Source organism: Mizuhopecten yessoensis, unplaced genomic scaffold (genome assembly GCF_002113885.1).
Source record: "Mizuhopecten yessoensis strain PY_sf001 unplaced genomic scaffold, ASM211388v2 scaffold6863, whole genome shotgun sequence".
Classification (NCBI taxonomy): domain Eukaryota; kingdom Metazoa; phylum Mollusca; class Bivalvia; order Pectinida; family Pectinidae; genus Mizuhopecten; species Mizuhopecten yessoensis.
This window is the reverse complement of record NW_018406762.1, coordinates 152,570-296,748: the sequence shown is the minus strand read 5'-3', so window position 1 is coordinate 296,748 and position 144,179 is coordinate 152,570. Positions and strand designations below refer to the sequence as shown.

Here is a 144,179-nt window from a genome sequence, read left to right as displayed (position 1 = left end):
GCATTAAAAAAGTTGATACTCGCACTGAATATTGCAATTTACATTTCCTTGGCCAATTGTTCAATTACAATACCTTGCTCTAAAAGGGTTCAACATTTACAAGTAAAATGATTTATACATTTCAACAGGTTTTCAAGTTCCGTATAATTTCCTGCCAGCTTCGGTCATGGAGAAAGGTTTATCAGAGACTGACGGCGCCCTCCTGATATCTGTTTTGGGCATCGCTAGCACCCTTTCGATGGTAATAGCCGGACTGGTTGCCGACTATCCCTGGGCCGACTCTATCCTTATTTACAGTGTAACTCTTATCATTGGGGGTGTGGCTACATGCTTTCTGCCGTACTACAATGACTTCAGCTCTTTAGTCATATACTCCGTAGTTCTGGGAATTCCGTTAGGTAGGTACATATATAATGTATTACTACTTAAAGAGTCTTTCATGTGTAGGTATTTTAGGGATTTGTTTTTCTACTCGAGGTTGTAGAATATGTTCATGAGGTAGTTGTCAATTGCCGACGACAATATCGTCATAGTCACTGAAACGTCGTTTTGACGGGCATTTTATTGTGATGTCATACTGTGACGTCATCATGTAAAGGCCACTAAATACACCTATGTTGGATTACATATGCTATAGAATATATCACCCCCTGGGGAGTTAAATAGGGAAATATCAACCTGAGATGATGAATACATGTTTATGGCGGGCGGAGTTGCTAAGGAAATCGCCATCTTGGATCCAATAGGGCGCCTTAGCAACCCCGTAAACCTACACCCCCTGCACACTACATCATCAAGGTGTGTGTATTGCGTGTGACGTCATCAATTTCGTGTTACCGACGGAATTATCTCCCCCTGTTTTCAATAGGAAAACAGGGGGAGATAATTCCGTCGGTAATACGAAATTAGTGTGACGTCATCAATTTCGTTACCGATGGAATTAGCTCCCCTGTGACGTCACACGCAATACACGCACCATGATGATGTTATGTGTAAGGGGGGTGGGGGGTAATTTTATGGGGTTGCTAAGGCGCTATCTTGGATCCAAGATGGCAGATTTCCTTAGCAAACCCGCCCCCCAAAAACATGTATTCATTACTGAGGGAAAGATTCTTAAGTTGTCAAACACGAGGCTTTGTCGAGTGTTTAGCAGCTTAAGATTCTTTCCCTAAGGGTTTAGATTCCCCTATCTCACCTTCAAGGGTGTGAACGATTCTTTTTCTCTTTTCCTGTTCCCTCATTGTGTACTATACAAAATGTAATGTTAACGTTACATGCTCAATTCAGGGTTGACGTGAAGTTAAAGCATTATTGACGTGACGTCATGCAATTACAATTGTATGACGTCACGTCACGTAAAAAATAAACACGTTTCCCACATGAACGTTTCGTTTGTGACACGTGGATCTTACATAAAAAGATGAGGGAGAAATATTATTTGATTAGTATCAGCAATATTTATCTGGAAAGATAAGAAAGACCTTGTCCTTTAGTTCAATTTTAGTTTCAGATATATCAGCGATGTTTTATCTTTAGATAACAAGAAGTTCAAAAAACGCGAACCGTTGAACCCAAAATTAACAGATTTAGCTAGGACTATTAACTATGGATGCGCGAACCTAAAACTTTGAGAAAACCTAGAAAAGATAAAGCGCTGTACCTTGTACGATACAGTATGCCTCGATATAACTGTAAAGAAAGAACAGACCTGCTGTGTCCTTTATATGTCGTAAGACGCGACTTATGTAGGGCCCCTGAAGCACCATTAGAGTTCTGCGTATTTTCAAAGTAGAGTACATTGAAGACACCATAAGTGATCTACTGCCCTAATTGATACAATTAGGATATGTATTTGTTTTATCATCTCTTACCTTTCATTTTCATTTTATTGAGTCTCCATAGGCACACGTCTTCCTATGAACTTGGCTGTTGTGAAGACGTTTAACATATAACCTAACTGGACACCATATCTCTTCTGGTTCTATCTGCCATGGTCCGGTCCCATCGGCCACGCTTAGATAGCTGTGGCTGACCGTCCAACGATTTCCTCTGACATCCGAATCAGAATTATCTGATCCTCTGTTGTTTCTTTATGATAAACTGTTATTGTCTACTAATTATAAAATGTACTTGTCTGAAAAAATTAAGCACATGAGCATAAAAATATAGCTCCTATCAAATCATATTACGTTAGAAAAAGAATTCTCATTGGTTCAAAGTTTGTTTGTGTCGTAGACATATATACCACTCGATGATTATTATATAGCTAATTCATATATATAAGCAGTGCTGATTTGAATAAAATATAATTACATTACACATATTGTTTTTGTGATGCATTCGAGTAATGTCTCCTTTCATATTGGTCTGATTGCACTGCCATTAGCATGATTTAAACAATTCGGATGAAGTTTTAGCTATTTATATAAACAATTTTCTATCGACATTTACAAAAGTTATATAATGAGTGATTATTGATAGGAATGTATATAAAATAGATTGAGTATATATCCGAAAGAGCTTACCCACGATAGATATCCTGTTGTCAACAACGCTTGTAACAACATTATGAATCTCCTCTCTACAAAAACAGCGACAACCTTACACATCTCACAATCCTAAATAATCATAAACTATCATACGTATGGGTGTCTGTTTTAATAATTAAATCCATAGATGGTTCTGCTAAGCTTCAGAGAATGTCCGTTGAAATTAAAAACAATCACATTCTTTGTTAACCATGCAGTACCCTTCATAAAACTACTAATATGCACATATATATGTATTATAATTTCAATATTGACAGGTACGAAATATCTGATTTCGACATATGCATATTATGATTTCAATATTGATAGGTACGAAATATACTGATATAGACATATGTATATTGTAATTTCAATACCGACAGGTATGTGTCTGTCTCTTCCTACAATAATCATGCTGGAGTTCCTCGAACTAGAACGATTGTCCAGCGCGTTTGGATTATTGACCTTTTCTAGCGGAATATCTACCATAATTGGACCTCCGATAGCAGGTAATAATAACGAGTATCTTGTCTAATTCTTCAACAATTATATAAGTTCCATTAAATGTATCTACGAAGAGGAAAAGGACGGAACCACACCATTCTTAGACACGCTCATCGCCCACAAAGAAAATGGCACTATCAAACTTTTAGTGTACTGCAAACCGACACACACTGATACATATTTTACTTTCAAATACCACCATCCACTACATCAAAAGCTTGGAGTCGTACGCACACTCCCCGACAGATGCAACAACACCATCACAGAGCAGGACGATAAACACAGGGAAGAGACTCACTCAACCGTTGTGGCTACCAATTGGTCAATAAAAATGGTGAAAAGAGCGGTAAAAGAAAAGACTGAAAATAGAAAACCGAGACAGAAGAAAAGTAATGAGAGCCAATCCAAAAGCAAAGGCTGCATGGGTCACTATGCCCTACGTGAAGGGGTCGTCTGAGGCGTTCGCACGGGTGATGAGGAAACACCATTTCAGTACCTCGATGTGACCACTGAAACCCTCAGACAGTTACTGGTGCACCCCAAATACAACACTAATATTTTAGACAAAACATGAGTTGTATATCAAATTCCATGCAAAATTTGTCAGCATTCAAATATAGGTGAAACTTGGAGGAAATTTGGTACACGTCCGAAGGAACACCAAAAGGACGTAGTGAAACTGAGCAACATCACATTCAACAGATCCAACAGCCGCCACCCAGTACGATAAATCGGCATTGCCAGATCACGCAAACACCCAACAAAATCTCATCGTTATTTAGGACAATGCTAAGATAGTTGAAAGGGAACAACACACAAAAACGAGAAAAAAATCAAAGTAGCAATCAAAATCAGGAAAACTCAGAACTTGAACAGAGACGAGGTGAGACACCAGTTGAGTCAACTGTTTGACCCAATACTGACATAACAGGGGAGGGGGCTAGATGTACACCCTACCTGTAACCTATCTGATGCAGTGTGTATACGCTCCCTATCGATAGACGAAACGTCTCGGGTTGAGTGATATGACAAAAATACAATTTCGGCACATCGTTGTACAGGTAAAGGATACAAATCGCTCACTCAGTCATAGCTTGACAAAAATACCAGTAGGTCTTGAAACGTTGTGACACGTTTAATACGTACATTGTTTGTGTAAAAAGTAAAACGTCGATATTACATATTTCAAAAATGATAAATATTATTTGTAGAAATTATCGAAGTTAATTTAACCAGAATATGAATAAATGCTACCTTGCTGTTACTTAAATAAGTCAAACTACGTTGACTGTTAATACAGAATTGGATATACTAAATGTTTTGTATATCTGTCAGTCAATTGTGTGTCTAATTGAAGTGTTTAACGATATAAGCTAGCTCGGATATGTCAAATATATGAATATCTCGATGCTTTTTATGCGTAATTTCAACGCCTTAGATATAATAAGTCAAAATCTCGTTTAGCGTAGACTATGTAACCCCTTTTTAACACAACAACATTTATTGCGTTGTGTAGATTGATACCCATTACACAACATTAGTATCTGTGACTTGAGAGCATTTATCATGCCTGTAATTTAAAGTGCTTCAAAGTAAATTTCTAAATTGTATAAAGGCTATATAATATATCTTTTTGTATATGTACTATATTATGTATTTTGATTGAAATATAACGATAAAGGGAGACCTTTGTATTAGTTATGTTTTAATTTAAAACAAGGAAGATATTTTGTTAATGCTATCTTAGTCCATTTAATTATCAGTTTACTGAATATTCAAGTTGTGTTCTTATTTTTTTTCAGGTTTTCTAGAAGAAATGACCGGGGGTTACTCTGCAGCCTTCTATTTTGCCGGAGCTACATTTATATTAAGTGGAATTACTTGTTTACCCGTACGATTAATAATTAAATGTAATAGACGTATGTCAGTCACTGACGTAACCACTGTAGATAGTGTCGAAATTACACATATGTAATGATATATATATGTGTAAGATGTACTTCGAGTGCAATACGGAGATAATATACAAAACATTTACGCTATCTTGAAAGTACTGAATTTGAAGACAATTATGGGTATATATAGCGTATCTCGTTATTAGTAGTAAAAGTACAAAGTTGTCAACGTAATAAAAAACATGAGGCGTCCTTAAACCATGATTTGATTTAAAAAACATCAACAGGTGAATGATTTACGCGGAGACGTTTGATATAAGACCAGGTGTTTCATGAGAGTACTCGTCTTCATCTTCAACACCGAGAAGTCATTCAAGAAAAAATAGAAATATAAAAATAATATCAAGTCCTCATAGCGACAGATGTGGTATTTGCAAGAAACAGACACACTAATAAGCATAATACAAATATACCTTCATATCTATGTTGGTCATGTCGTAAGTGGGGATCGAGGGAAGTGAACACTTAGAAGAGTCCATAGTGCCCTTGATTTCAGTCACAGACACATAACGATGTTTTGGAAATTTATCATTTTGAAAAGAGGAGGTTAAAGTTTTGTATTCAATTATGTTGTGCGGTTTCTGTAATTATATTGATTAAATGTTAACTTCATTTATTTACAAATAAATTATGAAACAAGTTATTTCAACTGATGTAAATCAATATTTTTTGCCTGGATAATTACCAGCGCGGGGTCTTAATGTGGGAAGAAACCGGAGATAACCCACTTGTTCGAGCAGGTGAACCCATATCTTTCCACGTCCGATCCGGGTATCAAGCACCGGTGGCTTGGTTCACTACGCCACCCGACCAAGCGATTAATAATACTTTCTAGATTTAAGTAATAATGAATTATCAATACACTTTAAACCTCTGATATTTCAGTGTAAAAAACATCTCATATCAACAAAGAGAACGATCATGACCCCATTTATACATTATACACTAACATTGTATACGTATATGTATGCCGATTGATATATGAAACGATAATTGTGCACGGTCTTCATTAAACTAAATAATTTAAGTGTAATGTAACACACTTATGTGAGTAAAACTAAGTTCGGATGAAGAACGAAATTGATTAAACTCTATTAAAAACGAAAAACCAGGATGGAGTCGGATGTAAAAATAACAGCTTCTTCGATGGTTATATCATCTTATAAAAACAAAACAGTGTAATTCCTCACTGTCCTTGATAAAGAAATTAACAGAATATTGATAGCAGAGTATATTATCCCGTACGAGGAGGTTATTATAAGGATTTGAAAAGAACGTAGTTGTGCAGTTTCCATGAGCCGACTAATGTGGTGCCTCCTGCAGATTGGAGGTTTTCTTCTTTGTCTAAGAGGGCACTGAAAAAACCAAATCGACTAACATCTACTTACCAAGAACCTCATTATAAGCAAATGTAAGAATAAAATGGTGCCACTGTAGTTAATCAATAAAATGGTGCCACTGTAGTTAATCAATAAAATGGCGCCACTGTAGTTAATCAATAAAATGGCGCCACTGTAGTTAATCAATAAAATGGCGCCACTGTAGTTAATCAATAAAATGGTGCCACTGTAGTTAATCAATAAAATGGTGCCACTGTAGTTAATCAATAAAATGGCGCCACTGTAGTTAATCAATAAAATGGCGCCACTGTAGTTAATCAATAAAATGGCGCCACTGTAGTTAATCAATAAAATGGTGCCACTGTAGTTAATCAATAAAATGGTGCCACTGTAGTTAATCAATAAAATGGCGCCACTGTAGTTAATCAATAAAATGGCGCCACTGTAGTTAATCAATAAAATGGCGCCACTGTAGTTAATCAATAAAATGGTGCCACTGTAGTTAATCAAAGAAAGAAAAGCGGTGTTAACGGTGACATAATGATTTGGATAGAAAACTAAGACTGAGTTTTGTCCTATCTATAAACACAAAGCGTAAAGGGTCCTAGGCGGGGACATCATAATCTGGAAATGAAATGGAAGTTGAATACAGTTTACTTGTCATAACAGGAAATATTAAAATAAACCAGTACCCCTCTAACATTTTATCAACACCTAAATCGTTCGATGTTCTGCCCAGGGAAACCTTGATCAAGAGACAGAACGAAGATTGCTCCAAGATAATTGATCCTTCGAAAGAAGAAGCAGTGAATAGAGTCTTGATTGGGGATCGCATGATATTAGATACATGCTGAAGATATTTAAGCTCCTTAGCGGAACTTCATCATCGGGAAATGAAAGATAATTCCATGCTCATTCAACCATTAATTAAAATCGTAATATGTAACATTTTAAAAGGGGACGTAATGATATCAAAATATAAAATTAAAGTTATTTTTGATGTTACATATCATGGCAGTACACTTTATTACAGATACTGTTCTGAGCGGAGACATCTTTTTTTGAAAATAAAACTAAAAGTGATATGCATTAAAATAGATCGTAACAATAAAAAAATAGTGTATACAGTCCATAACGAGGTCATCAAAAGTTTTATATAAAAGTCAAAGGTAGTTTTATGATCACATTCATTAAAACCTATTTGTTGATACTAACTTACAATGTCACAAAGGTAAAATATGTTAAAATCTTCAAAAATTGAAGAAATAAAGAATTAATACTCCAAAGTAAAGTGAATGCGAGGAAGGAAATAATGACTGGGCGCACAGCAACCTTATGGTTACAGTATCTGGAGATGGTGGATATCCTGCGAAAATTTCTCAAAGCAGAGCGAACGGGAAACTGGAGATTGCATCTTCAGTCAGTACGTGAAATGCAACCCTTCTTTGCAGCATCTGGACACAAATTTTATGCGAAGTCCGCATTTGTATATCTGCAATGACCCTGCTGCCCGAAAAACACCCCGATGTCCATCAGAAATTCGAGGAAGGGTATCATGTAGTGAGTCGCAGTGAGAGATACTGGGGAGGACTGTTCACAGACCTCATCATAGAGCAGGTGCTAATGAGGAGCGTAAAGACGCAAGGAGTCCTGACACGAGGAAAGGGCATGACCGAAACTCAGCGCCTACTGGGGGTCATGTCCATGCCGGCATGTGCCAACATGAATGATGCCATGCAGAAGTTCACTGGTGTGTCATATGAGACCAGTGACCAACACAAGGATTTGTCAAAGGCTAGACAAGCTAGAGATGTCAATGACACCCTGAATCTTATCAGCTACCTCGCACAGAGGGCTCCATTCGTTGAGAATCCATCACTGTTCAACATCGCCAATGGCATGACGGCCCAAGAAGGAGTCAACGTTGACCGATCAAGAGAAATTGGGGAAGATATTCTCGACTCCATGGTCGGGGTATCTGTAGAAGATTATGTCTTCTGGAAAGCTGACCAGGCCACGACACTTGGATCAAGATCAACAGTGAGGGTCAAAGGAGAATCTGTAACGGTGGATCCACAGTTGATATTTCAGAGGTTGGTAACTGTAGGACAGCGTTCAGAAGATGTTTCATCCTTATTCAAGTATGAGCTCTGCACTCATCCACCTGAACTGTTTGAATCAGCTGCACTCTCCCTGCAGGCAAATAAGGCAATACTGGCCGATGTGCTCTGGAAGTCTATGAAAGGAGAGCAACGAGAACCCAATGCAAATGTCCAGTATGTGCTAGATGGTGGTGCTCTACTTTATCGCATACCATGGCCAAGAGGACCTAAATTTGACAGTGTGTGTCAAATGTATGTTGCGTACGTCACACAGAAGTATGGAGCTGCTGTCGTCGTCATTGATGGGTACAAAGATGAGCCCGCAACTAAAGATGCCACACAACTGAGACGAACAGGGGCTTGTGCTGGTGTGACAGTACTCTTCGAAGGTGACATGATGATTCAATCAAAGAAAGAAGATTTCCTGAACAACAGGGAAAACAAGCAGCGATTCATCCATTATCTGAGCGACAAGCTGGAGAGAGCTGGCTGTAGCATAGACCAGGCAACGCACGACGCCGACGTGATGGTTGTTCAAACAGCAGTTGCCTCTGCCCAAACAAAAGACACTGTACTGATCGGGGAAGACACAGACTTGCTGATTCTCCTACTGCACCATGTCGAAATGAACGCATACAAGTTTTGCATGGCCCCAGAGCCTAAACAATTTACCATAAAGAAGAGAGTCTGGTGCATAAAACAATCCAGGGAGTTGCTCGGTCCTACACTTTGTGATCATCTGCTCTTTGTCCACGCCATTTCAGGCTGTGATACTACCTCTCGCCTGACTGGTTAAGGGAAGGGCGTGGCAGTCAAATAATCAAGAATGACCCTGTCTTCTACAATCAGGCCAAATTGTTCAATCAACCTGATCAAGCGAAGGAGGTGATCATTGCAGCAGGAGAGAAGGCATTGGTGTCAATGTATGGTGGTGCCGAAGACGAAGGACTAGACAGCTTAGGATACCGGCGGTTCTGTGACAAGGTTTCAAAAGGCACCGCCGCCGTGGAACCCCAAAGTCTACCACCAACCTCTGGCTCCTCTAAGTATCACAGCCTTCGTGTATACTATCAGGTTATGGATTGGAAAGATGCCTGCATCAATATGAGACCAGAGGATTTTGGATGGAACGTTGTTGACGGGAGGTATCTGCCAAAACAGACCGACCAACCAGTCGCTCCATCAGAACTACTGGATGTCATCTGTTGTAGCTGTAAAAAGGACTGTACCCCCCGGAGGTGCACATGCCAAAATATGGCTTGCCTTGCGCAAATGTGTGAAGAGAATGCCATGGTGTAAGCTGTACCAACTCACAGTTACCAGACTTGTCAAATGCATATGATGACGACGGTTGAGTTGCACCCAGTCCAACGGTGTATCAACTACAGTGATCAATCACTGTATTGACAATAGTATCATGTTGTGTCACCTTTCTGTTATACTCTATATGTGATGTGTAGAATTGATGTTGATGAGTGTATTACTAAAGTTCGATGCAGTGAATAAACTTGAAAATACTTACCTGCCTTGATTATATTAGTATACAATTTCATTAAATGAAGTATGTCGTATATCAGTGCAAATATATGATAAGAAATGGATTTTTGGTGGCCATATTGGATTTTTTTTCTATGATTATTGCATCCAACAAGTCATAACCTATTCGAAATGATTCCTTATGTGCAAAAAAACGTATAATAGCATTTTAAATCATTCAAATGTCTCTTGTGATAGTGGAGATATGAGACATTATATATTTTTGGCGGCCATCTTGGATTTTTGCATATTTAACCTATTTCCGCAACAGTAATTTCTTAGGACTTTTAGTATGTTATTCAGGACATCTTATAGATGACCTCTGTGCCCAAATAAATTCTGTTGCATTTTTTTCCATATTGAATGGTTAAATTGGCTAGTTTGCCTGGACTATTAGGACTTGGAGACGCTGACACCGTGTTTCATTTGACACGTGTTTCCTCCAATCAAACAGTTAGAATTGCTGACCTGCATAGTCTGCTGGCTTCCTTAAAATGAAAGCTAACTGTGGAATTAAATGTTTTGTTCCCCCCAGCAAATAGTACCCCAACGACAGGTAACAGATCTGATCATTCTGGGCAGTAAAATTGGTGGATTTCTGTGAGCCATGTGTATCGTTAAGCTAACCAGGCTTTGACCAGATGGGCAGCTTGTACATATTCCCATTTTAGTTTGTAATTAGTATTTTTGATTGGTCAAATCAGACAAAGATAGGAGTAATAATTTTCAATATTTCACTGGTAAAAATGTTATAATTTCTTTTAATATGTTGCTCAAAGGTTGGTTAACAAGTGAAAAATTCAAAGTTTCCCTAACTTTTGAGCAACCGGGACCAGATCTTTTATCATAATTTATTTGACCTGTGCAGGTTTTTCGATGTCATTGATTTGGGAGCGAGGCACACTAACAAACACTCAGTTGCGAGCTGTGAGCTTGATTGTAGTTTCGAGACTAAATTACCAGCTTCTGTTAGGCATTATTCTATTGCCTTCTTTGTCAGTTCATTAAAAGTAAAGTTTACCAAAATTGTCCTATTATCTTGTAGTATTACATTCCTTTCCGGGGGTAAATTGAACATCGTTAATAATATTGCAAAGTCGGGTCAGACCAAACATCAGTGTGTAAATGCCAATGTATGGGGATAAATAGTCAGCTTTCATCAAACATGAACTGGGTCTCTGATTGGTAGCTTTGCTAATTTTTGTTTTTCACAATTTCTGCAACCTAGAGTGATCATATTTCTAATACGAATACGATGTGTGCGTTTACATTCTTGAAAAGGGTAAACAAAACACTATCAATTTCTTTACATGAAAAAATCGAAATATTCCAACTGTAATACAAAGTTAAAAGGTTAGTTACAACACAAACATTTGAACACCAACAATGTGTTCACCAAAGGATGATGTTAGGAGTGCCTTATTCACAATTCACCATATTAGTGAGATGACACCCAGCTTATTTCTAAAGAATATGTAAATTATTTCCTTTGTTTCCTTAAAATAGCCAAATTGAGCTTGGTGTTAAAAGAATACGAAAACGAATGAATTATAAAATAATCCTCTTTTTAAAGTGGGTACATTTTAAGCTATCTGCAAACTATACAAAAAAATGATATCTCACACCGAGAGTCATCTCTTGGTAAACAGAAAGTGGATCGTCGCCATTTTTGTTCGTTTACAACAGTGTCGCCAACCCGGTGTCAGCAGGTTATATTAAATATCTCAGTGATGCTTAAGAGCTTTTCTCGTATGTAGCTAAGTGTCAAATAGGCTGTCATTAGACACAGAAGTTGAAACTTTTTTGATGAAAACACTGGCTGCATGGTCTAATAACTTGGAGACATTGTGAAACCTATTGTCTGTAAAACGTAAATAAATCTTATAGAGATCGCGTGTCACGTAGCGTTTGATATGTATGCTATAAATATCCAATGCGTTTTTCTACATTTTTTTTTAAGCAAATGTATGACGTGTAAACTATTATTTACGGAGTTTTGTCATTAGGAGTTTCAGTATTGATTACAGCTACATGGATGTAAATTCCATCGAAGCAACACACTTTCTTTATTTTGTAAGAAGAATCCACACTTCGAACGTGATACATTGTGTTTTGTCATGAAATATAAGCAGCTTTTTTATACAAATAATTTGTAATGCTTTTAAAAGACCATTGAGTTTTGATAACATTTAATATGCAATTCACACTCCGAAAGGGATAAACCACGTCTAGTGTTAAGAAAGGAGAAACAAGAGACACTGTCACCATCCACATGTATATTGACACTATACGAGCGATACCGCAGGCTCCGGAGTGACGCTTTTCAATGATAACGTTTTTTCGCGTCTGGAACTACAATTTTAAGAAAATATTTTTTGTGCCTCGTCAAATTTTGATCTGTAAGAAACATCTCGTCACAAATTTGTCATCTCCCGTTAACTTAAGAGGCACTAAAAGGCCTGCATCATAAACGTGAATAACTAAAAGTAATTAAGATCAATATCAGTAATGTTTTTTTATTTAATTGTTCAAACAAAATGGTTTATAAGTGCCGTCTCTTAAAGTCAGATTTTTAACACGAAAACCAGCACAGTTAGTTGGATAACCTTCTGAAATAAGACACAAAAAGAATATTTGTTTTCTTTTTGTTTCTGTTTTTGAAAATAATTTGCTTTCTTGGATGTTTGAATGTATTATTTGTAATAAAGAGATTATTCCTTTCTCGCAGATTTTTATCTTTATATATTTATGCTCAATGTGATTATATATACTAAATATTCTTTATTGGTTTAATTGTAAGTAACAATAAGAAAACAAAGATTATAGAACAATTGTTTATCTGGGATTCCAACGTTCAATAAAATTGACAACACTTAAAATACACCATTTTCATATTTTACATTGAATTGGCCAAACATAGTCGTGTGTATCTGGCTGTTAAGTATGACGCTGTTATCTCCCTTTTTCAACGCAGACGGAACCACTCTTGTTAGCCCGGCTGTCAGCGCGCGAGGGGTCTTAATGCGGAAGGAAACAGGAGCTCCCGGAGACAAGCCACGAGGTCAGACAGGATTTATCCGTGTTCTCCGGTTTCCTCCCACATTAAGAACCCTACCCAACCCCTGCGTACTAACATCTGGGCAACCAAGAATAAAACAAAGTTGGCATAAGTCGATTCATAAATGTTGTAAACCAAATTGATTTTAATATCTGTTAAACTGAAAACAATTTATGTATTCATTAAATTAAATGATACATTAATTAACTTATCTGTGTCATAAAAAAAATTGCCGAGAAAACAATTGACTTACCACGCGCCACATGAATAGAAGCAATAGAGCATGCTGTTAAAGTAGGTACTGCAGCTAAACGAGTAGGATCCGGCGTAACTGATCTGTACCCACTCTCCGACCTCCATCAGTGGTAGTGGCATGTCTGTTGCTAAGCAATCAGTGCCACACAACATGTTGGGCTCAACACTGTGCTGTTATGTTTCTCTGTTTTTTCCCAAGAGCAGATCCTACACCGTATAGAACTGCCAATTAGTAAAAACGATATTTTCGTATTTAAATATCGCGGAAATAAATCTGTATGTGTGCGAGTTGCATCGTCTTATAATGATAATTTTTGCTCTAGGTAAAACAAAACAAAAAACAAAACAAACAAAAATATAAATAGTAGCGCCTGCAAAACAAGCATCAAATCAGAACAAATGATAATATACAAAATCAGCAGTAGAAACTTCAGGAAGCTGAAACGCAAACTGAAGGCATCTTGAACAAACAAGAAATCGTGCCGTTCGCAAAACTAGGTGGTTCAGAAGGTAAAGATTTTCCTGCATTACATTGTTGCATGTTGCTCCCAAAACGATACTGCTAAGTCGTTTATAGGCTATTGAGTTGTTATTGTGGTAGACAAACAGTTCAATATTAAGTCACAGAAAGTTTATCAAAATAATTTTTATCATTTGTTTTGCTTCGAATTTGCACTTAGTTCTATTTATAATTTAGTATACCGATAATTTCGTTAGTAGAATTGATTTTTTTTCAATAATTGGAGTATAAACTTACAAAATGTGAAAGACTGAATCTTAAATTCTCTTTTATTCATTAAATATTTATTCAACAAACACATCGTGAAGGTAAAAAAAAATATATATTTCGTATTTGAATATTAACCTTGCTAAGACCTGGTAACATTACATACACCACCGTGACTTCTTTAACCAACGTAAAGGTTCCATACGCTCCATCATTAGTGTTGTACACAAAATATATTAATAATGTAATGTTTTGTACAGATGAATATGCGATTTTGAACGCGACTAACTTTTGTCGTGCAAAGATGATATCATAAAATAAAAAGTATTTGTAACGGAATTGACCAAAAAATGCCGGTTAGCCAGTTAATGTTTCTTCTGTAACTATCCGGGCTTCTTTGATTGCCGAAGCAAATTCGTTGGAACTAAGACAGTTACTTCCAACATGAAAACTAAAACCAATGAATGCATAGTACTTAATTTAACATCCAGAAATTAATCTTGATTAGGGACCGTTAGAATTAATAAATGAAAATTGAGAAAAAGTAAGCCGTATTTTAATTGTATGTCATATAATCTGGATGACCTTTAACTGTTTGAAAATTCTTAACTCATTTGTATTTTAATTTATGAATGCCACACAGCTCAAGGAGCCGGAGGCCTGAGGGTTGATACAGGTCGACACACACCTCACACCAATGACGTCCAAGCCTTTGTTCTTTGCCGATATAAACAAATCCATCGCCTCTTCTTTCCTAGGTCGTACATCACTACATACATATGTTTTGTTCGGAACCGCATGAGTAATCTACAACACATAGTTAACTGCTACAGTACAAATGTCGGATATGTATGACGAGCATATTGTGTAAAATTTGATTTTGCTATTATAAAATACTGATAGAAATAATAGGTTTATGTGACAACCCACCTTGCTGATCCATACAACATTTTGACTTTGATCAATTCCTCCTCAGTGTCAAAGGTCATCAGGTCTACACTGTGCTCGTTGGCATGACTACGATGTGAGTTTTGTTTACACGGATTGGCGTAGATGATGCGAGACGGTCGAATCGCAGCCTGCCTAGCATAACGATATAAATAATGTTTTAACATATTTATTGTACACTGATGAGAATGTTTATAGGATATTTCTGAAGATTTAGCGTGAGGGTTATGAATCGCTGCTAGAAGTGTTCTTTTCAGGGGTTTGCTGCTTTCTTGGATCTCATTACCAAGAATGCCTGCAAATATGTATGCATGCCCATTTAGCCATAGTGACGTTAGACCTTTTTATATCCTATGACTTTATAATGCATGTTGTGTTAGACGTTACAATGGTTGACATTGAATGAGGTTAACATGTGACAGAAATGAACACACTGTTTAAATTGAAATGAACAATAAAGACTTCATTAACATTTTTATAAACTTTTGCGATCCTTGTCATGTTGTTTCTAAAATCCACGTTTCTTCTCTTCTCCAGTTTACATATGTAGTTACATGTAATTGCCAAGTATGAAAAATGTCATCGGGTCACCTATCCGACCACGTTGGTTTTCTCCAGGTACTCCGATTTCCTCCCACATAAAGACACTCGCCCCAACCCGCGTGCTAACATCCTGGTCAACAAGAGTGATAATTATTAGTTATATAACTTGTTTCTTAATTGTTGTATAATTAATCAAAATTTATATTTTAAAAGTTGCATCAGAATCTTTCAATCATCTGGGAATCACACGTACATAAACAATTATTTTGAAAAACCATGGTCTTTTATTCTTAACAAACAAATATATACAGGAGTCATATGTTTTGAATATGTACACAACTTGCTCGCACAGTCAAAACCGCTCCCTAATCTTTTCAGGACATCAATGATCTTTGGGAAAGTACATGCCACGATCAGTCATTTTTATCATTTTTTGCGCATGCCAATGAAGTGTTGAAAATAGAAACGAATACTAATGTAGATCCGATCAATAGTTTGGTAAAGATAGAAAACTCAGGTATCAAGGGATTTTTTTTTTTTTTTTTTTAGCTCGAGGCTTTGCCGAGTGTTCAAACTTTATTTTTTTTTATCCCGAGCGCTTAGAGATAAACACTTATAACCACAGAGTGTCAATCAAGCGTTATATACATTTATTGATACACAGGTAACGTCAGCACATGTCAATATTTACAGGCCTCGGTAATTTGTTATTTAGTTATTTGAAAAGCTTCATCCTCGGAACTAGCCCTTTTCGGTGAAAGAAGTCTCGGGATAGATTGTTCCCGTACCTTAGGTGATTGTAACCATTCCAGAACTGACATGTTTCTCGTCCGCTCTCGTAATTACTACTGACAAGGTACGTGTACGTCTATGTAAGTCTACAAAGTATACATTATGCGTTTATCGCTCGTTGTACTTAGAGCGTGACGGATGTTATCGATTCGGTTAGTAGGTAGGTATATGCGAATGTGTGTCATACACTGAACTTTTTTTCCATTACCATTGAAGATAAAGCCATTGACCGCATCACATAGTCATATAGTATCATCAAACGCCGTGGTAAGTGTAGACATATGTTTTATTTTCATAACATAATGCTGTTGTACTATTTATGTTAAGTTGGCATATGTTGATGTTATGTTTTCAATTTTTTAAATCAATTATGTTTTCGAAAATTCATAAAACAATGTGTTTTTCGTCAGTCTATTGGTTTTGAAACATAACCTTTACTTTATATTGTATTTCCATCACCAAATGACATGCATAGTTGATAATGCCTCTTTTTATGCGATACAACATATATTACTATACACCATATATTGCTATACCCCTCGGATATCACTGTCACCATCGGCTTCGCCTCGGGTGACAGTAATACCCTCAGTGTGACCCTAGGCACTGTAACACTCTAATGACTGTAATATTTATATATTGCACAGCATTACAGTGACCGTTAGACTGTCAAGAACGGGTAGCTCTATTGTAACAGAACAGGTAAATAACATTTTGAAGATTGACCGGAGTGTTACCTGGCCTGTGCATGACTAAGAGAGCTGGTATATGTGATGAAAACACAACTGGACGTTAAGCATTTGTTATTTGTATTCGTTTTGGTCTCTTTTCCTGGATGTTCACACATTGGCGAGTTACGTACAATGTAAGTGACCCCGGTTGGGGAAAACTACTGTCAAGGTACAGGAACAAAGCTGTTATGTTTACCTGTATACGTAGCCGTGTCAATATGTGTTATTAAGAAAATATAGATAGAAAGCTCAGCTTACATATGTAGCTAGAATAATATACAAATCATCTTAAAAATCAATTTGATATGTTTAAACACGAAGCCGTTTATATTGTTAAGCCATTTCTCAATTTACATCAACCACGATAGTCATCGCACAACGTTCGTCCATCGTCCGCACATCGCTCGCACATCGCTCGAACACCGCACATCGTGTTACGTTGTGCGATCCCACAACTGTATTAATTTAATGAGTAGTGAAATATCAGTTTTGTTGAATGTAAATTGTTTACAATTTTCCTCAACAAAAGATGGATGAAAATCGGAGGTTCTTAGTAAAACAGGACTTACCTTTTATGTGCAGGCTGTACATACCGATATAAGAATGCCTCCTTCACGCTTCGTAAGTGGAAAGTGGCGACGATGTTAACATCATTTGTATACGATACTTTCGTACGTTTAACAGACAATGACTGACCTGAATATTATGGAAAACCAAATATTAGTCGCTTAAATGTCCGGAAGTCGGCAAGAGATTGGAGAATAATCACTTAGGTCTGGAGTTCAACTTACTGCCATACGCTTGGCCATATATGTAGAATAGATGTACTCTATACCGGGAAACTTTCGCTCAGTCAGATTTTTGCCCTTTGCCGAGAGAATGCAGGTTCGCCTTGTGGGTTTTTTCGCTCTTCAGATCTCCTGACTTAATATTGTATGGTGAGACCTTACATATTCTGTCATGACAGTGGGAAAAAAATGTTAAACTGTGGCGAAACTGGAGTTGAGTTGACCGAGTTGATTTTACTTGGTAACACAGACTGGCAATGCATGTCACGTTTCTGAGCACTGATGAGAAATTTGTCGAATACACGAATTTGAGTGAAATTAAACAGCAATACTCTCTGTGTTATTGATAAAAAATGTTTTTCTTTAATTTTAGCAATAAAGTCAGTTTGCATTCATTGTCTCTACTCTAACAGTGATAACTTATTCCATCATGTCGTCGGTGAACAGAACCATTTTGTGACCAGTTTCTGTGCTGGATTATTTATATTGCAAGGTTTTCTACTGTGGTACTGCTGCGGTTCAAATGTTTACAAATTACTTCAACGCTTGTGTCCGCTATGTTTTTGAATGGCAATAAAATGCATGGCATATTTTAAATGTTACCGTCTAATTACAAATAGTCGACATTATTCACATAAACAACAAAATACCAATAGTTACACAATTAATTTTATACAATACTTATGTATGCAATGCTAAATTATATTTATCTCGAAAATGTAATGGAATTATGATAATCAAACTAAAAAAACATTATACTCAATATGTTAATATACACAAGTTGTAATTGTACATCATGAAAATGATATCTATCCACTCCGACATCGACATCGCTTCACTGGATTGGATAATAAGAAGTATAATATTTACAATCACTAGATTAACGAATAATGTACAATTACGGGTTCATTTAGATAGCAATCGCATTTGTGTTCGGACACCCGCATACAGCACATCGTTTGCTAGCAGCGATAACGCAGCTTCTGACGACGAGACATATTGTTTATATATTGCATCGTTAGAGCTACGAAGCGGTCCTATGCCAACTAATGGAGCAAAATCAAAAGTTCTAAATCTGTAAGGTGTCGTATAATTCACGGCTCATATGAGTATAATAGTATCAAAATGTTGCATATTTGTTCGAATAACGACCGCTTACTATTAAAAAAAATCCGTCTTGAGAGAAAAAATAGAAACGACCGCCATGACAGGTTACGCGTGATGTTACCTCAATTATCCGTTTCTATATATGGCCTGCATGGCCAAATATAGCATTACTACTGCTGCCGCCATGTGTACTACACTTTCTATATTGGGTCATTGCACCCATATATAGACGTCTGACCTATATCGGAAGAGAGACGAAATTTCAAACAATTCAGATTGCGATTGCGCTAGCTACGTTAACTTGATAATTGAATGACATTTTAAACAGAATTTAACTTTAAGTTATATGGGAGATCATTAGAACAAGTTCATATTCCGAACCTATTTACGGATGCGGACCAATGTACTGTCAATTGATTCTATAACCACCATTACAAGGCATGGGATCGATTTAATACCCGGCCGGGGCAAAGGAAGCCGGGTATTAACATTAGTACTAATTGTTTGCCTCCTCAATAGGAACTTATTTCATCATTAAAATTGCTAAACAAAAAGACATTATATGTATGCAGCACTTAAGATATTACTTACAAAAGTAGTGACGACGAAATATTCATATAAATAGCTAAAAAGCTCGCATATCGAACTCACGAACGAAGCCTCTCTATATACATCCTCGATACTCTAGGGGTTACGCTCACTTACGCTCTCTGTACGCCTGGAATATGTCATAGCAAAATTGAAGGCACTCGGCTACACGTAGCTATTTGATTAGTTTCAAGTAAACAAAAAACCTGACCAATCACTAGGCTGATACCTGCACTTTGAATATTACAGAAGAGCGACGCCCGACTTCAAAGCCAGTATAACGGTACGTTACGCGAAGGCATATCCAGGGGTGAAGAGAACGTCAGTGAGCGCTACTCCTGGATATCGATGATGCCCGGTATATTCAAATAGGGCTGTTTTGACAGCGTTGAACTTGTGACGTCACAGATGTGGTCTATCCATATCGAGGCAATCGGTGTGTTTTTCAGAAAAAACGCAATATCTCGGAAACGGAGTCAACTACGACGTTATGATCTTTCTTAGCCTTTTATTGTGTAATATTAAGTATTTCTATATCATGATATAGCAAAACTGTCAGGGTACACTTTAAATTTTTTACTCTAAGTCAGGATTTTTTACATAAAATAAGTATAAATAAGGAGATAAATTGTACACGATATTTATCTTTATATTTGTAATGTTTAATCGATTGATTAATTAATATTAAATTTATTGTTTTCCTAGTCAATCGCAGGAAAATGTCAGATAATGATGTTCAGATCGTCGATGTTAGACGTTCCCATACAGACTACATCAAACAGCAGATTGCATATCAAACAGAACAGGTAAGATAACATACCTATAACGTAACGTAAAGCATTATATAAAAAATCACGATGGTGTTATCGTAAACAACAGGAACATCAGAGTTAACTGATCAGTGACATACTTACCTATTTAGATTGTTTTTCTTAATTTACAAATTAATTAATGATGACATGTAGTACGTGCCAAAAACGTTTTTCGTTTTGTACCTGTCAACAGTTCCAAATTCTACAGAAATTAATTCGTCAAAACTATCTTGATTAAGAGGAAAGACTATACTTACACTCAAGAGTTCTGATCTGTCAGTGCTCGATTAAAAAAAGCAGAACATCATGATATTTGTTATGACTTTTGAAGTCCTAATACAGTTCTTGTCGTATTTAACCAAGGGAAATGACAATCCCCTGGCTGTCGTTGATATTGACGAGGTGGTGGAGAGATACAGAAAATGGAACCAGCTGTTTCATAGGGTGGAGCTGTTCTATGGTAACTTGGTTCTATTCGCATATGTTTGTCTGTGTTATATTGTAATACGTCTTGTTTGTTTTTCTCGATATCTTTTTAAAATATTATTCCAACGCATACCAATATTTAGAAGTGCAAAGCGAGTAAGTTCATTAATTGAAAAATGCCAAATAATTTTGAAATAATACGTCAAACTATTAACAACAGGGGCACAACATTTAGCCAATCTTTAACTTCACAACTAAATGACCACGCTTGCTGTACTGCAACATTTCGAGACTATTACTTTCCTACCTTTAAAACAAAGTCATTGTATATCCCAATCCTAAAAAGAGTAGTCTGTTTAAATTCAGTGTAATTCTGTTAAGATGGACCAAAATATAGGTATCTGGATGAACGTAAATACTGATAGTTAATTAAAAACATCCGGGTGATCGTGAATGGTACTATAGATAAACGAGGTGAACAAGCCAAACTGATATTCGAACCATTAAAAGTTCACTTAAGTAAGCTTTACATGTACTTTTGTATTCCTTAATATGAAGTCGTTTTTTCTGTATCCAAAAGCTGTGAAGTGCAATAACGACCCCCTGATAGTTAAGCTGTTGGCAAGACTTGGAAGCAGTTTTGATTGTGCTAGCAAGGTGTGTTTGTATTTATTATTTCAAAATGACAAAGGTATAGACTATGGTGTAACAAGCAAAACACACATTATAATGAATTAATGGTATGTCGAATTTAAAAGCAAGAGGAAAAGGTAATATAATATTTCTTTCCAAGAAGGTGATATAATTTGATAGGCACAAACCATTTTCTTAGCCTTTTTTGATTTTTTTATATTCAACCTCTTTAAAATAAGGCATGGATAAAAAAAATAGTCAGTTAAAAAAATATTTGCTTACAAGATTATTTTTAAACAGAAATATTAAACATTTTTGTCCCATGTCGGAGTCATGTCTTCTTAAACTTAAGTGTTTATATATTCTCAACAAATAGATGAAAAATAATGTTTAGCAAATGTGCAATTAACTTTGCTTGCTACATAATATACCTAACCATTGATTTTGAGATTGAAAGAAGAATAATGTTTTTATAAATAGATGATCGAGTAAGGACCTATTTTGTAGAAACATTTCTTTTCCAATTTTAAATAGGACGAGATAGAACAGGTTTTAGAGCAAGGAGTTGATCCGTCTCGAATCATCTTCGCCAATCCGTGTAAGCTTAATTCACATCTGACTTACTCCAAGTATCACAATGTTGATTTGGTGACTTTTGACAGCGAGGAGGAATTGATCAAGGTCATGATGTTGTATGGATCAGCAAGGTGGGTCTCATTAAGAATTGACATGTTATGAATGATTTTCTTAACATAAAAACAGTAAAAACAATATATAATACATTCTTTTTTTCAATATTACACTTTGTGTTAGATTGCTGTTAAGATTCAAACCAGACCATATGCATAAAGTAACTTTTGACATGGGAAAAAAGTTTGGATGTGCCCTACATGATGCAAAGGAGTTATTTGTGTCTGCAAAGAAAAAAGGATTGAACATCATTGGTGTGAGGTGTGTATTACAACTATTTGTTTAAAGGAGTTAAAAATTTTCTTCTGATATAGAAATGATAATGCTTATACTAATTTATCTTACACTTATATTTTTTTTAATTTCAATTTGCCAAAACTAAATCTATGTTTCAAATTTTAAAGGTTCACTCACTTGTGTCTGCTGACGTTAATCTTTCTGAACAAGATGTAATTGATGGTTTGTCAAAGAACCTCCGGCTTGTATTAGGTATTATCTCTCACTGCTTTAGTTTCCATGTCGGAAGTAACTGTTACAATGCCGAGGCCTATTCTTCTGCGATCAAAAAAGCACGGAAGATATTTGACATAGGACTACAAGTCGGATTCGAAATGAACATCCTTGACATTGGAGGTGGTTTCCCGGGAAGGAATACTCACAAACCAACAATCGAGGAAGTATGTCTAAAAGTGTATATATATAATGTTATCTTTTATTGTTCTAATTCACTTGTTTTTTGTAAGAAAAGAGGATCGTATATGTTCAAAGTTTCGGCCAATGCGGTCAGGGGATACCGCATTCACGTCAAGTTTCAATGTTATTTAGATCTCGTCAGGAGGACAAATATATATATGTATATATATAGGTTTTTATTAGGATTGATACCACCAAAAGTTAATGGTTCAAAGGATTGTAAAAGTCATGTCATAGTGCGGTGATTATTGTTCATAAAAACCTACCCAGCAACAACTGTGGAAATATCAGAGGACTAGGGTACACCATCCTAAATACCAGGAAAATAGATGTCATGAAACAAATCAATAATAAATCACCACCAACAGTCCATTGTTGTTTGATGTCTATCTGAGAATAGAGATCAATTTCGCGAAAACGTATTCATTTGTTACCAATACCTGTTGTTAAAAGTTTATCCTTTGGCTATTGTTTTATTTTATTTTCATTTTTTATTATATTTTCAAAATTCTATGACATAAACATATATATAAATATACATACAATGTACATGGGCGTCTAGAATCGCCTTTAAATTATTCTACATACTGTTCAAAATATTCTATCAAGTATCAGTATTCGTTTTACATATATATTAACAAATAATTGTAAATTCACATTTTGATATAAAAAAAAAACTTCCGGATATTCTTGTCCGTACTCTATTCTAATTAAAATTGTATTATAATCCAATGTCTGAATTCCGGTTAGGATCACGATGGTGAACAGACTTCGCACAAACGTTATTATATGGTAAATATTAGTATATGAAATGCTTCGTATGGTATAACATCATACAATTCAGCGAATTAAAGTGCCATGTTAGCGTTATAGTTCTAGGGTATGTGTCTAGGGTATGTGTTGATAATAGTCAGGGTAAAATCTATTAAACAAAAACATTTTCCTTTCCGCCCCCCCCCCCCCCCCCCCCCCAAAAAAAATATATTAATAATTCAGGCTTCAATATGTCTAGGTGCTAGTTAATATACCTTGCAATAACTTGTAGTTCTGAATTAGTATACGTGTAGATTTTGTATCTCTTATTGAGTTTGTTTTTGTAAATACTTTTAAATTTTCTAATAATACATGTTTAAATATTTTAAAAGTAGATAGTGGTGTCTGTCTCCTGTTTTGATATTTTATTATATTTCTTGTTTTCCAGATAACCCATTTCATTGTATAGACAACAGTGTTTGTTAGTGCTGTGTTTGTATCTGAACATTCTCCTAACAATATTATTTCTTTGTTCAAAGTAATCAATAGTCCAGTTATTTTATTATAACATTATTCTGTATGAGTTCTACCACTTGAGTAACAAAGTAACAATGAAAAATTAGGTGGCTCAATGTTTCTAATTCAGTATTACACATATAACATATACCGTTGGATCGGTACATAACATGGAGTTTATATTCAGTATAAATTTATTTATGTACACATTTCCAATGAAGTTCCCTTATTTTTGTTTCTGTTGCAATCAGTTTACATTTATCATTTCCCCATATTTTCTCCCAATTAAATGTTTTTTGAAGTTCATCTTCCCACTTTTTTTTCTGATTTAGGTCTTGTTTTTGGAAATATGTATTTTGTAGCATGATCATTGTCAAGTCTTTATTTTTCATAATTTTTGTTCCCTTACATAATGGCAAAATTATTTCAAATTAATTATTTATGAAGAGGTCTTCTGACTTAAGATTATCTATTTGAATATTTTCAGTATGATCTTTTAATATTATGAGAAAATTTAGAGGTATAGCTTTCCTAATTTTAGAGATTTCCGATATCCAATTCTGTTTATTGTTTTATATTTTTTGATATGTATTTTGACTGTAAGTTGGTCACGCAATTCAAATGGATCATTTCGTTATCAAATATTGAAGAATATTTTCAAAGAGAATGTACAATTAAGAGCAGTGTCAGAAATATCATAGTGGCTGTACATCTGTGAAAAATATAATATAATTTCAGGCATGAACATGGAGAATATATGGGTAAGACACGATTGTATAAATACTGGCAGTTTGAAAAATGGATGGAATGTAAAAGCAGAACAATAAACAGACAAATGCTATTAATACTGTCATAATTCTGTGTAACAGATGTGTTTATTGTCCGATATATATTACACTCCATACCTCAGCTCAGTAACAGGTATTCATGTCAATGTAAAGTATTAACATTATCATGCTAATTTTAAACAAGTCAGTGATGCTTTCCAAAACAAGCCACAACACACCATTTTATTAGCATGCTCTATTTTAAGCTCACCTGGTCCGAAGTACCATGGTGAGCTTATGCCGTATCACATCGTCCATCGTCCGTCAACTTTTCCTTTAAAACGCTACTTGTCCTGAACGGCCCATTATATTTTGACTATATTTGGTCTGGAGTATCCTTAGGCAAATGGCACTTAATTTTGTATAAACGGTGGGTTCGGACCCCCTTGGGTTATATTAGCGGGGCCCAATAGGGGAAATAGAGGTAAAACCTTTGAAATCCTTCTCCTTCCATAGAATTAAAGGACTATATCCTAACTCGGTCTGGAGCATCCTTGGGTCAAAAGACCTCAATATTGTATTAACGGTGTTTGTTGCCCTTTTGAGTACAGAGGGGTGGGGCTCAAAAGGGAAATTTGAGGTTTACATCTTTAAAATCCTTCCTTTTGTACCATTTGGGGGATTTTATCCAAATTTAGCACCGAGCCTCCTTGGGCAAAGGGCTCTTAATTTTGTATAAATGATAGATTCGGCCCCTTTGGGTGTAGAGGGGCCCAGAACACTTATCATACCTATAAAGAGGATGTTCACCAAAATTATAAGACCTAAAAATTAACCCAAGTGTACATTACAGTTGCATGATACCATAAGAAACATGTAGAAATAAGATCAAGGAGAAATGGCTTGAATATGATTATCCTTTGGTGGATGTTTTATGTATGAAATGTACAAGCAGAACACCAAACAGACAAATGCTATTAATGCTGCCATTAGTCTTGGCAACAGATGTGTTTATTGTCTGATATAAATATATATATGGATAACACTCTATATCTCAGCTCAGTTACATGTATTCATGTCAATAAATATTATTAACGTTATCTTATTACCATGCTTATTTTAAACAAACTCTCAACTTCACGTGAGTGTTGTGTTACAAAACAATAATGTACATTTTCACAAACAACATCCCCCTATTGTTATATTTGTTCCGGATTCCTAGACATAACGTGTCTGGTACAGTTTTCGTGAAATAAAACTGCACCACAAAAACTCAATGCTAATTTACAAAACAAGCGACAAACACTATTGTACAAACATGCTCTTTTTAGCTCGCCTAGTCCAAATAAACACACGGTGAGCTTATGCCGTGCTGCAGCGTCCGTCGTCCGTCCTTCCGTCCGTCAAATTTTCCTTTAAAACACTGCTAGTCCTCAACGGCCCAGTAGAATTTGACTTAATTTTGCCTGGAGCATCCTTAGGCCAGGGTTACTCAATTATGTATAAGCGGTGGGTGTTGCCCTCTTGGGACAAAGAGGCCGGGCCCAATTGTGGAAAAAGAGGTAAAAACTTTAAAATCCTTCTTCAACCGTACGGATAAAGGGATTTCATTCAAATTTGGCCTGGAGCATCCTTTGGAAAAGGGGTCCTTATTTTGTATAAAAGGTAGGTGTGGCCCGTTTGGGTGCAGATTTGCTGGACCCATTATGAGAATTTGAGGTTTAAATCTTTAAAATCTTTCTTCTTTTGTGCCATTTGTGGGCTTTTTGCAATAAGAATAATTTATCATGTTTGCTTTATGATCAAGGTGAGCGATACATGTACTCTGGGCCTCTTGCTTGTGTGTGTGTCAGAGGAAGATCAGCATCATCATCTAAAGATATTCAAAATAATTACCCCCCCCCCCCCCCCTGTCCTTTAAACTGTATGTTCAGACATCCAGATAGAGACCTGATTGTTTATGAAATTGATGGCAGTATTTCTATGTTTTTGTTTCGCGATCATCTTTGAATAGCCGTGATCGCCTTTATATAGTGCCTGGAATGCCGGGCTCTTCGAAACGAAATTTGGTGCTTGTATCCGTGATTTCCTCATGATCTTATCTTGTTAAGCCTCTTGCAATAATTGTTGTTGATTTTTCTTATTAAAGGAAGCGGTTATCATCAATCAATGTTTGAAGGAATATTTTCCTGACGCAGAAGATTTAAGAATTATCGCCGAACCCGGACGCTACCTTGTAGAAACTGCTGTCAGCGCAGGATCATGGATCATTGGACGCAAGCTTATCTATGATTTTGATGAAGATTCGAATAACGGTATGTAATTTTCTTTGTCTATGAAATATTTGATATTTCTAAAAAGAACTTCGGGTAATATATGTAATATTTCTATTTTTCATAAAACTGATTAGGTAATGCGTGGTTTGACAATGCAGGCCAGTGTTTTCTGTTGATAATGTATAGATAGTATTTTCCTGGAAATTGATTATCCGGCGAACTTTTTTGCAAAACTGAAGTAAGAAGTATTTACCATTTTTGTACGATCAAATTTCCTTTCAGCTTTTATTTCACAAGGAAGCTGAATGATGACATGTCCCATGACTATAAAGGCCACCTGGATCACATGGAACGCATAGGATTTAAGGCTTAAATACTTCCAGTCGAAATAAATGAGCCTTATATTTCAGTGGGTTTTTTTATATTCGAAAATCATCGTCCTGATACCAAATGCATACACCTTTCATATGTTAAATATACACAGTCATTTCTGTTAGAAAAGTATAACACGGACATTAAAAACGTTTCAAATTGCTATCTGACTCTATATAGTTGTATATTAAGCACTGATTTTCTTCAAAAAATTGCTAAACGTAACACTCGAATTTTGCTGCCTCACGTGATAAAATAATGTTCGCTTCTTTACGACTGTTAACTAGTTTCGTGATTAACTAAGACTGCTTGGCTGATCACGTGCGATATACATGTACATTAAATCCAACCCAAGCATTCTGATGACCATGACGAAAAATGCAGCATGTTCGACTACCGCTGCATTTGCTAGGTTTAAATGAGGCAAATATAGTATTACGGAAACGTTGTTTAAGTTAATTGAATACTTTGACTCGTTCAGCAGAACAAACGTTGCATTATAAAGAACTGTTTCCCTAGCTGGTCAGACAATCCTAAACCCTCGGGGAAATCGTTTTGACTGTTGACTGACAAGGCGTGAACACATGTCTAATGTTACACACCTTACATTGTCAAATTTGGTTAATAAAGGAATGGTTAATAAGCTTGATTATTAACTCATTACATGTACAACTATAATCAAGACGTCACACGAGAGTGGGTGTAACAGTTACTTTCACTAATGAATATTCCATTGTGAGGTTAAAAATCGACAAAATATTTCTGCTATTGACGATGTTGAGTACATCGCCGATATCAGAATATGCACCCCATTGCGATATGACACATAACCTCCCATTTACTTATACCCGCCAGAATAACAAACGTTTGTCTAATTGTTTTGTCATTACAGAAAAAGACATAATACAAAGTGTGATGTACACCTTCAATGATGGGATATATGGGACGTTTGGTTGGATGTTCTACGAAGCTGAGTCGTTTGTGATATCATCGTTGCTGCAGAAGGTTTGGATGTTAATGCAAATAAGATAGGTTGACCTATAGTAATAATGTCCGTCCGTCAATACTTTCCTTAACGTGGAATCTAACAAATTAATCTCGTTTATCAAATTCGTCATTGTAATACACTACTTTATGTAAGGGCGACTTTGTGAAGAGTTTCAGGTCAAGGTAAAGGCCAGTATTATGTGCTATTAAAACAGACCATGTGGTTACGGTCAGGCTCATGTCGGGGCTCTTTCTGACTTGTCAGTTTTCTTGATTTCAATACTCAAATCTCCTCAAAGCATATAACAATTGCATCATTACTACTACAGAGAGTCGGGAGGCGTTTAATATGCATGAGCAAGAATCGAGATACACTTTATAATTTGAAAAAAGAATGACCGACTTCAAATGGGCTACTAGGAGATATTGGAATTCATTTAACGTTTATCTTTTTATTTTTATTTTTTTAGAGAGAAACGGCAAAGTGCAGAAGCATTGTGTGGGGACCAAGTTGTAGTGCGACGGATTGTGTGGTAACACATGTTGAGTTACCACAGATGGAGGTCGGAGAATGGGTACACATCAGCTACTCAGGAGCCTACTCGTTCTGCCTCTCGACCAACTTTAACAGCATGCCACGGTCGAAATTGTATTACTTCTGTACACGTGACACTTGGTATGCTATGTTGGTATTATTATGATTATAATTTATTGACAGATAAGTTATTTATTACAAATAAACACCAACAAGTTGAAAGAAAAACATTAGATATTTTGTTTTTTAATCAAAGAATATTGAAAAGTTGAAAAAGATGAATCATTAGAGAGATTTTAATAATTTTGCTTCAGAAGATCTATTTTGTTGCCATATAAAGTTTTGAATCTGGACTCAGATCAAAATCAAGAAATAAGTAGAGAATGTGTTTGACCTTCATCCATAAAAAACATAATGTTTTATTGTTGTAACACATTTGTATAGACCTGTAATTTTAAATCCGTAGGTCTGCTATAAACACGGTGGATGGGTCTCGTGTAAGAAATCACACATACGGAAATGGAACTATGTGATGTTATTTTAAAGGTAAGTGTTATTATCAAATAGACACAAATTAAACAACACAGCTGACTTCAATTTTTGAAATGTATTTGATTGATTGGCAAAATATTGTCATGATTCATATATATTTATGTACATGTATATGATTTGGGGTGAGCAAAGGGTACACAGAATCACCCAAATTAACTTTCATATTAGCTTTTAAGATTGAGGTGTGTTAAATTAACAAATTGAACCGAGTAAGAAACATAAGATCGCAATTTTCATGCCAAAGTAAATACTGCTTGCCTTAACAATTACCTTCCATAGCGATAACCCTCAGTGTCCTAAAATATGATACAGTAATTTATATTCTAAATCATAAACTATGGCGAGCAGTTGGACGTATTATCGAACACCGCGAAGAAAACCATGACCTTTGGTATAATGGTAAATGAATAGGTATTTCTACCGGTCTGCTTACCGCTTGCTGTAGATCAAACACTCTAAAAACGCAAGTCGTAATATCTAAAACAACAGCCGGATAACCGGATCAGAAAATATTTCACTGTACTAAGAGAGACAATTCTCCCAACACAAGAAATATTTTTGATGACACATGATCAAGTGTTTGAAAAATAATTTCGAAGACATTAATCTTAATAAAATATTACACTCTGTATTAAATAAAGTTGATGTTATTGGACTTTCGCGGAACGGGACTAAACCTTCACCTTAGGTAGCAGAGTACAGTAGAAATGGCTTGACACTAAAAATCAAAGGGCATGTCTTTGAAAAAGATGGATAACGGATTCATCCTGCACAACACACCTACATATATATAGATATATTTAAAAACTACATTTTGAATACTTTTTTTTAGAAGAATAAATATTTTTTCAAAAATTGATACCCCAAAAATCGCAAAAATATGCAAAACAATATGATTTTTAACACAACATTTGACCCACGCAAGTAGTATTTTTTTTCTTAAAACCAGTCTTAAATCAAATATCACCTACTCGGTCACAGATACTCACGTTTTAGCATAGGTCGTCAAACTAGATTTTTCACAATATTTACACATGTGCCGAGTACAAAAATAGACTACATGAAAAGCTAGCTTTTGTTGTGTAGATTCGTAAATGGCCAAAAATGTAGTCTCAAGCCAAATTTTTTTTTATTTTTATTTAAATGTGAAGCCCTAATAGTCCAATTCATCATGTATATGCCAATTTTAGAGATGATTGTTTTTTTAACTGTTGAAACATGTAATATTAGAGGGGTTATTCATTGTACAAAAATATCACCCATGGCCACCGTACGCTACTGTACACTGCTACCTTATATAAGTTGCGTTGGTGTTTCAATGCAATCTAGAAATAATCAGGCATACAGAGCAAATGAGTTAATTTAATGAGGTAGGTATTCTGGTTGAAATATTTTTGAGAATAACCTGTTTCCTTATCTTAAGCATTCTTGTCCCACTGCACTGTGTATTTCCTATACTTCCTTAACTTATGTTTGGATATAGCTGTAGTATAGCTGGGCTTAGACACTTCTGTTAACTAGGTGGCTCAATCAGTTAGAGAGACAGTATAGTACAGGGTTCGAATCCCGATCTAGCTCCACTGACTTTGTTTACACTCAGAACACTGTTGTTGATTGCATTTCAATTTTTTTGTTTATAAACGTCCCACAATGTATGGCTCTCTTTTCATAAACAAGACAGGAAAAATCAGTTTCCAGTACTTAGTTACAATGCTTAATAATGGTACGAATATGTTTAAGCGAGTTCCAATTTCTCAGCTGAATATATTTATATTTTTTTTATCTATTTGTTTATCTATGTATTTACAATGTAAGTCCTATACGTAATTGTATGCAGATACAGTGTAACTATTTACTTGTACTCAGGTCAAGGGTACATTGCCTCTCGTCGACCTTGGAAGGAGCTAAGTATCACATTTTCACATAGCGTAACAATCAAAATAAACATACAAGTAAAGTGGGTTTTTTTTTAATTTAAACAACTTCTCACAACTAATTGCATTGTTTTTATTTACTTTACAGGTAACGCAGAAAGCGTTTCAGATAAACAGATGTTAATAAACAATTTAGTTGATGAGATATAATCCAATGATGCGAGGAAGCACCACGACTGTAATGGAAGAGGCTAGAGAAAGCAGTACCACAAAACCCTAGGGACATCGATTACTCGTGTTTTCCTTCATTCAGTCTCGTCACAATAATACTGAACATTTGACATCCTTCTTTATCCAGAATAGCATTACATGAATAGACATAAATACAAAATGTACACGTTTCACAAATCTCAATCCGTGCGATAAGTACTTTTACTTATGTTTTCAATTATCGTTGCCATGATAAGTAATTGGAATTTACATAAATTAATGAAACATTAAGTTTTCCGTGAAATATCATTGCATCTGTAATGTATACTGCCTGGATATGACGTAAAGAATATTGAATATTTAACGATAGGCACACTATAAGCATGTATAATTTAAAACATATATTATCAGTTTAATTTCATGAAATAATGTCCGTAGTATAATTCATGCATGTACATAAAGATACAGGACTTAAGCAGTTAATTATGTGATCCAGATCATTTGAGCGCAGGTTTAATTGGAGGTGACGGTCAAACGTGTCACAATTGGTAATCTTCTTCTTTGTAAAACAATTTATATCATATTTGGTACAAATGTCGGTCCAGCAAGTCAGAAAACATGTTTGTTATCCCCAGTCGGACATACCTAAGCAAAAACACACAAAAAAACATTAAAAGATTGTATTCATAGAAGACTACTACTTAATAAATAATAATGATAATTCGTTCTTATATACCGCTCTATCACAACATAGTTCGTAGGTCGTCTCAAAGCGGTTCACAAATTATTATCCGTGTATTTGACAATGTTATTTTTTTCTGGTATTAATGTCTTATAAAAGACCGTTTAAAATCGATAGTTTGACTTATATTTATTCCAAAAAAGGACCGTGTAACATTAGTATTTTCATATTTAACACATCAAGTAGTGTTTAACAAAAGGAATTTTTATATCTTCATCAACAAATTGTGTAAACTTTGCTGTTACCTTAATAATTTAAACATTCCAAAAAGTACGACAAATACATTTACAACAGTGCATGTATTGGGAGTAAGAAATTTAACTGATGTTGTTGCCAGTAGTTCTTTCTGATCTAAACTTAATATCATCGATTTGAATATATCACGTTGATGTTATTATTCAAAGATCATAGTAACGTAACATATGGGACTGAATTTCAACTGCAACGTTAACGTTTTTTCTTTGCAATAAGATAACAAAATAACAATATCACATAAATCCATTGCCAACGTAAGTACCATCACTTACCTGTCTACACAAATGTTGTTGATGATCCGATATCAACAGATACTGCTTATCTTCAAAGATCCATTAACTAAAGAGGTCCTATTGTACATGCAATATAGAAATATAAAGTTTATGTAATTTACAACAATTTGAAACATAGTTTTGTCAATTCTTTTGTCGGTCCGGCTGTTAGCGCAGGGGGTCTAAATGTAGGAGGAAACCGGATTACCCGAAGAAAAGTTATCAGGGAGGTTCTCTCCGGGTACGCCAGTTTACTCCCACATTAAGAACCCTACAAAACCAACGCGTGCTTACATCGGGGCCAACAATAATGATTAATAAAAGTTGAAATACGTTGTTTCATAATTGTTGTTAAAAAATTGAAAACAAAATCTGATAAACTAAAAACAGTGGATTTATTAATTGATAATTTTCATAAAAATAAAAAAATACAATATTCATTAACTAATGTTTTATCGATATCATAAAAAGTTGTTGCCAAGAAACAAACTTATAACTAACCAAGTGTTACTTGAACAGAAGTAATAAAGCTTAGGACGTGGCATGCTGTTAAAGTTGGTACTGCAGCTAAACGAGTAGGATCCAGCGTAACTGATCTGTACCCACTCTCCGACCTCCATAAGCGGAAGTGGCATGTCTGTTGCTAAGCAATCAGTGCCACAGCAAGTTGGACCCCACACCGTGCTGTGGTGTTTCTCTGTACTCGCCTAAAGACAACATAAACGAAGTTTTGTCCTAGTTTTATCGAGTTCCTATTAAGGTTTTGTCATCACATCGTTTTTCCTTTCTTTGCCAACTTAACACAATTTATACGGTTTCTAACTGAACATTGCTTTAGAATCTGCTCTTCTGAGATTTAAATCACGTTCAAATCTTGTTTTGGTCTGATGTAACAAGATGTTATTATATGTAACAAATTATGATCAATTTTTTAAGGAAACATGCATGTGCAAAAGGTATCAAAACATAAGTTGAAGAATGTTTATTTCCATAATTTAGAAGGTAATGCTATTCCTTTTTTGTGTGCAATATTCTTGATTTCTGAAAACGTTTTTTGAATAAAATTGTATGATTTTATTCATCAAAAAGATTAATTCCACCATAAAACACTCTCTACGTAAAATTTAATCTCAGAAAAATTAAATAAAATAAAATCACACTGAGGTAAAATCAGCAGAAGAAAGTAAGTGGAGCCGAAATGTTGAAGGCATCTTAAAAAAGACATCGTGCCGTATGCAAAACTAAGTGGTTCAAAGGGTTATAGATATGCGGCATCATTCTGCATATTGCTCCCACAACAATGATGCTACATTTAAGTCAATAAGATGCTATCGCATCGTTCTGTTGCCAGACCAACATTTCAATAGTAAGTCATAGAAGGTTTATCGTTTTTTTTAATCATTTTTACTTCGAATTCGCACTCAGTTCTCAAATCTTGATTTTCTATAAAGAACATAAAAACTATAACAGATGTCATCAGGAATTGTTTCTCATATTTGTTTTTGATTTAATATTTCGATATTTTCTCTACTTCAATATTTATTGAAACTTAGTATCTGGAATACAAACTGAAAAATGCTAAAAAGTTGGAATCTGAAGACTTTATAATCATTTTATATGTATCCATTAACATCACTGCGAAGACTATACACTATGTCCTCTATGTAAGGAGATGTACCTTGTTAAGAACTGGTGACATTACAAATATCTCCGTGACTTCTTTTATCCACGTAAAGGTTCCATACGCTCCATCATTAATGTTGTACATAACCTGTTCAATACTGGTTTTATCTGGAAAAGCATACAAATAAAGCCATGCATAATTGATAAATTTCAATTTCATGTAAACACTCTTAGTAGCAAATAATTTATTTGTATTTTTTTTCCATTGAAATTCTGCTTCCTGTAAAACACGTAGAAAAGGGTCAGGTAAAGAAACGGGTATAAATCAGTAAAAAAAATATATTTAATGAATCTAACAAACTTTAACATAATATTCAGGTGCGTTTGGTGTCAAGTAACTTATGAATCAATTTGACATGACTAACGGAACTACGAGAACATTTGATAGTGATAGACTGACCTGATAAACACCAAACTCTGATTTATTCTAATAACGTACAAAACTAACAGTCTAGAAACATTTAAAGCGAACAACGAAAATTAACAAAGGAAAGGAAAATGCAATAAAAAGTAAAAAATAAAAACCAAAATAACTAAAACAAAACAAAACAAAACAAACAGACAAAAAGATGATTGGTTATGTTATATAAAGACGCATTCGACAGAAAGTGCAAGTGCAAAAAAATAAGAGAGAAAAAAAATATATAATTAGTGTCTATGTTCGTTTATTTTAATCGCAACAAAGAGGTCAAAGTTCATGCAAGCAAAAACATATGTACTCATCAATAAACAAATATAAGACATTAACAACTTTGCACAAACCATTATCATAGATAAGCTTCCGGCCTATGATATTGGCTGCGGCACTGACAGCAGTTTCTACAAGGTAACGTCCTGGCTCAGCGATTATTTTCACTCCACCTGCTTCAGGGAAATAATCATCAAGGCACTGGTTTATAACCTCTGCATTCTGTACGTAAACAGAATATAAAACAATTAATAATATAGATATCATGTGACCGGTATAATATAAAAAACATCAATAAATCGAGCTGGAAGCTTTGTTTTTGTTTCTTTAACATTTTAGCATTGTTGCTAAGCTTGATTCATTCTACTTTCGTTTTGATGTAATAATAATATTATAATGTTTGGTACAGATGAATATGCGGTTGTGAACGCAATTTACTATTGACGTCAAAAGATGTCATCATGAAATGAAAAGTATTCGTTACCTAATTGATCGAATAAATGCCGGTTAACCGGTTAATATATCTTCTGTTACTAAATCACATACTTCTTCTATAGTCGGTCGTTCAACATCTCTCCCTCGGTATCCACCTCCAATGTCCAGGACGTTCATATCAAAGCCGATCTGTAGTCCTATGTCAAATATCTTCCGAGCTTCTTTGATTGCCGAAGCAAACGCGTTGGAAGTAAGACAGTTACTTCCAACATGAAAACTATAAACAATAAATTCATAATACTTTCTTTAACATCCAGAAATTAATCTTGATAGAGACCGTTAAAATAAAAAAAACAGAATTTCGAAAAAATAAGCCGTATTTAAATTCTGAACTAATTTGTATTTTAATTTATACACTTTAATATTTGTTTGTATATCACTCACCATACACCAATGACGTTCAAGCCTTTGTTCTTTGCCGATATAAACAAATCCATCGCTTCTTCAAAGTCACAACCAAACTTTTTTCCCAGGTCGTACATAACTCCATACATATTTTTCGGTCGGAATCGCATGAGTAATCTGTAACACAAAGAATACTGCTTCAACACAGACGGATATTGATGATGATATTGATATCGTATAAAACTTTGCTATTGTAATAACGGTTTCAAATTCAATAATATACCATTTTTATAATTTCTGTAGTGTTAAATTTGCGGGTACACAATTACACAGACAGTTACATTTAATTTTTGTTACAACCCACCTTGCTGATCCATACAACATTTTGACTTTGATCAATTCCTCCTCGGTGTCAAAGGTCATCAGGTCTACATTGTGCTCCTTGGCGTACGTAAGATGTGAGTTTTGTTTGCACGGATTGGCGTAGATGATACGAGACGGATCAACTCCTAAGTCTAACACCTGTTGAATCTCAGCCTACCAAGCGTAACAATAAAAATCTTGTTTTAACACATGTATTGTTCACTGTTGAATATGTGCATATGATCTTTCAGAAAATCTCGTGTGATGATGATGAAATGGTAATGGAAGCATTTCTTTTTTCAGAGTTTATGATTTATATTCTCCATTACCGTAAAAACATGCAATGGTCGTTTTTACTCAACAAACACATATATACAATGGCCTCTTGCTCAGGAATGTCATAAATCAATTCGGACTTGTAGGATATGACTTGAAAATGTACCCACCTTGCTCGCACAGTCAAAACTGCTCCCTAATCTCATCAGGACATCAACGATTTTCTCATCATTATTGCATTTCAAAGCTATTGGAAAGGATAAGGAAACCATCAGTCTTTTCTATTTGCATCGACAAACTAGCTTCTGGTACAATGTATCAAGTGCTCGAGAGGTAGGGATTCATTTTAGAAAACTATTTCTTTAACTTAAATAAACTTAAGTATCTTAAAAAATGTACCGTTTTCGAATCACATATATCATGACAGGTGTGGCTGCATGCCAAAAATGTGTTGAAAATAGAAAAGAACACTAACATCGATAATCTACCAATGATTTAATGCAGATAGAAAACTCTGGAACCGAGGGTAAACTTTTTTTATTGTTTTGCTCGCTCGAATCTTTGCCAAGTGCTGACACTTAAAAAACCCGAGGGTTATGATTTTTGTCCAAACACTTTCCTACAGTGAACATTTTGTTGTAACGGAACACACAATACGATGAGCCCTTATCTATAAGGTATGTAATGTGGTACAAAATTGATGAAACGACCCTTGTTAAGCGCATGTGATGACGGTACGGTGACGTTTTTAGAATAATTGTGTAGGGAAACATATTAAATATGTAGAATGAGGTAATTACAATAAAGACAACGTTACCGTAGTACAGCTCCACCCTGGGAAATAGCTTGTACCATTTTCTGTATCTCTCCACTGTATAGCTACATTATATGGACATAAATACATCAATTTAACCGATCCAGTTTTGTGACTGTTATAAATTGTAAAAATGAAGAAAGCAAAAAGGAAAGAGTAAAGAGAGATTTTGTCCAATTACAAAGATAAATAAAGATGTCTAATTTTGTCCAAATGCTACCGTATATTGTTAGTATTTCCGATCCGGAATAATGTATAAGAACAATTATCACGAACAGTTTTCCCGTCATTTATAAATTGGGATTGAACGTTCTTCATTACGTTTACGAAAATACAATATTGTAAGATGACAAGACCGACGAAAAGTCAAATTTCTAACAAAGACCAATATTTGATAATCTTACCAGTTTTGCTTGGAATGTAACCTGACGTTTGATGTAGTCTGCATGGGAACATCTAACATCGACAATCTGTGCGTCCGTATCTCCCATTAATCTGAAAAAATATCTACAGACACTAAACATTGCTATAAAAATAAATGGTTAGAATTTATATTAAATCTTAAAGAAAAAAAGTATTGCTTCTTTAAGTAATGCTGTAATGGTTGTACTTTTTGTGGGGTTTTAATTTCACAATTTTTCCAATGACAAGTTTTCTGTCTGTTGATGAAATCTCCTATTAAGGGTTCAATGGGAGGTGCTATCTGTTTGTGTTTTGTACAGTAGGGCCTATTGCTCGCCATGTAATGAGTATAGATCCGTATGAGTATGATTTCCTTCTCGTGGATATGTATTTTAGGATATTGCTTGTGCTCGCTACGCTGAGGGTATCCGTAAAACATGAACTATTCCCTTTTTATTATTTCTATGCTGTTATCTTTATATTCCTTCCTCAATCTTGAGCTGCAATTTAAGGGTGTCGAACCATGAATAGATTCGTGACTATTGGTGACATTAAATTAACCTTAACGGTTTCGTTCCTTTGTTGATCCACTTGATCACTTAACGATGTAAAATACAAAATATTATAACAATGATATAAATATACAAACCTCAATCCATTATCATGGTTTAGTCATTTTGTACATTTTGTCGGGGATCCAACATCGGAGCGGAACATTTAGTTGGATTTTTTTTTTTTTTTTTTTTTTTTTTTTTTTTTTTTTTTTNTCTGTTAGTGATCTTTTGCTTTATTTGAATTGGAGTCTGTGAATTTGTATTATTGTTATACTATTTTGAAGTGTCGTTACTGCAAATTTAGAGATTTTAGTGAACATGAATGTTACCGGGTAAGCTGTATATACTTTATGTATCTACGCTTTACTTTATCAATGTAAATGCAGTGATTTTTTAACGCAGATATATGAGTTCTGTGCTCGTTCCATTCATGTGGGAATTATTATATCTCAATAATATTCAGGACCCGCCTGAGAAAAGTTACAAAATAACTGTTAGTGTTTTAAAAATCAAGTTGCAAGTGTTGTATTTAACAAAGTACAGGTGTGGATTGTTACTTTATATTTTTGAAATGGTGTCAAGTACATTTTAAGACGTGTGTACTATCTGGGGTATTGTGTAGCTATTTACTCAACTGACATAGTTGTTTTTGTAATATCGTACACATTTATAAGCTGTACAATATAAACATTACGTTATGCAATAGTAAATCTATAAATAGTAAATCTATTTATGCTTTGTCCTGCATTTATCTAGTCACGTTATCGTCTAGAGATAGCGGATAAGAGCTTGTACATAAATTTCATAAGACTGCTAGAAATGTAGTTCTTAAAAGGTGATAAATGGGTCACTAAATAAAATGTATGAAATTGAAAGCCCTTAAATGTTGTTTTTTTGTTTTTTTTTTCAAATATTTAATTCCCCCCCCCCCCCATACCAAATATTATATATATATATAATAATACTGATATGGGGCAAAGAAGTAATTGCAACAGTGTGGACAAGTTTAGGTCAAATAATACTGATAAGTATATACAGATATATATAAATAAATTGATAGGAACTACCAGGGTTGGGGAGCCCTGGAGTCAATCCCCTAAACAATATGGTGTCCTCACACAGGAGGGCTCTCATTCATTTTTCTCTGCTAATTTTATCTAAATTCAAATATTTCAATTTCATAACATTTTTTCATCAATATAACATTCAGAAATTTGATTGGGAAATAAAACATTTGTACATAGAGTATTGGACATCTACAGAACAAGAAGATGCTACCACATCTCACACACAGCACACGCATCCAGACGTGTTTACATATACAACAGTATCATAATCACTAAACATAAACAAAACACTTATACCCACACATATATATACACACATATACATACGTACATAACATACACTCTCACGACCTACTTACGTACATACATACATGCATACACAAGCACGTACATACACACTAACATCAGCAAGTATGCATGCACTTACATACGTACACAGGTATGTAAATACATACATAAATGTCCATTATTGCATTAATTTGCATGTATCCATATAAGCACCAGAAAATACATATAATGTTCATGCACTCTACTAACCCGTATTGTGTTTGTTTTCGGAGAGAAAAATATCAATCAACAAAAAAGCAAATTGTATTATACAAAAAATTCTCAAAATAAATCCTTCCATTCCATCCATCTTTGATCAATTGTTTCATTGTATATTTTTTTTACTGATAAAGCATTCTCAATATTATATCTGAATGCACAAAACTCATTCAAACCATTTAAACTTAACTTCTGGTTTTTTTCTAGAAACAGTATATATATAATATTTTGTATACCAAAAAATATAGTTAATGGGCATAGGAGCATTTTCAGTAATTCAGTAATCAATGATTTTCCTCATTCTGCTAAATAGTTTCTCTTTAAATCTTGCCATAGCTTTAAGGACTGTGGACATGCCCAGAATAGATGTTCTGTAGTTTCTATTTGAATTTTACACATATTACAGATATTGTCATTTGACATCCCAAAAGTATTTAAATAGTTTTTAATTGGGAGGATAAAATTTTGTAATCTGTATTGAAACCATTGCAGTGTTGTGTCTTTTGTAACTTCAAAGACAATACTATATATATATGTACTACAACATTTACCCATGCCTTAAAAACAAAAACATCCCTTAAAAGTTTTGCCTTGCATTTACCTGGGCCATATTCTTGTTTATAGAAGATGTTTTCCTATCTTTAGAAAGGAGACCTTATGCTTTTGCGCAAACTTTTATGAAAAGTGTGAAAAGTTACAGTCAAGAAAAATCTAGGTCTAACGAATAATTAAAATAAATAAAGTGATTGCTTTGTTGCAGAAGAAGCTAAGCAGAACGACATGGCATAACATAAGGGGTCCAATTTATTGAATCAAAAGCGTTAAAAAAAACTTCTGTAAACAATATTAGAATATCGACTATCGTTCATAAACCCCCTGCTGCTCAGTGAATAAGTGTAGACATTCATTGCAGTGATTTGAAAACTATCGGTTTAGAGACAATGCTCGTTGATTATCAATGGTAAGGCCTTAGAGGAGATTTATTATACTTGTTTATTGAGTTCAAACTTTAAAGCCGTGTAGTTAACACTGATGTTGTACATTGTCACCGACTAGTGCGTTTGATATTGTTTTTATCCAGTTGTGTTGGTAGTTAAGGTTCGACTTCCCGCCGTTAGGGGAGGGGGAACACCTTGTTTCGAGTTTCCGAACAGGGTTTTGCAGTAGTTGCATTTTTATTTAGTTCTTTTGGGAATAACAACCTTGCTGCAAGGACAGAGGAAGTCAAAACAGATACATGTCCTTAATATTGCAACAGACCAGATCTGTTTTCATAAATGTTCCCCAAAGGTCCAAAGTCTACGACTCTGCATATTAATCGCTTCTGACTTTAACATTCATTCGGATAGAGCAGGCCTCTCCTTTTCACTCGAACATGCAGGTATGGCAATAGTTGCAATGGCCTTGCTGTTGTTCTGAATAATTTTCAATATAAAAATTGGGATGATGCCCAGAAGTACTTAAACGAATAGTTTTTTACATATACCTTACTGTGCACAATTTATAATAAGCTCGTTACACATACCACCTATAAATGACTCTTGTGTGGTTCCTGGGCATTTAGATGTTACAAAGTAGTCAGTAATCCAATGTGTTCACAATGCCAAAATGTCTATCGGAAGTATTGTACATAGATGTGATTCTTTCAGATGTCGTTTGGTGAAGCTATTGATCTTCTAGAATATTCCAGATGTCTTTGTGTGAAAACATCTTCTAAAATGTTCAATATCAAATATTCCAAGTGAATAATCAAACACATCGTCCATTTGTTCACACCTACTGTCATTGAAAAGAGATATGTGTTGCCCTTGTTGTAAATTCGATTATATTAAAACAAGCATTTATACAATTTATAAAACGTACCTGCTCACGTTGTATCCGGAAAAAGCGTTTGATTCCTTCGTATAACTTTGAGGTCGTCACTCAAGCAGCTACAATTTAATACAGAAATGGATTAAGTCATGCTTTACTGATTGTGTAAAATGATTCTCGAAGGAAAAACATATCGTCCGAGTGGTATGGATGGTTACCCGTGTATCTGTGTCCAAACATAAGTGAGACTTGTACAAACTTGTAAATATAACTGATCTGAAATAAAAACTGATAACGCAAGTTGAACGTGTCAAAGGTTTAATCACTCCTTAAACATGATAAAAGGAGGGTTGAGATGTTTATAAATAACCAAACCTTCGCTCTGTATGCAGGTGTTCTGCTTCTCATGTATTTATCAGTGCATATACGTCTATCCAGAATAATCTACAATCCTACTTAGATAACCGTACCACAGTGATTTTACCTAACTCAAGTTATCTATCACTGGTCAAATATATTTCATTTTCGCATCAATTAGATATTTCAAAAAAACACACTCAACACACAGGGAACTCAACAAACAAATATAAAGTATTGCACTATTAAAAACGTATTACCTGCATGACAATTTTTTTTTACAAAAAACTGTAAAAGAGAAACCGATTCCTTTGGTTACTTTAATAAAATCAGGAGATCAGACATGTTACGGACTTACCAACAGTGTTACCTCATACCAACGGCAGCGTCCGTCCGTCCTTAAACAATTCTTATCGCACCATTTTTCTTAAAAAGCGCTGTACGCATCTTTCGCAAATATCATATGTAAGTTTCCCTTGGTCCGTAGGTGTGCCCGTTTCATTGTGGGACTAATCGCGAAACTTAGAATCAGGAACAAGAACATGTTATTGCAGTTTCTCAAGAACCATTTGACAGATCTTTATAAAATCACAAATATATATATATGTTTTCAATAGTCCATAATTATGTATGTAACATTTTGAGGCAGATCAGAATAAAACAAGATGGCCATGAGGCTGCCATATTTGCTTTTAAGATTTATCGCTCTTTCTCAAGAAGTACTATTTATTCCTTTATTAATTCATCTGTAGGCTCCCCATGGTTAATATTTTGGAACTAATTGGAAAAATCAGATGACTGCCAGGTAACGGTCCTAGATTTTGATATTTCGATATTGTTGTTGCCATATCCCAAAAGCGCATGACACCTTTTTGAAATATCCTGTGAAGGTTTCTTCTGGAATATCGTTGTGCATGTTACATTTATCAGGAAACTACGATTGCCGCCATGATTTAAAGAGACAAATTTTATAGCTATTTCTAAAAGCAAAACGATGAAAAGTAACGTCTCTTAGAAAGGAGACTTTCAAATCCAGTGGTATCGATTTTTTTAATCAAATACTACCACGAGATGCATTTACTGTTAACAAGACTATAGATTCAAAATATGGTGGGCGCTAGGATCTTTCTCGGATCTATTGTTTACTATTGAGTACATAAGAGTCCCTTGAGTTTTGTTCAAACTATCTCAGTTCTTCCTATGAGGGACCTTTATCTTTATAAATCACGATATTTTATTTATTTTATTTTACTTGGACATGTCTTCGATAAAACAGAAGGCCTTTACCCTTCGGTTACTTTATTAAAACGTCTTTGGGTATGATTCCTTTTGTTCATATGTTGTCAAATATTTTGCGTTCGAAATTTCTCAAACTGAACTTTTGAAATTGGAATAACGGACAGCAAAGGCTGTTCTGCATCACTTCATATTAATTGTGTACAGTTAGCGTGACAATTTTGGGTGTCCAATCATGTGTAATGTGTTATCAAGTTTCAGAAAATGTTGGTGTACAGTATGATCTTTGTCTGTAGTGGGAGACACTTACTGATATCTCAGATACGTGATGTCCGAGGCTATCTGTTGGCCAAACGTTCTATTATCTTCGTTACGGTTCGTTTTGGCGTCATTTGAAAAAGACTCTTTGTTTATTACTAATATATCCTGATCTTTCGTTTCCTAACAACTCAACGATTTGAGCTTTCTTTCTTTTACAGTTATTTCCTTCACATCAATGTAATTGCAATCTAAATGGCTTTCTCAGTTTGACATACAGAATGTAGTTCGACCAGTCGGTGTTTTAACGTTATTGATAAAGTAAAGCGTAGATAAATAAAGCATATACAGCTTACCTGGTAACATTCGTGTTCACTAAAATCTCTAAATTTGCAGTAATGAAACTACAAAATATAATAACAATGATATAAATTCACAAACCTCAATCCATTATAATGGTCTAGTCATTTTGTACATTTTGTCGGGGATCCAACATCGAAGCGGAACATTTACCAACAGTTGGATTTTTATTTTTTATTTTTTTTGTATCTGTTAGTGATCTTTTGCTTTATTTGAATTGAAGTTTGTGAATTTATATTATTGTTATACTATTTTGAATCGTCGTTACTGCAAATTTAGAGATTTAAGTGAATATGAATGTTACCGGGTAAGCTGTATATACTTTATGTATCTACGCTTTACTTTATCAATGTAAATGCAGTGATTTTTTAACGCAGATATATGAGTTCTGTGCTCGTTCCATTCATGTGGGAATTATCATATCTCAATAATATTCAGGACCCGCCTGAGAAAAGTTACAAAATAACTGTTAGTGTTTTAACATTCAAGTTGCAAGTGTTATATTTAACAAAGTACAGGTGTGGATTGTTACTTTATATTTTTGAAACGGTGTCAAGTACATTTTAAGACGTGTGTAAAATCTGGGATTTTGTGTAGCTATTTACTCAACTGACATAGTTGTTTTTGTAATATCGTACACATTTATAAGCTGTACAATATAAACATTACGTTATGCAATAGTAAATCTATTAATGCTTTGTCCCGCATTTATCTAGTCACGTTGTCGTCTAGAGATAGCTGAGAAGAGCTTGTACATAAATTTCATAAGACTGCTCGAAATGTAGTTCTTAAAAGGTGATAAATGGGTCACTAAATAAAATGTATGAAATTGAAAGCCCTTTAATGTTGTTTTTTGGGGGGTTTTCAAATATTTTATCCCCCCCCCCTCCCCATACCAAATATTATATATATATATAATACTGATATGGGGCAAAGAAGTAATTCCAACAGTGTGGACAAGTTTAGGTCAAATAATACTGATAAGTATATACAGATAAATATAAATAAATTGATAGGAACTGCGAAGGTTGGGGAGCCCTGGAGTCAATCCCCTAAACAATATGGTGTCCTCACACAGGAGGGCTCTCATTCATTTTTCTCTGCTAATTTTATCTAAATTCAAATATTTCAATTTCATAACATTTTTTCATCAATATAACATTCAGAAATTTGATTGGGAGATAAAACATTTGTACATAGAGTATTGGACATCTACAGAACAAGAAGATACTACCACATTTCACACACAGCACACGCATCCAGACATGTTTACATATACAACAGTATCATAATCACTAAACATAAACAAAACACTTATACCCACACATATATATACACATATACATACGTACATAACATACACTCTCACTACCTACTTACGTACATACATACATGCATACACAAGCACGTACATACACACTAACATCAGCAAGTATGCATGCACTTACATACGTACACATGTATGTAAATACAAACATAAATGTCCATTATTGCATTAATTTGCATGTATCCATATAAGCACCAGAAAATACATATAATGTTCATGCACTCTACTAACCCGTATTGTGTTTGTTTTCGGAGAGAAAAATATCAATCAACAAAAAGACAAATTGTATTATACAAAAATTCTCAAAATAAATTCTTCCATTCCATCCATCTTTGATCAAATGTTTCATTATATAATTTTTTTACTGATAAAGCATTCTCAATATTATATCTGAATGCACAAAACACATTCAAACCATTTAAACTTAACTTCTGTTTTTTTTTCTAGAAACAGTATATATATAATATTTTGTATACAAAAAAATATAGTTAATGGGCATAGGAGCATTTTCAGTAATTCCTAAAAGTATTGTTTCCAACTTAAAATCAATGATTTTCCTCATTCTGCTAAATAGTCTCTCTTTTAATTCTTGCCATAGCTTTAAGGACTGTGGACATGCCCAGAATAGATGTTCTGTAGTTTCTATTTGAATTTTACACATATTACAGATATTGTCATTTGACATCCCAATAGTATTTAAATAGTTTTTAATTGGGAGGATACAATTTTGTAATCTGTATTGAAACCATTGCAGTGTTGTGTCTTTTGTAACTTCAAAGACAATACTATATACTTCAACATTTACCCATGCCTTAAAAACAAAAACATCCCTTAAATGTTTTGCCTTGCATTTACCTGGGCCATATTCTTGATTATAGAAGATGTTTTCCTATCTTTAGGAAGGAGACCTTATGCTATTGCGCAAACTTTTATGAAAAGTGTGAAAAGTTACAGTCAAGAAAAATCTAGGTCTAACGAATAATTAAAATAAATAAAGTGATTGCTTTGTTGCAGAAGAAGCTAAGCAGAAGGACATGGCATAACATAAGGGGTCCAATTTATTGAATCAAAAGCGTTAAAATAAACTTCTGTAAACAATATTAGAATATCGACTATCGTTCATAAACCCCCTGCTGCTCAGTGAATAAGTGTAGACATTCATTGCAGTGATTTGAAAACTATCGGTTTAGAGACAATGCTCGTTGATTATCAATGGTAAGGCCTTAGAGGAGATTTATTATACTTGTTTATTGAGTTCAAACTTTAAAGCCGTGTAGTTAACAGTAATGTTGTACATTGTCATCGATTAGTGCGTTTGATATTGTTTATATCCAGTTGTGTTGGTAGTTAAGGTTCGACTTCTCGCCGTTAGGGGAGGGGGAACACCTTGTTTCGAGCCTCCGAACAGGGTTTTGAAGTAGTTGCATTTTTATTAAGTTCTTTTGGGAATAACAACCTTGCGGCAAGCAGAGTCAAATGTAGACATCTCTGAAAAGGACAGAGGAAGTCAAAACAGATACAGGTCCTTAATATTGCAACAGACCAGATCTGTTTTCATAAATGTCCCCAAAGGTCAAAAGTCTACGACTCTGCATATTAATCGCTTCTGACTTTAACATTCAATGGGATAGAGCAGGCCACTCCTTTTCACTCGAACATGCAGGTATGGCAATAGTTGCAATGGTCTTGCTGTTGTTCTGAATAATTTTCAATATAAAAATTGGGATGATGCCCAGAAGTACTTAAACGAATAGTTTTTTACATATACCTTACTGTGCACAATTTATAATAAGCTCGTTACACATACCACCTGTAAATGACTCTTGCGTGGTTCCTGGGCATTTAGATGTTACAAAGTAGTCAGTAATCCAATGCGTTCACAATGCCAACATGTCCATCGGAAGTATTGTACATAGATGTGATTCTTTCAGATGTCGTTTGGTGAAGCTATTGATCTTCTAGAATATTCCAGATGTCTTTGTGTGAAAACATCTTCTAAAATGTTCAATATCAAATATTCCAAGTGAATAATCAAACACATCGTCCATTTGTTCACACATACTGTCATTAAAAAGAGATATGTGTTGCCCTTGTTGTAAATTCGATTATATTAAAACAAGCATTTAGACAATTTATAATACGTACATGCTCACGTTGTATCCGGGAAAAGCGTTTGATTCGTTCGTTTAACTTTGAGGTCTTCACACAAGCAGCTACAATTTAATACAGAAATGGATTAAGTCATGCTTTACTGATTGTGTAAAATGATTCTCGAAGGAAAAACATATCGTCCGAGTGGTATGGATGGTTACCTGTGTATCTGTGTCCAAAAATAAGTGAGACTTGTAAAAATTTGTAAATATAACTGATCTGAAATAAAAACTGATAACGCAGGTTGAACCTGTCAAAGGTTTAATCACTCCTTTAACGTGATAAAAGGAGGGTTGAGATATTTATAAATAACCAAACCTTCGCTCTGTATGCAGGTGTTCTGCTTCTCACGTATTTATCAGTACATATACGTCTATCCAGAATAATCTACAATCCTACTTAGAAAACCGTACCACAGTGTTTTTACCTAACTCAAGTTATCTATCACTGGTCAAATTTATTTCATTTTCGCATCAATTAGATATTTCAAAAAACACACTCAACACACAGGGAACTCAACAAACAAATATAAAGTATTACACTATTGAAAACATATTACCTGCATGACAAAAGCAAACAAAAAACTATAAAAGAGGAACCGATTCCTTTGGTTACTTTAATTTTGAGACCGATCAGAATAAAACAAGATGGCCATGAGGCTGCCATATTTGCTTTTAAGATTTATCGCTCTTTCTCAAGAATTATTTTTTATTCCTTTATTAATTCATCTGTAGGCTCCTCATGGTTCATATTTTGGAACTTATTGGAAAAATCAGATGACTGCCAGGTAACGGTCCTCGATTTTGATATTTCAATATTGTTGTTGCCATATCCCAAGAAGCGCATGACACCTTTTTGAAATATCTTGTGAAGGTTTCTTCTGGACTATCGTTGTGCATGTTACATTTATCAGGAAACTACGATCGCCACCATGATTTAAAGAGACAAATTTTATAGCTATTTCTAAAAGCAAAACGATGAAAAGTAACGTCTCTTAGAAAGGAGACTTTCAAATCCAGTGGTATGGATTTTTTTTTATCAAATACTACCAGGAGATGCATTTACTGTTAACAAGACTATAGATTCAAAATATGGTGGGCGCTAGGATCTTTCTCGGATCTATTATAGCTATGTGGTCACTTATAGCTTCTAAAACAAAAGAGGATATAGTATCACTGATGTAAAATGGGTCTATAAGGGATTGTGTAGTATTTGTTACTCTAGTTGGACTGGTAATCAGGTTAGTTAGATTATATTGCTGTGTGAGAATGCTAAGATCATTATTATTTCCTGTTAATAAGTCAATGTAAGTATCCCCTGTTAATATAACATGAGGAGTGTAGTCAAAAGCTATGTCAAAAGAATGTTTCAGTCGAGTCCAAATTCCAGAGTTAGTATTTTGCCATGGAGGTTTGTATAGTACACATAGAGGATATTTCTTATTATTAGTACAAAACTCAATCCAAACTATTTCGTCATTCGGTGATTCAATATCAAGTCTGCGTTTAGGCAGTATGTCTTTAGTTGCAAAAAGCAGGGATAGAAGGATCGAGATGTGTTTCTGTTAGGCACAATATGTCTACGTCATCGGTAAAACTCTCAAGAAAATCAATTTTATTTCTTACGCTACGAATATTCAAGTGCATGATTTTTAATGAGTTATCGTCAGAAACAGAAAAGGATATATTGTCGGAGTCGGAGTCGTTAGATGAATAAAAACTGTCTGTGGGTCCTTGACGTGTGTGTATGTCCCCTGACAAAAGTAAGATTAAGATTAAGACAAGGGCGATATTGTGTGGGTTGCTATATGTCTGTAGCAAAAACAAGAAAAACAACTGTTATAGGCAAATATATAAAATGTAGCTTAAATAAATCGTAATAGGAATAAGTGTTGTTGTTGAATCTGTACGTTTTGTTTAAATGAGTTTGTTTAGAGTAATATAGTCCGATAGCACATCTCCATGTGGATAATGAGCACCCTGTCATGAGGGATAGAAAAAGTACGAAATAGGGACATGGAGACTGCTTACGGATAGTTCTGTTATTGTTACATGTACGACTGTCAGATAACCAGGATAACTAAAAGGTAAGAGCGAGGGGGACAAAGAGTGGGGAATGAAAGACAAGAGCTAGGGAAAAATATAAACACATTTGACACAGTTACACAACATCGAAAAAAACAATGACATTGTAGTAATGTGTTTGCGGGTGATCATTAGAAATATGACGCTGGAAAAATTACTAGTCGTATCACATGATATGGACAACCTGTATAAGTCCGACAGATGACGTTAATTTTAACATGAGTATAAACACATATGGGCATATATATTGTAACAAAAATGATGACAAAAAATATGTACAGCAATGAAATCATGAATGAGCATCAACTCAAACTATCATACGTGAAAGCCGACACGAATGTAGATACAAAAATGTAACATGAGTGACCACATATATGTAAAAGCGTGTGTATACATGAATGAACACAGGTGCATGTACATGTACTATGAAAGAACACGAAAGCGATCGTGAGTAAAACTAAATGCAAATGTGAAGGGGCATTAATTGACACGAATGTAAATCGGATAAGATTTGATGTTAGCCCGAACATAAACACGAAGGAGCCGTCAGAGAATTTGCACGCGTACGTATTCATGAGTTCATGAAAGGTCCGAGTTTAAAAGATATTGTAGACATTTCTGTACAAGGCATGAAAACAGCATATTCATTTGTGGTATAAAAACTATTTTCGTACAAGAAGTAGATTATAAGTATATATACGAAACAGCAACAGACAAATATTTAAACCCATATGCACACCAATGTATATACATACATTTGTATGAACATACACACATATCCTAGTTCTTTCACACACATACTAATACAAATATATAGTATACATGTAGATATCAACACACACACACACACACTCACACACACACACACACGCCCACACACACGCATTCCATGACATGCATGTATATATACATATTAGTGTAATTTATAAGCAAACACTATCTATGACTCTGGAAATTTATACACATGGGGTTTTATGTTCGGGAAGAACAAAAACAAATAGACAAACGAAAACACACAAGCGCCTAGCCTAATGACGCCGTTAGAGAGAGAAAAATATAGAAACCTCTGGCATTGTAACGCAGACCGACAATAAACGTTTTTGCACCAACTCCAACACTAAAAACTACAGCTGTCCTATACCAAAATAATATAATTTGGATTGCGCAAATGCAGCTTAATATTGAACTGATATTGAAAGCGCTGGTGTGCTTATACAATAATTAATCTGTATCTAACATTCCCACAGTGGAGATGGGTTTGCTCATATACATGTGTTAAATGTCAAACAAACCAGGTACTAAATAATCAAGCGGGCTTGGACACATTCGAATCATGATTAGAGGCCAGGGCAGTTTTCAAACAAGTGCCAAAAACTAATAAGAAAATACATATAATGTTTTTAGACATATATCTTATACGTGTGTTCAGAAAATTCAACCTAGATATGATGGTGCGTACATATGGGACAGAATGCGTTCATATATTGGCGGATACAGTATGCGCGATGTGTCGAACTATATGGGCTGACGTTCAAATGTACCCGTGAACGCGTGTGTTACCGAAGTACCGTTAGCATGTCTTCAACGACGTTCGAGTGTTGTATAATTGACCGATATGCACCGGGGAACCCCTTGATGTTTTTACAAGTAATCTATAATATTTGCATATCAGAACATGGATTTGCCCACTTCTGAAGCGATGAGACATCTTATTATTTATATTCATAGACTATATTGCCAGGAATTTAAGTATATCCAAACAAACAAGCAATAAATTAAATAAAACAGGCCGACCACTAAAACAAAACAAAAACATGCATTTACATCAATTATCTAAACACAGTAGAAACCGTCCTCGATATCCAGGGGTTACGCCACCCTACGCTCTCTACGCAGCGAAATTGAACGTAACCCCTGAACATCGATGATGAGCGGAAGCATACCGACAGGTCTTCTGACATTCGGGCGGTTTGTATGTGTAGTAATCTTGAGTATATGATAGTAAATAATACGCACCAGCATTCAAAAGTAGCATATCAGCGCAAGTTTTACGATTATGCATTAATGATAGATAGATTGAAGACACGTGATGGAGACCGTATCAATATCGCATCATGGCAGAGATGTTTGATGCATGCTATGTACTGATTCAGTGTTTTAACACAAGTGCAGCTTGATATGAACGATTTTACAACATATACAAAAGGTTTATAATCTACTGAAAATCTTGGTATTATACACAGTTCCGGTCCTTCACGTAACCATCATTGGAACTGGTTACGGGTCATAGGAATCCTAGGACGCTGAGGAGGTCGATACCATGGGGGATGCTGTGTTTTCAATAGAACGTGGGCGATACTTTGCCTCGAGTGCTCGCACACATGCCTCCGACTTGGTTAGAATTTTATCTGTGGTTTCGACAGGTTTGTAAAAAACGTCGTCCATCCATCGTCCATACGGAATTTATGTAGCTGTCCTGTCGCAGTTTGTTGAGTTCACCTTCTCGACCAATCAAAACTCTGGACGGTCATTTACCACGTGTGGTATATAACTCATATCTATCTAACAGTCTGCGTGTTTAAACAATGATCTGAGAGTGGAATAACACATCGTATTGTGGTAGAAATGTATTAAACAACCCGTTTTATCAGTCCAGGAGGTAAATGGAGAATAAATGATAAAAGACGCACCGTTTTGACAAGTACTCACTTGCATGATCTAGTACAGTACTGACAGGTAGTGAACCTGTAGGTCTGATAAAAGTCACCAACTGATCTTATCAGTTCAGTATTCACAGCTTAACGTTAAACGGACTCGTACTTCTGATTGTATATATGTGACTTTAGTAATCACAAACTCTCAATGTATAATCATCGTCCTGAGGTATTAATTTAACTAAAATATACCTCAGCATTCCGGTGATGATTTAGTATCTGATATTAATATTATATTAGTTCATTCTATGAATGTAATAAAGATCGTAGCAGAGGGATGAACGTAAGATGCAAACAGGCGATTGGACTATTAAATAATACAGCATTAAAATAGAGTAAAAAGACATGCCAAAATTAAATCACATTGCACTCTTCAGCGTTATCGTCGTACTAGGTCTCGTCGTTGCGGCTGGGAGTCAAAGCAGGTGGAAATCAAAACTGGGTGCAATCTACTGCTGAAACAAAAAAGGAGGTTAACAATAACTTCATTGCCTAACTTTAACAGTACGTTAGTCAAAAGAGGTCACTATGGCAGACGTCGTGGCTAAGAAAGGCACCAGGAGAGTCTACCACCTTGTATCCTGACAGATGTATGTAGGTTACACGCAATTAATTGCACCTATAAATATAACACATGTACAGACAAATCAATATCGTGTTAGTTAATTCACGTTTCTCTCAACAGAAGCTTTGAACAACAGTCTACCTACTTGTATTCTGACAGACGTACGTAGGACAAACACTTGTCATTACACCTATACAATTAGGTAGTTGGTACAGTATGTAGAAATAGCCCACTGAACCCTACAGCTGTTTTGTGCTTCTTACCAGCACACAGAAGTTAAAGTACAATACTTAATATATCTATAGACATGTATGGCACATGTACAATGTAGTTGATACAATGGTCTACTGTACATAGTATGGTTCAATATAAAGTGTTTATAAAGTTGATGTAATATGATCGTTATCTTGATTTAACCAGCATATCTGTATCTCACTGAGATCCACATTACACTACAGAACGTACATATCTGGCTTAAAATCTAAATAAAGAATATAAAGGGTACTATCTTTATGTCACGAAATATCAGACAGTTCCAGTTTAAGGGAACATATGAATACTAATATTATTTAACATACTACTTATTGAACTCGAGGGTGTTCTACGGAAGGGTGTTAGTGTCATATGATGTTATTGTTATGTCGTAGTAACGACAAACGATACAGAGTTTTACACACCTTTCTCTCAACTATAGTTTATTACAGTTCCGGTTATTTACCTTTCTGACCCCTTACATCACGTACGAGTCCTAAAAGGACGAAGCTTATGAATAGTGTAATGTAATTTTTGTCTGTGTACAGAATCTATCACCAATTATTTCAGGTACAGTCACATGTGTGTTTCTTACGTTAAACCTAAAAACCTTTACAATCTGCCAATACTCGTACGGGCCTTTATCTGACCACGTCACAGGTCTTTGTGAATTGCCGTCCTCAATTTGATAACTGTTTAGTTCACTAATTTTATAATCTACTTGATAGCCCTCCAACAGTTCTCACGGTCTTTTAGTTCTCATTGTGGTGTACATAGGTATGTAATTATACTCGATCATCTGTATCTACTATATATATAGTGTAATTAACTCTGTTCGATATTCTAACATATTCTGATTAACAAATGAATAAACACAACGGTCCATGGATGTTTATAATTTAATTATTTGATATATACATAAATAATTGAAAGTAACTTTCGTTTTGCTTTCTGTCAAAACACATGATAGTGCATGTGTTTGTATAAACACAAGTGATTACATTGTGTCACGCTATGTGAAATAGATCAAGAAAACATCACACACGTACCACAGTGTAACACAGACATTTAAATACACTGTTGAATTTTGTAAATAGTGATATTTTGATTTTCCATCTAAAATTTTAAAATGTGACAAAATAGGGAAACAATATTGTATTTTTCTATTTCTTGTGATATAACTAAATTAATGAATTTGGATTTTAAGAATTTTGCCTGAAAATAAGAAAATGCAACTTGTGTAAATGACAGATTATTGGTCCAAGCGTTATTGTGATCATTATCTGAGAAACTGTAGTATATATATGTGTATCTTTCGTTTTATGTTTTATCACACTTCCATATTGCTATTAAAATGTACATATATTATATATATATCCAATCATTCTCAAATGTAAGAAAACTATCATTTACAACGGTAAATTTCTATTTATCACACAATGTACTGTGTTATCCAGTGAATATACCCATGTCATATTTATTACGTATTAACCCATGTAATATGACCTATCAGCCCTGTGATTGGCTTTACGTTTCAATTGTTTCAATTGTGACGTCATGTCATATAATCAGTACAAACTAAACTTTTCTTTTGAAAACAAATTGTCCGGGTAGATGCGGATCTACTGGGTTTTTTTTGGCCGACTATTTCCATTGCGTACACTATACAGTTTATTATCAACCGTTAAAGTTACCGATTATCTAGCTTCACACCTTAATAACGTCAACGTCAAATTTACACCACATATCAAAAACTGATCCATTCAATTCCATAGATCTATATATGTAGTACAGGTAGAACATTAAGGGATTATCTCTAAACACATTTGTACCCGGCGATATGTTCTATCATTACCACGGATTTCTGTATGTCACAATACTTGTCTAACTCTACAGTCGCATCACATGTACGGTACCGTCCACACACCCGACCCACACGTTTCCATACGTGTCTACAGCCACCGCTGTAGGGTAGTACACTCCATGTTTCTGGTCCAGGAGACAAGTGGCCTGTCTACTATCTCTCTTTGGGACATACACCTGGTTGTTAGTGTAGTCTGGTACAAACAGTCTGTCGTACTTGTCACATGACATCTTACAGAGGTTCCTACTACCAACCTGTTGACCGTTGTTGAGTTCACCAGACCATTTATATTTGGTTGTACCAGATCTGTCTGTTATGATTAATACATTAACAGAGTCCGACACTGCAATGTCTCCTGACGACAAACATGTAATATTCAGCCCATTCATTCCACACGCCACTTTCCTCACAATCGTACCTGACTGATTCAGTACCACGATGGCTAATGTACGTGTACTAACAAACACCTCATCCCTCTCGTTGATGCTGATGTCATATGCTTTATGTGGTCCGATGTCAGCTAATGTTTTTACTTGTTTGTTATGTAGTGATAGTTTATACACAAATGTACTGATTGGATTACTGGTAATAAGTATGTCTGTTGTCCCGACCATGGTGATTCTGTACGGACAGAAGTCCAGTTTTACTGTCTTTATGACCACACCCTCCTTGTTGACTAGTACCAGACCCTGGTATTTATTTATTGATAACCATGCGTGTCTGTCGTCGACTGGACATATACCGAACATTTTATTTTGCTGAGTAACAGTAAACTTAGAGACACGTTGAACGTGTTTACTGTCGATGCCTGTCTTCTCGTACTGGTTCTCGTGGTGTAATTCACCTAACATTTTCGTCAACAGGACGCAGTCGATACTTCCGGTAACAAAGCTTGGTAATTTCGGTAAAACATCCTGCACATTAACATCATACAAGGGTACAGTTGTCCTCAATGACCTTTCCATTTCAAATATACTTGTTGTATCCGTCATTTCCGCTTTTTCAAGCAGACTCGTCAACTCTCTGACTTTTTTCTCCGATTCTTGACCAGCATTTTGGTGCATTACTGCGTCTTCCTTTTCCAGGGACGATAACTCGGCCAGAACTGCATCCGCGATAGAATCTATTTCTGACTTTATCATTGCCCGTTGTGCGTTAACGTCTTTTCTCATTGTATCAATGTTACCTTTGAATGTTTTGTTACCATGCTTCGACGTCTCGTTCTTGAAGTGTGCAATTCTAGCAGATATTGCTGTCATATGTTCTTGCAGATGTTGCTTTTTGATTTGAAATTCGTCTTCAAAATGTTTCCAGTTGTGGTGTTTGTGTGTCAGGGAAAAACACATCAAACACATCAGTATGTCACAATCACAACAGTACACGTCACACAGTTTACCGGGGGGTAGTTTACATACCTCCGGTACAGGCTTGTCGCCCTGACGGGTAGCCTCTCCTATCAATACCACCTCGTCGTTTTTAGTTTTCTTTCCGCGGGTATGGGCTTCCTTACACCGGTCACATAAATTCTCCTGACAATCGTTGCAATACCATCTAACCCCGTCGTCACTGTCACACAAAGCACATGTGTAGGTTACGGGTTCCTGGGCACGGAGAACGGATCTGTTACTTGCCATATTGTCGGTTGAATGTTTCCGATGTGATTACACTTCACTCACAAGATAAAAATCGTCGCCAATTTGTTGCTCTGTCGTTACATATAGATTTAATACATGTACTGTTACAAGACGTCACGTGACTAGTTCGACAGATATGTAACTCAGCTGAACTTTGATCTGAATATACTAAGTTAAATTCAGATACATAGTTCAAAACGATAGATAAACGTATCTCGTTTATCTTACAGTACACATACTATCCTCGTCTGCCATGTATATTTTAAACAGGACGACACTGTCGATACCAATAACCCTCGCGATAGGAAGTCATCACACACTGCTTCATCAACATTAATTAAGGATTCCCGTACCGTTGCCACAAACGTATCTTGGTGTTGGAAACAATTTTTTCTGGTTTAATTATAGCTTAGATGAACCATTTTTGAAAAGAAAACCAAACTATGCAGGACTCTTTTGAGAAATAAAGATGAAATGAACACATTATAATCAACAACAGCTTTTTCAGTGGAAACATTCAGTGGGGCCTGACTAGGTTTCAAATTCTGGAATTCAGAATGTTGTTCTTTCGGTCCAACCGACTGAGCTACCTTGTCAGCGGAAGTCTCCTGGCCCAAATTTGATATTGTGATATACAAACGGACTAAAGGGGAGGTAACTGTATATAGGATAAAAACAATGCAGTGGGAAAGGGATTCCTATCATCGGGACAAAAACGTAACGGTAAAGTGATATTTTATTCAGAACGACAATTCAAGAACCAGTTCTGAACCTTGATGTTATAGAATTCTTACGAGTCGTGATTATTATCGCGACATTTGACTTAATCTTGTGAAAAACGCTTTACCACAGTTGTTAGTATTTAGAAAATAAAGCACGGCTAAAATAAGGAGATAGTTTGCTGTTATAGTACACCTAGAAATTAATCTCTACAAACCAATGTGCAAATGCACTGAAACATTACAGTGTGCATTTAAACACATTTAATAAAAAGGTCTTAAAAACGTATGCATACACTGTTTGACAATGACAGTGTTCTACTTTGTAACCAATTGTGAAACTTTAGAGGCCCAAACCCAAAAATATATACAAGAGAGCGGATGAGAGGAGAAATGGAGAGTAGACCAAAAGGGGGATGAGGGGGGAGTTGATAAAGACCAGGAATGGTGGAGACTGGAATTAGTTGGCAAAAGTGAGTATCAACAAATTACAGATTGAGATTCAAACCCATAGTTTAAGTCACGTTGAAAGGAAGAGCAGCTAGGAATCCAGGTACCTCCTATTACAATCATTGGATCACATACCCAGTAATTGGATCTGACTTTCTGAAATGGACGAAGCATCAGCCAAAGCGGCTGGCCCCCTACGAAAGGAGTGACCACCAAAATTGGAAGGGTCAAATCCCAGGGCACTGAACACGAGTCGAAAACCCTTGAGGAAAACAACATACTTCCTACGAGCACCCGAAGACAACACAAAAAAGGGACCTGCTGGGGTGGGCTGGGGGGAATTTTCTATGGCTGAGTATGGACAAAGGGGGTGATAATGAAGCCAAGGTAGGATTACTTTACTGGGACAGGCTCGAAATTGCGTGGTTGTTAAATTTTTTTGGGACAGCAGCATAAAAAGGCATGCTTCCCAAAATACCATGTTATTTTTACATGACATATCAAGGTAATAAAGCATTTTTAACAAAATGTTTGGGATATTTTACACCACTATGCCATACCAAGTTCACGCTTCACTTCAGTCAATAAATAGCGATTTCTCCAGCACGTTAAAATAGGGTCTGATAAACCCTGGGATTTGTAAAGTATAGACCACAATATTTATGTAAATCTTTAAGGATACTGATTGAAAGTGTTTTACGTCTGCTAGATAGGCAGCATATAACCCTATGGTAAGACAATCAGGACTCGCATGTGAAGCCCACACATTCTGGTAAGTCCGGAGGTGAGTATTGCATGTATTCAACGTGGATTTAGCCATCCCTTGTCGAGCAAGTGAGTTATCGATTTTTATGTCCCTTTCGCCACACACCAGAGTACCACCTGAGTAAGATTAACATGGGAGACATGTGACTAAAAAGGTCACCTACATCAAAGTTTTCATAATTGTTATTCACATAATCATAAAGACGTATTAATTGACCTGGTTCATGGAGTCTAGACGCACTATCCGCAATCACATCATCACATTGCCATGTAGCAAAGTTATAGTAGGCCGACACCAAGAATAAAATGCGAAGAAAATTCACCTTTGTAACATTTTTCGATGAACCCTTATTGATTACACATTTTGTTGTCATGTTGTCAATAAGGAGCCCCAACGGAGTGCTGATAACACTACATACACGGTTTCTTTCACATTGATGTGCTCAGCAGCAGCATATGGTAAATCCAGAATCCTGTTAGTATAAAAATAATCTCCACAGTAGTAACTACCTCCACTAACAGTACATGTATCCGTCTGTAGTTCTGTAATCGGCCTTTCGTCCAGGAAAAACACTGTTCCATTGAAGATTGTTAGAAATTGAATCAACCAGTCTAAGTCGGCAAAGAAAGATTCCGACAATAACACTTTTAATGATCCTTTGGCATTAGGAGAAATCATATCAATCATACGTCGCAAGAAAATTCAACCCCCTTTTATAACAGCACGGGCCCAAATTGATTTCCCACGAAGCGACTGCATTTGTCGTACGCTTTCACGTTTACGTTAACAGAACGAGAGTAGCAAGACCCTGAATTCCTCCAGTTTTGATTCCGGCAGACTGAAAGTCAAATTAAAGTGTCAATTATGATGCCAAGAAAGGTGATCCAGCTTATTCCAACTGACATTAAAAACTCAGATAAAGAGAAAACGGCTACACTGTTTCGGAACTACTTTTTGGTGCTACTTTAACTTCGTTGTCCGCCCTTGCTCTATCGCCGGGAGCTTCTTAAAATGAATCTTGGTAATCCTCGTCCGAATCAATGTCTTCCTGTAACACTTGTTGGATAATGTCATTCATACGCGCTCCTGCAATTTTACTTCTTTCACGATTGATCATTTTCAAGCACTGATATGATAAAAAACAGTATAAGCAAACAGGATTAAAGAACAGCATAGCAGCTGTGCAAGCCAACGGGCACGCTTCATTACTTATGATCAGCAAGCACATCCTATCAAAAGGGCCGCAATAATCTTATACGTAAAGCTAGCAAGAAAATTATGAAACTAACTAAAATTTTATTTACATGTAAATAACACACTAAGGACAGAAAATAACTCGGATTGTCTTATACATGTCGTTACTGGGATATTTGTTGGATAGGATATTTAAAGAGTTCTACAAATTTCGAGTTTGGTTTAAGGTTGCTCCATACATCGTCATCAGTGTCCATTTTCGTGACGAACTTCCGGAAAAAGTACAGCTCGGACTCAATTATCTCGAACGAAATGTGCATGTACAGCGTTTCGTCATTTCTATATTGTGAGTGCACGCGAGAACGGCATACCATGCCATAGCCTCTGGTCACATTTGTACCTGACATGTAAATATACCTTGCGTTAGCGGACTGTGGAATGATATCAAAAGTGCACATGACTTAGATTAATTTGGTTCCAAAAAGAACAATAAATTGATAGTTTTGATATCATAAATCTGATTTTTTTCCCATCTTTTTTGTTATATATAAACAGAGATAACTGTCATTGTGTACATATTATCCCTCTGCAGATATTTACGATTGTTTTCAAGGAAGACAACTCTCACTAGGATCAAAGTGATCGTAAAATGAAAAATTAATTAATTTGAATTTGAATTATATGTATATTTTGTTCAATTTTCCATTCTATATGTATGGATCTGTGTCCTGTTTGCTTTTAGCTTGTAGATGATAACTTGTATCCGTATAAATTTAATAAAAAAAACACCTTGTGTCACGTGTGTTATATATTTTGCGATAAATAAATATTTGTAGAAGGTTTAAGTATTATCGCCGAACTCGGACGCTACCTTGTAGAAACTGCTGTCAGCGCAGGTCACGGATCATTGGACGCAAGCTTATCTATGATTTTGATGAAGGTTTGAATAAGGGTATATGATTTTCTTTGTCTATGAAGCCATTGCTAATTTTTTTTAAAGAACTTCGTGTTACATATGTAATATTTTTATTTTTCATTTAACTGGTTAGATAATGCGTGAGTAGCAATGTAGGTCGGTGTTTCCTGTTGATAATGTATAGATAGTATTTTTCTTGACATTGATTATCCGGCGAACTTTTTTGCAAAACTGAAGTAAGAAATATTTACCATTTTTGTACGATCCATTTTCCTTTCAGCCTTTATTTCACAAGGAAGCTGAATGATGACATGTATATGATCCGAGGCTTAAATACTTCCAGTCGACATAAATGAGCCTTATATTTCAGTTTTGTTTTTTTATATTTGAAAATCATCGTCCTGATACAAAATGCATACACCTTTCATATGTTAAAAAAGTTGGAAAAGTATAATACGGACATTAAAAACGTTGTTAATTGCTATCTGACTCTATATAATTGTATATTAAGCACTGTTTTTCTTCTAAAATTGCTAAACGTAACACACGAATTTTGCTGCCTCACGTGATAACATGGTGTTCGCTTCTTTACCACTGTTAACTAGTTTCGTGATTAACTAGGATTGCTTGGCTGATCACGTCCGATATACATGTACATTAAATCGAACCCACCTAATTTTCAAGCATTCTGATGACCATGACGATATATGCAGGATGTTCGACTACCGCTGCATTCGCTAGGTTTAAATGTGGCAAATATAGTATTAAGGAAACGTTGTTTAAGTTAATTGAATTCTTTGACTCGTTCAGCAGAACAAACGTTGCATGTATTCATAACTGTTTCCCTAGCTGGTCGACGTCAGACAATTCAAACTCATCGGGGAAATAGTTTTGACTGCTGACTGACAGGGCGTGAACACATGTCTAATGTTACAAACCTTACATTGTCAAATTTGGTTAATAAAGTACATGGTTCGAATCCCGATCTAGCTCCACTGACTTTGTTTACACTCAGAACACTGTTGTTGATTGCATTTCATTTTTTTTTATAAACGTACCAAAATGTATGGCTTTCTTTTCATAAACAACTACAGTCATGACAGGAAAGGACCAGTTTCCAGTACTTAGTTACAATGCTTAACAATGGTACTGATATGTTTAAGCGAGTTCCAATTTCTTAGCTGAATATATTTATATTTGTTTATCTATCTGTTTATCTTTGTGTATTTACATTGTAAGACCTATACGTAATTGTATGCAGATACAGTGCAAATATTTACCTGTACTCAGGTCAAGGGTACATTGCCTCTCGTCGACCTCGGAAGGAGCTAAGTATCACATTTTTACATAGCGTAACAATCAAAATAAACATTCAAGTAAAGTTATTTTTTTTTTAATTCTGACAACTAATTGTATTGTTTTGTTTATTTTACAGGTAACGCAGAAAACGTTTCAGATAACAGATGTTTATAAACCATTAAGTTGATGAGATATAATACAATGATGTGAGGAAGCGCCGTGACTGTTATGGAAGAGGCTAGAGAAAGCAGTATCACAAAATCCTAGGGGCATCGATTACTCGTGTTTTTCTTCATTCAGTCTCGTCACAATAATACTGAACATTTTAAATCTTTCTTTATCCAGAATAGCATTACATGAATAGACCTAAATGAATTAAATAAGTTATCCAGAGTATTTGAGCGCAGGTTAAATTGGAGGGTGTCACAATTGGGAATCTTTCTCACTGTAAAACAATTTATATCATACTTGGTACAAATGTCGGTTCAGCAAGTCAGAAAACATGGTTATTATCCCCAGTCGGACATACATATGCAAAAATAAATAAAAAATCATTGAAAGATTTTATTCATAGAAAACTACTATTTAATTAATAATAATAATAATTCGAGGTTCTTATACACCGCTTTATCACAACCTAGTTCGTTTGTCGTCTCAAAGCGGTTCACAAATTATGATCCGTGGTTATAGGGCCTTTGCAACCAGCCAATATATTTTTTAACTCCCTGGGGAGCATACAGCTGGTGCAGCCATTTAGGCGCTCACCGCTAGCATTCTACAATTCTAGCACTACCCAACCACGTACTCATTTACAGATGAGTAGACTGGAACAAGCGGAGTAAAGTATCTTGCTCAAAGATACAACACAGTGCCCTGCCGTAACTCGTACTCGCAACCATTTAGCCACGAGCCCGGCGTCCTACCACTAGACTACCGTGTCCCCAAACTCCGTGTATTTGACAATGTTATTTTTTCTGGTATTAATGTCTTATAGAAGACCGTATAAAATCGATCGTTTGGCTTAAATTTATTCCAAACAAAAGGATGGTATAACATTTACAACAGTGCACGTATTGGAAGTAAGAAACTTAACTGATGCCATTGCCAGTAGTTATTTCTGATCTAAACTTAATATCATCAATTTGAATATATCACGTTGATGTTATTATTCAAAGAGCATAGTAACGTAACATATGGGACTGAATTTCAACTGCAACGTTTACGTTTTTTTCTTTGCAATAAGATAACAGATCAACAAGATCACATAAATCCATTGTCAACGTAAGAACCATCACTTACCTGTCTACACAAACGCTGTTGGTGATCTGGTATCAACAGATACTGATTATCTTCAAAGATCTATTAACTAAAGAGGTCCTATTGTACATTCGATATAAAATATAAACTTTTGTAATTTACAGCAATTTGAAACTAGTTATTTCAGCTTTTGCCATTTCTTTTGTCGGCCCGGCTGTTAGCACAGGGGGTCATAATGTAGGAGGAAACCGGAGTACCCGAAGAAAACCCACGAGCTCAGGAAGGTTCTCTCCAGGTACGCTGGTTTACTCCCACATAAGGAACCCTACCAAACCAACGCGTGCTAACACCTGGGCCAACAATAGTGACTAATAAAAGTTGAAATATGTTGTTTCATAATTGTTGATGAAAAAATTGAAATCAAAATCTGATAAACTAAAACCAGTGGATTTATTAATTGATTATTTTCATAAATTTTAATAAAACAACAATGTTTATTGAATTGAGGTTTTTGAAGTAAAACCAATTTTCATGATGTAATACTTACCATAACTTTAGTATGCATATTCAATACCTACACCCATCTATGTAGACCAAAAACAAAAGATTCAAATATCCCTACCTCCCTACCGTGACGTAACCCATATCTCGACGACAGAGCCACGGAGTGATCTCCCTTCCTCAAACCCCCTTTTATGGAGCCTAAAGGCAGCCGGGATGAGAAGGAAAGGGGAAGAATACAGGGTGGGACTCCATAAAGTTATGGTAAGTATTACATCATGAAAATTGGTTTTACTTCAAAAACCTCAATTTTATTTCAGTAATAATTACCATAACTTTAGTATGCGAATTCGTTTTACCGTAGTAGAGGCTTCGAATCCAGGCAGACCAGGCTGACGGAACAAACTCGAGACATGCTAAAGGTAGGGAAAAGGTTCAAGGAACTCCCCTAATAAAGCCTCGAAAATAATTTAAAAAGGGAAAACCTCCCCGTGAAACGAGCAGGTGTACGACCGTGGTGCCTGATAGCATACTATTTAAAATCACTGAATTACTGTGGAGGAACAGCCACAGACTGAGCAACCACCACCGGTCCAAGGGAATACAATCAATCAGAATGAGAAGCCAAGGACCGGAGATAAAAATCCGTGAAGGTAGCCAGAAAGCCGCGGACCTGACCTCCTGAAAGGGGGACCCATTGAGGAGGGCCCATGACGCAGCAAGCTTCCTCGAGAGTGCAGGAATCCCACGACCACCTGCAGCAGCTTGGTGAAAATCAAAGGTGCAGTCGTGAGCCCGAACGGCATGGCCCAGAACTGGAAGACTTCTTGATGGGGATGTGGAAGTAGGCGTCCTTCAGATCTACTGAATTCGCTCACATTCCCTCTCTCACGGAGGCGATAATACCCCGAGGAGTCTCTATCTTGAAGTGAGGAGAATCTACGTGCTTGATGAAGGCACTTAGATCTATGATGGGACGCCACGCCCCGGACTTCTTCCGAACCAGAAACATTCTGGAGTAGAACCAGGGAGTGCATCCCGACATAGGAACCTCCTCGACCGCGCCCTTGGGTGGTGGACTCGGGGACAGATGACGCCGAAGGTGGTGGGCAAACTTCCTCAACCTCAGCAGTCTCAGGGTCACCCTCATCCTGGAAGTCCTCCTCTGAGGGCAAGCCCTCCTGAGGACCGTCATCAGACGACTCGGAAAGACCAGCGTCTATATCCGAGCAACCAGGTGAAAGATGAACAACAGCATCGTCTCTGCCATACCCGCGCCCTCAACGTCCATAGCCTCCACACCATCCAGACCAAAAGCCAACTCGAGAGAAGGCTCCCCGTACTAGCGTTTAGGTGCAGTGCGCCTTGTTTGTTTGTTTGTTTGTTTGATTTTGTTTAACGTCATATTAACAGCTAAAGTCATTTAAGGACGACCTCCCTTGTGTGCAACATGCATGCGTGTAGTGTATGTGTGTGTATTTTGGGAGGCTGCGATATGTTCGTGTTTGTCTCCTTGTGATAGCGCGGAACTGATGCCGACTTTATAGTGCTACCTCACTGAAACATACTGCCGAAGACACCCAGCAGGACGTCCCACCCGGTCACATAATACTGACAACGGGCGCCTAACGGCCGTGGTTGTAGGTTAAGGCTAAGTAGCCAAAACCCTACCCTAGGACCCAGAGACCAACGAGCCTGCTCGAGTGGCAGAAGTCCTAAAGGTCCGACACACCTTCTTAGGACCAGCCGATAAGGCCCCCGAAGTAGCAGAATGTTGGGGAGGGGGGGGTCAACAGAACTGCTAACACGTCTCCGCGAGGGAGAGACCAAACCCAAAGGATTCCACGACGGAAATGCCATGGGCTTAAACCCATATCCCAGAGGATAAGGGAAAGGTCCCGCGGGCTGGGAGTGACCCCAGAACTGGCCAAACTGGCCTGCCTGAGACTCGGGCTGGCCNCACTGCCCAAAGGACGAAGGTGGACCGCCACTCCCTCCAGGTGGAAGCCGGACATGTACGGGCTAAGCCAGTAACTGCCGGGATGCTGCCGCAACCCAAAACAATCCGCAGGTTGGTAAGGGTGGCCCAAGGCACCCGTATACCCTAAGCCAGGGGAAAAACCCCTGTCCAGCAAACACAAACCCCCCAGGTTCCCGGAAGAATGAAACTCAGGACCGGACCTAATAGGACCGGGTCCGGGTAACTGACCGGGAGGGTAAGCCTGACCAGCATAGGTGCCGGGATTAGTGATCTGCGCGTCACTAATCCCGGTAGACACAGACAATCCCGAAAGAAAGTCTGTAGTTACACCAGGACCTGAACCCGAAAGAACAGGCCCACCTGGAATGCCGGGATCACTAACAGAGTCGGTGACCGGCGGCCGGTAGTTCCTACCCGAAGGCAAGCGCGAAAGCTTACGGGCGTTTCCTGCCAATTCGACCCTTGGCTATGCCAAGCCAGGGTCGGGCTGCCCCTCCCCTACTCCAGGGAGTTCCTGGACAGGAAGGGCCACCCCCTGCGCACGAGAGGGACTCGCCTAAGCGAGACCCCCGTGACAGGAACAGAGACAGTACCACCAGACCCCAGAGAGCTGCTGGCACGACCCCTACCTCTCTGCTTCCCTCGCTTACCGGAAGAAACAGACGAATCTCTCTTACGGTAAGTTGAGGGTAGCTTTGTAACAATGAAGTCCTTGTCCTGATATTTAGTCTGTGAACAAGGTTCACAAGGCGAAACCTCACTGCAAGGACGACACCTGGGACAAGCATCATGAGGGTCCCGTTCCACAAAGAAATGGGAACACCCATGAGCTCTACCTGGTCGCTGTCCCGACCGAGACATACCCTCAAAAGCGAAAGTAAACAAAAATTTACAACCAGCTAAACACGTGAAAAAATGATAAAATACGATAGTACAAAGTACGCAACGTAGAAAGAATTTCACCGGTATTATAAATCAGAAAACGGTTAAAATAAATAACGTTTGCCGAAACAAGCAACCGTTACCGAAATAAACAGAGGTCGGAAATTAACCCACGATAATGGCGGACCGTGGCACACCACCGGCACACGTGGAGTAAATAACCGGCCGTAAAAGGCACAAAATTATTTTTCAACAATAATTAATTGTATTAACAAGGGCAGATGGGTATAAGGCACACAAATTGCGCAAAAAATTGAGTTAACACTCGAACCAAATCGACAAAACAAAGTTTTGAAATGAAGCAAGCTCCGGGCGTCAGCAGGCAGCAGGCGCCATAAAAGGAAGAGGAAGGGAGATCACTCCGTGGCTCTGTCGTCGAGATATGGGTTACGTCACGGTAGGGAGCTAGGGATATTTGAATCTTTTGTTTTTGGTCTACAAAGATGGGTGTAGGTATTGTATATGCATACTAAAGTTATGGTAATTATTACTGAAATGAAATAATGTTTTATCGATATCATAAAAAGAATTTGCCAAGAAACATACTTATTACGAACCACTTGTCACTTGAACAGAAGTAATAAAGCTTAGGATGTGGCTTGCTGTTAAAGTTGGTACTGCAGCTAAACGAGTAGGATCCGGCGTAACTGATATGTACCCACTCTCCGACCTCCATCAGTGGTAGTGGCATGACTGTTGCTAAGCAATCAGTGCCACAACATGTTGGACCCCACGCCGTGCTGTGGTGTTTCTCTGTACTCGCCTTAAGACAACATAAACGAAGTTTTGCCCTAGTTTATCAAGTTCCCTTTAAGGTTTTGTCAAAACAACGTGTTCCCCTTCTTTGCCAACTTAACAAAACTTATACGGTTTCTAACTGAACAATGCTTTCGAAACTGCTCTTCTGATATTTAAATCATGTTCAAATCTTGTCTTAATGTGATGTAAAAAGATTTTATTATATGTAACAAAATATGATCCATTTTTAAGGAAACATACATGTGCAAATGTATCAAAATATAAGTTGAAGAATGTTTATTTCCATAATTTAGAAGATATTATTATTCCATTTTTGTGCAATATTCTTTGATTTCTGAAAACGTTTTTTAAAGATATTTAATGTTTTGTTCATCAAAATGATTAATTTCACCATAGAACACTCCCTACGTAAAATTTAATCTCAGAAAAAAAATCACACTCAGGTAAAATCAGCAGTAGAAAGTAAGTGGAGCCGAAATGTTGAAGGCATCTTGAAAAAGACATCGTGCCGTATGCAAAACTAAGTGGTTCAAAGGGTTATAGATAGGCGGCAGCACACTGCATATTGCTCCCACAACAATGATGCTACATTTAAGTCAATAAGATGGTATCGCATCGTTCTGTTGTCAGACCAACATTTCAATAGTAAGTCATGGAAGGTTTATCAAAATATTTTTTATCATTTTTACTTCGAATTCGCACTCAGTTCTCAAATCTTGATTTTATATAAAGAACATAAAAACTATAACAGGTTTCATCAGGAATTGTTTCGATAACTTCTCTACTTAAATATTTATCGAAACTTAAAAATGCTAAAAAGACGGAATCTTAAAACTTTATAATTAATTGATATGTATCCATTAACATCACTGCGAAGGTATAATAAACTATGTCCTCTATGTAAGGAGATGTACCTTGTTAAGAACTGGTGACATTACAAACACCTCCGTGACTTCTTTTACCCACGTAAAGGTTCCATACGCTCCGTCATTAATGTTGTACATAACCTGTTCAATACTGGTTTTATCTGGAAAAGCAAGCAAATAAAGCCATGTATAATTAATAAATTTTAATTTCCTGTAAACACTCTTAGTAGCAGATAATTTATCTGTTATTTTTTGAAATTCTGCTTACTGTAAAACACGTAGAAAAGGGTCAGGTAAAGAAACGGGTATAAATCAGTAAAACAAATATTTAATGAATCTCAAAAACTTGAACATAATATTCAGGTGAGTTTGGTGTCAAGTAACTTATGAACCAATTTGACATGACTAACCGACCTTTAACCAAGAACATTTTATAATGATAGACTGACCTGATTAACACCAATCTCTGATTTATTCTAATAACGTACAAAACTATCACAGTTTAGAAACATTTAAAGTGAACATCGAAAATTAACAAAGGAAAGAAAAATGCAATAACAATTTTAAAAATAAAAACAATAACATACTAAAACCAAACCAAACAAAACAACCAGACAAAAAGATGATTGGTAATGTTATATAAAGAGACATTCGACAGAAAGTGCAAATGCAAAAAATATAATTAGTGTGTATGTTCGTTTATTTTATTCGCAACAAAGAGGTCAAAGTTCATGCAAGCAAAACATATGTACTCAACAACAAGCAAATGTCAGACATTAACAACTTTGCACAAACCATTATCATAGATAAGCCTCCGGCGTATGATATTGGCTGCAGCACTGACAGCAGTTTCTACAAGGTAACGTCCTGATTCAGCAATTATTTTGACTCCACCTGCTTCAGGGAAATAAGCATCAAGGAACTGGTTTATAACCTCTGCATTCTGTACGTAAACACAAATTAAAACAATTAATAACATAGATATCACGTGACCGGTATAATATGTAAAACATCCATCAATAGAGCTGGAAGCTTTATTTTTGTTTCTTTAACATTTTAGCATTGTTGCGCTAAACTTTATTCATTCTACTTTCGTTTTGATGTAATAATAATAATATAATGTTTTGTACAGATGAATATGCGGTTGTGAACGCAATTGACCATTGACGTCAAAAGATGTCATCATGAAATGAAAAGTATTTGTTACCTAATTGATGGAATAAATGCCGGTTAGCCGGTTAATATTTCTTCTGTTACTATATAACATACTTCTTCTATAGTCGGTCGTTCAACATCTCTCCCTCGGTATCCACCTCCAATGTCCAGGACCTTCATATCAAAGCCGATCTGTAGACCTATGTCAAATATCCTCGGAGCTTCTTTGATTGCCGAAGCAAATGCGTTGAAAGTAAGACAGTTACTACCAACATGAAAACTAAAAACAATGAATTCATATTATTATGAAATTTAACATCCAGAAATTAATCTTGATAGAGACCGTTAGAATTAATAAATAAGAATTGAAAAAAAGTAAGCCGTATTTAAATTCCGAACTTATTTGTATTTAAGTTATACAATATAATATTTGTTTGTATGTCACTCACCATACACCAATAACGGTCAAGCCTTTGTTCTTTGCCGATATAAACAAATCCATCGCTTCTTCAAAGTCGCAACCAAACTTCTTTCCCAGGTCGTAAATTACTCCATACATATTTTTCGGTCGGAATCGCATGAGTAATCTGTAACACAAAGAATACTGCTTCAACACAAACGGATATTGATGATGATATTGATATCGTATAAAACTTTGATTTTGTAATAATGGTTTCAAATTGTTTGATATATAATATACCATTTTATATAATTTCTGTAGTGTTAAATTTGCGGGTACAAATTTATATTACAACCCACCTTGCTGATCCATACAACATTTTGACTTTGGTCAATTTTTCCTCAGTGTCAAAGGTCATCAGGTCTACATTGTGCTCCTTGGCATAAGTAAGATGTGTGTATTGTTTACATGGGTTGGCGTAGATGATACGAGACGGATTAACTCCTAGTTCTAACACTTGGTGAATCTCAGCCTACCAAGCGTAACGATAAAAACCTTGTTTTTAACACATTTATTGGACACTGATGAGTATGTGCATATGATCTTTCAGAAAATCTCGTGTGATGATGATGAAATGCTAATGGAAGCATTTTTTTCAGAGTTTCTGATTTCTATTGTCCCATTACCGAAAAAAACATACAATGGTTGTTTATACTCAACAAACACATATATACAATGGCCTCTTGCTCCGGCAAGTCATAAATCAATTCGAAGTTTGTAGGATATGACTTGAAAATGTACGCACCTTGCTCGCACAATCAAAACTGCTCCCTAATCTCATCAGGACATCAACGATTTTATCATCATTATTGCATTTCAAACCTATTGGAAAAGAGAAGGAAAAGATCAGTCTATTTAATTGCATCGACAAAATGGCTTCCGGTATTAAGGGCTAAAGGGGTAGGGATACACTTTAGAAAATTATTTCTTGAACTTAAATCAACTTAAGTACAGTTGTGGGATCGCACAACGTTACACGATGTGCGGTGTGCGCACGATGTGTGCATTTGTGCGGACGATCGACGAACGGTGTGCGATAACATTCGTGGTTGGTGTAAATTGAGGAATGGCTTAACAATATATACGGTTTCGTGTTTAAACATATAAATTTGATTTTTAGTATGTTTCTATATTCAAGCTACATCTATAAGCTTATATTTTGTCTATACTTTCTTAAATTTAGAAATGGTGATTTCGGTGTTTTTTAAACGACCTTAATCGACACAGGTAAAAAAACAACACAGTCTCGGCAACACAGGTAAACACAGCCACTTTGTACCTTGACCGTAGTTTTCCCCGCCCGGGGCACTTACGTAACTTACCAATGTGTGATAACCAGGTGAAGGGGAGCTATAGACCAAAACGAATGCAAATAACAAATATTGAACGTTCAGTTGTATTTTCATAACAGTCATACGGTATCAGATACCAGCTCTATGTGTCAGACAAAGACCAGGTAACATTCCGGTCACTCATCAAATTGTTATTTACCTGTTCTGTCACCGGGGAGCCAATCCCATTCTTGACAGTCTAACGGTCACTGTATACTGTGTTACCCTCATTGTAAAATTGTACATAATATCAGTTATAGAGATGAGAGAATTACAGTTATATATACAGTGTACATTATTGCATACAAGCCTTCCGTATTTTTATCATTCCGTAATATTGATCAACAAATTGTACCAAATCGCACATTTGTGCGGAGAGAAACGCACAACGGGGCGATCGATTGTTAAATCGCACAGTTGTGCGCACCATGTGTGGACGATGTGCGGACGGTGTGTAAACGATGTATGCACGATATTTTTGGTGCGTTGTGCTGTCACACAACTGTATCTTAAAAAGTTACAGTTTTCGAATCACATAGTTTTATATCATGGCAGGTGTGGGTGCATGCCAAAAATGTGTTGCAAATAGAAAAGAACACTAACATCGAATCTATCAATGACTTGATGCAGATAGAAAACTCTGGAACCGAGGGTAAACTATTTATCTCGGTCGAGTCTTTGCCAAGTGTTGACACTGAAAAAACGTATCCCGAGGGTTATGATTTCTTTTTCAGCATCACAAAGGCGTTAATGTTTATTTTTTCCAAACACTTTCCTACAGTGAACATTTAGTTGTAACGGAAATCACAATACAACGAGCCATTATCTATAAGGTATGCAATGTGGTACAAAATTGATCAAACGACTCTTGTTTAGCGCATGGAGTGATGACGGTACAGTGACGTTTTCAGAATAATTGTGTTGGGAAACATATTACATGTGTAGAATGAGGTAATTACAATAAAGACAACGTTACCGTAGTACAGCTCCACCCTGGGAAATAACTTGTACCATTTTCTGTATCTCTCCACCACCTCGTCAATATCAACGATAAGCAGAGGATCGTCTATACCCTGTATTAAATAAGGCATTTATTGTTGTGCAGAAAATGAAGGTGGAACTCAAAAAATGACTAAACATTTAAGTATAAAAATATCTGTATAGCTACAATTCATGGACACAAATAAATCAATTTAACCGATCCAGGTTTGTGACTGCTATAAATTGTAAAAATGAAGAAAACAAAAAGGAAAGATAAATAAAGTTGTCTAATTTTGTCCAAATGCTACCGTAAATTGTTAGTATTTCTGATTCGGAATAATGTATATGAAATTATTACCAAAAGTTGTCCCGGCATTAATAACTTGGGATTGAACATTCTTCATTATGGTTACGAAATACAATTTTGTAAGATGGTAAGACCGACGAAAAGTCAAATTCCTAACAAAAACCAATATTTGATAATCTTACCAGTTTTGCTTGGAATGTAACCTGGCGTTTGATGTAGACTACATGGGAACATCTAACATCGACGATCCGTACGTCCGTATCTCCCTTTATCCTGAAAACAAATATATCAAACACTCAACATTGCTATAAAATAAATTGTTAACATTTATACTAAATCTTAAAGAAAAAAATACTTATTGCTTCTTTAATGCTGAAATGGTTGTACTTTTGAGGGGTTTTAATTTTCACAAATTTTCTAATGACAAGTTTTCTGTCTGTTGATGTATGCTGTTGTTTTCTCCTATAAAGAAGTATTCGTACGAATTCAAAACCTTGGTTCAATGGGAGGTGATATCTTTTTGTGTTCTGTACATTAGGGCCTATTGCTCTCCGGATAATGAGTATGGATCCGTATGAGTATGATTTCCTCTTTGTGGGTATGTAATTTAGAATATTGCTTGTTTGCTTCGCTAAAGGTATTCATAAAACATGAACTATTACCTTTTTATGATGTATATGCTGTTATCTACAAATTCCTTCCTCAGTCTTGAACTGCAATAGATTAACAAGTACTAATAGTAATGGGGGACCATTACGGATGTCCCCCAAACTGCCCCCATAGTCGCAAAATACTAAATTTCAGTGAGATTGAGCAATTTCTAAATTGCAACCAATCATAATCCTCTGTGTGGTTGCTCTGGCACTGAAACGTATGCGATTGAATTTGCAGTCCCCTAATACCCCAATATACCAATTTTCATTGAAATCGAACAATATATAAATTGATACCAATCAGAAGCCTCCGTGTGGTTGCTATGGTAACGAAACTAATGCGGTTTTATTCACAGTCCCCTAATACCCCTATATACCAATTTTCATGAAAATCTAACAATATCTGAATTTCCACCAATCAGAAGCCTTCGTTTGGGTTCTAGGAAAACGAAACCTATGCGGTTTACTTCACAGTATCTTAATATCACTATATACCAATTTTCATCAAAATTGAACAATATCTAAATTTCGACCAATCAGAAGCCTCTGTGTGGTTGTCATGGTAACGAAACTTATCCAGTTTTATTCGCAGTCCCCTAATACCCCTGTATACCAATTTTAATAAAAATCGAAAAATATCTAAATTTCGACCAATCAGACGCCTCAAAGTGGTTGCTATGGCAACGATACCGATGCGGTTGAATTCGCAGCCCCCTTATACCCCTATATATACCAATATTCATCAAAATCGAACAATATTTGAATTTCCACCAATCAGAAGACTTCGTATGGTTTCTATGGCAACGAAAACGTATAGTTTTACATATACCTTACTGTCCACAATTCCTTATGCGTTACACATACTACCTGTAAATGTCTCTTGTGTGGTTCCTAGTCATTTTGATGTTACTAAGTAGTAAAAATGCTTAAATATTCATCGGAAGTATTGTACATAAATGTGATCTTTCAGATGTCGTTTGGTGAAGCTATCGATCTTCTAGAACGTTCCTGAAATCTTTTTGTGAAGCCATCTTCTAAGATGTTCAATATCAACTAATCAAACACATTGTCCATTTGTTCACACCTACTATCATTGAAAAGAGATATATGTTGCTCTTGTTGTAAATTCGATTATATTTAAACAAGCATTTAGATCATTAACAATACGTACCTGCTCACGTTGTTATCCGGGAAAAGCGTTTTATTCATTCGTTTAACTTTAAGGTCTTCCCTCAAGCAGCTACAATTTATTACTGATTATGTAACATGACTTTCCGAGAAAAAACAAAACGTCCGAGTGGTACGGATGGTTTCTCTTGTATCTATGTCCAAACATAAGTGATCTAAAATATAACTGATCTGAAATAAAACCTGATAACGCATGCTAATAACTGTCAAAAGGATTTTTCCACTCCTTAAACGTGATAAAAGGAAAGTTGAGATGTTTATGAATAACCAAACCTGGTGTACTGCGTCTCATGTATATGTCAGTCCTTTTGCGTCTATCTAGAATAATCTACTATCCTACCTAGAAAACCGTAGCGCAGTGTTTTTACCTAACTCGAGTTCTCCATCACTGGCCAATTATGTTTCATTTTCGCATCAATAAGATAAGTCAATAAACACACTCAACACACAGGGAACTCAACAAACAAATATAAAGTATTACACTCTGGCGGGTCGTTAATTATCTCTACCACAGCCATACATATAGCTTCTTCTTAAAAACGTATTACATACATGACACAACAAAATAAAAAGAGAAACCTATTTCGTTGGTTACTTTAATTAAACGAATATAACTTTGTTCTAAGAAAAGCAGGGGAGTTACGGACTTACCCCCATTGTTACCTCATACCAACAGTGGTACCTCATACCAGCAGTGTTACCTCATTCCAACAGTGTTACCTCATACCAAATCCCAACAGTGTTACCTCATACCCACAGTGTTACCTCATACCAGCAGTGGTACCTCATACCAACAGTGTTACCTTATACCAGCAGTGTTACCTCATACCAACAGTTTTACCTCATACCAACAGTGTTCCCTCATACCAACAGTGTTACCTCATACCAGCGGCAGCGTCCGTCCGTCCGTCCGTAAACAATTCTTATTGTACTTTTTTTTCTCTATATTTTATATGCAAGTTCCCCTTGGTCCGTAGGTGTGCCTGTTTCATTTTGAGACTAATCGCGAAACAAGAACATGTTATTGCAGTTTCTCAAGAAGCATTTGACAGATCTTTATAAAATTATATATATATATATATGTTTTCCCTGGTCCAAAGTTGTGCATGTTACATTTTGAGACAGATTTGAATAAAACAAGATGGCCGTGAGGCTGCCATATTTGCTTTTTCAGATTTATGGCTCTTTCTCAAGAAGTGCTTTATATTTCTTATTGAAATTTATCTGTAGTCTCCCCATGGTTCATATTTTGGAACTAATTGGAAAAATAAGATGACCGCTAGGTAACGGTGCTGGATATTCAGAGTTCAATATTGTTGTTGCTATATCCCAAGAAGCACATGACACCTTTTTAAGATATCATGTGAAGGGGTGGACTATCGTTGGGCATGTTACATTTATCAGGAAACTACGATTGCCACCATGATTTAAAGAGTCAAATTTACTTACAGCTATTTGTAAAAACAAAACGATGAAAAGTGACATCTCTTAGAAAGGAAACTTTCAAATTCAGTGGTATGGAGTTTCTTTTCAAAAAATACCATGAGATGCATTTACTGTTGACAAGATTCAAAATATGGTAGGCGCCAGGATCATTCTCTGATCTATTGTTTAATATTGAGTACATACAAGTCCCTTGAGTTTTGTTGAAACTATCCCAGTTCTCCCTATGAGGGACCTTTATCTTTATAAATCACGAGATTTTTTTTTTTTTAAACGTGGACTTGTTTTCGATAAACAGAAGACCTTTACCTTCGGATACTTTATCAAGAAGTCTTCGGGTATATTTACGTTTTGTTCATATGTTGTCCAAGATTTTGTGTTCGAAAAAACTGAACTTTTGAAATTGAAATAACGGACAGAAAAGGCTGTTCTTCATCACTCAATATTAACTGACAACCTGACATACAAGAACGGCTCGCTTCTATTCTGTACTGTTAGCGTGACAATTTTGGTTTTCCAATCATTAATATTCCCTTTCTTAATAGCAATATTCCTGATTTCTCAAATGATGTCCTTGGCATGTACCAGTTGATTCTATATTCAGATCTCTACGAACATCCGACATCATTGTTTCCGTGATAAATGTCGACTGCCGGAGCACAATCTTACAACACAAGGTATCGAGAAATGCACGCTTGGAAAGTCTATGGCCAAGATGTATGGGTTCCGTCATGATTTCATTCCTAAATATTTTATTTACTTTATGTTATGTGAATGGATATGTCTGTTCATATTTTCCACAAGTTGTATTAGTTGAGAATTAAACTCGTCATCTTGATTTGTTGTTTCGTTGTCCATGATTCATTTGTTGAGGACTTGACATTACTTGGATTCGACCTAGGTTTTCATACCGAGTGGCATTGATGAAGCAGAGGAAGCTTACCTATTCAGAACAAAACAAATTCCTAGCTTGCCCTAGGCTAGGCATAGCGCCTGCTAAGGCAGCTACTGTAAATTCCTCAAACTTGTATTGATTGATGTATTATTTACTGTATATGCTAATTGTATTGATTGTATAAATTGTATATCTATTTACTGTAAAATGCTTTATAGTTGTTTATTCTAGTTCGATAGGGCGCAACATCAAATATTATATATCTATTAATTTACTTTTATCACAACTGCTTGGTATTTTAAGGCTACAGATGCACATACTTATCTAAATTTATATTCTTACCACAGTAATCACAACAAAGTAAATACTCCTTTTAATCTTACTTCACAGATTATCACTGTCGTCAGTGAGAAGCAAGTCCCAAATGCTTGACTTGATCAACTAAATCCTTACCTTTAAGTTCTATGTTATCTTACTGAGGTAATAGGCATACAGAAAGCTATTGAAAAGGGGACCCTTTACATCCCGTTCTTAAAATAAAAGTATAAATCAAAGTTAATTCCATTTGTTTATACCTTCAATCTTTGGAATTTCTTTATGTTTTCTGTGATAAAGAACAAATGTGAAGAGTTGAAGCAAAGTAGCAAGCGTATGAGAAACATTTTCGATAAGCATGATTTTTGTACATGGTAGACGCAATCCTAACACCTTGACACGTATATTGCTCCAAGTTTAATAATTCCTTTTTAACAACAGAAGTACCTAAGTGTAAGATACCAAGTTGTGTCACATGTCCCATGATTATCGAATGTAATCTTTAAGAATGGTGTGGAATGTAACTTTGAACACTTAGATGAAATATATATAAAAAACGTAATTGATCCAATAATTTATTTTGAATGTGGTGAATTTTACATTGGTCAACTCACGTATGAGTGTACAACAAACTGAAACCGAATCTTTATGAAACTTACATGTTGATAATCATATTCATGAATTGATGAATTTAATGTATTACCTGTATATCAACTATGTTCATTCTATTAATCAACGAAAAAAGAAAGAAGATAATTTTCTCAAATATTAAAACCTACTCGCAATAGGGTACAGTAAACTTTTACAATAGTTTGTCCAATATTTTGTGTACATTGTTAGTTCACGATGTTGTCCGTTTGAAATAAACGCGAAGGGCCCTGTAAATGGTGCAAACATCGTCCCAGAAAACCCACAAGCACCATTGCTATCCATTGGTCAGGTGTACCTAAATGCGAAGAAAACAAAATTCAATAATAACCTTTTGACCATCTATGAAATTAAAAGGATTTAGATATTTCATTTCTTTTGTGTAAAACACTACAAGTTAACGATGTAAAAAAAAAAACTTTTAGTAAAATAATAATGCAACAGTGTTTTATATATTAATGTGTTGTATATATAAACAAACATTAGTTCTATTATTTTTTAAATAAACTGATGTCAGATACTCTACATAAGTTTGTATAATTGGTTATGAATTTGAAAACGAAAGTTTTGAGAAGAAATTCGTCTTCAAATGCCTCAACGTTAACACTTTTGTTACAGACAGAGCGCCATTGTGTTTTATGTTAATTTGTATGACTACAAAACAAGATTTCACGTTATAAAAAGAACAGCGCTTACTTTTGTTTTATAAGATGTCAGCTGTCAAAGATGGTCTACCATGATACATCAACAGGTTAACAGACTCCCTACAGCAAGTAAATGTAAATCGTGAAAACTCAACTAGAATCAATGGTTATAATATTGCTATCATTAAAATATTGATATAGGAAAAATGGAGTCTCGTTTATCTATGCCATAAAATACTGTCGAGAGGCAAACTGATAACATACCAAGTGTCTCGTGAACAGAAGTAATACAGCTTTGGGCGTGGCATGCTGTTAAAGTTGGTCGAGAGGCAGAAGGAGTAGGCTCCTGCGTAGCTGATGTGTACCCATTCTCCGACCTCCATCAATGGTAAAATGATGTCTGTAGCTAAGCAATCCAAGGAGCAACATGTTGGACCCCATACAATGCTGTTATGTTTTTCTGTCCTCGCCTAGAGATATTGAAAAATGAGTGCTCTTCACATTTTCTCGTTAATGTTACATTCTCGACTTTTTTCTGTCACATTTAGTTTGATTGTTAATAGCGAAATCACTTCCAGCGTACCAGTTTAGAGACATGACATAATAACACATTGGCCCAGTTGTTCATACAGTGATTAGCTTAATCAGTGATTGGCGCAAATTCTATTTGTGTGTATCTTTAAAAGAAACCTATTAACTGGGTTAAAAGTTTCCAGATAGCAAATATTTTAGAAGAGTAAACTGTATGCAAAATTACCAGTTTTTACCTTGTATAACGACCAAATTATTAGAGGTTGAAAAATGTCGTTTAACAATGATTAGGCTAATCACCTTCTGAACAACTAGGCCCTGATCAATAAGTGCTTTAATACATTTTGCGAAATAAATTTTGTTTGAATAATCTCATTCCCTTTTAGTTCATCACAATAAGATTAATTATTTTAGTATGACTACCAACGAAACCAGATAGTTCGCCTGTCCAATACCACACTATATACGGGAAAACCAAAATCTCTATACTCTTAATAAACCATGGGATTAAATGCCAAGGTCTTACAGTGTAGTCGTTTTAAACAGATATAACGACAAAATCACAAGTAAAACAACTAGATTCTTCAGATGATTTCTACTTTGTATGGGGCACAGTTAAAAAATATGATATTTGTTTTCAATCGAAAATACATTTCCTTTTTTAATTATCTAACGGATTGAAAACTAAGAAATGTAAATTGTCCTCTGGAAGGCCAAGTTTCATTATGTGATTGGTTTTATGTTACTACGGAAACAAACCTTCTTCAGAACAGGTGATATAACAAACGCATCCGTGACTTCTTTTACCCAAGGAAAGGTTCCATATACTCCGTCGTTGATGCTGTACATAACATGTTCCAGACTCGTTTTATCTGCAAATGAAATACCGTTTTTGTCATTTCATTTTCGGGCTCCTATTTATGTTTTTAAGGTCTCCAGAAACTGACATACCTATAATATGTTACACAAGGATTCTAGACACAAACACCATCCATTATGAAACATCAATTTTGCTTTGCATACCGTAACTTATATACCGGTTTATCCATGAACGTTAAATAAAGGTAAGACTCGATTTAAAAAAATAAAAAAAACATTCAATTTTTTTTGGAATTTGTCTGTTTATTATATGTATTATTTTACTGGTAGGTATATATTCTAGATACCTAAAATAAGTTTATCTCAGCATTGGAGCAATGATCAACTCATTCGTTCACTCGTCCAAATTGCATACCCATTCCATTTGTCAATCTTTCCACTTTTTCATTTTTTTTTTATAAAACTTTATCATTTAAACCTTATATTACTTAAAAATTTGCAGTATGAAACAAACTTTTAATAATGGAAACAAAGGACAAGACTAACTTTTGTAAATTATTGTGCATTGTATTAATAAACATACACTGCAGTCACATAATTGTATATGATTAAGCTTCCAGCAGCTGGTGTGGTGACCGTCTAAAATGTCAGAAACTGCAATTATTGAATCGAAACAAAACCAATACACAGGAGACAAATTCGATATTAGGGGTGTAATAATTACAGATTTAAAAAGTCTATGAATATTTACAAATAGACATCAAATATGCGTATTCCTGCTTATTCATACCAAAATGTCATCAGCGGTGTGGTTTTTTTCTTTTCTTCTACGAACATTTATACATGTATCACATACGTACCATTATCATAGATAAGCTTTCGGCCTATGATATTGGCTGCAGCACTGACAGCAGTTTCTACAAGGTAACGTCCTGGCTCAGCGATTATTGTCACTCCTTCTGCTTCAGGGAAATATTCATCTAGACACTGGTTTATGATGCCTGCATTCTTCATATAACAGAAATATTAAGTTTATTTCAAAATTGCTTAGATATTGTCCCAGTTATCTGTAACATGTCAATGTGTCACTGGTAGTAATGGACTTCTTGAAATTGAAAAAAAGTAGTGAATAATTGGTGATAATTAACCAGACATTACATTCAAGTTTAATTATTTAACACAATAAACTTTGATCCATCATATATTTGACATTAGAAATCTGATCTAAAACTATACCTCTTCTATAGTCGGATGCTCAACATCTCTGCCCCGGTATCCACCTCCAATGTCAAGCATGTTCATATCAAATCCGACCTGTAGTCCTACGTCAAATATCATCCGGGCTTCTTTGATTGCGGAGGCAAATGCGTCGGAACTGAGACAGTTACTTCCTACATGGAAACTTAAACATGAAGTCAATTAATGTTAACGCATTTTCGCTCGCGTAACTATCTCACATATACCTGAGGTAAATTGTGAGATTCAAGCATAAACAATTGATTCTTAACAACACATACCATTTCCGGAAAGTGTAATTATTGCAGTTATAAACACAAACGCTAATATGATATTAAATGATAACGGGAAAGGGTGTTAAAGACAGTTTACTATATTATGATGCATAGAGTTGCATTTCATGAACATTTTGGTTTCATTTGCTTATTTAATACGATAACTTGAAAGAATGCTACACACCTCACACCAATAACTTTCAAGCCTTTGTTCTTTGCCGATATAAACAAATCCACCCCCTCTTCAAAGACACAACCAAACTTCTTACTCAGGTCGTACATCACTTCATACGTTTGTTTTGGTCGGAACCGCATAAGTAATCTGCAACAAAGTAAAATGCTATAATGTTCATCTAACTAAAAAAAATCAATTATTTGAAGTAACGGTTTAGAGAGTCTATGGTATGTTATATACTTTCTTAAAAACCTTTGCCGCCATGTTTCATTCGCAGACCATTCCATACCTCGCGAAAATAACCCTTTTACCAAAATGTTTATGATAGCAACGTTTAATTTTCATTTTATTGTATGTAACAACCAACCTTGCTGATCCATACAACATATTGATCTTGATCAATTCCTCCTCACTGTCAAACGTCATCAGGTCTACGTTGTGTTCCTTGGCGTAAGTAAGATGTGAGTTTTGTTTACAGGGATTGGCGTAGATGATGCGAGACGAATCAACTCCAAGCTCTAATACCTGTTGTATCTCAACCTACTCCATAAACGAAAGAAAGCATGTGTTAACTTAGGGGTGATATCTTGATGAATGTTTATTTAAGATGAATTTATATTCGAAGTGCAGGTAATGATAAAGTCAAAATGTTAATATTGTTCAATGCCTTTCAAAGGTTTTCCGAAAATTGACCATCCGAATCGAACTGGTTTTTATTTTCAATTGATGTTTTGAATAAAAACATACCTTGCTCGCACAGTCAAAACTACTTCCTAGTTTTACAAGGACATCGATGATCTTTTTATCATTGTTGCACTTCAAAGCTGATTAAATGTAAAAATAATTATGTGATCACACCACATGTTTGAACAACTGTTACTGTGACTGTCTTGAACCTACTTAAGTAGATTTGTTATCGAAATGAATGAACTGTACTATTATTTGCAGGATGTAAAAAGGTAAAACACTATTATTTTACACCATTGTAAGTTAGGTTTTTGCAGAAAAAATGTATTGATGATAGGTAAAAGTTGTCCTGAGATCCGAACAAAGAACCAGATTAAAATAAGGATAACGTTACCATAGAATAGCTCCACCCTCGGAAACAGCTTGAACCATTTTCTGTATCTCTCCACCACCTCGTCAATATCTACGACGGCCAGAGGATCGCCTATACCCTGTGGTAAATACATCACAAAATTAAGATTTTCATACGTACGAACATTGAAATGGATCACAGAGAACGATAAATAAAGATTATGATACACCAATATCCTTTCAAAAACAGACAGATATTGGTCAAGTTATCTTGATGATTTATAACGTTTTTTGTGTCAGTAGGACTGATGTAAATTAAACCATTCAAACATTGGTAACAAATATACCAGACAAAAGTTACTTTATATGTGACTAACAGCTCTTCCTCTTTTGGCATCCCTGCAGGTCGGGTGTCCGGAAAACAGTTCACCTGCTGTTACCCACTGCAGGTAACGTAAGAGGCGACTAATGTAGTAACCCCTGCAGAATTGGGGATTTGCTTTTGTTCCCTCTACTTTGCAACACAAAAGCGACCAAAAACGTCTGCTGCATACATTGCAACATTTGGGATCTTTATCATTCTTTTTCTATGTGTTTTTTTTATTTCCTATTGCGTTGATTGGAAAACCATCTCTTCTGGCTTTGATGCTCCGCGTTTGCCCAGGTCATGGGTTCTGTCCTAGGGCCGGGACATGTCAGAGGCCTTAACACTGGTGGTTGTTATTCCTGCTTAACGTTCAGCATAAAGGGGAATAGCAACAACTGGTTCACCCGTTGTCAGTATAATCAATATCGGCATGGTATTTCAGTGAGGTAGCACTATAAAGTCGGCATCAGATCCGCCCTATCACATAGAGGCACATACACCAACATATCCTGCCTTCGGCACGCATACACACATGCAAGCAAACACAACACACATTTAATTTACCATAGCTGTTGATAGGACGTTAAACAAAATAAAACCAAACCAAACCTTCTATTGGCGACAAAGAAAATCGCCAAAGGTGCATCCGATATAAGAGTGAGTTCTAACGAAAATCCATTTTTGTATATTCTTACCAGTTTTGTTTGGTATGTAACCTGGCCTTTGATGTAATCTGCATGGGAACGTCTAACATCGACGATCTGTACATCCGTATCTCCCATTTTCTGTACTGTAACATAGGTTTAGAAACAAGCATGCAATGCCCACGACACCATGTGCCTTGATGTGCATTGTCACATTGAGGTGCATACTGTAAGACTCGAAATATCTGTGATCATTGAGATATCACAATATTCACTAATGATAATGAAATCGCAAAAAATATACATCTCGCAAAATGTTAGATTGCATGTTGCAAATCGTCATAAAACATACAATTGCATTGAATTGACCCGAGGTAAGTTTGAATACGAATGTGCCATAAGGTGGGTACAGAAACCCACAGCCATACACGTCAGTAACATTCCCACATTTAAATGCGCTTAACTGAACATAGCGTTGGCTGTTGATGTGGTTCCATCACCTGCTTACCTTATGTTTGGTTATTTACTGATTATTATCACGAACAAATGTACCTTAGCGTCATGTTTTTTGGTATTTTTAATGGCATTCGCATCATATGTCTGTATTGTTAAAGCTATAAGTTGTCAAAACGAAACGTTTTAATGTGTTCGCGATAATAAAATTATAAAGATCGTTTAGATAACTTCACAACTAAGAAGCTCCGGAATACCTCTAGATGATTCGTTAGGGAATGTTGTAATTGAAAATATTCGAAATAAATAAAAACGGATATAATCCTTACATTAATAGTTGACCGACGATTTAAGGTTGACCATTGATTAAGAAATAACCAACATAATGTGAGCGTATTAGGACAGAAAATATAACGAGAATGAAAAAATGTAGAATTGTTTAATGAAAACCGATTCGGCTTGAGTTTATCATTTTAAAAACATTTTCAGATCCCGAAATCTGTAATCTACCAATGTAATTATTAGTAGCATATATGTAATATGAGTAACTGATAAAACGTCTTATTATTTCAGGAATAGACATTTATGTGTATCACCTTAATAAAAAGAATGTGGATACCGCGTTTTAAAATGCTATTTAGAAACGTCGTGATCTACATTTTATGACGAGTCTACCGTATCTCGTGTGTTTTATCTTTCCCATCTATCCTCGTCATAGTTTTATGAGGGGTTTTATCATCCACTTTGATTGTCATTGCTTTTACTAGCAATAACATATACACACTTAATGTGAAACTGAAAGTCTTTAAATGTGAACGCCTCATACATGACTACTTAATAAAATGAAATTGTTGATAATTTTAAAGAAAGTAGCATTATCGAATACACGTGATACATCTTAGATTAGAAAAATGAACAGAAGGTACACACATGTGATACATTTTGTTATAGATACAGTACACCAAAAAAGGTCGTCCTTATTGAATTCATCGATGATGCTAGGTGCTAAGAGGCGGATGTCCGAATTGGTCTAGATTATTTTTGAAATTAAGTAAAAACAGTTTTGGAAATAATTTTATACCTTGCCAGGTAAACAGTAAAGTAAATTCTATCATAGGCATTAACACTTTGATATAGACACGTAATAGCATGTAATACATACAGGTTAAAACAACACTTTCATATATTACGTTGATAAGACTGAAAAAAGTGCGCGTGCAAATATTTTTGTCAAGGTATACTTTTAATACCAAAAATGATATAATAAAAAAAAAAATGTAATTTCAAGAAAAATGACATATACAATGACATGATATCTCTTTCATAATGTGACTGGTCTCTTTTTGAAACATCAGAGGAGATATCTAGCAACTAATATTGTGTTTTAGCAACAAACTTATCGAAGCTCCATATTGGTTGCTTGGATATATTTTCAACTGTTTTAAAGTTCAACGTAGGATCTCTATATATATCTTAACAAAGTACAGGCATGTAGTCACATTGTTCCACAAAAATATTTTTTATATCCAAGTAAATCGTCGAATACATCGTTTCTTTTATCCCTCCAGTGTCCACGTTTTTGCTTGCAGGACTATTATGTAGATCTGTACCTCATCCATACGTCAGCATTCACATGTCATCATGTTGCTTGCGGAAATAATTGATTTAAAAGTTAAAGTTAATGCACTTACAAAACTTACAAAAATAGAATATGCTACCATCACCATGGTGGGGAAAAGCGGTATTATAGACACTTGCGCTTCTGAGGTTTGTTTTATTAATATCTTATTAATAAAAAAATCCATAGCACACACTACTTTAAACAAAAGAACAAACCTAGTGTTTCATGATTTACGATCAAAGACATTTTCATAAAATAAATAAATAAGTCTTTTTTATAATAATTCTTTGGGTGTTTTTTTTTTACGTATAATAATATTATATACAAAAGTGTTAACAGTGCCAACAATAACTTATACCAAATCCTTACAATCTTCTCCTGTCATACAAACATAGTCATCTATTGTAAAACAGTATTTCAGACCCAGTCTGGTTAAATAGAAAAATACAAAATGTTACAGATTTTGTCTTTCTGTTTGAACTGGTCAAGTATTTATGGAAGTGTACTCATGCTAAAGCATGGATTCTTTGCTCAACCCAATATTCTTACAATTCACTTAAACGATCAAAACGTGAATTTCTAAAATTAAAAACAGTATAAGATTATTTTTTTAAAGTTATGATCGGCAAAAATGAAGAACGCTTTGAGCGCCAAACCCAATCTAGAGCGTTAGAATGGCTTCATGAATACAGACCAAGAAAAATTACCACTTCACCTTAGAGAGAATTTCAACCATAGCTTTAGTTACATTTCAATACTTTGGCAATTCACTTTCACGCCAAATATTTACTGACAAGTGTTGCTGCAAAATGTATATTTCAACTTTAACTGTCAAAAGCTCGCCTTTCGTAATAAGATGCAATGATAGTAAAACCTACAGTAAACAGAACACTAACATTAGAATTACTTGAAATGTCAATCCAGAATGATTCATTCAAAGTTCAGCTCCTTCAAGCAGTATCGTAAACAAAATACACGTTTATTATATTATATTTCGATGTTAAAATAGTGTTTTACCACAAACTGAATTGTTGAAACTTTTCAATTTAAAATTGGTACTTCAAATACATTACTAATGATGTGAAATAGTTTTGGTTCAAATAAATACTAAGTAGGACGTTTTTCGCCGAAGTGTATTTGTTCTGAAACGGAAAAAAAACATGGCTGAGCAAAATGCCTTTTCTCTTTCCTATGGCCCCACAATAGAAATGTCTCAAATATTGCATGTGACTTATAATTACTTTTTATTCAGTAACATTTTACCTTAAAACACAATTTCAGGTTTTTGCGTCACTTCGTCTTTAGCAATGTGTTTTACAGGTAGTAAAAAGTACACTGCATTCTTTATCCTTGCCATACCGCTTGTCATTCTTAACATGTGCCTTACTTTGAAATGAATATGTTTAAGCTAATCTGCATATCAAATACAATTTAAATTACTTCGACTTCTTTTAAAAGCAACATTGAGATAAAATGTACGTACCTGCGCTCGCTGTTATCCAGATGGGTGTTTTACTCATTTACATTAGTCCCTTCTCGTGACATGCGCAATTACAGTACAGAAAATGCTTAAGGGTAAAATCTTGTATGACAAATCATGTGATATGACTGCCTTAACAACGATCATGAAAACCATCCAAGCGATTCGGGTGTTCGTAAGTGTCAATATAAATGGGCAAATCTCGCTCAAAAAAATAAATAATTGTACAGGTCGTTAAAAGCGTACTGAAAATACTACATTATTTTTCATTAAAAGTCTCAATTATATTCTGATGACATTTGTTAGTCAATGAACCTTTCAAAAATACAGTTTTATGGAAAGTTGAGCATTATATATCTACAACAAATCACCAGTCCTAAGGAGTTCTCTTTATGCACCTGTCAGAGCGTATTAACATGTTCACAGGTGATCATCTTCCACAATTTACACAGGGATATTCCCTCACACCATTCAATAAAAGTAATACTTCGTTTCATGTAACTTTAAATTAGATTAGGCATATTGATTGTACTTGTGTTATTTTCGTAATCGTATTACACACATGAAAATAAAGAAAGTACAATGAAGTTAATTATTCAACTACAAACTATTTTATATCGAAATTGAATAAATAGAGGTTACAGAACAAGTAGTTGTTGTACATGGTATTTATTTCACTCGAGTTAGTTAATTTTCAAAAGTTACAAAAGACACGAGCTTTAGCGAAAATTAACTAACGAGAATGAAATGAATACCATACTCAACAACCACGAGTCGTGTGATCTGTATGTTGACAAGGCTGGCGTAGTGATATGACCCATATGTAAAAAGTCACTCATTAATATTCAAAAATGACTTCTTTTTTTACAAATTTAATTATTGTCAAAATTAATGATTCCGCAACAACTTCATGAAAAAATAAAATAGATGAACGACTTTAAATGTTGAGAGTAGCAGTATTTATTTATATAAATTAACCAAATTAATTAGTCTGCCTCCCGCCAAGTGATGAACTCACCGTAACTCACCGTTGTAGACGAACTTATCGCTGTCAATATCCAAAACCATAGGCCTCCGTTTCTTCGTGACGGTTCTATGGTTGATTGACGTTTATAATGAAAGTTCAGCCATAGTCAGCCCGTCTAAATAGCGATAACGGGACGTTGGGAGAACGAAATATTTCCCGACAATGTGATAGATCGATCTTGTTTTGGTTTCACGACCTGGACACGCGACGGTGTGACGTCGAAACGATATCGAGCGTCTGTAGCAATTTTGCCTGAAACTAGCGATCAAATCTTTAAGTATCATCTTTTAATATTGCCCTTTTCCGCATAACCTCACAAAGTAATCAACATTTGTCGGATGTTGACAGCCGACGACGTAAACAAAACAGCAGGTGGCAAAAAGCACGTGGAAAAGGTCTTCCCGGTCAAAGTTCATCTTCTCGACCAATCAAAACTCTTGAAGGTCATATACGTCATATACCACGTGTGGTATATAACTCATATTTTTGTAACAGTCTGCGTGTTTATATAATGATCTGAGAGTGGAATAACACAGCGTATTGTGGTAGAAAAGACCTCATTAAAGCTGTGTTTTGTGTGACAGTAAAGACGGGGTACGGTGGCGTTTCTCAGTCAGTGTCAGAGGGGGACCCAGGAATTAATTTTGGGTGTTGCCCAACATTTTAAACTCAGAAAAAGTCAGATTTTTGAACTTTTTCAAGCACTACCGATCGTTAAAAGCAAGAATTTATCGGACATTATTTCCATCGATAAACAAATCGAGTGAGGCGTTGAATAGTTTTCTGAGTTTGCAGTATTATTCCAGGTTATATTCTATTACGTAGAGTATTTATATTTTATGAAGACCAAGCGGAGCGAATGTTACCAAGTTCAGTAAGGAAAGTGGTAAAAATGTAGATTTGTGGTTAAAATGTTGATGTTTGTGCTCAACGGTAGAGCATCGGGCTGGAGAGTCGATGGTCGCGGGTTCGAGGCCCAGAGACGGCACTATCTTTATCACTATTTCTCGTCCTACTACAGAAGCAATTTCTTTTTCTCTGACCCTGTTCTCCCATTGTGTATCATATTCACATATTACATGCTAAATTCAGGGTTGACTTGACGTTGAAGGATTGTTCATGTGACGTCATTGTATTGTTGAAGTGACGTCATACCATTGTTATGAATAGGGGAATCTCCCGTCTCAACCCTAGGGTGAGACAAGGAAATCTCACACCGGTAAAAGTGCGGATACACCTGTCCAGGGTAAGAGAATATTAGAATATTAGCTGGATTCTATTTCTTGCTTATTACCTAAAACACGTAAAAACAGCTGCTCTTCTAGCAATGTTGTAAACTGTCCGCACATTTCTCATTTGCATATGAAGCCCGGATGGCAATTGTTAGTGACGTCAATGACCCTGACTGACCCCAAAAGGTCATACAATGACGTCACGAACAATTGCGACCCCGAAAGATCACTATAATTCCCCCGCCAGTCTGCGCGTGTAAGCGATCTAGACCCGTGGGTCGGATAGAATTTTCCAGCACCGCCGGAAATGCGGATATCTCGGTCTAGTATGCAAGAAAGAAATTTCCTACATCCCTTTTTTACCCTGGACAGCTCTATCTTACACACAGGGAAACGAGAAAAAGACATGATTCACACCGGTGATTGTATTCTAAACTTTGGTCATAAAAACAGAATGGCTAAATGTATCACACTGACCCATTCAGCTGTTTCGTCCTTTATCATGTCATCGGTGATTCTAAGGGCCAAAAAAGGGTGGAAATTGGAGTAATCTCCTATTGAAACATAAGGAAGTGAAAGTAAGATAATGATCACGATTAGAGTGTGTATAGTATGAACCATACGTCACTATTGCGATCAAGGCAGACGTCGTGGACTAAGAAATCCACCTTGTATCCTGACAGATGTGCGTAGGGCACACACAGGTAGTTTGGTTCACTTTGGATTGTTTATATTTTACATCCTATTAACTGCTATGGTCATTTAAGGAAGTGACAGGTTTTGGGGGTGGAGGAAAGCCGGAGTTCCCGGAGAAAACCCACCGACCTACGGACAGTAACTGGCGACTGCCCGACGTAGGTCTCGAACTCGCGACCCAGTGGTGGAGGACTCCACGCAAACAATTAATTGTACCTAAACAAATCGGTAGTATGTAAAACAAAACCACTGAACCCTACAGGTGTTTTGTCCTTCTTAAATACCTCAGCGCCACCACACAGAAATTAAAGTCCAATTCTCACTGACGACTTATGTAATGTATGTGTGTTATACGTTTGATTACCGGTCATAGATACTGATATATAGACATATATAACACATGTACAATGTCAATGTTTTTCCATATCATTGAAAAAATAAGATTTTGTAATTTATGCCTGAAACAAAAGATTACGTTTCAGAACAAAATCAATACTTGAGCATGAAAGTATTTTCAGGAAAACGAGCCCTGGTCTTCTTTACGTTTTGATTATTGAAGTTTTGGATGTTCTACGTAAGAGCGGCAGTGCCATATACTGTCATTGTTCTGTCGGTCGTAGTTAAGAAAAACCGATATCGTCTAAGTTAATTCACGTTTCTCTCAACAGAAGCTTTCAATAACAGAGTCTACCACCTTGTACTCTGACAGATGTACGTAGGACACACACTTGTCATTACGCCTATACAATTCAGTAGTTGGTACAGTATGTAAAAATAGCCCACTGAACCCTACAGCTGTTTTGTGCTTCTTACATACCTCAGTGCCAGTACACAGAAGTTAAAGTCCAATACTCAATGAAGACTGTATGTAAAGTTTGTTTACCTGTTTCACAAGCAAGACAAATATTATACATGCACAATTTTTTCCGAATCATTGAAAACGTATGATTTATTTAAAACAAGAAATTAGGTTTGAGAAACAATCAATACTTGAACATGAGAACAGGTTCATGATTACGGGCGCTGATCTTCGCCGAGTATTCTTTAATTATTGTTTATTGCACTTTGGGTGCACGGAAGACCAGCAGTACCATACGTATACGATGTTATTATTTTGTTGTAGTTAATGATATCGTTTACGTTGATTCAAGTTGGTTTTAATTCACTTTTTCACAGTCTAGTTGATAGCTCTCCGTCAGGTCTCATCGTCTTTGAGTTCTCATTGTGGTGTACATATGTATATGTCTCCAAAAGTCCCAACAATGCAGAGCTGATTCTACAGGCTACTTCGGCTACGCATGTACTTTGCTAACGACCGTGACCCAGATGATGTAGAGGATACTCCGTCAGAAGAGTCTCCCGTCGCACCCCTGATCAATCCATTCAAACATAAAAGTAAATGGAACCCTCCTCCTAGCAGAGTACCTGCTCTCAAAGCGTTCATCAGTGCAGTGAAGGAGGAAGTAGCCGTCCATTTAAACAACACGCAGACAACCAAGGACAATCTGTCACCTCTGGAACGCCAGGCACTCAAATCCCTGAAATATAATTCGGACATTGTCATCAAGCCAGCGGACAAGGCTGTGCAGTTGTTATAATGAACAGGGACGACTACATCCAAGAGGCTAATCGGCAACTCACCAACGCCCCGAAAACCCTCAAGCAGGAAAGTTTTATCTTCTTCCTAAAATTCACAAAACCTGGGAACCCTGGTAGACCAATCATTAACTCGATCAACCACCCGACGGAGAAAATTTCCCAGTTTGTTGACTTCTACCTCCGACTATTCGTGGAACATTTACCATCCTTTTTAAAAGACACCACAGACTATCTAAACAAAACACCCGACAAGAACTTACCAGAAGGTACCTTGTTAGTTACGATGGACGTCGTTTCCCTCTACACTAACATACCGCATGACGGCGGCATTGCTGCCTGTCGCGAGGCATGGGAACGGCGCAGTACCAAACACCCATCGACTGATAGCCTGGTGGATTTACTGAGACTAGTCCTCACACTTAACAACTTTACATTCAATGAGGATAACTACATACAAGTTAGCGGTACAGCCATGGGTACTAAGATGACCCCCTCATATGCCAATGTTTTTATGGGACATCTTGAAGCCCAACTTTTAACATCTGCTCCAATCAAGCCATTTAGCTGGTTGAGATTTATCGATGACGTTGAAATCAAATGAACATCGGGTCGGGACTCCCTTGACGAGTTAATTGAGTACGCTAACGCGTTCCACGCCACCATCAAATTCACAGCGGATATCTCTACGGAGAGCAACACATTTTTGGACACCAGTTCCACTCTGATTGATGGTAAGATTAGTACGGACCTCCACTGTAAACCTACTGACACATACCAGTATCTCCACCCATCAAGTTGTCACCTCTCGCACACCACGAGAGGCCTACCCTACTCCCTTGCTCTGCGCATCAGGCGTATTATTTCGGATGACATCATCTTCGAACGCAGATGTTCAGAGTTAAAGTCCCACCTTCTTGGCAGAGGATACACATCTACTTTTGTAGCGGGGTGGTTTTACAGATAACCAAGAGTTCTTTGAGATTTATGTTTATTCCATTTCCACAGCACAGATATAACATGGTTCAATATCCTAGTGTATAGGTAGATACATATACATTACACTTTGTAAACAAACACAAAAGACTACATTTAGCACAACGAATCACAAGTACAATACATATACTAAAGGGACATAACTCTTACAAACTAATTACTGTACTGCCTACTAATTCATACCGTTACAATTACACAGCATACATGGCAATTACTTTACAATAATTTTACAATTATTGTTTCTCAATTATATATCATTACAAATAGTTACATAGTAATCTAATGACCAATTAATCCAAAAGAAATAAGAAAGAAAATGATAAACCTAACTTTAACATCTAAAGTCAGAATATAACTTTCATGGAAATATAAATTACTTAAAATGTACATATCACGCACCTGTGTATGGCACAGAGCCAGGAATTAGGAAACCGATGCCATCAAAAGAGCGAAGCACTAAGTACTGAATTAATCGATCTATAAATAAAATAAAACCATCCTATTCAAAATGGTCAATGTCAATATACAAATATATATCCTTTAGTAAACATTGATGTTCTTCCTGGTGTAATAATAGTCATGAGGATTCAAACATGAAATACACTAAATATCAGAAATACATATTACTTGGTCAATTCTTTAAACCTCACATAATTATAAATAAATTCCATTTAACAATTATTTAGAAACTACCAATATATTTAAATTAACTAGAACCCTAGCCAAATTAACTTTAACTGTGAAGAAATTATTAATATTAGATAATAGAGAAAACTTACTGTCAAAAGATGTATGTGTCGGTGTCCAAATCAACATGTCTGCTCTCTTACAAAATCTTTCACAAAACTGACACAATGAAATCCCGCCAAAAGTGACCAATATAAGACTGACCAATAGAAACAGAAATCTATACAAAATATCTGACCAATGAAAATAGACTATAAACAATAACATACTGGACCTTACATAACCACTCCATGGGATACTATACAGGTAAAGACAGGTAGACATCACAGGTAAGGATCACACCACAGGACATGTACGTCATAATATCAACACATATAAATAACATACTGGGCACAACATAGAATATAACACAGAGTATTTAATTAATATAAAATACAATAAAATATGACTCTGCTACACTTTGATAGATCGGGAATTAGACAAAGTGAGGGTACTGGACAGGACCAGCCTGCTTGTATACAAAGGCAGACCCAAAACACAAAGGGTACCTTGTGTAGTGATGTTCCACCCAGACATGCCGCCACTTCCATCTATCTTGAAAGAGCACTGGCAAATCATCGAATCTTCAGCAAAACTTAGGCAGATCTTTCCCGAGTCTCCTATACTGGCATATCGTAGACCTAAAAACATTAGAGATCTTGTGGTAAGCTGCAAGCTACCTTCACCTAACCCTGCTGCGGCGAAAGGCTCTTTCAATACCTGTTACAATAAGGTGTGCAAACTGTGTCCATACACGCGCTCCACAGATACATTTCAATGTACAATCAACGGCAGGTGTATCACATACTACAAACACTGACATGCACATCAGTCAATGTGGTGTACCTGATTACCTGCAAAAAATACATTTTACAGTACGTGGGCGAGACCTGCACCCAGCTCAATATCAGAATCAACAACCACCGCTGCTCCATCAAGAAGAACAAACCAGACTTCCCTTTGGCAAGGCATTTCAATATGCCTAGCCACAGTTGGAAAGACATGCAGGTGGTTACCATAGACCATTGCCCTTTGGTTCACCAATCTACAAACCTGCTACCCTCGAGGTATGAACGAACGATAGGCGGTTGCCATCCGCTCGTTTTCCTTCCAGGGGGCATTTGACCTAATGGTGCATTACTGCACAGTTCGTCTGCTATCTCGCATGCCTGCTGCTGCTGCTGCATGTCAGTGTATGTGACAAACAGCCGTTGCCAGATTAATTTTGCAGATGTATACAGTACCTTAGCCATTTCATCTACTTATTCCTCCTGCACTCACTTATTTGATAATTACATGCATTATTCCTGCAAATCGAAAGAGGCGACTAAGTGTGGACCCCCTGCTGTGACTGTTTAATCCACTGCAGCATTGGGAGGCGACTAATGTGGGCAATCCTTAGGAAATTGAGATTTTTTTTACATTTACTGGGCCAGATTGCCACGTGCACATGTTCCACGTTTTTAATATCTCGCCCCTTCTTTCTGGTGCTTATCTTTCGCTGACTCACTTGATGTGATAAGGCATCTTGCGCAAGAATAGGTCCGCTACATATATTTAGTAGTTTAAGAGTTTTCTAGAGGGTTCTTCTCCGATTTTGGTTATCATTTGGCGGGTCGTTGTTGTGTTTCATTGGGCGAGTCGTCTTAGTGCACTTTCGCTATAGAGCAGAGCCAACGAGCGTTCTGATATTTAGACTATCAGCACCTTGTCCGCGATGCTCTCAGCTTAATTGCTGCCTTTGGCTGTCTTTAGCCGAGGGGACTATTGGTTTTATATAAAAGGTATATTTTCAATTATAGTATATCAGTTCTATCTTCTTGTAATATGATGTATATGTACATGTAACTGTTCTGTTTCACTGTGTCTTGATAAAGGAGCGGAGCGCTCCGAAAATTTGATTACCTAAACTTGTTCACACTGTTGGAATTACTTCTTTTGCCCCATATACATATATAGGTATGTTATTATACTCGACCATCTGTATCTACTAAAGTGTAATTAACTATGTTCTTTATTCTAATATATTCTGATTTACAAATGAATAAACACAACGTTATATGGATGTTTAAAATTTATTATTTTAAAGATACAGGAATAATTAAAAGTAACTTTCTTTTTGTTTTCTGTCCAAACACATGATAGTGCATGTGTTTGCATAAACACAAGTGATTAGAATGTATCACGTTATGTAAAGGTGATCAAGATAACATCACACACGTACCACAGTGTAACACAGACATTTAGATACACTGTTGAATAATGTAAATAGTGATATATAGATATTCTGATATTCCATCTAAAATTTTAAAATGTTAAAAAATAGGGAAGCAATATTTTATTTTTATTTCTTGTAAAAACACCGGATTAATGAATTGTAAAAACGTTTTCAGTTTTTTTTTATTTTAAGAATTTTGCCTGAATATAATAAAATAATTATGCTATACAAAATGTACACACATTTATATATATATATATCCAATCATTCTAAAATGTAAGAAAACTATCATTTATAACGGTTAAATTCTATTTATCACATAATGTACTGTGTTATCCAGTGAATATACCCATGTCATATATTTTGCGTATTACCCTCTGTAATATGACACAACAGATGAATAAAAGACTGCCCTAAACACGGGCATACTTTATTTGTCCGGGAAAACATTTTTGCAGCGCATAAATTCAGTACAAACTAAACTTTTCTTTTGAAAAAAAAAATCGGGTGGATGCGGTTCCACTTTTTTTCGGTCCACTATTTCCATTACGTGCAATATACAGTTTATTATCCACCGTTAACGTTACTGGTTATCTAGATTCACACCTTAATAACGTCAGCGTCAAATGTACACCACATATCAATAACTGATCCATTCAATTCTATTTATCTATATTTAAAGTACAGGTAGAACATTAAGGGATTATCTCTAAACACATTTTTCCCCGGCTATATTTGCTATCATTACCACGGATTTCTATATGTCACAATACTTTTCTAACTCTACAGTCCCATCACGTGTACGGTACCGTTCCGACACCCGATCCACACGTTCCCATACGTGTCTACAACCAACGCTGTAGGTTCGATCACTCCATGTTTCTGGTCCATGAGACACGTGGCCTGTGTACCATCTCTCGGTAAGACATACACCTGATTGTTAATGTTGTCTGGTACAAACAGTCTGTCGTACTTGTTACGTGACATCTTATAGAGTTCCCTACTACCAACTTTTTGACCGTTGTTGAGTTCACCAGTCCATTTATATTTGGTTGTACCGGATCTGTCTTTTACGATTGATACATTACTCAAGTCCGACACTGCAATGTCTCCTGACGACAAACGTGTAATACTCCAACCCGCCATTCCACGTCACCTTCCTCACAATCGTACCTGACTGATTCAGTACCACTATGTCTGGTGAAGCTGTACTAACAAACACCTCGCCTCTCTCGTTGATACTGAAGTCGTATGCTTTAAGTGATTTGATGTCGGCTAATGTTGTCACTTGTTTGTTGTGTAGTGATAGTTTATATTCAAATGTACTATGTGGATTACTGGTCATTAGTATGTCAGTTGTCCCGACCATGGTGATTCTGTACGGACAGAAGTCGTGATTTACTGCCTTATGACCACACCCTCCCTGTTGATCAGTACCAGACCCTGGTATTTATTTATTGATAACCATGCGTGTCTGTCGTCGACTGGACATATTCCGAACATTTTATTTTGCTGTGTAACAGTAAACTTAGAGAGACGTTGAACGTGTTTACTGTCGATGTCTGTCTTCTCGTACTGGTTCTCGTGGTGTAATTCACCTAACATTTTCGTCAACAGGACGCAGTCGATACTTCCGGTAACAAAGTTTGGTAATTTCGGTAGAACATCCTGCACATTAACATCATACAAGGGTATAGTTGTCCTCAATGACCTTTCCATTTCAAATATACTTGTTGTATCCGTCATTTCCGCTTTTTCAAGCAGATTCGTCAACTCTCTGACTTTTTTCTCCGGTTCTTGACCATCATTTTGGTGCATTACTGCGTCTTCCTTTTCCAGGGACGTTAACTCGGCCAGAACTGCATCCGCGATAGAATCTATTTCTGACTTTATCATTGCCCGCTGTGTGTTAACGTCTTTTCTCATTGTATCAATGTTACCTTTGAATGTTTTGTTACCATGCTTCGACGTCTCGTTCTTGAAGTGTGTAATTCTAGCAGATATTGCTGTCATATGTTCTTGCAGATGTTGCTTTTTGATTTGAAATTCGTCTTCAAAATGTTTCCAGTTGTGTTGTTTGTGTGTCAGGGAAAAACACATCAAACACATCAGTATGTCACAATCACAACAGTACACGTCACACAGTTTACCGGGGTGTAGTTTACATACCTCCGGTACAGGCTTGTCGCCCTGACGGGTAGCCTCTCCTATCAATACCACCTCGTCGTTTTTAGTTTTCTTTCCGCGGGAATGGGCTTCCTTACACCGGTCACATAAATTCTCCTGACAATCGTTGCAATACCATCTAACCCCGTCGTCACTGTCACACAAAGCACATGTGTAGGTTACGGGTTCCTGGGCACGGAGAACGGATCTGTTACTTGCCATATTGTCGGTTGAATGTTTCCGATGTGATTACACTTCACTCACAAGATAAAAATCGTCGCCAATTTGTTGCTCTGTCGTTACATATAGCTTTAATACATGTACTGTTACAAGACGTCACGTGACTAGTTCGACAGATATGTAACTCAGCTGAACTTTGATCTGAATATAGAGGCAGATATGCCTGCGTTCAGAATATACTAAGTTAAATTCAGATACATAGTTCAAAACGATAGATAAACGTATCTCGTTTATCTTACAGTACACATACTATCCTCGTCTGCCATGTATATTTTAAACAGGACGACACTGTCGATACCAATAACCCTCGCGATAGGAAGTCATCACACACTGCTTCATCAACATTAATTAAGGATTCCCGTACCGTTGCCACAAACGTATCTTAGTGTTGGAAACAATTTTTCTGGTTTAATTATAGCTTAGATGAACCATTTCTGAAAAGAAAACCAAACTATGCAGGACTCTTTTAAGAAATAAAGATGAAATGAACACATTATAATCAACAACAGCTTTTTCAGTGGAAAAATCTAGTGGGGCCTGACTAGGTTTCAAATTCTGGAATTCAGAATGTTGTTCTTTCGGTCCAACCGACTGAGTTACCTTGTCAGCGGAAGTCTCCTGGCCCAAATGTGATATTGTGATATCCAAACGGACTAAAGGGGAGGTAACTGTATGTAGGATAAAACAATGCAGTGGGACAGGGATTCTTATCAGCGGGACAAAAACGTAACGGTAAAGTGATAGTGTAACGTTCCGGGGTCCGTACCCTAGTCACTTCTAAGGATCCCTGTGCTGTAAGCTTAATTATAACTATACTACAGTTGCAAATATATACAAATATGTGTTACTACCTTGTAACCAGCATACCCATTACCTAATGCTTAATACATGATATGAACAGAATAATTTCTGCACGACTATAGAACTAATACCAAAGCTATCTGCTCTGTATCAATATAACACACTACACACACTACCGTACAATCCAGGCAGAACACAACTCGACTACCTAGTCGCGGCTAGCCCTAGTCACTATAGTTGCCCTATAGTCAGCTACCTAGCTATATGACCTAGTCGCGCCGATCACGACAGCCTTATACTAGTATACAACTACGGCACTCTCTAATGACCACGACTAGCTCTAACGAATATACCTAGTCGCGACTAGCCTAGTCACGACTAGCACCAACGACTATACCTAGTCACGACTAGCCTGGTCGCGACTAGCACTGCACAGCCTATGTCCGTGACACCTTCTGTCTAACGGTATCTCGCTACAGCACTCAATCGTTTATTTAACATATCTTCCATGCAGTGTGTGGATCAAGGCAAGACTTATTCAGTCACTTCTATCTTTCCAACACAAAGCCGGTCTCGCATATATTAGATACTTGCGATCTGTCATTGCTGTACACACGCCGAGATCAGAACAGAACTGGCTGATTGTCGCTGGATTCTGCCTATTTATACCCTCTTGCTATCCTAGCGACACCTAGCGGTGAGTGAGGTATAATCACCTGTACGTTTTGATTGTACCTCGAAAACTATCTGTCTTCTAAGCGTTCGAATTACGGAGACATAACACAAATGATTAACGCCAACAGATCAACGTATCTAACCTGAATAATATGCTAAATCAGCGAAGGTAGGATTACGATATGTACATTCATCACAATAGTTTATTCAGAGCGACAATTCAAGAACCAGTTCTGAACGTTGATGTTATAGAATTCTTACGAGTCGTGATAATTATCGCGACATTTGACTTAATCTTGTGAAAAACGCTTTACCACAGTTGTTAGTATTTAGAAAATAAAGCACGGCTAAAATAGGGAGATAGTTTGCTTTTATAGTACACCTAGGAATTAACCTCTACAAACCAATGTGCAAATGCACTGAAACATTAGTGTGCATTTAAACACATTTAATAAAAAAGGTCTTAAAAAACGTTTGCATACACTGATTGACAATGACAGTGTTCTACTTTGTAATCAATTGTGAAACTTTAGAGGCCCAAACCCAAAAATATATACAAGAGAGTGGATGAGAGGAGAAATGGAGAGTAGACCAAAAGAGGGATTAGGGGGGAGTTGATAAAGACCAGGAATGGTGGAAAAGTGAGTATCAACAATTACAGATTGAGATTCAAACCGATAGTTTAAGACACGTTGAAAAGAAGAGGTGCCTGAACAGCAGCTAGGAATACAGGAACCTCTTATTACAATCACTGGAGCACATACCCAGTAACTGGATCTGACTTTCTGAAACGGACGAAGCATCAGCCAAAGCGGCTGCCCCCCTACGAAAGGAGTGACCACCAAAATTGGAAGGGTCAAATCCCAGGGCACGTAACACGAGTCGAAAACCCTTGAGGAAAACAACATACGTCCTACGAGCCCCCGAAGACAACACAAAAAGGGACCTGGTGCGGTGGGCTGGGGGGACTTTTTCTATGGCTGAGCATGGACAAAGGGGGTGGTAATGAAGCCAAGGTAGGATTACTTAATTGGGACAGGCTCGAAATTGCGTGGTTGTTAACATTTTTTTGGGACAGCAGCATAAATGTAATGCAACGACATTGCAGCAAGTCAACATATTATACATGAACCGAAGGGTCATAATTACCCTTGACAAGAAAATTATTTGGCCGTAGAAAACCGAAAAAAAGACAAGGCAGACTTCCCAAAATACCATGTTATTTTTACATGACACATCAAGATAATAAAGCATTTTTAACAAAATGTTTGGGATAACTGCCATTTTACACGACTATACCATACCAAGTTTACGCTTCACTTCAGTCAATAAATAGCGAATTCTCCAGCATGTTAAAATAGGGTCTGATAATCCCTGGGATTTGTGAAGATTAGACCAAAATATTTAAGTAAATCTTTAAGGATACTAAATTGGAAGTGTTTTACGTCTACTAGATAGGCAGCATATAACCCTATGGGAAGAATATCCGGACTCTCATGTGCAGCACACACATTCTGGTAAGTCCGGAGGTGAGTATTGTATGTATTCAACGTGGATTTAGCCCATCCCTTGTCGAGCAAGCGAGTTACCGATTTTTAAGTCTCTTTCGCCACACACCAGAGTACCACCTGAGTAAGATAAACATGGGAGACATGTGACTAAAAAGGTCACCTACATAAAAGTTTTCATAATTGTTATTCACATAACCATGAAGACGTGTTAATTGACCTGGTTCATGGAGTCTAGACGCACTATCCGCAATCACATCATCACATTGCCATGTATCAAAGTTAAAATAGGCCAACACCAATAATAAAATGCGAGGAAAACTCATCTTTGTAACATTTTTTGATGAAACCTTATTGATTACACATTTTGTTGTCATGTTGTCCATAATGAGCCCCAATGGAGTGCTGCTAACACTACATACACGGTTTCTTTCACATTAATGTGCTCAGCAGCAGCATATGGTAAATCCAGAATCCTGGTAGCATAAAATTAATCTCCACAGTAGTGATTACCTCCACTAACAGTACATGTATCCGTCTGTAGTTCTGTAATCGGCCTTTCCTTCAGGAAAAACACTGTTCAATTGAAGATTGTTAGAAATTGAATCCACCAATAAATCTAAGTCGGCAAAGACAGATTCCGACAATAATACTTTTAATGATCCTTTGGCATTAGGAGAAATCATATCAATCATACGTCGCAAGAAAATTCAACCCCCTTTTATAACAGCAAGGGCCCAATTTGATTCCTACAAAGCGACTGCATTTGTCGTACGCTTGTACGTTTACGTTTACAGAACGAGAGTAGCAAGACTTTTAATTCCTCCAGTTTTGATTCCGGCAGACTGAAAGTCAAATTAAAGTGTCAATAATAATGCCAAGAAAGGTGATTTTTTGAGAAGGGTCATCCAGCTTATTCCAACTGACATTAAAAACTCAGATAACGAGTTTTCAGAGGTAAAGCAAGCGAACGGCTACACTGTTTCGGAACTACTTTTAGGTGCTACTTTAACTTCGTTGCCCGCCCTTGCTCTATCGCCAGGAGCTTCTTAAAATGAATCTTGATAATCCTCGTCCGAATCATTGTCTTCCTGTAACACTTGTTGGATAATGTCATTCATACGCGCTCCTGCAATTTGACTTCTTTCACGATTGATCATTTTCAAGCACTGATATGATAAAAAAAACCCACAGTATCAGCAAACAGGATTAACGAGCAGCATAGCAGCTGTGCTAGCCAACGAGCACGCTTCATTACTTATGATCAGCAAGCACATGCTATCAAAAGGGACGCATTAATCTTATTCGTAAAGATAGCAAGAACATTTCGAAACTAAATAAAATTATATTTACATGTAAATAACACACTAAGGAAAGAAAATAACTCGGATTGACTGATACATGTCGTTACTTAGGATATATTTTGGATAGGATATTTATAGAGTTCTACAAATTACGACTTTGGTTTAAAGTTACTCCATACATCGTCATCAGTGTCCATTTTCGTGACGAACTTCTGGAAAAAGTACAGCTCTGACTCAATTATCTCGAACGAAATGTGCATGTACACCGTTTCGTCATTTCCATATTGTGAGTGCACGCGAGGACGGCATACCATGCCATAGCCTCTGGTCACATTTGTACCTGACATGTAAATATACCTTGTGTTAGCGGACTGTGGAATGATGTCAAAAGTGTACATGACTGAGATTAATTTGGTTCCAAAAAAGAACAATAAATTGACAGTTTTGATATCATAATTTTTTTGTTATATATAAACAGAGATAACTGTCATTGTGTACATATTATCCCTCTGCAGATATTTCCGATTTTTTTCAAGGAAGAAAACTCTCACCAGGATCAAGGTGATTGTAAAATGAAAATTAATTAATTTAATGTATATTTTGTTCAATTTTTTCATTCTATATGTATGCATCTGTGTCCTGTTTGCTTTTAATACTAATAATGTAATAATATACAACATTTATATAGCGCCCTATATAATTTGTAAAATTACTCTTAAGGCGCTTTACATTTTTACAACATATGGATAATAGTAATAGTTATAAACAACAAAGGCTTGCAATCACTTTCATACATTTAACAAGCAATGTGCACATACTTGAACAAATAAAAGGGTGGTATTAACATGACGTCTTTGCAAAGATTCTAAATTGCAGACGTGAAGAGGTGAGTTTTCATGTCCCTCTTGAACTTGGCCAGGGTATTTGACTTCCTTATACAGTTGTGGGATCGCACAACGTTACACGATGTGCGGTGTGCGCACGATGTGTGCACGGTGTGTGAACGATGTGTGCATGAAGTGCGAACGATAAAAAAATGGACGATCAGTCCTTGCGTACATTTGTGCGGACGATCGACGAACGTTGTGCGATAACAATCGTGGTTGGTGTAAATTAAGGAATGGCTTGACAATATATACGGTTTCGTTTAAAATAAGATTTTTGAGTATGTTTTTATACTCTAGCTACATCTATAAGCTTATATTTCTGACTATACTTTCTTAAAAATTAGAAATGGTGTTTTGTGGGGTTTTCAAACGACCTTAATCGACACGTGTACATTTACAACACAGTCTCGGCTACACAGGTAAACATTGCCACTTTGTACCCGGACCGTAGTTTATCCCGACCGGGGCACTAACCTAACTCGCCAAGGTGTGAAAACCAGTTGAAGGGGAGCTATAGACCAAAACGAATGCAAATAACAAATATTAAACGTCCAGTTGAGTTTTCATACCGGTCATACGGTATCATTTATCAGCTCTATGTGTCAAGTACAGGTCAGGTAAAACTCCAGTCACTAATCAAATTGTTATTTAACTGTTCTGTTACCGAATAGCCAAACCCATTCTTGAAAGTATAACGGTCACTGTATACTGTATAACACGCATTGTAAAGTTTTACATACTTTTAATAATAGCAGAGACGTATACGTCTCTGATTATAGTGATGAGAAATTACAGTAATATATACAGTGTACATTATTGCATACGAGCATTCCGTATTTTTTCCATTCCGTAATATTGATTAACAAATTGTACCATATCGCACAGATGTGCGGAGATAAGCGCACAACGGGGTGAACGATTGTTAAATCGCACAGTTGTGTGCACCATGTGTGGACGATGTGCGGACGGTGTGTGAACGATGTATGCACGGTGTGCGCACGGTATTTTTGGTGCGTTGTGCGTTCCCACAACTGTAGCAGATGGCAAGCTATTCCACAACGTAGCCGAAACCCTCCTAAAGCATCTGTTTTCGTAGGTCACAGTACGTGATTTTGGGACGCACAACAAAGATCCTGACTCCGACCGCAGTGATCTTGACGGCTGATACAGGGTAACAAGCTCCTGTAGGTACCGAGTAGCTGTTCCATTCAGTGCCTTGTATGTGTATACCAGAATTTTGTACTGCGACCTGTATCGTACAGGTAACCAGTGCAACGAATAAAGCGCAGGTGTGATGTGCTCTCTCTTTCGAGTACGAGTAACTAGCCGTGCTACAGAGTTCTGGACCCTCTGCAGACCACTAGTTAGTTTGTCAGATATACCACAGAGCAGGGCGTTACCATAATCAAACTGAGAGGTAACAAGTGAATGTACCAAAATCTTGCATGCATTTGCAGTTAGAAACTTCCGAATACAGCCGATGTTCCGATCCGGTAGTAACAGGATTTGGCAATAGCGTTCACTTGTTTCTCCATGTTCAGAAACTGTCAAAGTATACCCCTAGTTTGTTAACAGCTGGAACAGTCTCAATAGTTCTGGCACCAACCTTGAGCTGGAGAGCCATTATTTGCTGACACTTTGGGGAAAAAACGATCAGTTCCGTCTTTTCCTGATTAAGTTTAAGCATGTTGGCGTTCATCCAGATACTGATATCTGTCAGACAAGCTTCCAGACTTTCTGAGACTGTATTCCAACTGTCCTGTGGTTTCATGACCATGTGAATTTGGGTGTCATCGGCATAGCAATGGTAGCGAAGGCTATGGCGACGACAAATCTCTCCAATCTGTTTGGAGTGCATACAATATTTTTGTGGTCCTAACACCGACCCTTGAGGAACCCCGAAATCTAGTACTTTGTCATGTGAGGTGGCAGATCCGATGGCAACACACTGTCGTCGTTCACTCAGGTATGACTGTATCCAGCATAGTGCGGTATCAGTCACTCCATAAGAACAACTTTTAGCTTGTAGATAATAACTTGTATCCGTATAAATTTAATAAAAAACACTTTGTTTCACGTGTGTTGTATATTTTGCGATCAATAAAATATTTGTAGCGTTAAAAAGCAATCCTTTTTTATATTTTGTTGTTGTTATTGTTCCGAACAATGCCACACACGCACAAAAAAAACGGAAAATTTCAAATTTTCCAAAAAAGTCCCCAAACTATCGGAATGCTTAGATCATCGAATTTTGCTAGTTAATTGCGAAAGTGTGGATCCACCTTTCATGGCAACATATGGGTTTTACGGAACTCCTCTTCTGAAAGGGGCCTAAACAAATATCTAACAGCAGTGTCAATGGTAAACTTATAGTTAAACTTGTTGATACCCTTTACCTTTATGTTCAGGCATCCAGATGGAGAACTGATTGTTTAAGAAACTGATGGCAGTATTCGTATGTTTTTTGTTTCGCGATCATCTTCAAATAGCCGTGATCGCCTTTACATAGTGCATGGAATGCCGGGCTCTTCGATACGAAATTTGGTGCTTGTATCCGTGATTTCCCCATGATCTTGTTAAGCCGCTTGCAATAATTGGTGTTTTTTTTCTTATTCAAGGAAGTAGTAATCATTAATCAATGTTTGAAGGAATATTTTCCTGACGCAGAAGACTTAATAATTATCGCCGAACCCGGACGCTACCTTGTAGAAACTGCTGTCAGCGCAGGATCATGGATCATTGGACGCAATGTTATCTATGATTTTGATGAAGGTTCGAATAAGGATATGTAATTTTCTTTGTCTATGAAGCCATTAATATTTTGAAAAAAACTTCGTGTTACATATGTAATATTTCTAATTTTCATTACACTGGTTAGATAATACGTGAGTTGCAATGTAGGTCGGTGTTTCCTGTTGATAATGTATAGATAGTATTTGTCTTGACATTGATTATCCGGCGAACTTATTTTTATTCGAAAAATCATCGTCCTGATACAAAATGCATATACCTTTCATATGTCAATACTACGCAGTCGTTTTTGTTGGAAAAATATAACACGGACATTAAAAACATTGTAAATTGCAATCTAGATTTGTCTGTCAATGCGAATACGATATGGTGCCCTATTGTATTAATGTCTGTCCGTCAACACTTTCCTTAACGCGGAATCTAACAAACTGTTTTCTTTTTTATTAATTTGTCATTGTAATACACTTCTTTATGTAAGAGCGACTTTGTGAAGAGTTTCAGGTCAAGGTAAAGGCCAGTATTTTGTGTTATTAAAATAGACCATGTGGTTACGGTCAGGCTCATGGCGGGGCTCTTTCTGATTTGTCAGCTTTCTTGATTTCAATACTAAAAACGTATTAAAGCATATAACAATTGCATTATCACTACCTACTACTGCAAGAGCAAGAATCGAGATACACTTGATAAGAAGAATATATATGGTTATTTTTCAGGCTAAAATTTGAAAAAAGAATGACCGACTTCAATTAGGCTACTAGGAGATATTGGAATTCATTTAACGTTTTTTTTTTTTTTTTTTTTTTTTTTTTTTAGAGAGAAACGACAAAGTGCAGAAGCATTGTGTGGGGACCAAGTTGTAGTGCGACGGATTGTGTGGTAACAGATGTCGAGTTGCCACTGATGGAGGTCGGAGAATGGGTACACATCAGCTACGCAGGAGCCTACTCGTTCTGCCTCTCGACCAACTTTAACAGCATGCCACGCCCAAATTGTATTACTTCTGTTCACGTGACACTTGGTATGCTTTGTTGGTATTACATGTATTGTGATTATAATTTGTTGACAGATAAGTTATTTATTACAAATAAACACCAAAACGTTGAAAGAAAAACATTAGGTTTATTTTTTTAAATCAAAGAATATTGAAAAGTTTGAGACGAATCATCAGAGAGATTTTAATAATTTTGCTTTAGAAGATCCAATTTGTTGCCATATTAAGTTTCTAATCTGGATTCAGAGCAAAACCAAGAAATCAATAGAGAATGTGATTTACCGTTATCCATAAAAAATGTTTAAGTTTTATTGTAGTAACACATTTGTATAGAGATGAAATTTAAAATCTTAAGGTCTGCTATAAACACGGTGGATGCGTCTCGTGTAAGAAATCACACATACTGAGATTGAACTATGTGATGTTATATTAAAGGTAAGTGTTGTTATCAAATAAACACAAATAGAACAACATGACTGACTTCAAGTTTTGAAATTCATTTGTTTGATTGGCAAAATGTTGTCATGATATATATATATATATACATGTATATGATTTCGGGTGAGCAAAGGGAACACAAAATCACCCGAATTAACTTTCATATTAGCTTTTAAGATTGAGGTGTTAAATTAACAAATTGAACCGAGTAAGAAACATGAGATCGCAATTTTCATGCCAAAGTAAACACTCCTTGCCCTAACAATTGCCTTCCATAGCGATAACCCTTAGTGTCCTATAATATGATACAGTAACTTATCTTCTAAATCACAAACTTAGACGAGCAGTTGGACGTATTATTGAACACCACGAAGAAAACCTTGACCTTTGGTGTAATGGTAAATGAATAGGTATTTCCACCGGTCTGTCTACCGCTTGTTGTAGATCAAACACTCTAAAAACGCAAGTCGTAATATCTAAAACCACAGCCGGATAACCGGATCAGAAAATCCTACACTGTACTAAGAGCGACAATTCTCCCAACACATACTAAATTTATTTGATGAAATATGATCAAGTGTTTGAAAAATAATTTCAAAGACTTTTGATTTTAATAAAATATACACTCTCTGTCTTAAATATCGATGATGTTATTGGACTTTCGCGAACGGGACTAAACCTTCACTTTAGTTGTTATATAGGTTGTGTTGGTGTTCATACAGAGCAAATGAGTTAATGGGGTAGGTATTCTGGTTGAAATGTTTTTTTGAAAATAGCATGTGGTTAAATACAATTTCTTATTTCAACCTTTATCTTTCCTGATTTTAAGCATCCTTGTCCCACTGCACTGTGTATTTTCTATACGCAGTAACCTCCCCTTAACCTATGTTGGGATACAACTGTAGTATAACTAGGCTAAGACACTTCTGTTAACTAGGTGGCTCAATCAGTTAGAGAGACAGTATAGTACAGGGTTCGAATCCCGATCTAGCTCCACTGACTTTTTTACACTCAGAAAACTGTTGTTGATTGCATTTCATCTTGGTTTTTTTTATAAACGTCCCACAATGTATGGCTTTCTTTTCACAAACAACTACAGTCATGCTGGGAAAAGCCAGTTTCCAGTACTTAGTTACAATTTTTGACAATGGTACTGATATTCTAAAGCGTGTTCCAATTTCTCAGTTGAATATATTTATATTTGTTTATCTATCTGTTTATCTATGTGTATTTACATTGTAAGTCCTATACGTAATTGAATGCAGATACAGTGTAAATATTTACCTGTATTCAGGTCAAGGGTACATTGCTTATCGTCGACCTCGGGAGGGGCTACGTATCACATTTTCACATAGCGTAACAATCAAAATAAACATACAAGTTCTTTTCTTTTAACTTAAACAACTTCTGACAATTAATTGTATTGTTTTGTTTACTTTACAGGTAACGCTGAAAACGTTTCAGATAAAAATATGTTAATAAACATTTTAGTTGATGAAATATAATACAATGATGCGAGGGAGCACCACGACTGTAATGGAAGAGGCTAGAGAAAGCAGTACCACAAAACCCTAGGGACATCGATTACTCGTGTTTTCCTTCCTTCAGTCTCGTCACAATAATACTGAACATTTGACATCCTTCTTTATCCAGAATAGCATTACAGGAATAGACATAAATACAAAATGTACACATTTCACAAATTTCAATCCGTGCGATAAGTACTCTTACTTATGTTTTCAATTATCGTGTCCATGATAAATAATTGGAATTTACATAAATTAATAGAAGAATATTTTTTCAGTGAAATATCATTGCATCTGTAATGTATTCTGCCTGGATATGACGTAAATAATATTGAATATTTAAGGATAGGCATACAATTTAAAACATATCTTATCAGTTTAATATCATGAAATAATGTCCGTATTATAATTCATGCATGTACATAACTATACAGAACTTAAGCAGTTAAATATGTGATCCAGATTAATTTGAGCGTAGGTTAAATTGGAGGTTACGGTCAAACGTGTCACAATTGGTAATCTTCCTCACTGTAAAATAATTCATATCATATTTGGTACAAATTTCGGTCCAGCATGTCAGAAAACATGGTTGTTCTCCCCAGTCGGACATACCTAAGAAAAGGAGAGAGAAAAAAACATGAATATTTGTTTAGCACTCATATTCATAGAAAACTACTATTTGACAATGTTATGTTTTTTCTGTTATTGATGTCTTATAAAAGACCGTATAAAATCGATCGTTTGACTTATATTTATTCCAAAAACAGGACAGTGTAAATTTAATATTTTCATATTTAACACATCAAGTAGTGTATCACAAAAGTATTTTCATATCTTTATCAACAAATTGTGAAAACTTTGCTGTTACCTTAATAATATAAACCTTCCAAAAAGTACAACCAATACATTTACAACAGTGCACGTATTAGAAGTAAGAAACTTAATTGATGCTGTTGCCAGTAGTTTTTTCTGATCTAAACTTAATATCATCGATTTGAATATATCACGTTGATGTTATTACTCAAAGATCATAGTAACGTAACATGTGGGACTGAATTTCAACTGCAACGTTAACGTTTTTTCTTTGCAAAATAACAAGATCACATAAATCCATTGCCAACGTAAGTACCATCACTTACCTGTCTACACAAATGTTGTTGATGATCTGGTATTAACAGATACTGCTTATCTTCAAAGATCCGTTAACTAAAGAGCTCCTATTGTACATATAAACTTTATGTAATTTAAAACAATTTGATACTAGTTATTTCAGCGTATGCCAATTCTTTTATCGGCCCGGCTGTTAGCACAGGGGGTCATAATGTAGGAGGAAACCGGAGTACCCGGAAAAAAACACGTGGTCAGGAAGGTTCTCTCCGGGTACGCCAGTTTACTCCTACATTAAGAACCCTACCAAACCAACGCGTGCTAACACCTGGGCCAAAAATAGTGACTAATAAAAGTTGAAATACGTTGTTTCATAATTGTTGTTAAAAAAAATTGAAAACAAAATCTGATGAACTATATTTTCATAAAATTAAATAAGATAAAAAAATCAATTAATGTTTTATCGATATCATAAAAAGTTGTTGCCAAGAAACAAACATTACGTACCACGTGTCACTTGAACAGAAGTAATAAAGCTTAGGACGTGGCATGCTGTTAAAGTTGGTACTGCAGCTAAACGAGTAGGCTCCTGCGTAACTGATCTGTACCCACTTTCCGACCTCCATCAGTGGTAGTGGCATGTCTGTTGCTAAGCAATCGGTGCCACAACATGTTGGACCCCACGCCGTGCTGTGGTGTTTCTCTGTACTCGCCTAAAGACAACATAAACGAAGTTTTGTCCTAGATTTATCGAGTTCCTATTAAGGTTTTGTCATCACATTGTTTTCCCCTTCTTTGCCAACTTAACACAATTTATACGGTTTCTAACTGAACATTACTTTAGAATCTGCTCTTCTGATATTTAAATCTCGTTCAAATCTTGTTTTGGTCTGATGTAACAAGATTTTATTATATGTAACAAATTATGATCAATTTTTTTAAGGAAACATGCATATGCAAAAGGTATCAAAATAAAAGTTGAAGAATGATATTCCTTTTTTTTTTGTGCAATATTGTTTGATTTCTAAAAACGTTTTTTGAAGATACTGTATGATTTTGTTCATCAAAATGATTAATTCGACCATAAAACACTCTCTACGTAAAATTCAATCGCAGAAAAATAAAATAAAAGAAGATCACAATGACATAAGAGGTAGAATCAGCAGTAGAAAGTAAGTGGAGCCGAAATGTTGAAAGCATATTGAATAAGACATCGTGCCGTATAAAAAACTAAGTGGTTCAAAGGGTTATAGATATGCAGCATCAAACTGCATATTGCTCCCACAACAATGATGCTACATTTAGGTCAATAAGATGCTATCGCATCGTTCTGTTGCCAGACGACATTTCAATAGTTAGTCATTGAAGGTTTATCAAAAGAAATATTATTATTTTTACTTCGAATTCGCACTCAGTTCTCAAATCTTGATTTTCTATAAAAAAAAACTATAACAGATTTCATCAGGAATTGTTTCTTATATTTGTTTTTGATTTAATATTTCAAAAACTTCTCAACTTAAATATTTATCGAAAATTAGTAACTGAAATACAAATTGGAAAATACTAAGAAAACGGAATCGTAAGACTTTATAATCATTTGATATGTATCCATTAACATCACTGCGAAGATGTAATAAACTATGTCCTCTATGTAGGGAGATGTACCTTGTTAAGAACTGGTGACATTACAAACACCTCCGGGCCTTCTTTTACCCACGTAAAGGTTCCATACGCTCCATCATTAATGTTGTACATAACATGTTCAATACTGGTTTTATCTGGAAAAGCAAGCAAATAAAGCCATGCATAATCGATGAAGTTCAATTTCCTGTAAATACAACCTGTAGCAGATTAACACCAAACTTTTTTCAAAATGTAATTAGTGTTTATGTTCGTTTATTTTATTCGCAACAAGGAGGTCAAAGTTCATGCAACCAAAAACATATGTACTCATCAACAAACAAATATAAGACATTAACAACTTTGCACAAACCATTATCATAGATAAGCTTCCGGCCTATGATATTGGCTGCAGCACTGACAGCAGTTTCTACAAGGTAACGTCCTGGCTCAGCAATTATTTTTACTCCGCCTGCTTCAGGGAAATAATCATCAAGGCACTGGTTTATAACCTCTGCATTCTGTACGTAAACAGAATATAAAAACAATTAATAACAGATATCATGTGACCGATATAATATGAAAAAACATCCGTAAATCGAGCTGGAAGCTTTGTTTTTGTTTCTTTAACAATTTAGCATTGTTGCTAAGCTTGTTTCATTCTACTTTCGTTTTGATGTAATAATAATAATATAATGTTTTGTACAGATCAAAATGCGGTTGTGAACGCAATTTACTATTGACGTCAAAAGATGTCATCAAAAAAAGAAAAGTATTTGTTACCTAATTTATCGAATCAATGCCGGTTACCCGGTTAATATTCTACTGTTACTATATCACATACTTCTTCTATAGTCGGTCGTTCAATATCTCTCCCTCGGAATCCACCTCCAATGTCCAGGACGGTCATATCAAAGCCGATCTGTAGTCCTATGTCAAATATCCTCCGAGCTTCTTTGATTGCCGAAGCAAATGCGTTGGAAGTAAGACAGTTACTTCCAACATGAAAACTAAAAACAATGAAATCATATTACTAAATTTAACATCCAGAAATTAATCTTGATAGAGACCGTTAGAATTAATAAATAAGGATTGATAAAAAGTAAACCATATTTAAATTCTGAACTTATTTGTATTTTAATTTTTACTATATTATTTGTTTGTATGTCACTCACCATACACCAATGACGTTCAAGCCTTTGTTCTTTGCCGATATAAACAAATCCATCGCTTCTTCAAAGTCACAACCAAACTTCTTTCCCAGATCGTACATTACTTCATAGATATTTTTCGGTCGGAATCGCATGAGTAATCTGTAACACAAAGAATACTGCTCAACACAGACGGATAATAATGATGATATTGATATCGTATAAAACTTTGATTTTGTAACAATGGTTTCAAACTGTTTGATATATAATATACCATTTTTTATTATTTATGTAGTGTTAAATTTGCGGGTACAAAATTACACAGATAGTTACATTTAATTTATGTTACGACCCACCTTGCTGATCCATACAACATTTTGACTTTGATCAATTCCTCCTCAGTGTCAAAGGTCATCAGGTCTACATTGTGCTCTTTGGCGTAAGTAAGATGTGAGTTTTGCTTGCAGGGATTGGCGTAGATGATACGAGACGGATCAACTCCTAATTCTAACACCTGTTGAATCTCAGCCTACCAAGCGTAACGATAAAAATCTTGTTTTTAACACATTTATTGTTCACTGATGAATATGTGCATATGATCTTTCAGAAAATCTCAAGTGATGATGATGAAATGCTAATGGAAGCATTCATTTTTTCAGAATCTCTGATGTCTATTGTCCCATTACCGAAAAAAAATACAATGGTCGTTTATACTCAACAAACACATATATATAATGGCCTCTTGCTCCGGAAAGTCATATATCAATTCGGACTTTGTAGGATATGACTTGAAAATATACGCACCTTGCTCGCACAGTCGAAACTGCTCCCTAATCTCTTCAGGACATCAACGATTTTCTCATCATTATTGCATTTCATAGCTATTGGAAAAGAGAAGGAAACGATCAGTCTATTTTAGTTGCATCGCCAAAATAGCTTCCGGTATTTAGGCCTAGATGTGTAGGGATTCATTTTAGAAAACTATTTCTTTAACTTGAATCAACTTAAGTATCTTAAAAAATGTACCGTTTTCGAATCACATATATCATGACAGGTGTGGCTGCATGCCAAAAATGTGTTGAAAATAGAAAAGAACACTAACATCGAATCTATCAATGATTTGATGCAGATAGAAAACTCTGGAACCGAGGGTAAACATTTTTTTTTTTTTTTTTTTAGCTCGCTCGAGTCTTTGCCAAGTGCTGATACTGAAAAAACGTATCCCGAGGGTTATGATTTCTTTTTCAGCATCACACAGGCGTTATTGATTTTTTTTCCAAATACTTTCCTACAGTGAACATTTAGCTGTAACGGAAAACACAATACAACGAGCCAATATCTATAAGGTATGTAAATGCTTGTGGCTACAACATATTTGGCGTAGTTTTTAAAAAGTGCGCTGTGTAACTATTTCAACCGTTCATTTAAAGATGGTATCTTTCAGAGTTTTTTCAAAAGAGCTAATTTTATTCTTATTTTTAAATGTGGTAAACGTAATTAAGTCTGTAATTACAGACCAGTATCTTTACTACCAATTATATTTAAAGTTTTTGAAAAACTGGTTGACGTACATTTTTCAAATTTTATAAATCCGCTTATCTGCGATGAGCAACATGGTTTTAAGCCAAAAAGGTCTACTGTTTCGAACCTTGCATGCTTCACCGATCAGATTTCCAAAGCCTTTGATAAAAAGTAGAATTACATGCTGTATATAATGATTTTTCAAAGGCATTTGACAAAGTTGACCACAGATTATTATTGCATCAGTTAAAATTGTATGGTGTAGAAGATAGCATTTTAGATTGGTTTTCTGCTTATTTGAAAGACAGATTCCAGTGTGTTACTGTCAATGGGGCAACATCCAGTTGTTGTAATGTAACTTCCGGTGTGCCTCAAGGTTCGATACTTGGACCTAAACTTTTCCTTGTTTTTTTCATTGAACTGCCATATATTGAGAATTTTTCTAAAAGACTTATGTTTGCCGACGACACCAATTTTTTAAGTGTGTAAGAACATATTCTGAGTGTGAGCAGCTACAGAGCGATATAGATAGAGTGTATGATTGTTGCACAGTGTGGAAAATGAAAGTGAATGTGAAGAAGTGCTGCCAGGTCATTTTTGCAAACAGAAAGAAATGTATGAATTTTAATTACACTACGAACGGTGAGAACCTGAAGAATGAAATGTGTGTGAAAGATCATGGTGTTTGGCTGACCTCTTCAATGAGTTTTAGTGCCCACATTAGATGTACTGTTTCCAAATCAATGCGAATGCTCTGTTTTATAAAACATACATGTAAAAGTTTTACACAAATACCTGTTTTAAGGTCTTTATATATAAGTCTTGTCAGGAGTCAGTTATTATACTGTTGTCATATCTGGTCTCCTTATCAAACATCTTTAATTCACCAGGTCGAAGTTGTCTAGTGTAAATTTTTGAAACTTTTATGTTTTAAGGCACACGTTGACTACACTTCCATGTCTTACGCTGACACTGGTAGGCATTTTAATCTTCCTAGCCTCGAACATAGGCTGGCATTTTTAGACTGTGTATTTCTTTACAAATGTGTTAATAGTGCTTTTGGTTGTCCATATTTAGTCAAGCAAATGTGTTTTTAGTCCCTGGTCGTAATCTACGATCAATTCGTTTTAACCAGTTTTACTGCCAGAGAAGTAAAATAAACGTTAGAAAGTATAGTATTTTAAACAGGATTCAATGTAACTTTTACTATCTTGATTTTGCACCAGACTGCGAAATGTTTCGTTCTTCTCTCGCCGAGAATATTTGCTATCATTAATTCCTTTTGTGTTACATATGAGTATCTTTTAGTCTGTGTTACATGCATAACTGACTGTGATATTTTATACTTGTGTTGTAATGTTGTTATCCATTCTGTAAGTGGACCCTTGGGTCTGTTGAATTGGAAATAAATAATGTGGTACAAAATTGATGAAACGACCCTTGTTTAGCGCATGAAGTGATGACGGTACGGTTACGTTTTCAGAAAAATTGTGTTACGGAACATATTACATATGTAGAATGAGGTAATTACAATAAAAACAATGTTACCGTAGCACAGCTTCACTCTGGGAAATAGCTTGTACCATTTTCTGTATCTCTCCACCAACTCGTCAATATCAAGGATAAGCAGAGGATCGTCTATACCCTGTGTAAAATAAGGCATTTATTGTTGTGGAGACAATTAAGGTAAGATTACTAAACATTTTAGTATATAAATATCTGTATAGCTACATTATATGGACACAAATAAATCAATTTAACCGATCCAGTTTTGTGACTGCTATAAATTGTAAAAATGAAGAATACAAAAAGGAAAGAGTACAGAGAGATTGTCTAAGTTTGTCCAAATGCTACCGTAAATTGTTAATATTTCCGATCCGGAAAAATGTATATGAACAATAATCACCAAAGGTTGTCCCAGCATTTATTGTTTCTTGGGATTGAACGTTCTTCATTATGTTTACGAAAATACAATATTGTAAGATGGCACAAGCGACGAAAAGGCAAATTCCTAACAAACATCAATGTTTGATAAACTTACCAGTTTTGCTTGAAATGTAACCTGGCGTTTGATGTAGTCTTCATGGGAACATCTAACATCGACGATCTGTACGTCCGTATCTCCCATTATTCTGAAAAAAAAATATCAAACTCCCAAAATTGCTATAAAATATATTATTAACATTTATACTAAATCTTAAAGAAAGAAAATACTTATTGCTTCTTTAATGCTGTAATGGTTGTACTTTTTGAGGGGTTTTAATTTTACAATTTTTCCAATGACAAGTTTTCTGTCTGTTGATGTATGCTGTTGAATTCTCCTATAAAAGATTATTCGTACGACTTCAATATCTTGGTTCAGTGGGAGGTGCTATCTTTTGTGTTCTGTATAGTAGGGCCTATTGCTCATTAATTGATTCGTGACTGTTGGTGACATTACATTAACCTTAACGGTGTCGTTCCTTTGTTGATCCAAGATCTCTGAGCACAAAGTATGTCGTGTTTATGACAAACATCAATCACTCAACGATGTAATCTGTGCTATTAGTGTCGTGTTGTTGGTCTCTCTTTGTTGATACTGATGGCTTCTTGTACTGAGGTGTTGTTGATCATGTAGTGAAAATATCTTCTTTCAGATTCAAAACGTTTTGAATTTTTTCAACATGAAGTTTTGTTGTTCTATCTCAGGTAACAAAATATATGCAATGCTAGATATGCAATGCTTGGTAATAGATTGTATCTAACCGATCTGTTGCAGTTTATTCTTGGATGCAGTGTTAATGTGTAATCCATTTTCAGAAAATGTTGGTGTACAAAATAATCTCTGTCTGTAGTGGGATAAAATTACTGGTATCCCTGATCCGTGATGCCCGAGTCTAATGTTGGGCAAAACTTATATCATTTTCTTTACGGTTCGTTTTGGCGTCATTTGAAAAAGACTTTTTGTTTATTACTAATACAGCCTGATCTTTGTGTCCAAATAAAGTCAACGATCGAGCTTTCTTGCTTTTACAGTTATTTCCTCCACATCACTGTAATTGCAATGTAAATGGCTTTCTCAGTTTGACATACAGAATGAAGTTCGACCAGTCGGTTTTTTAACGTTATTTATAAAGTAAAGCGTAGATACATAAAGCATATACAGCTTACCCGGTAACATTCATGTTCACTAAGATATCTGCCTGGGATATTTTGTAGCTTTTGACTCAACTGACATAGTTGTTTTAATAAAAGGGTTGTTTTGTTCGCTGTTCTTGTCATATCGTACACATTTATAAGCTGTATAATATAAACATTACGTTATGCAATTGTAAAACCATTAATGCTTTGTGCTGCCTTTATCTAGACACGTTCCCGTCTAAAGATAGCTAATAAGAGCTTGTACATACCTTTTATGAGACTCTTCTCATCTGCTCGAAATGTAGTTTTTACAAGGTGTTAAATGGGTCATTTAAAGGAATAAAATGTATGAAATTGAAAGCCCTTAAATGTTTTGCCTTGCATCTATCTAGGCCATATTCTTGTTAATAGAAGATGTTTTCATATATTTAGGAAGGAGACCTTATGCTTTTTCGCAAACTTTACTGAAAAGTATGAAATGTTACAGTTAGGAAAAATTGCAATGGTCTTGCTGTTGTTATTGTTGCTGAATAATTTTTCAATATACAAATTGGGATGTTGCCCAGATGAAGCAGTTACAACATCACTGTACGTACTTAAACGTATAGTTTTACATATACCTTACTGTCCACAATTCATTATGCGTTACACATACTACCTGTAAATGTCTCTTGTGTGGTTCCTAGTCATTTTGATGTTACTAAGTAGTAAAAATGCTTAAATATTCATCGGAAGTATTGTACATAAATGTGATTTTTTTAGATGTCGTTTGGTGAAGCTATCGATCATCTAGAACGTTTCTGATGTCTTTTTGTGAAGCCATTTTCTAAGATGTTCAATATCAAATAATCAAACACACCTTCCATTTGTTCACACCTACTGTCATTGAAAAGAGATATATATTGCTTTTGTTGTAAATTCGATTATATTAAAACAAGCATTTAGACAATTATAATACGTACCTGCTAACGTTGTTATCCGAGAAAAGCGTTTTATTCATTCGTTTAACTTTAAGGTCTTCCCTCAAGGAGCTACAATGTATAACTGGTTATGTTACATGACATTCCGATTGGTATGGATGGTTTCTCTTGTATTCGTGTCTGAACATAAGTTAGATTTGTAAAAACTGATTTAAAATATAACTGATCTGAAACAAAACCTGATAACGCATGTTGATAACTGTAAAAAGGTTTTATTCACTCCTTAAACGTGATAAAAGGAAAGTTGAGATGTTTATGAATAACCAAACCTCCGCTCTGTATACAGGTGTACTGTGTGTCATGTATATGTCAGTCTATCTAGAATAATCTACAATCCTACTTAGAAAACCGTACCACAGTGTTTTTACCTAACTCAAGTTCTCTATCACTGGTTAAATATATTTCATTTTCGAATCAATAAGATATTTAAAAAAAAAACCACTCAACACACAGGGAACTCAACACAAAGGTAGCTCAACAAACACATATACAGTATTACACTCTGGCGGGTCATTAATTTTCTCTACCTCAGCCATACATATAGCTTCTTATTAAAAACGTATTACCTGCATGACAAAATAAAAAGAGAAACCTATTACTTTGGTCACTTTAATTAAACGAATATAATTTTGTTCTAAGAAAAGCAGGGGAGTTACGGACTTACCAACAGTGTTACCTCATACCAACAGTGTTACCTCATACCAACAGTGTTATCTCATACCAACAGTGTTACCTCATACCAACAGTGTTACCTCACACCAACAGTGGTACCTCATACCAACAGTGTTACCTCATACCAACAGTGTTACCTCATACCAACAGTGTTACTTCATACCAACAGTGTTACCTCATACCAACAGTGTTACCTCATACCAGCGGCAGCGTCCGTCCGTCCTGAAACAATTCTTATCGCACTTTTTTTCTCTTAAAAATCGCTGTACGCCCTTTTCGCAAAACGATGAAAAGTGACATCTCTTAGAAGGAGACTTTCACATTCAGTGGTATGGATATTTTTTATCAAATACTACCACGAGATGCATTTACTGTTGACAAGACATAAGGTAGCAGTGTAGAGTAGCGTACGGTGGCCATAGGTGATATTTGTGTACAATGAATAACCCTTGTAATATTACATGTATCAAAGTTTTAAAAAAGCAACACTAAAATTGTCATATGGGGTATGTTTACTTTTGTTCATATGTTGTCCTGGATTTTGTGTTCGATATTTCTCAAACTGAACTTTTGAAATTGTAATAACGGAGATATTAACTGTGTACAGTTAGCGTGACAATTGTGGTTTTCCAATCATGAATATTCCCTTTCTTTATAACAATATTCCTGATTTCCTAACTGATGTCCTTGTCATGTAAAAGTTGATTCTATATTCAGGCTTTTACGAACATCCGATTTCATTGTTTCCATGATAAATGTTGACTGCCGGAGCACAAACTTTACTACAATACAAGTTTTTGAGAAAAGCACGCTTGAAAAGTATATGACCAAGATGTATGGGCTCCATCATGATTTCATTGCTAAATATTTAATTTACTTTATGTAATGTGAATGGGTCTGTCTGTTCATATGTGTTTACCAGTTGTATTGATTGAGACTTCAACTCGTCAGTTTGCTGTTTTGTTTCGTTGTCCATACCATGCTTCACTTGTTGAGGACTTGACATTACTATGATTCGACCTACGTTTTTATACCAAGTTTCGTCGATGAAGCAGAGAAAGCTTATCTTTTCGGAACATTTTATCTTATTATCCTGGTTCATTTAAGGGTCTCCATAAAACATTTTCATATCTTGCCCTTGACTAGGCATAGGCCTAGTAGTTAGCGCCTGATAAGGCAGCTCCTGTAAATTCCTCAAAGTTGTATTGATTGATGTATTATTTACTCTATATGTTAATTGTATTGATTGAAGAAATTGTACATCTATTTACTGTTAAGCGCTTTATAGTTGTTTATTCTAGTTCGATAGGGCGCTACATCAAATATTGTATATCTATTAATCTATCTTTATTACCACTGATTTGTATTTTAAGCTACAGATGCACATACTTATCTACATTTTCATTTTAACCACAGTAAACACAACAACGTGAATATTCCTTTAATCTTACTTCACAGATTATCACTATCGTCAGTGAAAAGCAAGTCCCAAATGCTTGACTTGATAAACAAATCAACACCTCTAAGTTCCATGTTATCTTACTGAAGTAATAGGCATACGGAACGCTATTGAAAAGGGGACCCTTTACATCCCGTTCTTAAAAACAAAAGTATAAACCGAAGTTAATTCTATTTGTTTATCCTTTCAATTTTTGGAATTTCTTTATGTTTTCTGTGATAAAGAAAAATGTGAAAAGTTGAAGCAAAGTAGCAGGCGTATGAGAAACATTTTCGATAAGAATGCTTTGTGTACATGGTAGACGCAATCCTAAGACCTTGACACGTATATTGATATGCTCCAAGTTTAATAATTCCTTTTTAACAACAGAAGTACGTAAGTGTAAGATACCAAGTTGTGTTACATGACCTATGATTATCGAATGTAATATTTGTATCTTTAAGAATGGTGTGGAATGTTACTTTGAACACTAAGATGAAATGTAAATAAAAAACATAATTGATGCTATAATTTATTTTGAATGTGGTGAATTTTACATTGGTCAACTCAGACCCCGTATGAGTGTACAATAAACTGAAGCCGAATCTTGATGAAACTTACATGTTGATAAACATATTCATGAATTGATGAATTCAATGTATTACCTTTATATCAATTATGTTCATTCTATTAATCAACGAAAAAGAAAGAAGATAATTTTCTCAAATATTAAAACATAGTCGCAATAGGGTACAGTAAATTTGTGCAATAGTTTGTCCAACATTTTGTGTACATTGTTAGTTCACGATGTTGTCCTTTTGAAATAAACGCGAAGGGCCCTGTAAATGGTGCAAATGTCGTCCCAGAAAACCCGCAAGCACCATTGCTATCCATTGGTCAAGTGTACCTAAACGCGAAGAAAACAAAATTCAATAATAATATTTTGACCATCTATGAAATTAAAAGGATTTAGATATTTCATTTTGTTTGTGTAAAACACTACAAGTTAACGATGTAAACAAAAATCGCTAAGTAAAATATTAATGTAGCAGTGTTTAAGATACTAATGTGTTGTATATATAAACCAACATTAATTCTATCATTTTTTTAAGTAAACTGATGTCAGATACTCTATCTAAGCTTGTATAATTGGTTATGAATTTGAAAATGAAAGTTTTGAGAAGAAATTATTCTTCAAATTCTTCAACGTTAACACTTTTGTTATAGACAGAGCGTCATTGTGTTTTATGATAATTTGTATGACTACAATAACAGATTCCACGTTATGTTTAATTGCAGTAACACATTTGTCTAGACATGCAATTCTAAATCTCTAGGTCTGCTATAAACACGGTGGACGGGTCTCGTGTCATAAATCACACATACGGGCATGTTATTTTCAAGGTAAGTGTTGTTATCAAATAAACACAAATTGAACAACATAATTGACGTCAATTTTTGAAATGTATTTGTTTGATTGGCACAACACTGTCATGCTATACATATATATATATATATATAAATATATCAGAAAAACATTCAAAGTCCTTGTGATGGTAAAATATATATATAAAAAATACAAAGAATTTATTAGTACCTCCCTAACACTTTCGACTCTAAATATTTATAAATATATATAAATATATATGGCGATAACAATTTTAAATGTTCATGTGACGGTATTCATTTATAAATATATATGTATGATTTTTGGTGAGCAAAGGGAACACAGAATCACCCGAATTAACTTTAAGGTTTGCTTTTAATATTGAGGTGTGTTAAATTAACAAATTGAACCGAGTATGAAACATGAGATCGCAAATTGTATGCCAAAGTTAACACCCCTTGCCGTAACAATTGTCTGTACATAGCGATACCCCTCAGTGTCAGTGTCCAATGATATGCTGCAGTAACCCATCTTCTAAATCCCAAACCAAGACGGTAACTATGAAGTGATATCGAAAACCACGAAGGCAACCATGACCTTAAGCAAATGAAGACCATCTGTAACAGAAAAAGAACAGGCGTCAAAAAACGTATACTTCAATGGTGAGAGGAATAGTAAATCAATAGATTTTTCCTCTGGTCTGTGTACCGCTTGTAGGTCGCACATAGTATCTAATAATCTAAAACCACAGCTGGTAAATATCCGGATCAGAAAGTCATACGCTGTACTAAGAGAGACAACTCTTCCAACACATATAAAATCAATTTGATGACATGTGATCAATATTTTGAAAACCTTCACCTTGGTTGTTATATAGGTTTGTATTGGTTTTTGATGCAATCTAGAACTATCATGATTTCAGAACAAATGATTTAATGAGGTAGGTATTGTGGTTGATATTTTTTTAGAATAGCCTGTAATTTAATACAATTTCTTATTTCAACCTTTGTCTTTCCTTTTTTTAAGCATCCTTGTCCCACTGTACTGTGTATTTCCTATACTTCCTTTTCTAACGTTGGGATAGCACAGTTGGGCAAGACACCTCTGCTAACGAGATGGCTCAATCAGTTAGAGGGACAGTATAAATAATAATAATAATAATGATATACAACATTTTATAACGCGCCCTATCTATCTAACATAAGCCACTCTAAAGCACTTTACAATACATATATATCCAATTATTACAATTAGCATATACATTGATAAATACAATGTTTGATGAATTTGCAGGAGCTGCCTTATCAGCCGATAACTACACTGTAACAGTTCTATGCCAAGTGGCTAATATCTCTGTGTGTATGCCTGCGTGTTTGCTCGAGATGTATTGTATTCTGTTTGTAGTGGGACCGGGCTTCCAACGGCATCTTTTAAAGTGCTACCTCACTTTTACGTTACACTTCTTTATCTATGTGTAACAATCATAGTAAACACACAAGAAAAGTTCAATTTCCGGTTTTTTTATAATCAATTCTGAAAGCTGATTCCATTGTTTTATTTACTTAGAGAAAGCGGTACCACTTAACACTAGAAGCATCTATTACTCGTGTTTCCTTCATTCATTTTCATCAAAATAATACTGAAAATTTGTCATCCTTCTTTATCTACAATAATACTGAAAATTGCCATCCTTCTTTATCTACAATAATACTGAAAATTTGCCATCCTTCTTTATCTACAATAATACTGAAATTTGACATCCTTCTTTATCTACAATAATACTGAATATTTGTCATCTTCTTTATCTACAATAATACTGAAAATTTGTCATCCTTCTTTATCTACAATAATACTGAAAATTTGACATCCTTCTTTATCTACAATAATTCTGAAAATTTGACATCCTTCTTTATCTACAATAATACTGAATATTTGTCATCCTTCTTTATCTACAATAATACTAATAATTTGACATCCTTCTTTATCTACAATAATACTGAACATTTGACATCCCTCTTTATCTACAATAAGACTTAACATTTGACATCCTTCTTTATCTACAATAATACTAAAAATTTGACATCCTTCTTTATCTACAATAATATTGAAAATTAGACATCCTTCTTTATCCACAATAATACTGATAATTTGACATCCTTCTTTATCCACAATAAGACTGAACATTTGCCATCCTTCTTTATCTACAATAATACTGAACATTTGACATCCTTCTTTCTCCACAATAAGACTGAACATTTGCCATCATTCTTTATCCACAATAATATTGAACATTTGACATCCTTCTTTATCCCCAATAATATTGAACATTTGACATCCTTCTTTATCTACAATTAGACTTAACATTTGCCATCCTTCTTTATCTACAAGAATACTGAACATTTGACATCCTTCTTTCTCCACAATAAGACTGAACATTTGACATCCTTCTTTCTCCACAATAAGACTGAACATTTGCCATCATTCTTTATCCACAATAATATTGAACATTTGACATCCTTCTTTATCTACAATAATACTGATCATTTGCCATCATTCTTTAACATTTGACATCCTTCTTTATCCCCAATAATATTGAACATTTGACATCCTTCTTTATCTACAATAATACTGAAAATTTGACATCCTTCTTTATCTACATTAAGACTGAACATTTGACATCCTTCTTTATCCACAATAAGACTTAACATTTGACATCCTTCTTTATCCACAATAAGACTAAACATTTGCCATCCTTCTTTATCCACAATAATACTGAATATTTGTCATCCTTCTTTATCTACAATAAGACTGAACATTTGACATCCTTCTTTATCCACAATAATATTGAACATTTGACATCCTTCTTTATCTACAATAAGACTTAACATTTGCCATCCTTCTTTATCCACAATAATACTGAATATTTGTCACCCTTCTCTATCCACAATAAGACTGAACATTTGACATCCTTCTTTATCCACATTATCTACAATAATACTGAAAATTTGTCATCCTTCTTTATCTACAATAATACTGAATATTTGTCATCCTTCTTTATCCACAATAAGACTGAACATTTGACATCCTTCTTTAGCCACAATAATATTGAACATTTCACATCCTTATTTATCCACAATAATACTGAACATTTCACATCCTTCTTTATCTACAATAATACTGATCATTTGCCATCATTCTTTATCCACAATAATATTGAACATTTCACATCCTTACTTAACATTTGACATCCTTCTTTATCCACAATAAGACTTAACATTTGACATCCTTCTTTATCTACAATAATACCGCACATTTGACATCCTTCTTTATCTACAATAAGACTGAACATTTGACATCCTTCTTTATCCACAATAAGACTTAACATTTGACATCCTTCTTTATCCACAATAATATTGAACATTTGACATCCTTCTTTATCTACAATAATATTGAAAATTAGACATCCTTCTTTATCCACAATAATACTGAAAATTTGACATCCTTATTTTTCCACAATAAGACTTAACATTTGACATCCTTCTTTATCTACAATATTACTGAACATTTGACATCCTTATTTATCCACAATGATATTGAACATTTCACATCCTTATTTATCTACAAAAATACTGAACATTTGACATCCTTCTTTATCCACAATAAGACTTAACATTTGACATCCTTCTTTATCTACAATATTACTGAACATTTGACATCCTTATTTATCCACAATGATATTGAACATTTCACATCCTTATTTATCTACAAAAATACTGAACATTTGACATCCTTCTTTATCCACATTATCTACAATAATACTGAAAATTTGTCATCCTTCTTTATCTACAATAATACTGAAAATTGCCATCCTTCTTTATCTACAATAATACTGAACATTTGACATACCTCTTTATCTACAATAAGACTTAACATTTGACATCCTTCTTTATCTACAATAAGACCGAACATTTGACATCCTTCTTTATCCACAATAAGACTTAACATTTGACATCCTTCTTTATCTACAATATTACTGAACATTTGACATCCTTATTTATCCACAATAATACTGAACATTTGACATCCTTATTTATCCACAATGATATTGAACATTTCACATCCTTATTTATCTACAATAATACTGAACATTTGACATCCTTCTTTATCCACAATAAGACTGAAAATTTGACATCCTTATTTATCCACAATAATATTGAACATTTCACATCCTTATTTATCTACAAAAATACTGAACATTTGACATCCTTCTTTATCTACAATAATACTGAACATTTGACATCCTTATTTATCCACAATAATATTGAACATTTCACATCCTTATTTATCCACAATAATACTGAACATTTCACATCCTTCTTTATCTACAATAATACTGATCATTTGCCATCATTCTTTATCCACAATAATATTGAACATTTCACATCCTTATTTATCCACAATAATATTGAACATTTGACATCCTTCTTTATCCACAATAATACTGAACATTTGACATACTTCTTTATCTACAATAATACTGAACATTTGACATCCTTCTTTATCTACAATAAGACTGAACATTTGCCATCATTCTTTATCCACAATAATATTGAACATTTCACATCCTTATTTATCCACAATAATACTGAACATTTGACATACTTCTTTATCTACAATAATACTGAACATTTGACATCCTTCTTTATCTACAATAAGACTTAACATTTGACATCCTTCTTTATCCTGAATGGCATTATATTAATCGACATAAATACAAAATCTACACGTTTCACAAAATCTCAACCCGTGCGATATAATCGGTTAAAAGAGGTGATAAATTAGTTGTTATTGTCAAAATACCGACACAATCCTCTGAAGATTGTAGAAAGTAACGTTACAATGAAATATGTGTTCCCTTATCACACTTGGTAAAGTATTCCTCCCGCAGAAACGGGGGAGTTCCCCTACTTCTTCTACGAAATTCTTATTTTGCCTTTTTACTATTTTTCCGGCAATTACTGCCTATGTACCCGAGGACGTACATGTACAACTCAGGGAAACATTTATTAACACTTGTTATATTTCCTTAGTTCAATCCAGTAAACATGTAATTACACAAGATCACTATCACTTAACCTTTGTACCTTGGGTTAGACTTCGTTTGTTTGTGTTTTACGTCCATTAACTCTTTCCGTACCGCAGCTCCGGTCCGGATTCCGTACCGGATGTACTTATTAGACTCGCCCCCGCGCATATAATAAAATGGCGGATTATTAATTTACTTTTTAGACTAGGTGTAACTGCCGCAAGAATTAAACAGGTAACGGTGAACAAATATTGTTATTGTTTCATGCTCTGGTTCATAGACAAACACTTCTTCATTTTCGCAGCATAATGACTAACTGGCAGCTGATTATGACTGAGAAATCGACATTTGTCTGGCAATAAACGGTACGATTCCTTGTATTTAACGCAGCGTTGTAGTGCAGGTTTCCAATGAGGATTGATTATGGTTACGAATGTGGAGTCTTTGAGTTTTTTCCTAAATACAAGTAGATTTCATCAAGACCTATATTTCAAATTTACTTCCATAAGTCTCAACAAATATCTGATGATGACTTTCCCATCGAATTAAGTTGCCGCCATCTTGTTTACATTTGAGGCACCAAACACAAACATCTTGCGGCAAATCCGAAAACATTAAGTCACATAATAAAAAAGGATACTCTGCACAAATAAAATTATTTCTTCCAAACTGATGGGTTCTGATTTTAGCGACAATTAATTGTTTTTTTGCGACAGTCTCGTGCGATAACAAAATAAACATCAGGCAGGTTACATCAAAGTCTCTTGTCGTGTGTACACGACAACGGGGATGAGACGGCCCTTTATTTTAACGTCTGTACACGACAACGGGGACCAGGATGACATAGTGTTGTCGTGTGTACACGACAACGGTACGGAAAGAGTTAACAGCTATGGTCATTTAAGGACGTGCCAGATTTGGGTGGTGGAGGAAAGCCGGATAAAAACCACTGACCTACTGCCAGTATCTGGCGACTGCCCCACGTAGGTCTCGAACCCGCGACCCTGTGGTGGAGGGCTAGTGGTATTTGAATGTCAGACGCCTGAACTACTTGGCCACCGCGGCCCTGCATCTTGATTTAGTTATATGTGGTAACTAAGCACCACTTTTTGGGTAACCTCTGGGACACTTACTCGGGTTAAGCACACAGATTACATACAACACTCGTTTGGGAAGATTCACTATTTATCTCTGTTATCTTGATATTTTAACTCGAAAAAATGGATAACCTCTAAATAGAAATATATGGATAGTCTGGATTCAGTTTTATAATAAAAGTTTTTATTTATTCTTAGTTTTCTTGTTTTCCGTTATGTATTTGTTTTCCCTAATAGTCAAATTACTGTTGTTTTTAAATAATATTTTTATAATAAATCTTTACGTTTCTGGGATGGCGATTTTTAATAGATTCATAGAAGTATTACTTTCATTATTAAACAACTTTTTTTGTGGCGATTCTCTTGTTTGTATGCATTGGTGTTGCGATTTTAGTTAGTTGGTTTGGTTCTATTTTGTTAAACATCCTTTTAATAGCTAAGGTCATTTAAGGACGTGCCTCCATGTGTTTTGTGTAAGTGTGCATGTGTATATTTTGCCTGAGACAGGGTATGTTGGTGTATTTGCCTCCTTGTGATGGCGCAGATGTGATGCCAACTTTAAAGTGTTACCTCACTGAAATACCATGCCGAAGGCACCCGGTACAGCATCTCGCCCAGACTCGTTATACTGACAACGGGGGAACCAGTTGTTGCCATTCTCCTAAATGCTGAATGCTTAGCAAGGAATAACAACTACCATTTTTAAGGACTTGGGTATGTCATGGCCTGGGGGACAGAAGTCACTGCCTTCCTCATCTGGGCGAACGTTTAAAATAAAGCCAAAAGTGAGTTATTGCCAAGCAATGCGGTAGGAAATAAAAGGTAATTAGAAGTAAAGAGAAATCTAACGATCTCAATTATTCAGCAATGGGTGCAATATATTTATTTCGGTCGTTTTTGTGTCCATAAGTAAAGGACACACAAGCAAATCCCCAATTATGCAGGGGGTTTCCACACATTAGTCGCCTCTTAAGATTACATGCCTTGGTTAAAAGCAGGTGTAATATTTGTATATATTATATATCTCCAATCTGCAGGTGTGGATGTCGACATATCTTCCTATTTTGAAATAAAGGTATTTTAACACATACATTTCGGGACAAGTGGTTCAGGTGTCTGACATTCTGCTAACACTAACCACTGGGTCACGGGTTCGAGACCTTCGTGAGGCAGTCGGCCGGTACTGGGCGATGGTCGGTGATTTCTCTCCGGGAACTCCGGCTTTCTACCACCATCAAAACCTGACAGGTCCTTAAATGACCATAGCTGTTAATATGACGTAAAACACAAACAAACCAAAAACATATTAAAAATATGATGTCAAATAACAACGTACAAATATAACGCCCGCTTACCTCTACTTTCAGAAAACTCAGAGAGCAAATAACTTTGAAATAATCTCTTTATAACATAACGCTTTTCTATTTTGTAAATAATTTATTTAACACTTAAATTATTTCTGATATTCCATACCAGATTCTTCCAAACATGGTTGTGCAGTTAACTAATAAAGTTTTTAAAAAAATAGAAGGAAATAAAGGAAGCACATACATAGCATTGCCTTGCGTCCAAGCTACAAGAACATATACTATGCATCTCCTTTTTCAAATCAAGAATTTAGGGCATGCTCTTCCAGTAATAAACGAAGTTTAACGCATCATCGTAAGTCTTAAAGGTCAATTTAATCTTTTATTTTTTCTTGGATACATACGGCAATCATTTGTACATTATACGCAATTCTTACAAACACACAGCTTTATTTAATTCAATATTAAACAAAGTTCGTATAATAATAAATATATGACAATTCATGCAATACAGAACACATTGTATTACATGATTATTGGCGATGACTTGTGAACCGCGGTTTCCTGGAGAGAGTGTTAAAACGTTGGTAACAGTTAGTGGTCTACCCCACGGTAAAACAACTCCACCCTTTCGGTCCAGCAAAACATCAAGCCGTATTGTGGTATCCGGTTATATGTACCTAAACAGGAAAATCAAAGTATGAACATTCATCGCACTCTTGTTTCGAGTAGAAAGTACCATTTTACGTTGTAAAATGTTTCTTTAGGCCGAAATAACTTTGGAAGCATTTCAAGATATATACGCTTTCTATAGGACATATTTAATCATTTATTTCATCAATATTAATCGGTAGAACAATTGTTGAATTTTTAAACATTTATCTACGTTAGAATACAGTAACAGACAAGTAACAATCGTACATTGCTTTGTAAACAGGTGAATTTCTTTGAAGACATGATAGTAGAGAACATGGTCTACAAAATAGCGTTATCAGTTTCAGTACGGCCTATTGATACAAAGGAAAATATTTTTACTATTTTAACTTAATCTCAATATTACCAAATGTCAGCTAATCTTTCTTAGAACAAAACATTCCTTTATCTGCATATTCTGAACTGCTTAATCAACATTTTTATCATCGTTATTATCTGTCAGAAGGACTACCCGGAAGAGAATAAACATTATAGAACACTTACCAGTTTTACTGATATAATCTGATATGTCACGATCTAGCTGATCGTCAATGATCCTTCAACTGTTGTAAGGATTCCCTACAGAAAAGATAGCGAATATCGTATCAAATGAATAACAAATAACTACACTTGTTTCTTACAAAAATACGACCATTATAATGTTTACTAAATCGTTTTTTATCAATTTCATCAAAGGAAAAACACTTTCTTTATGCAAATTGATTACATACCAAGTGTCACGTGAACAGAAGTAATACAGCTTTGGGCTTGGCATGCTGTTGAATGATGTAGTGAAGGATAACGAGTAGGCTCCAGTGTAATGAACATGCACCCACTCTCCAACCTCCATCAGTGGTAGAGGGATGTCAATGGCCACGCAATCAGTAGCGCAACATGTCGGACCCCACACAGTACTCGTATGGTTTTCGGATTGTGCCTACAGATAATGTAACAGTTGACGTCATTTTGCATACACATTGTACATTCACGACTTTTGTAAACTTTGTCAGTTAAAACACAGTATTGAATATTGTGACTCACTTTTATTTCGTTTACTTCATGTGTAACAAATGGTAAACTGATATATCATCACGAGAGAGGAGGTGCTTTTATACATAGAAGCCAATTCTATATACATGTGTGACAAAGGGGAAACAGGTAACTTAATTTATAATATACAATTCTGTATGCAATGTTTTCATTTAATTTTTCGTTTTCTCATCAGAAGATTGATTACTTTACTTTCATAAAGGAATACATACAATTCAAACTACAACGTACTTGCTAAAATATGATTTTTTCATCGGGGATTTGCTTAGTGTCCTCTAATAGGGGACACAAACGCGACCAAAATTGATCTGCTGCACCCATTGCAATAGTTTGGATCTTTATTTTTCTTTCTACTTCTAACTGCCTTTTATTTCCTAGCGCGTTGCTTGGCAACACCTCACTTTTGGCTTGAAGGTTGAGGGTTCGCACAGATGAGAAAGGCTATGGGTTCTGTCCCCAGGCCGGGACATACCCAAGTCCTTCAAAGTGGTAGTTGTTATTCCCTGCATTTCGGGGAATGGCAACAACTGGTTCATCCGTTTTCAGTATAGTGTGACCGGGCAGAATGCTGTGCTGGGTGCCTTCGGTATGGTTTTTCAGTGATATAGCACTATGAAGTCGGCAACATATCCGCGCTATCACAAGGAGACAAGCATTCCAACATACCCTGTCTCCTGCATACACACACGCAGGCACGCATGTACTACATAGATGGAGGCACTTCCTTAAATGACCTTAGCTGTTAATAGGACGTTAAACAAAATTAGCCAAACCAATCTTAATGTTGAAAGTATGCTACGAAATCCGTGGATAGGTAGAGAAGTCAACATTTAAAAAAAATGGAAACAAACCTTTCCAAGAACGGGTGTAATTAAAATTGCATCTCTGCCTTTTGCCCAATGAAACGTTCCATATACTCCATTGTTCACGTTATACATAACATGTTCAAGACTGGTTCTGTCTGAAACAGATAAATGGTACGCTATATGTACAAACACTCCCGCTAGTAAACTTATGATTTTGTTCATATTAGAGTTATGTTTACTATTACATCATCATACCCGAGTTCTGGTCCGATCGTCTAAATGAAATATGTTTTGCGTTAATTTTTTAATTTTTGGTTTATATGCATACATGCATACAGAATCTCTGAGGTACTTGTACAATTATGACTAGTTCAAATGTTTATTTTACGCTTTTCCATATTCACCCATTTGTTCGTTATTTTACTTATAACTTTACATCAATTGTTATAATTGCACAGGAAAACTCGTTCTAAATACGTAGCAAAATTGTTCATCGGCAACGCGTTTTTTAAAACAAAATGATTTGATCGGAAGTGTTGGGTAACAAATGGTTCGACAGAGTGAAATTAAAGCAAAGCACAGCTATATTTAAATAAGAATATTGTAAAAAGATATTGTTTGTTAGATTAAAGCACTAATGAAAAAGGCCATTGATTTGAAAGAGCATTAATCGATTATTCCGCATTTCATAAATATTTAACAATTGACATAAGAACGGGGATTCACAATCACATAGAGAATGGAAAAGATTAACTAGATAAATAAATCATCTGTCAGATTCAAAACTGTCATAGTTAATTAGTAAAATATATGTAACGGGCGTTTATCTGGAAATAAAAGGAAATTGACTTATTGCTCAAAATGGGTCAAAATAATTTAATTTCTTATGATGTCTCATGACGCACCACGCTTTAAGATTTATTTAACTTGCGAAACTAACTTCGACCTAATCATGTTAATTTTTGCAACACTCATACCTTATTTAACACAGGAAATGCTGACTTTAACAATTGAAAAAAAGTATGTTGAAGGGGATATGCTTAATATATGAAAATACAAACAAAGAAAGTAGGTTATGTGTACTGTAATAATGTCTTATCGCTAGAATTGTTGGCAAAAGCGAGGTCAAGAATTCATGCAAAGGTTTGTTTATACATCTTCTCACTGTATGTTTTGCAGCTCATTTCTAACAAAAACTGTATAAAGTGTGTACGTATCTTGGCGAAATAAACACCATATACACATACCATTATCATAGACAAACTTCCGACCTATGATACTGGCTGCAGCACTGACAGCAGTTTCTACAAGGTAACGTCCTGGCTCAGCGATTATTGTCACTCCGTCTGTTTCAGGGAAATATTCATCTAGACACTGGTTTATTACTTCGGCATTCTAAATAGAAACATTAAAAGATAAATCATTTAAAACGATATGCATACTTTCCGTATGATCACCACAATATCAACATATCATCAGTCCGGCATGAATACATTTTCCATTCTAATGATTCAAATAAAACATATATCGATATTAAAGTTGGCAATGGTATTTGTAATGCAATACACTTTATAAAAAGAGCAAATTTACGACATGTCATACTTTACAAGTGTACTTTCTTGCCACTTGTATTATACTGACCCATTGTTAAGTACATATACATATACATGTATATTACAACGTTTTGTAGTTAACAATACATTTACATAAATATGAGATCATCATAAAAGAAACATGTAAAGAAAAAAACATAAAAAAACGCTAGTTACTGACATCAAAATACAAATAAAATGTTATCTGCTGACTTCCGTATGTAAAACATTAGTAACACGCTTGTTGTGATGTTATGACTAGAATTGCGAAGATGATTTAAGGGATAAAGTGAACCGTTGTGTTGCGATTCGAACCATCGCCAGGAAACGCTCTCGCCTTTCACCAAGGCGGTCGAGAAAGGTATTGGGTTACCTGCACTTCCACGTGGATTCTCTCCTTCTATTCTGTTTTTTTACTCATATTAATTCTCACGGTGTCAAAATATCACTAATCAGAACGGTTCCTTCTATTCACTGCATCCAAAACAACAGTGTGTCTTGTGAAGCGACGATAGAACAACTATTTTTTATCGGTAGGTACATTCTATAACCAAAAAGATTTACCAAACCACACAATTGACAACACTTTGTAGATACCTAGCAGTAGGAGAAAGCAGTAGGATTACGTTGTAAAGTCCATTAAGAAATGCGCGTATTCTTGCTGTGTGGTGTGTTGTGTTGTGTGAAAAAGACGATACCATTACATGTACATGGTATTTTATTAAACTACAGATTAATATAAAGCAACAAATACAAAAAAAGACCAAAGGAATACCGAGTGTCAACAAAGCCACAGTTCGATCTGAAAACGATAACACGAGGACAACAAATGAAAAAAATGACATGGAGACCATTGAAAGAGTACATGGGGAAAACATCAAGATAAGCGTCTTCTGCTTCATCGACGACACCCTGTCAAATCCAAAACAAAATACATGTCTTAACATCGAGAACTCGGGTCGTGACATCAAAACCACAAGGCACTCTAATGAGCATAATAAAGATGACATTCATATCACAAAAAGAAATATAATATTTCCCTAAGATATGCAGATGTCTACCATAAAACTCGTCCATAATCCTCACCAATTAACATCTTTGAAACTATGTGTTGTTACATGTAGTACGTCATCAGCTGACTTCTAACACGGAATCTATAGACAAATCAGGTAATGATTAATGTTGTAATTTGCTTTTTTATATACCTCTTCTATAGTCGGATGATCAACATCTCTGCCTCTGTATCCACCTCCAATGTCAAGAATTTTCATATCAAAGCCGACCTGTAGTCCTACGTCAAATATCATCCGTGCTTCTTTGATCGACGAGGAATATGCGTTGGCATTTCGACAGTTACTTCCAACATGAAAACTGCAACATTACATGACATTAATGTGTAAAAGGATTGGGTTTTGAACACTTACTTGCTGTATATATTTACGTATTTACGTTTCGTAATACGGAGTTCGTGTTGTGATCATCGGCTCCTTATCGTTTACCTGGGGTGTTCCCGTTGGGGATTACCTTCCGGTATTATATTTAGACGTTTCTGATTGGCTAATATTTTTAGGGTATGTTACCTTACCTGTACAGCACTCTACGCTCAGGTTTGGGTCAGTATCGAGTTCAAATACTACATTGCACGTGCATTTCGAGGCATACAATAAAATTTGGCTATATAGCTGGGTGTTTTGGTATTGTAAATCAGTCTGGCAGAGGCTTTCATGTAGCTGGCCGGCTCGTCTTTTCCCTTCTTACGGGCAGGTATGTAGGAGTTTTTTTGGCCTTGGACCTCAAAAATATTCCGGGCTGGTTGGTATTTTCTAGTGTAGGCATGTTTTGGTAGAATTATCTAAGCGTTAATGTGGAATGGTTATTTTCCCGTTGTAGGCATGTTGTAATATATTATCGGGGCGTGTTAAAACTGATTCCCCGGGGTGTAATACCGGGTGGACATTTTTGAGAGGACATAGTGTTACACGGATATACTGTTTTAAGTATGGGCCGGTCGAGTGGTTGACGTTCTGTAGTATTGTGCATATTTATTCATCATGTTTCATCTAATTTACCTCAATGTTTCATTTTGTACATAATAAATTGTAGAACTTTATAAAACGCGTTGTCATTCATTGACCTGTAGCCAGCTGAAGTTAAATCGAGACAGAACCAAAGAGTTGACGAACGAAAAATCACTATACGAGGACAAAACTTTTACAAATGTATATATTTCGGTGAAAGCTGATCTAAAACTATCCTTATTCTATAGTATGTCAATCAACATCTCTGCGTCTGTATTCACCTCCAATGTCACGCTTATCCATAGCAATGCCTACCTGTAGTCACATGTCAAATATCCGCCGGACATATTTTATTGACACAGCAAATGTGCCGTCAATGGCACAGTTACTGCCGACATGGACACTTAATGATAATGAATTTATTCCAAAGCGTTGCGATTATTAACACAGTATGACTCCGCATGCTGACTGTCATAGCCAAGTCAAGAGGAGACTCAAGCAAAAAAAAGTATTGATATAAATTTCAACAGTTCGAAACTTTATTTCACTAGCAATTGGTTAATACTTAAATATTCAGGTTTGCAACATACCACACACCAACGATGTCCAAGCCTTTGGTCTTTGCAGATATAAATAAATCCTTTGCTTCTTCGAAGAGACATCCAAACTTCTGTCCTAGGTCATACGTTACTTTAAAAGAATGTTTTGTTCGAAATCGCAACACTAATCTGCAACACAATTAATTGCTACAATACAAATGGAAGGCATTGATGTTGAACATTTATGAATAGCTTTGACTTCACGTATGGTTGTTTTCGAGCGTATTTGTATAAATCCCTTCTCAAACAGAGTTGTTATTGCGGATCAAGATTGAATGCATGAAATTATGTTACCAAAATATTTTCTGTCGTTTGGAAATTATCCTGCTTCATGAAACATTCGCTTCCACGAAAATGACCCTGACAGACACATTCAATTTGTATTACTACCTACCTTGCTGATCCATACAACATCTTTATCTTGATCAATTCCTCCTCACTGTCAAATGTCATCAGATCTACATTGTGCTCCTTGGCGTAAGTAAGATGTGAGTTTTGTTTACAGGGATTGGCGTAGATGATGCGAGACGGATCGATCCCGAGCTCTAACACCTGCTGTATCTCAGACTACTCTCAAATGAAAAATAATGTTTTTGTAACTATGCAAAAATATTTATCATAATAATGAATGGAATATAAAATATAAAATCCAATTCCATGCGAGGTTGATGACAACGGTAAGAAAAAGTTTTAAGCTTCGGCCGTTTTATCAAATGAACGAGAATGTATTAAACTATTTACGTTATGGATGTCGAATTAACAGTATATCTGTTGTTTTCTTACATCATTATACACTATGTATCATGACGTCACGGATCAACTAGTACAGGAAGAAGTACTCACCTTGCTCGCACAGTCAAAACTGCTCCCCAGTTTTACAAGGACGTCAATGATCTTCTCATTACTGTTGCACTTTAAGGCTGTGGTATTAGAAAGTTAAACGATTTTTCATTTGTTGATAGCATATCATGAACCGTTTGACATATTTGGAAATAAAGGAGAAGAAATATATGCTTTTGCACTTAAACATTTCCATGCCTTCAAACTACTCCAGTATCCGTTCTTACTCCGATGGTTGGAATTGCATTACAATGAAAGTACAATGTACTGCGTATGACGCTTTGTTAAGAGTAGATAAAGTGTTTTTAAGATGGAGAGATTTCAGCAAGCAATAATAAAGATTACGATACCGTAAAATAGCTCCACCCTAGGAAACAGATTGTACCATTTTCTGTACCTCTCCACAACTTTGTCAATATCAACGATAAGCAGAGGATCGTCAATTCCCTGTGAAAAACAAGTATCTAATTCACTTATTGATTTAATAACAAAGAACAATAGTGCACAACAACGAAACGGTATGGTACAAAGATATTCACGTACAAGTGAACAGAAAGTGGTAAATGACCTCTGTATCGTCCAATCTTTAAGATAAAAGGATATAACACAAAAGAAATTGTATACAAGTTTTGCTACAAAACAGTACCATCAAATAGGCCTATTCCCCATGGAAAATTTTCACTGAAAGGCCAGACCGACAGAAAAGTGAAATCAAATCTTATATAATCTTACCAGTTTTGTATGGTATGAAACCTGTTCTTTGATGTAGTCTGCACGGGTACGTTTTACATCGACGATCTTCAAGTCGTTATCTGCCATTATCTTCAAGAAAAGGAAAAGAGAACCTTGAATAGCATGATTATATAATCATATAATGGTTTGTTCACAAAAAACAGGCTGCTTTCTTGAATAGTTCCTGACTAGTGTATCCCTAATTAATTGGTATTGGTGTAGTTTTTTGCGACAAATGCTGTTACATGATATTTTCATAGTTGGGTATTATATGTCTTGTGTTGATTAGAGGAAAATAAACCGTCGCACCAGGGTCCTTTTACAGACTTTAATGAAGAGTCGGGGACATGGTGAAAACACATCCAGCCTTATAGCGTGTGTGGTCCAAGTTGCAAGGTTGCAGGTCACCCAAAACTAGTATTATAGCTGACAGCTGTTTTACCTCAGAAACGTTCTGATGACATAACTTGTGTGAAGGATTGTGTTATGTTGTTTTACCTACTTTTGACAATTGTTAATATCCATTACCGCAAGAGACCATTTTTATTGACTACAACTAGACATGTAAATATGATCACTAAAATGATCACGCTTAAGAAAGAAACAGTCATCAAAATGCCTCTCGACGTCGCCACAATCTCGTCCTCCCATCTCCATTGGCATTGGTACGATTACTGTAACTTCTGGCGGGTTTTACTTCATGTACCAAATCCTGAAGTAACGTATGACTGCATTCGACGAGCAGAAAGATTTCCGGTCAACACAATTTCGCTCCATTCTACTACCAGCTAACACGTAATTTTACAAACAATAATATAAGTGTTTCTACTGAAAGACATATAAATGTTTCTTTTCTCGTTGAATATATATTATTAATGTAATTATGTTATTCAAATGGGCCCTCTTATTCGGAAACATCCCCTTGTTCTCAAATAAGCTTAATAAGAAATGAGGGAGCCGCCAGTGTACGTTTTGATCTTTGACAATAGGTTCTTTGTTTAATATAGGTGAACCCATTTACCATGTCAACACTTTATGTGACTATCAGTTTTAAAGTAAGGATTTTGAAAGCAAAACGTTTTATTATCACCTACATATCTATATATCAACCATTGCACTAGCTTTTAGCTCCCTGCAGGCATTCGTACAGCGAAATTTAATTTTGTGTAATAAAGACTGACATTTTATGAACCAAGCCCCACAAGATAGGGTTGTTTCTCCCCACTAAGTTAATCCGTAATTCACATATATAGCCTGAGCTTTGAACGATCCCTTGTTCTAACGTGACCATCCTGCTCGATACAAATACATATAGCTACTACCGTTCATGTAAGATGGCTGGTAAGGGAGACATGTATACTGATACTGCACGTACGCAGAAATACTTATCTGATGTCGTTTGAAAGGGGCCTTAAATTAAAACCCTACATTGCGTGCTAAGAATCATTGAGCCTCCCCCTGTAAAATGATTGTTCATAAGGATGTCGGTCAATCGCAATATCTACACCAGTCACGAAATCCACCGCTAGCATCTATGCAGGGTCACAACTATGTACCTGCCAGTACATGTTTCTCTGTTGACAAGTGTGCATGTCACACATTACACAGAAGTATCCCCTTGTACCGTATACGTAATGCAGTGTTTTAAATAGTCTAATATGTCCACCTTAGGTTTAACAACCCAGAAACGTACACACTATGTCATCATATCCCTATATAAACAAAATAAAACGATAAAATAAGCGATATTTGGTCCGTTTGCATTCCTATCGGCTGTCCTTATATAGTTTACTTTCACGTGGCAGTATGTAATTGGAAATATGTTGGAGGTAATCACACTATACGATCGATATTTATTCAACCCAATTATTACTCACCTGAACAGCAATTGAACAAAGATGTTGTGTCGTGTTATTTTAATCTGTATGTTAATTAAGCAATGAATGTAACAGTACAATGAATACACTTTTCACATCAATGTAATTATGAAGTATTTTACTGTATGTTTTTGTTCTAGTTTTATTCGTCTGTCGAAAGAATGTATTGTACTGACCTGTTAAAATATTGGATTTCCACGGATTTGTACGACCTCCAAACCAGTAAGGTATGATGATGATGGTATCAACTGCTGTGCGCTAACACCAATGAAGTTAATAGACAGGAATCACTCTTGCTGATAGATATGCGTACGTTTTTAGGTTGTCAACCTTTGAACTGTCTCTATTTAACACAGTCTATAAGGGCAGCTGATAACCTAAAAAATAGCTCGTTTATTGTTCACGTCGTAAATAACTAAGAGATTGAGCGAGGACTGTATATATATACTGCATCACAAGGTAGGCGTGCCACAATATGTGACGTGACCTTTGACCTGATCACATGGTCCTTCAACTTGTTTAACAAGATTGACAGAGACTGGATATCTGGGAATTTCAAAGGCTAACGACAAGAAATTCAGATAAAAGAGTTGTATTCTAGAAAGAAAGGATATGGCTTAAGACTGTTCTTTGTTCAGTTTTATTTAGTTTATAATTGTAGAATGTTGTTTTAGAGTTTTGACTGACAGTATTGAGCTGCATATACAAAGAAAGCAGGTTGGAAAACGCGATGATTACATTACTTTATTATATTTACAGTATTTTACATAAACGTTTTTCAGGTTATATGCGTAAATATATTGTAATGAAAGGCGGTTGAAAGACGTACACAAGGAGTCCATACATACAAACACCATGTTTTTTGTTCAACGTGTATAAGAAACATGCATTGTCAGCTGCATTCTTTGTTAAATGATGTCGTTGCTGTCAGATATATAAATATAAACTTTATTTAGTTTACCACAAATATGAAACAATTTATTTTAACTTATATGAATCACTCTTGTTGGGCCGAGTGTTAGCGAACCCCGGCCACCTTGGTGAAATGTAAGTGCGCTATCCGACCACCCATAGTGCTGTCAGATGACTGTAGTATGACAGCATCCTTTTTTGAAGGATTTTACAAAGATTACCGTCACGCTAGGTCATTGAGTAAACCGTCATTCTGTCTATACAATATTAAATATATATTATGCTACCACATCGGCGATGAAGCGATACATTTCATTGGTAATAATATCGCACTATTGGATATGTATTGGTTGGCAAACGGAGCTTGTGCATGCATTATTTTCCAACAATCCATGGACGTGCAACACTTTTCCAAAAGCCTTCCCGACTTTGCAAGTGTAAGACGGTGAGCCGTATGTGATTGTCTAGCACAAATTGCTTTGGCGAGTGAAGGGATTTCTGTGCATGTGCAAAAAAAATGGTTGCAACATACATCCACGTCAAACTAGTGTGGCCAACTTAATATTGAACATATTATAGTATCTAGGACACATCAGCTCGAAGGCTCTACAGAAGAAACAAAAGTACCTTTAGTTTTATTTTCAAATAATCAAATAGATATAATCAACATATGATAAAATATCAATTTTGTTAATAATTCAATCAGACCGAAGCAGCTGTCGTTAATGCTCTTTTTCCATTATCTCATCTTTGCTGTATATTCCATCTTATATTATTCCACGTTTATTTTTTTTAAATACTAACAGTCTGCAGTGTACATATCTACATATGCCATGCCATCATGTGACTGTTTGAGTGAATGGTAGTAATAGGCAGTGTTAATGAAATGATTAATGTAGGATTTTGTACACTATTACGAAACTACTTTTTGGCATGTTGGATGACGAAAAACTTAGATAAACAAAAACTAGACGGTCGTGTTCAAATATACTTTTGCATCAGACGAATATTTTCCTAGAAAGCATTTAGACACATACACTTTAGATTAAAAAAAGGGTTCTACTAACTTTTGTCTTTCTACCAAGCGAACAGTGTAACCCTAAGATATTAAATATAAAATCAAATGGTATAACATCTAACTATCAATCCAATACCATGAGTTGAATTCGTGTTTATAAATATGCCGTTAGTTTAAACTATGATAAAATAATTTCGAGAACTCTATGTATTACTACAGTTGCTGGATCGTACAACGTTACATGATGTACGGTGTGCGCGCAATGTACGGTGTGCGAGCAATGTACGGTGTGCGTACAATGTGCGCACGGAGTGTGAACGATATGTGCACGATGTGCGAACGATGAAAATCTGGACGATTATTGCTTGCGTACATTTGTGCGGACGATGGACTAACGTTGTGCGATGACAATCGTGGTTGATGTAAATTAAGAAACTGCTAACAATATATACGGCTTCGTGTTTAAACGTTTAAACATATACACTTGATTTTAAGTACATTTTTATATTCTAGCTACACAAATAAGCTGATCTTTCTATCTATATTTTAGACGACCCAAAACGACACATGTAGAATATTGAGGTTTTTGAAGTAAAACCTATTTCCATGATGTAATACTTACCATCCAGTTCGGGATCCACCCTTAGCATCAGAGCCAATCTCCACCGGGGGATCCGGAAAAGGCTCTGGCGCTCCAGGAGGAAGTAAGGACCATGCTTACCAAGGGCGCGGTCGAGGAGGTTCCTATGTCGGTATGCACTCCCGGGTTCTACACCAGAATGTTTCTGGTTCGGAAGAAGTCCGGGGCATGGCGTCCCATCATAGATCTAAGTGCCTTCAACAGGCACTTAGATTCTCCTCACTTCAAGATGGAGACTCCTCGGGGTATTATCGCCTCCGTGAGAGAGGGAATGTGGGCGACTTCTGAAGATCTGAAGGACGCCTACTTTCACATCCCCATCAAGAAGTCGGCACGGAAATACCTTCGTTTTACGTGCAACGGAAAGGTCTTCTAGTTCCGGGCCATGCCATTCGGGCTTACGACTGCACCTTTGGTTTTCACCAAGCTGCCGCAGATTGTCGTGGGATTCCTGCACTCTCGAGGAATAGATGTTCACATCAATTTCGACGATCCCTCATGCTCCACCTAGTGTGGGGGTCTCTGGTGCAGGTACCTGGTTGGTTTTGAAAGTCTTACTTAAGGTCGGCTTCATTCCTTCCAGAGAAAAGTCGGAAGGGACCCCATCTCAGGATTTTGTTTTCCTGGGGAACCGTTTCAATACGGTTCAGGGCATCGCCCTTCCACCGATGGAGAAGTTCGAGAAGGTCAGGACTTTTGCTCTGACCTTCATCGGCCGGTCTCAAGTCCATGTACGTTGGTTTCTCAGTTTTCTGGGATATCTCAACGCCCTGGCCGATGTGGTCCCCTTAGGGAGACTTCACATCAGGCCTCTCTAGATGTTTCTCCTTGACAACTGGGTCGCTTCTTCAAGGGATTGGGAAGCCTTGCTTCCTCTGAACCAGTCGGTCAAGGAGTTCGCACGCTGGTAGACTCATCAGGACAATGTTCTCCGAGGGGTTCCTTTGTCCAAGCCGGTACCCACTATGACCCTGTACACGGATGCATCCATGACAGGGTTAGGGAGCTTACCTCGACGGGCAATGCCGGTCGGGGGAGTGGTCTTGGGAACAGCTCTCGGAGCACATCAATGTGCTCGAGATGAGGGTTGTTTTGTTGGCTCTGTTGGCTCTTCGGGAGATCCTGCATTCGAACCTGGCTTCAGGTCGAAGGAGGAGTGAGATTCATGCCTTGTCCTCTCACCCATCTTGCCTCCGGTGGTCCTCTTGCCTTCCCGTCCGATCCTACTAAGATTCCGTCTTTGACTGCCTCGTTCGGTCTGAGGAACGGGATAGGTTGCTCTGTCCCTGTCAGAGGCTTACGTTTTACCTCGATAAAACCAGAGGGGGGGGGGGGGTCCTCGATCCCGTCATCAATTACGGTTACGACCACTCAGATGATCAGGTTCGGGCGTTGTATAAGATGAGAGCTAATGATATCAGGGCCCTTGCTGCGTCATTGGCCCTCCCCAATGGGTCCCCCTTTCAGGAGGTCATGTCCGCGGCTTTCTGGCGCGGACAGACTACCTTCACGGATTTTTATCACCGGTCCTTGGCTTCTCATTCTGACGGATTGTATTCCCTTGGACCGGAAAGACGACTACCCACATGAAGATCTGGTCGAGGCAGATCGAGACCTTGCCAAGCAAGAGAACCGTCAGCTGACCCGAAGCCTAATCCTGCAGGAGAAGGACCTAAGCTTGAGCCGAGAGGACTGCAGTCCCCCCGGCCAAACTCGTCATCTGACACGACCAAGGAGGGAAGAAGAGAGTCAGGAACCCTTCTTCTTACCCCCAGGAGGGTTCGTCACCTTCTTACCCTTCCCTTTATAGCCCTTGAAGGGAGGCTTACACTTGGGCTGCGCAGAAAATTGCGAAGCCGAAGTTAACTTCTTCTTAGGCGGCGCTCTCCCCTGCGAGGTACTGGCCATCTCAGCCTGAATCCTCTTCATCAGAAGTGCAGAGGCGACCGGGCCCTCCTTCAAATCCTTCTGAAAAGAAGGGAGGGCCCCTCCAAACAGAGTGGACCCTGAGAAGGGGGCAGTCAACAGTCGGGAGCGGTAAGGCTCATCGACTCGGCGGTTTTTAAAAACTGAAAACCATCTAGCCAACAAGACATTGACGAGCGATGACACATG

At 36.0% G+C, this 144,179-nt stretch overlaps 6 protein-coding genes across 10 annotated transcripts in view; 1 reads left to right on the top strand and 5 right to left on the bottom strand.

Annotated features, from left to right (window-relative positions):
- Positions 1–3,489, top strand: part of LOC110452767 (monocarboxylate transporter 9-like) — a 6,519-nt gene extending 3,030 nt beyond the window's left edge. The window contains exons 3-4 of the mRNA XM_021501443.1: positions 129–398; positions 3,107–3,489. Of these exons, the coding sequence (XP_021357118.1) occupies positions 129–398; positions 3,107–3,489 (653 nt within the window). The remainder of the gene's footprint in view (positions 1–128; positions 399–3,106) is intronic.
- A 27,275-nt stretch (positions 3,490–30,764) lies between these two features.
- Positions 30,765–118,378, bottom strand: LOC110452741 (ornithine decarboxylase-like). Of its 4 annotated transcripts, none has more exons than XM_021501390.1 (12): positions 118,283–118,378; positions 116,242–116,332; positions 115,749–115,845; positions 113,484–113,560; positions 113,036–113,208; positions 112,704–112,841; positions 112,373–112,538; positions 111,902–112,049; positions 68,413–68,525; positions 33,369–33,574; positions 32,868–32,945; positions 30,765–32,243 (listed from the first exon to the last, which is right to left on the bottom strand). In XM_021501390.1, the coding sequence occupies exons 1-11, from the start codon at positions 118,318–118,320 to the stop codon at positions 32,900–32,902; spliced, it is 1,293 nt and encodes a 430-aa protein (XP_021357065.1). In that variant the 5' UTR covers positions 118,321–118,378; the 3' UTR covers positions 30,765–32,243; positions 32,868–32,899. The 4 variants fall into 4 exon arrangements, with proteins under 4 accessions (XP_021357065.1, XP_021357064.1, XP_021357066.1 ...); XM_021501389.1 differs by lacking the exons at positions 30,765–32,243; positions 32,868–32,945; positions 33,369–33,574; positions 68,413–68,525 and adding exons at positions 106,986–109,413; positions 109,941–110,018; positions 110,416–110,621; positions 111,574–111,686; XM_021501391.1 differs by lacking the exons at positions 30,765–32,243; positions 32,868–32,945; positions 33,369–33,574; positions 68,413–68,525 and adding exons at positions 106,986–109,413; positions 109,941–110,018; positions 110,416–110,621; positions 111,574–111,686 and having other exon boundaries at positions 116,242–116,363; positions 118,283–118,372.
- Positions 54,861–56,406, bottom strand: LOC110452743. Its single transcript, XM_021501395.1, has one exon. It carries the CDS (start codon positions 56,337–56,339, stop codon positions 55,107–55,109), a length of 1,233 nt encoding a protein of 410 aa, XP_021357070.1. The 5' UTR covers positions 56,340–56,406; the 3' UTR covers positions 54,861–55,106.
- LOC110452745 (ornithine decarboxylase 1-like) lies at positions 69,219–70,086 on the bottom strand. The gene is made up of 3 exons (XM_021501397.1): positions 69,969–70,086; positions 69,634–69,799; positions 69,219–69,261 (listed from the first exon to the last, which is right to left on the bottom strand). The coding sequence occupies exons 1-3, from the start codon at positions 70,076–70,078 to the stop codon at positions 69,244–69,246; spliced, it is 294 nt and encodes a 97-aa protein (XP_021357072.1). The 5' UTR covers positions 70,079–70,086; the 3' UTR covers positions 69,219–69,243.
- Positions 70,613–74,532, bottom strand: LOC110452744 (ornithine decarboxylase 2-like). Its single transcript, XM_021501396.1, has 4 exons — positions 74,423–74,532; positions 72,781–72,871; positions 72,287–72,383; positions 70,613–70,801 (listed from the first exon to the last, which is right to left on the bottom strand). The coding sequence occupies exons 1-4, from the start codon at positions 74,458–74,460 to the stop codon at positions 70,683–70,685; spliced, it is 345 nt and encodes a 114-aa protein (XP_021357071.1). The 5' UTR covers positions 74,461–74,532; the 3' UTR covers positions 70,613–70,682.
- Positions 118,379–120,865: 2,487 nt separating the features above from the next.
- Positions 120,866–139,954, bottom strand: LOC110452742 (ornithine decarboxylase-like). 2 transcript variants are annotated; one of them, XR_002463221.1, is made up of 13 exons: positions 139,671–139,954; positions 137,618–137,707; positions 137,236–137,332; positions 136,889–136,965; positions 136,440–136,612; positions 136,037–136,174; positions 134,634–134,799; positions 133,084–133,231; positions 131,882–131,991; positions 130,712–130,917; positions 130,485–130,559; positions 129,894–129,967; positions 120,866–121,317 (listed from the first exon to the last, which is right to left on the bottom strand). XR_002463221.1 is itself a non-coding variant. In XM_021501394.1 (12 exons), exons 2-11 carry the CDS (start codon positions 137,702–137,704, stop codon positions 130,529–130,531), a joined length of 1,233 nt encoding a protein of 410 aa, XP_021357069.1. In that variant the 5' UTR covers positions 137,705–137,707; positions 139,671–139,954; the 3' UTR covers positions 129,583–129,967; positions 130,485–130,528. The 2 variants fall into 2 exon arrangements, 1 of the variants encoding a protein (XP_021357069.1); XM_021501394.1 differs by lacking the exon at positions 120,866–121,317 and having other exon boundaries at positions 129,583–129,967.
- Positions 139,955–144,179: the final 4,225 nt, after the last annotated feature.

Bases quoted from the DNA above. Each gene is read 5' to 3' on its own strand.
- LOC110452743 (XM_021501395.1), bottom strand. From the start codon at position 56,339: ATGACAGCAATATCTGCTAGAATTGCACACTTCAAGAACGAGACGTCG.
- LOC110452745 (XM_021501397.1), bottom strand. From the start codon at position 70,078: ATGTATGGAGTAATTTACGACCTGGGAAAGAAGTTTGGTTGCGACTTT. The intron at 69,800-69,968 runs GTGAGTGACATA...CATTGTTTTTAG, and splicing joins TTGACCGTTATTGGTGTATG to TTTTCATGTTGGTAGTAACT.
- LOC110452744 (XM_021501396.1), bottom strand. From the start codon at position 74,460: ATGAATAAAACGCTTTTCCCGGATAACAACGTGAGCAG. The intron at 72,872-74,422 runs GTACGTATTGTT...ATTTGTTTTCAG, and splicing joins CCGGATAACAACGTGAGCAG to GATAAAGGGAGATACGGACG. The intron at 70,802-72,286 runs GTAACGTTGTCT...CTTTTCCAATAG, and splicing joins CAGGGTGGAGCTGTACTACG to GTTTGAAATGCAATAATGAT.
- LOC110452741 (XM_021501390.1), bottom strand. From the start codon at position 118,320: ATGAATAAAACGCTTTTCTCGGATAACAACGTTAGCAG. The intron at 116,333-118,282 runs GTACGTATTATA...TTTTTTTTTCAG, and splicing joins TCGGATAACAACGTTAGCAG to AATAATGGGAGATACGGACG. The intron at 32,946-33,368 runs GTTAGTTATAAG...CATGTACAATAG, and splicing joins TTCTGTTCAAGTAACACTTG to GACCTCTTTAGTTAATGGAT.
- LOC110452742 (XM_021501394.1), bottom strand. From the start codon at position 137,704: ATGGCAGATAACGACTTGAAGATCGTCGATGTAAAACGTACCCGTGCA. The intron at 136,966-137,235 runs GTATCGTAATCT...CTAATACCACAG, and splicing joins TAGGGTGGAGCTATTTTACG to CCTTAAAGTGCAACAGTAAT. The intron at 134,800-136,036 runs GTATGTTGCAAA...GTAATGTTGCAG, and splicing joins TTGGACATCGTTGGTGTGTG to TTTTCATGTTGGAAGTAACT.